Source organism: Alnus glutinosa, chromosome 8 (assembly GCF_958979055.1).
Source record: "Alnus glutinosa chromosome 8, dhAlnGlut1.1, whole genome shotgun sequence".
NCBI classification, from domain to species: Eukaryota; Viridiplantae; Streptophyta; class Magnoliopsida; order Fagales; family Betulaceae; genus Alnus; species Alnus glutinosa.
This window is the reverse complement of record NC_084893.1, coordinates 7451285-7595463: the sequence shown is the minus strand read 5'-3', so window position 1 is coordinate 7595463 and position 144179 is coordinate 7451285. Positions and strand designations below refer to the sequence as shown.

At 34.9% G+C, this 144179-nt stretch overlaps 10 protein-coding genes across 10 annotated transcripts in view; 6 read left to right on the top strand and 4 right to left on the bottom strand.

Moving 5' to 3' along the window:
- LOC133874811 (probable LRR receptor-like serine/threonine-protein kinase At1g74360) overlaps nucleotides 1-1691 on the bottom strand; it is a 4258-nt gene extending 2567 nt beyond the window's left edge. The window contains exons 1-2 of the mRNA XM_062312670.1: nucleotides 1303-1691; nucleotides 1-900 (exon numbers count right to left, since the gene is read on the bottom strand). The exon at nucleotides 1-900 is cut by the window's left edge and continues 2567 nt beyond it. Of these exons, the coding sequence (XP_062168654.1) occupies nucleotides 1-900; nucleotides 1303-1366 (964 nt within the window). The 5' untranslated portion in view covers nucleotides 1367-1691. The remainder of the gene's footprint in view (nucleotides 901-1302) is intronic.
- Nucleotides 1692-19811: 18120 nt separating this feature from the next.
- Nucleotides 19812-21993, bottom strand: LOC133876521 (uncharacterized). Its single transcript, XM_062314807.1, has 2 exons — nucleotides 21842-21993; nucleotides 19812-21542 (listed from the first exon to the last, which is right to left on the bottom strand). The coding sequence occupies exons 1-2, from the start codon at nucleotides 21941-21943 to the stop codon at nucleotides 19965-19967; spliced, it is 1680 nt and encodes a 559-aa protein (XP_062170791.1). The 5' UTR covers nucleotides 21944-21993; the 3' UTR covers nucleotides 19812-19964.
- Nucleotides 21994-25909: 3916 nt separating this feature from the next.
- Nucleotides 25910-29842, top strand: LOC133875832 (uncharacterized protein At5g01610-like). The gene is made up of 3 exons (XM_062314074.1): nucleotides 25910-26148; nucleotides 28186-28240; nucleotides 29331-29842. The coding sequence occupies exons 1-3, from the start codon at nucleotides 26062-26064 to the stop codon at nucleotides 29708-29710; spliced, it is 522 nt and encodes a 173-aa protein (XP_062170058.1). The 5' UTR covers nucleotides 25910-26061; the 3' UTR covers nucleotides 29711-29842.
- A 3864-nt stretch (nucleotides 29843-33706) lies between these two features.
- On the top strand, nucleotides 33707-35607 carry LOC133875503 (eukaryotic translation initiation factor 5A-2-like). Its single transcript, XM_062313655.1, has 5 exons — nucleotides 33707-34025; nucleotides 34674-34796; nucleotides 34911-34967; nucleotides 35065-35139; nucleotides 35343-35607. Exons 1-5 carry the CDS (start codon nucleotides 33900-33902, stop codon nucleotides 35442-35444), a joined length of 483 nt encoding a protein of 160 aa, XP_062169639.1. The 5' UTR covers nucleotides 33707-33899; the 3' UTR covers nucleotides 35445-35607.
- Nucleotides 35608-37526: 1919 nt separating this feature from the next.
- On the top strand, nucleotides 37527-40811 carry LOC133875481 (uncharacterized). Its single transcript, XM_062313627.1, has 3 exons — nucleotides 37527-37854; nucleotides 38363-38485; nucleotides 40405-40811. Exons 1-3 carry the CDS (start codon nucleotides 37611-37613, stop codon nucleotides 40560-40562), a joined length of 525 nt encoding a protein of 174 aa, XP_062169611.1. The 5' UTR covers nucleotides 37527-37610; the 3' UTR covers nucleotides 40563-40811.
- Nucleotides 40812-58359: 17548 nt separating this feature from the next.
- Nucleotides 58360-66272, top strand: LOC133875090 (protein IMPAIRED IN BABA-INDUCED STERILITY 1-like). The gene is made up of 9 exons (XM_062313089.1): nucleotides 58360-59121; nucleotides 60049-60333; nucleotides 60652-60969; nucleotides 62713-62940; nucleotides 63300-63397; nucleotides 64022-64112; nucleotides 64251-64784; nucleotides 65537-65660; nucleotides 65732-66272. The coding sequence occupies exons 1-9, from the start codon at nucleotides 58741-58743 to the stop codon at nucleotides 65749-65751; spliced, it is 2079 nt and encodes a 692-aa protein (XP_062169073.1). The 5' UTR covers nucleotides 58360-58740; the 3' UTR covers nucleotides 65752-66272.
- Nucleotides 66273-75410: 9138 nt separating this feature from the next.
- LOC133875931 (formin-like protein 20) lies at nucleotides 75411-89785 on the top strand. The gene is given in 19 exon segments (XM_062314206.1): nucleotides 75411-76063; nucleotides 77245-77948; nucleotides 78028-78249; nucleotides 78327-79649; nucleotides 79651-79793; nucleotides 79795-80712; nucleotides 80834-81008; nucleotides 81998-82069; nucleotides 82862-82960; nucleotides 83159-83200; nucleotides 83773-83853; nucleotides 83952-84002; nucleotides 84088-84169; nucleotides 85090-85184; nucleotides 85838-85909; nucleotides 85994-86110; nucleotides 87499-87567; nucleotides 87704-87770; nucleotides 88819-89785. Coding segments are annotated over 19 exon segments (4557 nt in total). The 5' UTR covers nucleotides 75411-75990; the 3' UTR covers nucleotides 88971-89785.
- Nucleotides 89786-90599: 814 nt separating this feature from the next.
- On the bottom strand, nucleotides 90600-92208 carry LOC133874659 (uncharacterized). Its single transcript, XM_062312534.1, has one exon. It carries the CDS (start codon nucleotides 91877-91879, stop codon nucleotides 90872-90874), a length of 1008 nt encoding a protein of 335 aa, XP_062168518.1. The 5' UTR covers nucleotides 91880-92208; the 3' UTR covers nucleotides 90600-90871.
- Nucleotides 92209-101335: 9127 nt separating this feature from the next.
- On the bottom strand, nucleotides 101336-118399 carry LOC133876068 (probable receptor-like protein kinase At5g61350). The gene is made up of 20 exons (XM_062314363.1): nucleotides 117991-118399; nucleotides 117507-117608; nucleotides 114307-114389; nucleotides 114091-114175; nucleotides 113898-113984; nucleotides 113171-113232; nucleotides 112850-113043; nucleotides 112702-112762; nucleotides 111906-112083; nucleotides 110793-110831; nucleotides 110621-110682; nucleotides 110456-110492; nucleotides 109013-109062; nucleotides 108823-108892; nucleotides 107896-107971; nucleotides 106932-107011; nucleotides 106784-106852; nucleotides 105793-105873; nucleotides 103681-104883; nucleotides 101336-103321 (listed from the first exon to the last, which is right to left on the bottom strand). The coding sequence occupies exons 1-20, from the start codon at nucleotides 118051-118053 to the stop codon at nucleotides 101660-101662; spliced, it is 4344 nt and encodes a 1447-aa protein (XP_062170347.1). The 5' UTR covers nucleotides 118054-118399; the 3' UTR covers nucleotides 101336-101659.
- Nucleotides 118400-142670: 24271 nt separating this feature from the next.
- LOC133875410 (uncharacterized) overlaps nucleotides 142671-144179 on the top strand; it is a 1976-nt gene continuing 467 nt past the window's right edge. The window contains exons 1-2 of the mRNA XM_062313538.1: nucleotides 142671-143444; nucleotides 143964-144179. The exon at nucleotides 143964-144179 is cut by the window's right edge and continues 467 nt beyond it. Of these exons, the coding sequence (XP_062169522.1) occupies nucleotides 142878-143444; nucleotides 143964-144035 (639 nt within the window). The 5' untranslated portion in view covers nucleotides 142671-142877 and the 3' untranslated portion in view covers nucleotides 144036-144179. The remainder of the gene's footprint in view (nucleotides 143445-143963) is intronic.

Below are 144179 nucleotides of genomic sequence, written 5' to 3'. Positions count from 1 at the left end.
TTAAGTTATTCAAATTCAGAAGCGAATCAGGGATCACACTGGCAAAGTTGTTGCTCCCCAAGTACAAAGCTTTAAGATTCGAAATCGATCCAATCTCAGCTGGTATTTTCCCTGTAAAATTGTTCCCCGACAGATTCAAAATAACCAGATTTCGACACTTTGATATTTCCTTCGGAACCCCACCAATGAAGCCATTTTCCGACAGGTCCAGAATCTCCAGGCTACAGTTTTCAGTGAACATGGACGGCAAAACAAGCCCTGTGAGATTGTTTTCGGAGACGGAAAAATCTAGCAGCCTTGCAAAACCATTCCACAACTCCCCACTGAAGTTATTTGAGCTCAAATCCAAGTACTGCAAATTCAAGCAATCATCGAAGCTACCATTGATCCCACCCGTGAAATTATTCGCCGATATATTCACCACAACCAACTTGTCACAAATTGCCGGGAAGCTCAACTGTACCTCCCCACAAAACCTGTTAACAGACAAATCAAGCTTCTCCAGGTTCCTCAATCCAGACAATTTCAGCTCGCCTTCAAGGATGTTATGTGACAGATTGAGATGCACAAGATTCTGGCACCGGCTCAAGTCCTCCGGGATCACTCCACCCAGAGTGTTCGTGGAGAGGTCGAGGTATGAGAGCTCGGATAGCGATGAGAAGTTTCCGAATATCTCGCCGGCGATTTGGCTGTTCGAGAGGTTGATGCCGGTGACCCTTCTAATTGTCTGGTTGGAACTGCATATTATTCCCGGCCAATCATCGCATAGGCTACTCGAGTTCTGACTGTTCCATTGGGAGTATCCTCCTCGGTTTACGCGATTGGTTCGTTCGAGAAATGATTTCAGTTCTAGCAGGGCATCTCTGTCTGCTTCCAGAGAATTTCCAGCGACAAGCACACCTGTAAAATCAAATAATTAATTTAGATCCAAACATATTTAAGAAACAGAATCGTCCTCCAAAAACGCCAACATGTTTGGCAATCAAGAATCATCCTCGGAGAACGCGAATTCCCTCAATAAAACCTTTAAAAAAAAAAAATGTTTGGATTTGGAACTGGAAGTCTGATTATATATGCATGAGAGCTTTTATGGTTAATATATAGTACTACTGAGAGGTCTTGGATGCCATGAAAGATGATCTTGAGGAAGAAAATTTCGTGAATTTAAAAGAGAGCCAACCGATCGAAGCTATATACATGAATTTACTGACAAGAAAAAAAGAAGAGAGAAAAAGTATTATCTAATGGAGGAGCTGAGAAAGAATCAAAAGTAAAAATAGAAAAAATTGGATTATTAATTACCTGTTATCAAGATTAAGAAAATGATGAACACAACGGAGCAAGAGTCAGTTTCCTTGTCTGACATGCTACTTCTAATATGATCTTCTTCTTCTTCTTCGTCTTCTTCTTCTTCTTCTTCTTTCTTCTTTTGTAAAATTTACAGTCAATGATCAGTTGCTAGAACCCATGAATTATATCCCAAAACGATCGAGTTGTTTTATATTAATTAATGGATCCGTAAATATGCGAATGTTGAACGCACTGGCATGTCGTTGAAGAGCAGCGCCTGCATATAGATGGATAGACCAAACCAAACTTGCAACAAATGCTAGCTTCGCAGTTTTCTTCCCTTCTTTTATAATATTAATTTATTGGGGAAATTATTTGTTAGTCTTCTCAATTGTACCAAATTGTCTGCCGTATCAAAACTGTCTTCAAGCTTCTTATTAGTTCAACACGGTCCCTCTCCCTCTCCTTATAGTTATTTGATACCCACGTGGATGCACCTCACAACCAATTGTCGGTTAACACGTGGCATGTTCCAGGATTATAACTTATTTTAAAATTAAAGCTTTACCCTTAAATTTAAAGAAAAAAGAAAACCAATGGTGTTCGGGAGTGACTGTACTTAACCATCCTTAAAAGAGGTTTCCCTGACCGTACCTCATTAAGTGAAGAGCAATTAGCTATCATCCCCCCTCACAGGAAGGCACCAACCGCTTGATGAGAGGCGGTCAATCGCCACTCATATGGTGAGGGGAGGCCATTCATCCTTTACTAATAAGGGGAAGCTTGCTGCCCTGTTAAGGGAGGCCGGCCATCAATAATGTCATATGTTAATCAACGATTAGTTGTGAATTTGATCAATGTGTACATCTAATGACAAAGACAATTTTATCGGGCAAATAGCTTACCCCACTCTAGGGATCAATTTGGTACAATTGCAAACCACATAGGCTAAATAAATCATTATTTTAACTTCATAATGAAGTATGAGTACTACTTATTTCCATACTTGGGTCCAATAAATACAATTATTAACGTTACTTAGTCGTTAACAACATAATTAATCAGCCTTCTTAATACAAAACCATGGGAAAAGTCTTAATCTCTGATTATGGGAAAGATCTTAATCTATGAAAAGTAGTAACGCAAAATTAACGGATTGATAATATTAAATTTTTTTCACATTTATTCTTGAGGATATCTATTTTCTTAAAAAAAAAAAAAAAAAAAAAAAAAAAAAAAAAAAAAAAAAAACTCGATAATTCAATACTTCGATTTACATATTCATGAAATTTCTGTAAAATATCTATGAAATTTCCATTAAATATTAGGGGAAAAAGAAAAGTATTAGAAGCGGAGACTTTTCTTCTTCTAGAGAAGGAAAAAAAATGGAAATTAAATTAAAAAAGCTAGGGGCGGGTAGGCCGCCCATGTTGACTGTACCCCGGCTTTGGGGTTTGACCCGGGACTCTTCCGGTCTTGAGTCTGACTGTACAAAATAGAAATGATGCGCTCGTGTTTGTGCTTTGAATTTCGTCAAAATCAACCTATAAACGTCAAGAAAATGCAAAATAGAGTCGGCGTTTATGTCGGTTGGTAAGTTTCCTCTATCTTTTGTGAACCTAATGAAGAAAATACGACCATTTTTAACTGTAGTGGTTACTTTAACTACTCAAAATATATATATATATATATATATATATATATATTTTAATTATTAATTTTTTAATATAAATTCTAATAGATTATTTATTATACTCTTTACTTCTTTTAAATATTAGGGATAACTTCACAAAAGAGTATTGAATTATACGCCGTTTTGAAATAAGCTTATTAAACTAGCAAACGTCTCAAACCGGAGTATCCATGTTTCCAAACATCTCACCTAAGGGTACTCCGTTAGGATTTGCTGTTAAATCCTAATGAAGTACCCAAAATATCCCTATCTTTTTTTAGGAAAAAAAAAAAAAAGAAGAAGAGAAAAATACTAAGATTTAGGTGTTTGTCAGAATTTAATTGAATTTGAAAAAATACAAATGCATGAATCTTTGAAAAATTTTATAAATTTTTTTTTTTACAAAAAAAAAAAAAAAAAAAAAAAAAAAAAAAAAAAACACATGGATATTTTAGGAATTTTGGCAGGATTTAAAGCAAATCTTAACGTAGTATCCTTAAGTGAGACGTTTGAAAACGTGAATACCCCAATTTGAGACGTTTGCTAGTTCAGTACCTTTATTTTAAAACTGCGTATAATTTGATGCCCTTTTATAAAATTATCCTTAAATATTATTTTTTAATGTATTTTTTTGTTGTGAAAGTTGAGAAAGAAGGAGATAGAAAGGGGGAAAGAGGGGAGAGAAAGGAATTAAAAAAATAAAAAATAAAAAATAAAAGAAGAAGAAGAAGAAGAAGATTAGAAGATGCTAGCAAAATGGATGGAAATGCTCTATTATGAAATATATGTCGAAAGAATAAAGTGGCTCATAATAACTAAATATAACCATAACGAGCCATATGAAGGGTCTGCTGGAGTCTGGAGATGCTTTAAGCATTCCCGTTCATGTAGTCAAATGTTATTTTAGCTAGTTCAGATGTTAAAATGGAAAAAAAAAGAGTTGTTTCCGACTCAACAATTTGGCTACTTTTTTCTTTTCTTTTTTCAATCTCTAATATTCTCTATGCTCTCAATAAAGACTTCTTGAAAATAATATTTAAATGTAATATTGAAAGTGAATAATTAAAATAGAGAGTAGGACATAAGTGACTTGGACGGGGTAGCTAAAAAAATTAAAAGTAAATTTGTTGTGCCGAATGTGAATAAGAACCATGGTTTAAGAATTTTGGAGGCAGTCACTCTCGATTTGTTTCTTTTTTTCTTTGAGAAATTATCAAAACACTCATAATGCACAACAATGACACAACACCAAGGCATATTGGGGTGGAGCTCACATAGTAGGTCTCACCCCAATGTGTCTTAGTGTTGTGCCATTGTTGTACACAAAGAGTACAAGGATCACTCCCTTTTTTTCTTTTTTTTTTTGGGAAAAGTACGCATAAACCTCTCAAACTACCACTCAATTGTCAATGTACCCCCTAAACTATCAATTGTGTCAATGTCCCTTCCTAAACTACCAAAAAATGTCAATGTCAATGTCCCCCTAAGACTAACAAAAAGACAAAAATGACCCTAATTTTTTTTTATAAGACAAAAATGTCCTCATAAATTCAAAAAATTAAAACTAAAACTAAAAAACTAAAAAATATATATTTTAAAAAAAATTAAATAAAAAACGAAACAAAAATTTTTTTTTTTTTTAAAAAAAAAAAAAAAAGAACAAATTTTTAATTTTTTTTTTTTTTTTTAAAAAAAAAAAAAGCAAACAAAAAATAACTGAAATTTATTTTTTTTTTAAAAAAAAAAAACAAATGAAAAAAAAAAAAAAAAAAAAAAAACCAGTTTTTGTTAAATTAAAAAACGAAAAAAGAACAATTTTTTTTTAAAGAAAAAAAACGAAAAAACAAAAAACAAAAAATAACTGAAATTTATTTATTTTTTAAAAAATAAAACAAATGAAAAAAAAAAAACAGTTTTTATTAAATTAAGAAAAACAATTTTTTTTTGAAGAAAAAAAACGATAAAAACAAAAAATAACCGAAATTTATTTTTTTTTTTAAAAAAAAAAAACAAATGAAAAAAAAACCTGTTTTTATTAAATTAAAAAACGAAAAAGAACATTTTTTTAAAAGAATAAAAAAAAAAACTGACAATTATTTTTAAAAAAAAAAAAGAAAGAAAAAGAAAAAACAGTTTTAATTTTTTTTTTTTTTTGGAATAAATTTTTGTTATTTTATATTTTTTTAATAATTTTTTTTAGTTTTTATTTTATTTTAATAATTTTATGAAAGGCATTTTTGTCATTAGGGGGACATTGACATTTTCTGATAATTTAAGAGAAGAGATTGATACAATTAATAGTTTAAAGGGTATATTGACAATGATATATTAATTTGAGGGAATTATATATATTTTTCCCTTTCTTATTTTGGCGGTGGTGTTTATGTTGTTGCCCAATGTTTGAATCTAAAACCAATCTCAATCTCACGCCGATCCATTCCAATTCTGTCAATATCAGCCGCCCAAAAAATTGCGAAAAATCAACGGTTTCTGTTTTACTCTTATTTTAAAATAGGATTGGGTGTATAATTAATTAGTTATTTATATAATCCAAGTTTGGAGAGGTAAAAGAAATATATGTATTACAATTCAACGGCAGCCTTGTGTCATATAATAAGGGATTTAAGAAATGGATTTAATATATGTGTGATGAATTGGTAAATGCCAATCTTCAAATCAGACAAAAATTGATAGATATTTTGAATTGTTTGAGTTTGCGATTTTGAATTGTTGCGTTTTTAAATTACAAGCAATGAGGTATTTTTTTTAAGATGTATAATTTTAAAAGCTAAACTGCGATTTTGTTAAACGCTTAAATGCGTTTTAAAAAATCACGTTTGCTTGTCTCTAATATTTCTTATTTCTTTTTCGGTCCAAGAGGCAGATAAAGGCCATTTTGGCCGCTTTAACCAAAATTTAGGGCCGACTATTATATTAGGCGAATTATGCAATCGCTTAAGGCGCCTAGTAGAATAAGGTCCACGAACGGCAATAGTATAATTGAGGTTCCTTCTATAAAACAAATGTTTAAAGCCCCTTCTATTCTGATATGTTTGGACGAAAACTTTGTCTCTTTCTATAATACTTCTATTTTCTTAAAAACTAAAAAAAAAATAATAATAATAATAATTAATTTAAAAATCTAAAATAATTAATTTAAAAATCTAAAATAATTAATTTAAAAAATTAAAATGAGATTTTAGTTTTTTAAATTAATTTTTTATTTTTGTTTTTAAGAAAATAATAGTATTTTAGAAAGAACGATAGAAAACTAAGAAAAGTAGCAATTCTGATACAAAAAGATAGTTTGATGTATCAAACTGTCACGCCCATCACTTTGCGAGGCTTTTTTGAAAATGGTTGGTAATTGATAGGTTTTATATATATATATATGTTGTGCGTATAATTTTAGGGAAACAAAACAGCAACCAATTATATGACTCAACTTAAAAAATTATATTTTCATAAAATAAAAACGTTATAAAATTATAGTAATTAGGGTTATGGCCCTCTAAAAAATCTGAAAAAAATAAAAATAAAAAAATCTAAGAGTGTTTCAAATAATCCCTCTATGACCTCTCCCCTATTCAGTTTTTTTGGTTCTATCATCACCGCTAGTTTGGTCCCCCAATCTTAAAAGGCTGACTCCATGACTAGCTATAGTGTTGGGAATAATTACATTCAGACTGACTAATTTGAAGAATTATGAGTCTCTAGGTCAGTACCGGCCCAAGGAAAATTGGCGGCCCTAAAGCCTATACAGCATGACTCTCAAGTAGTCCTATTCCGAGAAATAGAAACACAAATTAGTCATTCACGAAAAAGCTATTCCCAAGAATATGCAACAAGAGATGCATCCTGATTAAGTCCTGGGAATGCAAACATTTCAAACCAAGAGTCAATTCAGTTAGCCAAGGTACGGGACATGCATGTCTTAGGAACTTAGGTCTCATTCAGCCAAGGCCTGAGACAAGCATGTCTCAGGAACTTAGATCTCATTCAGCCAAAACTCGAGACAAGCATGTCTTGAAAACTCAAATATTAGTCTACCAAGGCCAGGACAAGAATGTCCAAGGAACTCGGGTATCAACCTCATCCCAAAAAATTTGGATTAGAACTCTACTCCAAGTTGAATTGAGGTAGAAGTCACAATCCAAGTCCAATTAAAACTCCTTGAAGAATCCGGTCAACAGTTCTATTCCCAGTAGAATTAAGATAAGACTCTCAGTCCAAATCTAATCCCTGAATATCCAGGATCACTCTGAAGATCGGGACCAGATACTACAACACTCCTAGGTCAAGAAATGAGCAAGAAACTTGATTCAGGTTTACCTCTACCTCTTAGCCTATAAATAGGCATCTATATTAAGTATAAACATAAACTAAATATTTTATGCATAAAGCATAACATACTTTTCTTTCCTAAGCTAATTTAGGCATCAGAGTGAAACCCTGAAAGGGTTTCTTAATTTTAGTTGTTTTGCCACGTAAAATTCATTGTCTCTATTTTATTTTATTATTGTTTTCTTTCCCGGAGGGTCTTGATTATTATGTTTTTCACTTACTATAATTCATTTGAAAAACAATAACTTTTGTAGAGTAATCTATTTTATGTAAACCTAAATAGAAAAAGAGAAGAAGAAGTTTTTCTCTTGAATTCTTGGATACACACAAAAGAATAACAAAGGAGAAAAACTCTCTTTTTACCTTCAATATGTTCATCATTTTCAACGTTACTCAAATCCAAAACTCATTATTAGTCTTACATCCATCATGCCTCAAGATTATTCTCGTGGAAAAAGATCTTCTTCAACCAGTTTTACCCTCTTTTTATCTTTAATTACTTCTGACAACTTTAAAATCCTCCTATTTTTACACAATTTTAGTTTATTTGAAAAGTATATTGCTCATATATAATCTACCAATAACAATCTTGCCTTCAACAAGAGTTTCATTTTTGTCCATGGTTTCAAACTATTATCAAGTTGTAGTTGAAGTATATTTTATTTTTTTCTTATCTATCCTAATTCAATTCTTCTATAAATAAGAGCATTTTATATTGTAAAGATCAAAAAAGAAGAGCAAAATGTAGCTCTAATTAAGACTTTATACTATAAACATAAATCATAGACTGAACCACATAATTTTTTTATATTTTTATTGAATCCACTTTATACTTATCTTTTTATTGTGCTATCTTTTCTTTCATATATATATATATATATATATATATATATATATATATATTAGAAAAATTGATGACCGTGATTGAAAAGATTGAAAAGATTCTCAACCAGCAAGTGGCAAGTGCACACCAATGGCCTGAAAATGCCATTCTTAATCAAGACGGACCAGTCAATATTAAATGCATTAATGTTGTCCATATATAGCTTAGAATAGTACATGGTACTTAATAGAAAAAGAAAAAAAAAAAAGAAAAAAAATCAACAAGCTCCAAACAAATCAACGCAAAGTTCATTCAGAAAAAGACATCAACGATTCCTTTCATGTCAAGTCTGTCTCTTTCCACGTTAATTGGTCAAATGAAAGGAAAATGTTTTCCTCCAAAGAGTTGTTGGGCTCCTCCTTTTCCTCGTTTATCGTCTAAGACAAGATAAAGGTATATCTATATATTACTCTCCTTCCTAACACCCTCATCTAATGCCTTTTCTATATCTAGGGCCAACTTGAGCGGATTCTTATCTTCAATAATTTTGTTCTTCAAATCACTAGTAATTTGTGCAGTAAATATGAAATAATCTTTATGAGACCCGCTGCTCCAATATGTTTTCCTGGTTATTGTCTAAGAGTTCGTTTGGATTTACGATTTAAAAAAGTACGATTTAAAATAACGATTTTAATGTGCGATTCGAAAAAATGATTTTTAAAAGCGCAGTTAAGCGTTTGGCAAAATCACAGTTTAGCCTTTAAAATCGCAAATTAGCTTTCAAAATTCAGCGTTTTCAAAAAAACACCATTTTACTTGCGATTTGAAAAGATAAAAAACTCAATTTCTAAACGATTTATATTCTACAATTTGGTTTAAAAACGAACTTATTATTTACGAAATCGCAATCATAAACGCAGCCTAAGACAAGAAAAATGAATGTCTATATTAGTCTTCCTTCTTAAGAGCCTCATCAAATGACTTTTTTACATTTGGGTCGTATTGAAATTTTCAGCAATTTTGTTGATTAAATTGTTAATAATTCGTGCAAAACATGTATATATAAGAGATTTTTTTTTTATGAGATTAATTCCTTTGAATAAATAGATTTAAAATTTATTTGATTAGATAAGTCGTATGTCACCCATCACATCTCGTTCCTTGGATATGGCTTCACGGCAAAGGTAAGACATTCCGTCACCTGTGACCGTGAGGCTGTCACCCTCAAATGCAGTGATCATATTTGAGAAAAATCAAAGTCCAAAAAGAAGGGCTATTGGCTACGGTAGTACGTATGTCAACTGTCGTGTAATTTAGCTACTTCTTGTTGGGCTGTTGTTATCGCTCCTCCTACCACCATCAACAAAACTAATCCAACTAATCTCTCCATTATATATATATTAATTCAGATCAACAGCAGATCTTCTATAAAGTTGATTTAATCAAAGGGTGCTACATATTTACTATAAAGTAATTATAAATTGATTTGAAGTTACAATCATAACATGAAGGAATATATTACTCAATGGGTAACACACATTTGACACCATCATCAATAGCAATATTATTTTATTACTAAATCATAATATAATTCGTAATAAAAAAATGCTAGTGGTCATTTTACCAACGGCTAGCTTACGAGTTAACGTGACAATGCAATGCGGCACTGCCACATCTACCATCATCAAAGAAATTACACACTCGAGGACATACTGTCCTAAAGTCATCTAGGAAAGTACCACTCTTGAGTGAGATTTGATCCGGTACTATAATTTTATTTTATACTGACACGACACTGTCACGTCAATGAATAAAGCCAATTCTTACTTATAGCAGTACTGATCTTTGTACCAATCTAATCTTTATTAGTTAGCTGTCTATTATACATTATTTAGCACATTTGGAACAATATCGTTAACAGAGGCTGAAGTGCAGCTCGTCTAGTCTAATAAACAAATTTGTTTAATCAAAACATTATGAGCACGTACGCCAAACCAATCACTTTCAATAATTGTTTAATCATGAATATAAAGAATATGAATCACTTTCTATAAAATTTGATAATATTAAGAAATAAATTTGAAGAAAAGAAGAACAAAATAGATCTAAACAAGACAAAATAGAATACGATTCAGAATTATGTCTTAAACTAATAGGAAGATGTAAAATATTTAATCATTTAATTGAGAGAAATAAGAGCATAATATAGCTCTTTGTCATGTGAACATAGATCGTAAATCAAATCAAATCAAATCTCTTATCTCCATTTTATTATTTCGCTTTAATTTTCTTTATATTATTTTTTCTTTCCCATAGAAGGCATCCCACTTGGTATTTAATTAGAAACAGAAATGAAAATGCACATCATCTTCAAGATGGGTCCATATTAGGGTTTCTATAATATCACTGAGTTTTAAAATATGACTAAAATATCAAGATTTTAGACCAATGATCTTCACAGTTTAGGACAATCTTAATAATTGACCTAATGTACAGAAGGGACCCAGGTATTATATTCATGGAAGGAAAATGCTAAAGATATTATTAATTTTACGACAACTCTTTCAGAAACTGACGTGACATTATACGTGAGTTAGTTACTTAAAAAATTTAGTAGTTAAGCTACTGACGTGGCAAGCAAAAACCACATATATATAAGAACCACGCCAGATTGTAAAATCAGTATGTTGTAAATTTTGTAGTGTCTATAGCAACGCTCTTCCGTCATGGAATAGGACCCGGCCTCTCCATATCAATAAGTAAAATGAAAAACATTCATTTTCAAGTTAAAATTTTGTTTTGTTGTATCTAACGATGTACATGGCGCCATGTCATTTGAGTAATTTTAAATGATTAAATCTTTAAAATCTAATATGAACTATGAAATAAATCATGATCTCTATTTCAGGTGATCTCATAATCCTACTAACATGTCTTAACTATTAGCGAAAATCCATGAATGAGGAGATACCGCATTTATTTTTAGGTTTAAGACTATCAATATATGTTTAAGCTAGCTAGTTAGTCAAAGCAAAGTTTGCCATTTTATTATTTTAAGTGAAATAGAGAGAAGAATTATTCCATGATTACAATTTCATTTTGTTACATTTAACCGTGTATATAATGTCACGTCATTAAAAAAATTTTAAAAGTTGTAATAACATATTTATTACGTACCATCTGTACGCCGTTAAAATTGTAAAATAAAGCATCACAGACAGAAATTTCTTACAAGCCAGTTTGTAGATTGACATGTGTCCCTTAATTAGCATGTGAGAAGCAAACATGTTGTATTAATAGAATGTGCTTCTCACATGTTATTTTAATAACATTAATAGAAAAATATATGATTCTCATATATTTAAATGACACATGTCACTCTTATATAAGAGTGGATTGTATAAAGAGAAATGATCCTTACACTCATTTCTCACAACAGCCCCACAACAAGCTGACGTAGCTGGTAATATTTTATTAATTTTTTACAAAAAAAATGAAAACAAAACAAAAAAATAATAAAAGAGAAATGATCCATACACTCATTTCTCACAACAGCTTCACAACAAGCTGACGTGGCTGGTAATATTTTATTATTTTTTTTGTTTTCTTTTATTTTCTTTTTGTAAAAAAATAATAAAATATTACCAGCCACATCAACTTGTTGTGGAGCTGTTGTAAGAAATGAGTGTAGGGATCATTTCTATTATATAAATTTGTAGAAAGATGCTGCCCTTAAACATCAAACGTTGTCAAGTGATTGAACCTTAAAAAAGAAAAGGACCTTGCTAATTAAGGGTGCATGATTCACGTGTTTTCAGACAAATATGGGGTTAAAACTTTGTTAACAATCTTTGTCAGCAAAAACCACTTTTCCCACTGCACATGTACACGTGCACAAATGCTAGACTATTCTAATTCTGATTCTGATTCTGATCCATAAAAGTGACCACTCAACACATTAGTTAGTAAAAGCATATGTTCACCTTGTTTTTTTGCGCAATTTTTTTTTTTTAGATATTTTTAACGAAATTAATTTTAAAAATATTTTTCAACTTTTAATTTGTATAAAAAATTAGCAATGACATAAAATAGTCAGCAACCTTCGGCCGGAGGATTCCAACAACCTCCGGCAATGGACAAAGCAGACTTTGGCAGTTGCCTGAGGCAACAGAGAATGAACATCGAGAGACTGCGTGCAAAAAAGATAAACTCAATTTCGAAAAAATAATTTACGATCTTAAAAAATAGAAACTACTTTACGAAAATTTAAAAAAGTTTTTTGGCCAATCAAAAATGTTTTCGGTTTGACAACGATTCTCAGTCGTACCAATTGTACTCCACCGTCGGCTAGTAAAATAAATATATATGGCAAAGCAATTAAGAGTATTCCATTGCCTTGTGGGACAAGTAGGAAAATATTCTATTTTTATTCTCTTAGTTTAGGTAGTATTAGACTAGTCTTATGAATCCTATGGGGATTTGACTTAATTCTGAATTGTAATCCTATCTCTAAGCCTTTGCTTGGGGTGAATCAAGGCATGCAAAAATAATTATCAGACTTAGTATTTGGAGGCCTAGGAACCTTTGATTTCCTTCTGCTATTTCATTCAATTATGAAAATAGGTCGGAATAAGAAGCTGAATACGGCTTCTATTCTACTTGAAGGGTGTATTACTCAATTACTTACAAATTCTCGTAACATCAAAACAAACGGAACCTTAAAAGACACACCCCATTACCCGTTTTTTTTTTTTTTTTTTTTTTTTTTTACATCATATTCTAAACGTTGTTAATTACCAACTTAGTAAAACATCGATGATTTTTTTTTTTTTTTTTTTTAAGTTTAAATTAAAAAAAGTGAAAATTAAATCATTTGATTAAAACTCTAACACGCAACCAAAAGTCTATAAATCCAAGAAAAATATTAAATTTTTAGGAAAAGACAGCAAACATAAATAACTTGTCCCTTTCCTTAAAGAGATCATTTGTCATTTTTATTCTACCTCTTAGCAACACCAAAGGCCCAATTATATCCTACACATCCGCCAATCAGTCCCATTCTTGGACTTGGCTTGATTCCAAAAAGCAATCCATTCAACGCTCGTGCGGCCGTCACCCTCAAACGTAGGACTCCGATTGTGATCAGCTTTCGTGCAATAAGAGTATAAATCTTATTCGGGATGTTGTCTTCGTCTTATTGTATTGACTCAGTTTATTCAAAATAAGTACAATCATTTTAAAAAAAAAAAAAATTAATTAATTTTATTAATTATATTAATATAAATGAAAGCAATAAGCCTTCAAATTAGTAGGTTGTGGAATTATCTAGTAGGATATACATGCGGATGCGGTTATTTGTAATATCCGCAATCACATCCGTAAAATACACATATTATTTTTAGATATCTGTATCCACGTCATGTTTTTATTGAACGTATCTGTGCGGTTTTTGCAGTTGTTAAATATGGTTATTATATGTTATCTGTATGTTAGGTAATGAGCATTTTGGACTTATTTTAGTCTTTTGAGCCTTCTGTGGGTCTCTATTATAGTTTATTTTAATCAATTTTGAAAGTAATTTATGTTAATTTTTAGTATTTTGGGCTTGTTTTAAAAACATTTTAAAGCCCTAATCTTTTGAAAATATATTAATTTCGTATTACTTTTGTTTTTTTAACTTAGTGTTACATGAGAAAGTAACACAGCCAACCAAAACAATGTAAACATAACCTATACCTAATCCAAAAGGATGTCATTTTGATATTAAACACCCAAATGACGTCATTTGATGAATTTATTAAATATAAAATATATATTATATATAAATGGTATGCAGATGCGGTTTTGGTGATATAAATTATATATCAAGTCCACTACCAGCAAATAAGTGTTACTATAGTCACGCCTAGGGGTAAAAATGAGAATAATAACCATCCACATCCGTCATCCGCACATGCAGATGCGGTTAATAACTGCATGCGCAATCCCTTTACATATAATATATTATATATATATTTAATAAAATTCACTAAAACGAGATCATTTTGAATTTTGTAAGTTTAGGACATTTGGTTTATGTTAAGTTTTTTTGTCACTATCATCTCAAAGTCATACTTCACTACATTTATTTTTCTTTTCTTTTCTTTTTTTTTGGGTAATCCAAATCTAGATTACTCTATGAGACAATGACAAGTTGATAATCGTGAATTGTATAACAAATAAAATCTTAATTTATTTAAATTTGTATATAGTAATAATCGCATTATTTAATCTTTCACATAAATTTAGATAGTAATCCAAAACGTACATTACCTCATATGCAGATAGCAGATAATAACCGCAATAATCTCGTGGATACGAATGCAAATACCTAAAAGTGATAGCTTCATTATGTAGATGCGGATATTACTAATAACCGTATTCGTATCCGCACCTGCATTTTCACACATAATCACGCCCACAAGTTTATATATATAAGGCAAAATATTCACTTGGGGCAGAGCCATTTGTCTAGCTATCATGACATATCCAAATTGTCATCTTAATTCTTAATTTGCCGGCCAATAATAAGAATGATTATGAATGTGTAGAGAAATTGTTGTTTGAGTGAGACTCAATTGGCAAGTACTCATCTTATGCTTATCTATCTAATAAAGAATTAGGTCAACGAAAAATATGGAACATCCCAAATTCGTCATCCATCCCATGAGTACGTTGCTTATGATTATATAAATCCGAATCCCTCTTTGACTAAATAAACAAAATTGAACGAGGACCAACAACATATATACAATACAAAGTTTAATGCTCTCTACGTCCTTTTTACTTCAATCTCACCAACTCTTATCCCTTTTTGTTTCTTTCTCAAGGAATAGGACAATTAAGTAATATTGAAGTATTAATTGAAGAGATATGTTATACATCACTCTAAGTAGTTCATCTACGGTTCATCCCCTTTTCATGTAGACTTTTCGTACAAATTTAATAGTTGATTTGTCAAAAAAAAAAAAAAAAAAAAATAGAGATGTACAACGGATGGACAACAGAATGATTTGTAGCATTTTTCTTAATGAAATGATTAAATTTATCATTTTCTATCAGTTTAAGCTTTTGGAACAATTGATTTCACATGGTATCATAACAAAAAATTTTGAATTCGAACTCTGATTTAACAATTTATCCCCATGTTAAATATTCTATATATCGAGCTTCACTTGTTGAAGAAAATTTGAGCTCATACGTCATAGAGAGTGTTGAAGTATTGATTAAATAATTAAGGCTCTATTCATTTCGACGTAAAATGATTTTTGTATTTTTCGGTGTTTAATGCGACGAAAAACATTTTACTAGTTTAAACTTCTCATTCTCCCACTATCTGACCTCCACCGGGCAACCCCCCGAACACCATTGGAACTTTATTGGGCCACTAACGGACCACCACTGAGTCATTGTCGGGACGACGTTCAAACTCAATTTTTTTTTTTTTTTAATAACTAATAGGTCACACATGACCTAGCTGTTAGGTATATTCATTTTGGCATAAGTTTAACTTGCTTTTTTCTTTTTCTTTTTTTTTTTTGTTCTAAAACGACACAAGTTTAACCTAATAAAATGCATAAAAGAGAAGAGGGAGTAGGTACCACAAAGTTTTTTTGGGAGCTCAATGGTCAAAGCCAAGTTAAAAAAGTTGTAGCCTTATGAAAAAAAGAAAAAAGAAAAAAGATTAATCTAATTAGGTAGTAATAGTGAGCCTAACCCGAGCCTTAAACCAAAACCGCAACCGCCGGATTGTGGCCCATTGTAATGAAACCCTGTTCAGAGCGAGCGACGTGATTCACGTGTTTAGATTTGGTGCCGTCCCTAATTAAAAATCGTCTCTGGTCAAATTTGTTGTTATTGGGTAAGCATGTACGACCTTCTACATCCTACCCACGTGTACCAATTTAGAATATCATGCTTTTTTTATTTTTTTTATTTCTTCTCTTTTGGCCTGCAGACCATTTTGGTCTTCCAAATTAATTCTTAATTCCCACTAATGGAACACATTTATGATTTACGTGAAATTTTCAAATAATTAAATCAATCGTGGACCAAAATTTTATTTGTTATGAGTTTACGTGTGACTGTTGTGTTTATATTGATAAAAAAATGAGTACATTAATGTATTTTTAGATTAATAGAGGGTGTCTAAATATGTATATTAATGTATATTTAGTATACTCTTTTTAGGTTTTTTTTCTCAATTTAAGAAATTAAATTATTTTTTTACTTCTCTATTTAAATGTATTATACAATAGTTTCTTTTATCATTTCTCTATACTATTAAAATATTCTTTAAGCAAAATAATAGGGGAGAGAGAGAAGAAGAAAGATAAATCATTTAAATTTTATTTTAAAAAATGTTAGAGGAATGAGAGATGAAAGAGAAAGTTTTTTATATTAAAATAATGTTAAAGGATACAATTTTTGGTTTTATCGGTGTTTCCTTAGAAAATTCACAACAGCTTCCCTTTGATTTTCCTAAATTTAAGAAACAAAACTATTATTTTATTCTCTATCCAAATACACTCCACAATAGCTTTTCTTATCTTTCCCAAGAGAAATGATAGACTGTCCGTCATTTAATAATTAAAAAATATATTTTATTTTTTTTTTTATGCATTTTTTCTTTTTTTAATAAAATATATTTTTTAATTATTAAATGACGAATAGGGGACGGTCAAACGTCCCCTGTCTATCATTTCTCCTTTCCCTATATTAATTAAATATTCTTTCTTTTACAAATATAAGTTCCTATCTACCCTCACATTTTTCACAAAATTCCAACACAATTCTCAATGAAAAGAAAAAGAGATGAGAAATGAAAGAGTAAAGAAGAATGCTCTTAGTTTATGGAGCAACAAGAGAATCTGATTCAATGGGTTTTTTTTAAGACATTTTTCTATATGTATGGAAGGGAATGGAATTCAAGAAAACTGATGCTAGTACTCTTAGGTAATTCTCTCGCTAACAATTGGTATTACAAGTATGGTTCAACTTCTGCTTCAACGAGTGTCTTGATCTTTGACGTGTTTGGTTTGGCTTCGGTAAAAAGCACTCTCGAAGAAAAGTTGCTTCTGGTAGCCCACAATTGATATAACTTTTGTACCTGGGACACTCTTAAATTTGTGAAACGACTCACACGTGACAAGGAGTTGGGTCAAAATAGTAACCCTAGAAACTATTTTTTTTCTTTTTATCCTCTTATATATATATGGTTGAACTTTCTCACAACCATTAATGGTTGTGAGAAAGTGGAAGCAATGCAGGATCGAGTTGGCATGGGAAGACTTTGAACTTTGGTAATCTCGTAAAGTAACGTAGGGGATACTACTTCATCTTTCTTCTCCAGCAAACGTATGCCATGCTGCGTTCTGCCATTGTCGGAGCATTTGACTCGCAAACACTTTTTCTTTTTTTTAATGGGTGTCTCTTACGCAATTGCTTCTCAAATTGGATGGTGGGCGTGACTAACTTTAACCAAACCAAAAGTTTTCACAATCTGTGCTTCCTGCTCTTCAAATCACGAGCATGGGTAAGAAAATGGATCCCCCAACTGTAAAGGATTTGGTCAAGCCTAAGCGTGTTCATAAATTTTATGAGAAAAGAGAAAAATTGGAAATTTCAAAATGAATGTGTTGGGGGAAATTATCATCCCTTAGGCTAAATGGGCCCATACTTCAACCAGGGCCCAATTGATTCGACTGACTCATCTAAACTCGCTTAGCCATTAGGGTCTAATAGAATCCTCTAACACCTTGAGGGCTATATCCGGAATACATGGGATAAGATACATTATTTAAATTATACTATACGAATTAAGAATAAGTGTCCTACTCGAATTGAACTGCAAGAAGATCTGTCCAAATCCCACACAATCTAGGAAACAGACTCCTAATAGAAGTGCATCAGAGCACTCAAGTAGTATCAGAACGATGTGCCTATAACTAGGCTGCTATCCCAAATACAAAGATATACTCAAAACCCGATTCTCAATATTCTCTAAAAATTATTCATTGACTCAGCCATCGAAGAGGAGTTGTCGGGACACCTCCCTTCTAATGCATTGTTTGTTTTTCTTTGTAGATTTTAAAGAACAAAGGCTCATCGAAGATCCACTAGACACCATAATGAAATCTGATCTAACGGAATGTAAATTGATTTGCCCTTCATGCTTCAGTTGCCATGGTACACATTAGAGATGAAATCCGATATTCTTGGATACGATCTTTTTATTCTTCCACTTGTTCAATGGGCCAAGCATATCTGCTTAACAAATACTTGCCAATCACCTGGCCTGCACCTGGCCTGGAGACAGGCCCATCATCCACTATTTGCATTAATTACTACTCCATGTATCATCGGTTACTTAAAAATGAGATTAGAATCCTTCATAATTTTAAAGAAATTTTAGATTTTCAAATTGCGTGAATTTAAACCATTTTTTATATTAAACGGTGTAAAAAATGCTACTTATTAAAAATATAACATGTTACCGAGGCAACCAAAAGAATTTTCATTCCAACAAGTTTTTTTTTTATTTTTGAAGATACGTTTCTTCTTTACTAAACTAAAAGACAGTTTTTTGCTCAAAACTTTTGTATAACATAAAGTGTAAGAACCTGATAAAAATATACTCAATTCTCATTAGTAACATATTACATTTTTAATATGTATGTCGTTCGATGCATGAAATGACTTAAATTCATATAATTTGAGAATCTAAAATTTTAAAAAAATTGTAGGGGATCCTGACCCTTAAAAATGAGGGGTGAAATTGTTATTTCACTCTTTTTGGACAATTTTGCCCTTATTTTTAAGAAACTGCCTCCTCCCTAGTTTAGAAGAACTAGACTTGATTTCGTGTATTATGTAGTTTAAAATTGAAGAGAAACCAGTTAGTTAAAAAAGCTTTGACAAAATTTTCTTTTCACCTTTTTTTTTTAACACTTTTGCCCTTCCTTTTTAAAGAACCGGCTCGTCTCCTGTTCATTTGAATTGAAGAGGACTCGATTTCCGGTTTCTAATCTGAGCCCAACTTCAAAATGCATTGAACCTTACGAGACTAAACTCTGCCATAGATGTCCTGCCCTTTAAAACTTTAAGAGCACTCACAAACAGCTATTTTGTCTGGCCTTATAACAAAAAACAAAAATAAAAAATTCTCAAAAAACTTTACATCCAGCTAGCCAAAATAGCTGAGAATTTGCTGTGGTACTGAGCACTGTAGCTGAGGAAATTAGCTAAGTTTTCTTATCATAAATCCACCTTAGGGAGCTCGCTTGCCAGATATAGGTTTCTTATCATGTACTCATCTGAAAATCGTCAAGGCAATATACCCCATTCTTTGATCACAGTAACTTTTGGTTTCTATACAGTAATACAGAACTAGGCAGATCAAACAAGTAGGCCATTCTGGGTCATTCATAGCTAGTAACAACTTTCTTGGAGAACTAATGCCAGAAATACTCTTAGCAAGTGGGCAAAAAATAATCACTAGAAATCAGAATAAAGGCTATTCCTCATATAAGAACGAGTCTGTAGGGAAGGGTTTGTTTTGCATCAAGGGGCTGAGATTTGACATATAATAATTTACAGATTCACTTTGGTTGTTTAGTTGGAATTCCTAACTTCGTATGGACATACTTCAGCAGAGATTACTGCACCATGAATGGAGAATTAAATAAAACTTTAGTCATTGATAAAGATCACCACAGAGAATCAATCTTGGTCCTGGAAACAGTTTCCATGTTTGAGATATATATTAATCGAACTAAACTTTCACAGAAAGTCCTATCACTTGAATTTCATGTTGAGAACCTTACCCAAAGGTTGATATATTGTAGGTTGCTTGTCAAATGGAGGAGAGTTAAATTCCCTAGGAGCAGATTCCTCGCGGAGTGCAGCTATAGCAGCCTTTCTCCGTTGCTGCTTCTGTCGAGACCTCCTTAAATGATCCTCAACTCCAGCTTTAGCTTTCTCAGCTAGTTCAGCTCTGCTCACAGCCTGTTCTGCCCGATTCCTGAACTCCCCAACTTTCACCATTGCAAGTTCTAACTCTTTCTTTAAATTTTCCAATTCATGGTTATTTTCAAGCTTGGTTAACTGACCAGCATCTTCCCCTGGTGCTACATGATCAATGTGATCCGCTTTCTCAGCCTTTCTAATTAGGGACTCATATTCTTTCAATGAAATTTTTATATGCCCATCATCCCCATCTCTCTTCTCTTCATCTTCTGTTTTCAACTCATCAGTTTCTGAAGCTTCTACTTCTTCGAAAGAGTTTTCAGTTTCTTCAGCTACCTTGTCTTCTCCTCGCTTTAACCTTTGAGTCTCCTTCTTTGCTTCCTGTGCTTCTACAGCTAGCTGCCGAACTGCAAGATATAGCCCAGATTTAACACTATTGGCTCTTGCTTCGGCTGCCTCTGCTGCTGCAATTTTGGACTTCCCTTTATGAAGCTCGGCTTTCAGCAGTGCCACCTCAATTTGTGCTTCAGTGTCTCTTCCCCAAATCGCATCCATCTCCTTTTTTACCTTCTCTACCTCTTCCTTTGAACTATTAAGCTCTACTTTTAACTGATTCAGTTCCAGTTCTAATGCCTCAATGTAAACTGATTGATCCAAGTTCTTTCTCTCATTTACTTCCAAATCTATTCGAAGCTGATTCAAACTGTTTTTGGCATCGGAAGCAGATTTCTCAGATGAACAAAGTAGGTCGTTTGCTTGCTTAAGTTCCAACTGAAGTATATCGCTAAATACAGACTTGTCCATGAGCTGATTTTCCAATTCCTGTACCATTTGAATCTGCTTTCTCATATCTTCCAACTGCATTTGTGCTTGAACTGCCGCTGCTGTAGCTAACTCCATCTCAGCATCTTTCTCAGACAATAGTGCAAGCTTTTCTTTCTCTGCTTCAACAGCAGCAAGTCTTGACTTAACAAAAGCTTCACTCAGCTCTGAGACACGTCTTAGAAGCTCTTCTGTCCTCTCCTTTTCCATGTCGGCAGCAGCTTCCATCAATTCTGCTTGTGTCATGGCCTTGAGGTTAGAATCTCTGGCAATAGCAAGTTCTGATTCCATGCTAAGCAGTTCTCTTTGTGCGGCCTTCAACTCACTCAGAACATGTGTAAGTTGCTCTCGTATCTTTGTAGTTTCCAGTAGTTGATCACCCATCTCCTTCATCTTGGAATCAAGTTGTCGTATTTGAGTTTTAGCCTCTCTACATTCATCAATAAACATATCTCTCTCAGTCTCTGCGTTCTTCAGCAGGTTGGAATGTTCATCAGCTCTTTTCTGGTAGTGCTCGAGCTTAAGAAGGGCTTGCTTGCAAGCAGCATCCCTGGCTTCCAGTTGCACTTTGTATTTTGCCAAATCCTTTAATAAGAACAAACCAAACAAGGGAAGTCATGACAAATCTCAGGCATGGAATTAATTAGTTCAGGACTCAGTTCTACCAGAAAAATGAGTTTAATTAATGCAGTTCAATCGTATCTCACAATTTACATTCCAATATGTACTAATGCAATAAAAAAATGGTGGTTTGATGCGGTTCAATCGTATCTTAGAATTATCCCTTATCCCAAAAGTTTAAGCTGATGTAACGTTTATTCTGACACGTTGTTCAGCACCCAATACAATCAACTATTTTATAATTCTGAACATTTAGTACTTACATTGCTGCTGGTAGGGCTGGCTTTCCTCTGATCACCTTTCTCACCAAACAAGGAGAGAGCAACTTGTACTGGTTCAATTGGTTTGGTATCAACCTCACCCATAATAACAATATTTAGCAAACAAATTGTGCCCTCATAAACTCCAAAAAGAGCGATCTGCAATGGATGTAAATCACAAATAGTAAGCTTTCATCAAAGGGGCTTCTATTGAAGCAAATGATCGAATAAAAGGGGTGTCTAGCAATATCCTCCGAGTAGAGTATAGATAATTCTCTACGTGAACAAACAGAGTAGAAAAAATCGTTTCAGATCTCATAAAAGACATTAACGGAAGTTTTCAAAAATCAACAAGCTTGAGAGAAGTTTGGAATTATGCAAATCAAACTATCAAGATAATACCAAAAATAGCAGTAAAGTAACATAAACTACATAAAATTAAACCTCAGAACCATACCAATTTCTCTTATTTTCCCAGTTTTGGGAAAATGAAGAGAGGAAGCAGAGAAAATTTTGGTAGGGAGAAGCTTCATAGTTTCCTGAAACTCTTTCATAATTTATGTTTTGGTTGTTTGTTTGGAGGAATCGAGGTGGTGGGTTTTGTCAGAATCGAAGAGTCCAGGGTTTGAAGGTAAAGATCGATGGGGCTATACCTTGAAGCGATCGACAGCATTTTAATGCTACTACTTCTGGTTCTTATGGCTTCCATGGAAACGTTTTGTTTTGTTTTGTTTCCCAGCAACGGTATGTTTTTTCGCGGGCTTTCTGTGAAGTTTGTTGGTCCAAAGCGAGATATTTGTCGCCTTGCAATTTCCCTTTCAATTTTCAAGCAACATGGTCGTCTTAATAGAAGCAACTAGTAGTGCGGAATGGTCGTCTTAACAAATTAAGCCGCCTCAACAACTGAATTAAAATTGCACGTTGCCCGCCTATCCTTAAGGGATGGCCGGCCTCCAATGCCACCACGTGTTTCATACTTAACATCGATATTAAAATATTAATTATATATTTAAATATATTTTTATCAGTTTATTGTTGAAATAATTAATTGATCAAAGTTACAAAGTGTCTATTTTTCGTTAATAAAGAGGTATTTTCATGGGTTTGCCTTAGTATCGTATTCATACTATCGTATTAAATAATTTGGGTCGTTTGTTTTCTGTTCATATAATGCATACAGCTTTAGTTGCTGGTTGGGTCGGTTCGATGGCTCTATATGAATTAACAGTTTTTGATCTTTCTAACCCTATTCTTGATCCAATGCGGAGACAAGGTATGAATTTAAACCTTAATTTATATTAATTAAATAATTAATTTTATTATTGTTTAGTTCCCGAAATATAAGATTAGTCAATTTCAACTTTAAATTCCTCTTTCACAGTCTACCACTTTGGTAGCTGCTTCAAGATAGGATTTTCCTGTCTTTGTGGATGGAATTTCTTCAATTTTATTCACTGCCATCGCCTACGGGCTCAGTTGTAATCTCGAGTGGAAGCTCCTTTGCTGTTTGTTCATGTTTATTTCGAGGCTTTTGCCTTATTGTATCCCCTTCTGGGGTTTTATTCATCAATGGAGTTCTGGAGCTTTGTTCAAAAAAAGAAAAATGGAGGCATTACCCAAAAAAAAAAATAATAAAGAAATAAAACAACAAATATATCATTTACTACTGAAGCAAATTCTTGGGAATTAGCGACGAGGTTCTTGCAAATTGTGAGAAATAATGTATGTACTTGGAATGCGTGCCCCCTTTTAATTAGAGAGGCTTAGTGGAAATAATTTAGGGTGCGTTTGCGATTGTAATTTTGTAGACAATAAGTGCGATTTTAAACTAAATTATAGAACATAAATCATTTGGAAACTACGTTTTTAAAGCTTTTTCAAATCGCAGGTGAGATGGTGCTTTTTTTAAAACGCAAAATTTTAAAGTTTAATTTGTGATTTTAAATGCCAAATTGCGATTTTGTCAAGCTTAACTGCGTTTTTAAAAATTACTTTTTTCAAATCATACATTTTAAAATCGTGATTTTAAATCGCTTTTTTTAAAATCGCAAACCCAAACGAACTTTCAATATAATATTCACAATTTCCAGACAAAGCCCGACTTAAGAGGAGTATGAAGTATAAGACCACAAACACAATGTGTGCTTTCGGATCAGAAAAAAGATAATTAAATTATAACTTTCTTTGTCATTGTAGCTTTTGAATGCCAAATTGATCTATATAGTTTTCAAAAAGCTTCTCATTTTGGTATTTTTCTCTTTAGTTAGTCACTTGAATGACAGAATTGATTTTTTTTTTTTTTCAATAATATAACACTATTTCGAAACTGAAAAACCTAATTAATTATTTCTTCTTCTTTTTTCCCTTTTAAAAAAAAATAAAATTATTGGGTCAACTATCAAATACAAATTTAAGTTTTCTTTTTCTCGTTTAAAGCATATTATTTAGAGAGGACATGTTTAAGAGGCAAAATTGCTAATTTGTGTTGGTTTACAGTTCAGTGATGATCCATAGTCACGTGCCTTGCATGCATTGTTAGGATGGTTAGATCTAATAACAATCTTAAACAACATGGATTGTTCATCATATAGAGGGAGAATATTTAATTTAATTTAATTTTTTTCCTACCCAATAACAAGGAGATTAGGTAAAGGGAGAAATGATACTATCAAAGCTGAATATGAGAGAACGATTCAAAAGCAAAACTCACAAAAATATCTCATCCAGGCAATTACTTAATTGTTGGGTTCAACCGACGTGACATGGTGATGGTGAAGGACTGCCATTTATTTTGTGTTCAACCGGAGATGATGAAGGGCTGCCATTTGTTTTCTTTCTTCTTCTTTTCTCTCTCTCTCTTCTTTCTTCTTTTTTTCAACCGATGTGACATGGTGATGGTGATGTTGGTATGTTGTGAACTGTTAGATGTAAATCATGGTTAGGATTTAACAATTTGAGAATTTCAAATTTAGAAGAAATTTGAAGGGATCCTCATCTCGGTGTATATGATTTCAAATTATTTAATTTTTTTTAAAGTACATGTCAACATTAACTTCATATACATCGTCATATTGATCGATGTGACATGAATGTAATAAATGAGTATAAAAAGAAATTACCCTGTTAAGAATAGAAAAATAAAATCTACACTTAAAAAGATGCATTGGATGATCACATGGTTCACATGTTTTTTCAACGAGGAGGAAAATAATGCTGAGTTTTCGAGCTGGCCATGAACAATTGAACATGAACATGATCCATTCTAAGATCTAGCTTTGTTTGTCTATTCTAAGATCTATTGTGAAATAAAAGAAGGCATAAATTCTGTTTAAATCATTATAGAAGAACCCTTTTCTTTAACATGAAGGCTGAAGCACTTTATCAGGTAAGTTTTCCATTATTATATATATATATATATATATTAGGAGATAGAATGTCATTATTGAAGTTAGGAGTATTGTTCTTGAGCTGTCCTTGTCTGCCTTGTCTTACAAAATAATTAAACCTCATCACTGCCTTATTTGTGATTTGTCTTTTAAGCATCAAAACAACCCCATGCCCAACTCAACATAAATTAATAAATTATTGGAATCAAAATGTTATGTATTATATTTTTTATCCAATAATTATTTTACAATATTAATGTGACAAGACTGGTGAGTAGCATTGTAGTATAGTTGTGAAATAAAAGCATAATTTTTTAGCATTAATATTATTGGAAATTATTTATTTCCACGCTTTTTAAACTCTTACATGAAAAGCAATTTCATTTTGCTTGCCCTTCTTTGTGATGAAAACATTCTTATATATGTTTCGAGGTTTAATAATGTTTATATATATATATATATATATATATATATATATATATATATATATATATATATATATATATATATATATATATAAAACTTGAAATTAAATATAAACTCTTAAAAAGACTGGAACATAAAAAAAAAAAAAAAAAAAAAATCATTTTTACTACTTTTTCTATACTACAGCTCTCGCAACTAAGCAAGAAAAGACAACAAAAACAACGTCGTTTTCGACTGTTATATTCAAATTTACCTCCTCTTTGTTGTGTGTGTGTGACAGAGAGAGTGAGAGATTTTGTTGAAGGAACTTCTTGTTGTTCTTCTTTTCTCATTGTGAGACTGAGAGGAAGGGAGTGAGAAGTGAGGACTGAGAAGAGAGGAGGGAGAGTGTGGGTGACTTGGGAGAAGCAAATGGAGAAAGCTCTGACAAAAGTTGGGAGCTTTTGGATTTCCAAGAAAGCCAAGGAGGAGATCTCCAACATCACTGAAGACCTCTCTGTACGTTCCTCTTTCTCCGACTCTGTCTTTTCATTCTTCTTTCTTCTGCTGTTTCAACATTCACTCTTGCATTCTTCTCAAATTTTCTCTTCTTGGCTGGTTTGTGACCTTTATTTGCATAATGCTTCTTGATACAACGGTACCCACTTGATAATTTTCAAGATCTCGCATAGTTTTGTTAAATTGAAGAGAAAGCAAGCAAAATTGTACAAGTTTTTCGTAAGGGGATTGAAGAGGTTCATGGACTCTGTGCTTTTCTTTTAATATTTTTGGTATTAAGCTGGACTTTGATTTTCTGCTGGTGCCTGTACTTCGAAGTTGAACTTTGGTTTTATGGGGGACTACCCATGTGAAAAAAATAAAAAAATAAAAAATTCCTAGTTAATTCTCTTGAATGTGTTGTTAGATATTCGAAATGTAATAATTTTTGGAAATTGAAAAGCATTCCAAAAGGCGGATCTTGATGTAAATGGAAATGGCTTGCCACATTTCATTTTCTTTAATTTCATTCATATCCTCATGCTTCTTTTTTTCCCTTTTCTTGGGGCTGTGTATTTCTATTTGGTTTTAGCTTTTTTTTCTTCTTTGTAAAATTTGTCCAAATTGTCTATCAATAATTTGGTTGAAAGTTAAGCAAGAGATTACTTTCCCAGTAATTAGATTGATAAATGTGTATCAACTTTGTTTGTGCAGCATGCCTGATGATCTCAATGTTTATGCTTTATTCATCTTCTTGGTTTTCTCTCTCTCTCTCTTCTATTTTTAGTTGTACATATGATTTTCAACCTGGTTGTGAATTCTATCAATGCGGCAACCCGATTAGCTTTGACCCATCTAACCATCCTTTTAAGATTGGCGTAATTTGGACATCATAGAGGTGGGGTTGGGTGGAGGGGAGAGCTGGGGATTTTGTTGTAGGAGATGATGCTAAAGTGTAATCCACATTAATAGTCCTATATGTTCTTGGATATGTCTTCTTGGTAAAATTAGAGGTTTGAAGGTGTAATGGAGTTCTACCATCTTGTGCATGTAATTACATCACAGAACTACATAATAACTTAAAAGATTTATAAAACCATTCAGTCGCAAAACAAAACTCAATATAAAACACATTCGATGCTAGGAGGTCTTCATTAATTAATATCTATGATTATATTTTTGGGAGAGAAACGTCTACTTATCATTATCTGTTTTTATTTTTTAAAAATGAATCTTGTAATAATATTAGAATGATATTGTTAAATTTACTGTGAAGTGTATAAACTAGGAGACTAACTTCTGGCCTCTAATTCAGTTTTTTTTTTTTTTTTAATTGAAAGACTTGCTGTAGACAGTAAAGAAGGCGTTAATTCTTTTGAAATTTTATATATGGAAAGTAAACCAATACAACATTGGAGGCTTCTTTCACCTCTTCCTTGTAATTTGCAGCCAAAGCAACACATTATGGTTCCATGTGAGAGGTTCAAAATGACGTTATCATCACCATGTGCATTTGCTTCCTTGCAGCAATCATATTAACATGTCTTATGCTTCTTTTAATACACATCTACCTAAAGTTCTCAAGTATTTAACCTTTGCATCATGAAATCATTGTGCATAAATATTTTCAGCATCATGGTTTGCTTGCACATAAAGTTTCTATAGCTCGTTTCTATAGACATTTTGGTCCATTTTCTGTATCATGATTGAGTATGTAAAGCTTTTTATAGTAGTAGTCATCTCTATACATGTTGGCAAAGTATTATGTTTGTTTGACAGTACAGAACTTTTATGATGCAAATGAACCAGAATATTCTAAATAATAGGTGAGCTAAAACTGCAGAAATCATCAGGCGGTAGCATCTTCATTGAAGGAATAAAACCTACCATCAGATTCAGCATCTAATTTTAAACATGATCATAATAAAAATGAAAGCAGATGACATTTTTTATGCTAAATGTTTGATAATGTGGTATATACTTGTAGATAACTCCTATTTCAACTTTTTAACTATATCTTTCTTTTTTCTTTTGTTTTTTTGGTTTCCATGATTCCAGTCTCTTTCAAATACGGTTGAAGAGAAGGCAAAATGGATATTCAACAAACTGAAAGGTAGGGAGCCTTTTTTATTTTTTTAAACATGAATATGCTTATTTCAGTTTAAGTAATCACAATTCACAAGGCCATGACCATGGTGCTATTCCTTCTCGACTTTCTTGGGATTCCTTTCATATACAGATTACTATGTATCTTTCCGAATAAGTCCTTTGAGTACTAATGTCCCTCATAGACTTTATACATTTTTACATTTGGTATAGATTTAGGATCTGTCTATCTTTACAAAAGGATTCAGGATGTGCATATCTTTACAAAAGGCTGGGCTATATAGCATGAGAGGAAAGAGACAAACGGTATTAAAAGGCCCTTTTTGACAAATAGTGGGTTTGAAGGTTCTAAAATTTTCTGATTATTTTTCTTTCCTCATCAAGCAAAGTTTGCCTCTCAGCTTGCTTTTCTTCTCTAATCCCATTTTCTCCTTTTTGTGCATATGCTCCTGAAACTCTTAAGTTGAGTGCACTTACACCAGAGCAGCTTTGGAACGACTTAATCGTAGGTGGCTGGCTTATCCAGCCCAAATGAGAAACACTACACACAACGACAAACTGGCTCATGCAGTCATGCAGGCAAGAGTTCCATCATTAAATGAAGTCACCTTAGGGTCTCTCAACTGAACATCATCCAGTGTCTAAACAGTATTACTGAATTCCTCCAGGCATTAAAAAAAATAAAAAAAAAAAATAAAGAAGAAGAAGAAGAAGTAATTTGGAGATCTTCACTTTTATGAGGGAATTTGATTTTTTGCATTTTTCCCACTAGTTATCATTCTTCCTCTTTGAAAACCCTTTAGAACGCTTGACTGGTTGCTGTTTGGCTCATTATGTGTCATTTGACTCCGGATTTATAACCATAATGAAATGAGGCATAGATACTTCTTGTTTACTGTCTGCTCCACAACTATTTCATGTATCTTGGTTGGTCTTTTCCACAGAGCACATATTTGAGGCTATCAAGGGCCAGCAATTTGGCAACAATTCCCTGAATAGACAACACTTTTATATCTTTTTGATGCCATATTTTATTAAAGATGTCTGCATCACAAGCATGTGTTCTCAGAAATTCATGAAGCTTAACCTTCTTACAGGTAAGCCATTGAAAGAGTTGCCAGATCTCCTCCGAGAGTACAACCTTCCTCCTGGGCTCTTCCCCCGGAACATAACATGTTATGAATTTGATCAATCAAAGTCCAAGCTCATAGTGTATTTTCCCTCCCCCTGTGAGGTGGGCTTCAAGGATTCATCCGTTGTAAGGTACGCAACTCGCGTTAAAGGGACATTATCAAGGGGAAAGCTCACTGGAATAGAAGGAATGAAAACAAAGATTCTGGTGTGGGTGAAGATCACCAGTGTGGCCGTCGAAAGCTACAAGTCTGACAAAGTGTGGTTCACAGCTGGTGTAAAGAAATCAAGGCCCAAAGATGCCTATGAAATGCCTAGCAATGCCATTAAAGTAGAAGAATTTTGATGTTGTTACTGTAAACTTTTGTACTGAAATATGTTGTGCATGACCTCATTCATTATCATTGTTACTCATACAAAAATGTTCCATATGTTGATAGCTTGAGAAAAATGAAGGTTAAGTGGCCAGTTCTGTGGAGTTCTATTGGTACATCATCATTTCTTATGCATGTTGTCTGCTGCATATTTGTATAACAATATCGTTTCTGATTTTACCAAAGGAATTGATTGAGTTGAACTTGTTCTTGGTCAGCTTGCATTTGTATTGTTCTATAAGCTCTTAAAACATGCAGCCTTTGGATTATGGGAATAAGTGACATGGAGAGGGGCCCTTTCACGGTTAAGGTTAAATTTCACATATTTAATGGTGTATATATTGTCACAGTAAATATATTACCACATTATGTATACCATTAAATATAACAAAATAAAATTTTGACTAGAAAATGATTTCCCTCCATTTCACTTGAAATGGTCGGGATCCTGATCTTAAATTATGTATGACAAGCATTAATTCATAGGGATTAGTATGAAAACTCATTTTCTCAGGACGCTGGGGTTGACCTAATATATTAGAGATTAAGGTAAGACCAAAAATATGAACTGCAGATTGGGCTTCTCTTGCATTCGTTTGTTAACTCAGGAGGGGCCTTAACTGACTTCTGGTTGCACTTGGGCTATATGCTCAAGAACCACACCAACAAAAAATAGTTTCTTCAAGAACCACACCATCATGTAATTAGAATTATATTAGCCACTAAGCAATTTGTTAACACCCTCTAATCATATGTTAACATGTGTTAAAAAAGTTGAAAAAGAATTATAGGCCTGCCATTTTTCATGTAAAAAATACTAAATAGGTCATAGGTTCAAGTCAAACGTTTGAGCAAAACTATACGTTATCTATTATTTGTTTATTATTTTATTGTATTCACGTTTATTTCACTAATATAGATGATGTGACGAAAATAAATTTTATTGAACTTAAAAAAATAAATAAATAAATAATTGATAGAGGATTTGATTTATTAAAAATCCAATATTCATAAAAATTACTCAAATAAAAACATCTACAATACATTGTTTTAAATGCAGTCGGAGATTTCTTCATGCATAACATTTTGCTTCGTGAGCAAAATCATACTTTTATTGCTCTTATTCCAAAAAAACTTAGAGCTTCTTCGGTTCACCAATTTCGCCCTATTAGTCTTTGTTATATTATTTGCAAGATTATATCAAAGTTGCTTACTAATAGGCTAAAGCCGCTTCTGAATAAAGTTATATATCCTTTCCAAACAGCTTTTGTTCCAAGTAGACTTATCCAAGATAATTCCATCTTGGCACATGAGATGCTTCACACCCTTAAGTAGAAGCGAGGTAGGGGTGGTCTTATGGCAATTAATATAGATATGGAGAAGGCTTTTGATAAAATGGAATGGCCCTTTCTTCTTGCTATCCTCAAGCAGTTGAGATTTTCATGACAAGTGGATTAATTGGATCTGTATCTGCATCTCCACCACCTCCTTCTCAATTCTGTTAAACAGCAGCTCCTTTAGACATTTCAAGCCCTCTTGGAGACAGAAGCAGGGCGATCCTCTATCGCCTTTCTTATTTATTATTGGAACTGAGGTAATTTCTCAAATGCTCCATAATAGTTTGCGCGGTTTTAAGATTTCCCGATCCTGTGAATCATTAAATCATCTACTGTTTGCGGATGATCTGGTGGTGTTTACCTCGACAACCTCTTCTAAAGCCTCTATTATCAAAAATTGCTTGGATAGATGCAGCTTCTGGTCTGATTAGTCGGTTAAATTTTCTAAATCAAGTATCTCTTTCAGTAAAAATATTGATGAAGCCACTAGAAATAACATTATTGCTATTCTTCCCTTTGCTGCAACTCCAGTTTCTGCAAAACATTTGGGTTTTCCTATGTTATTTGGCAGGTCTAAATATGACTCTTTTGTTGATGTTTTGTATAAAGTTGAAGTTTAAATTGAGGGATGGAGATCAAAAACACTTTCACAAGAAGGAAAATTAGTGCTGATAAAGGTAGTAGCTTCTACTATTCCATCTTACACTATGAGCACTTTCTTGCTTTCGGATAAATTTTGTTATAAATTGGATATTGCCTTCAAGAATTTATGGTAGGGTTTTCCTAAAGATAAAACCTGGAATTTGACTCTTAAGTCTTGGGCTTCTCTGTCTTCCTAAAGACCAAGACAGTATGTGTTTTTGCTTGATGAAAGATATTAATTTATCTCTTATTGCTAAATTGGGATATAAATTACTGTCTAATTATGATAGTCTGTGGGTTTCCTTTTTTAAAGCTAAATATATTAAATATGTGAATATTTTGTCTTGCCCTTTAGGATTCGGATCCTTTATTTGGAATGGTATAAAAGCAATTGTGCCCTTTCTTGCATCGGGTGCCTGCTATATGCCACATCTACTCAGTCAACTATCAGTTTAGACTTCTCCTTGGATTCCAATTGTTTTGAATTTTACTCCTGAGGCCAGGCATTCTTCTTTACCTGCTTTATATCCGCTTTTGATAGCGGATCCTATAAATCAGTCAACTAGTTCTTAGAATTTGGATATTTTGAATTTGTTGTTTCAACCTTATGCGGTTGCAGAGATTCTGAAGATTTGTCCTCGATTATCGGATGATTCTATCCTATGGACTCCATCTTCTTCAGGGAAGTTTTCCACTAAATCTATGCATCACCATATTACTTCCTTGAGGTAGATTTAGGTTTCACCCTTGCTTGCATCAACTTGGAAAGGTCTTTAGAAGCTCAAGATTCATCATCGTTTGAGGTTATTTCTCTGGAATTCAATTTGGAACATTTTGCCTACAAAGACTCGAATCTCGGCTTCTATTCTGAATTCTACGATGGATACTTCTTGTTCCTTGTATTCTTTCCCTACTGACTCTATGTTTCATTTATTTTCTCTTGTCCTATAGTAAGAGTGGTTTGGCGGAATTCGTTTTGGCCTTTGGACATTTTGGCTTTATGAATATCTTCAATGGTGCTATGGCTGTATATAATTCTGCACCCGGAGAAAGTAGGAATTCCTTTATCTGATACTCATTTATTCCAACTTTTTGCCACTGTAGCTTGTGATCAAATTTGGATGGCAAGGAATAAAGCCCTTCATGAAGATATTGTTTCAAATGCCATGGCAATCTCTTCTACTATCAACCAGATTGTTAAGTTTCATTTCTCTGCATGGTCCAATAGCTTATTCCAAAGCCGGTAGTGTAGAAAAGCCAGTTTCCCCCATTTTCAAGATTAATTATGATGTCGCTATTCATCCGAATTTTTTTGCACAAGCAACTGTTTGTAGGAACTCTTTTGGAACTATCATTGGTTGCTCTACTATTATCAGTCCACCATGTACCCCTATCTATGGTGAAGCTAAAGCAGCCTTTCTTGCCTGTCAGTTGGCATTATCTTTACATTTGTCGCAATTTATACTAGAAGGTGACTTTCTAACAGTGGCGTTATCTCTTAAGAAGCCTACTCTCACGCAAGACTGGAGAATCTCTCCTCTTATCTCTCAGATCATGTCGGCTATTTCACCAACAACTAGCTGGTCGGCTAGACATGTTAATCAAAGTGCAAACTTCTGTGCTCATCATATGGCAAACTAGGCCGCAATTAGGTTTTTATTTAGCTGCATTCTCAATTTCTCATTTTGCTCTGGATCCTTTCCTCCATGTTTTGGATGGGAATCCATTTCTTCTTTCTTGGTGCCTTGAGTGCTTTTAGGCTTTTCCTCTATTGTATTAAAAAAAAAAAAAAAAAAGAGGAGCCCCCCCCTACAATAATCGACTTTGTAAAATCTCATTGGCCACTATGGACCAACCCAAGATCTCAGTGAGCCACCTATCTCCTCCGCGGGTAACACAAGCACACCCACCGTGAGCCCAGGCCCGTGAAAATATCATAGCGTCCAACAAACGCTAATCTCGCTTTATCATCCAAAAAACCCGGCCACCGACCACCAAAACACCAGAAATCTAACGGTTCCAAGCCGATCTGGGCCCACCATGATGAAACCCTAGAAAGACCCACTATATATATAAATAACCCTTTGCTCGTCGTCTTCTCCCCGCCTCCGGTGCTCGTCGGTCCGAATCGAATCAGTGAGTTGTGAGAGAAAGCGAGAGCGAGTCAGAAGCGAAGCCAACCATGTCGGACAGTGAGGAGCACCACTTCGAGTCCAAGGCCGATGCCGGAGCCTCCAAGACCTATCCCCAGCAGGCCGGTACCATCCGCAAGAACGGCTACATCGTCATCAAGAACCGCCCTTGCAAGGTCTGTTTGCTTCCTCGGAAAACTCAATTTTCCCGGAAAATTTTAGGCCTTGAAATTAGATTCAATAGATTACCCTATCGCTTTCAAACAATTTTGTGAAATTTTAGACCTTGAAATTAGATTCAATAGATTACCCTGTCCCTGTGCTTTCAAACAAAATTTTGTTATTAGCTGTGTGTATATATCTCTGTAATTTTATTTGAGATTCTTTGGTTGATATGTGGGTAATATCAGACTCTTCGCAATTTTTTATTTTGGTTCCGATTCTGATTTCGTTTAATCTGGATCTGATTGTTTGATTTGGCCTATTCTTTTATCTAGTTGTTACACTGATTATTTATCTCCTTTTTTTTTTTTTGGTTTTGACCGTGTTGTGTTTGATGAGATATAGCTTTCTTACCATTTGGTTTCTAGTTAGAGTTTATGTGCTTTCCGAATCTCCTTTTTGTCCATGCCATTTTATCCATGTTTTGATGGAGTTCTACTGTGTTGGAGCTGGTGAATGCTCTAATACACAAGTTTGAGAGTAAAATCGGATGGACTGGTTTCAATTCATTATCTGATCAAACACGATTTTTCTGTGATGTTGAGTACACACTCAGTATATGAAAATTTGGGCTGATGTATCCTTTGTGTTTTTTGTGACAGGTTGTTGAAGTTTCCACCTCCAAGACTGGCAAGCATGGTCATGCTAAGTGCCACTTTGTTGGAATTGACATTTTTACTGGCAAGAAACTGGAAGATATTGTGCCCTCTTCCCACAATTGTGATGTATGTAGTAACTTTATTTGTAGTTCTACTCTCTCAATTTGATGGCATTTCTTTAATTGTTTCCTAACAAGTTCTCAGTATTAAAATATGTTTATTTGTTTGTTTGTTAAACAGGTTCCTCATGTCAATCGTACTGACTATCAGCTGATTGATATCTCTGAGGATGGATTTGTATGTACAAATTTTCATTTTTCTTTCATTATTCCTTTAGTTAACTCAGTTTTTTTATCTGAAATTTTGTTTCTTACTAGTTTTAAATTCTTTTCAGGTGAGTTTACTTACTGAAAATGGGAACACCAAGGATGATCTGAGGCTCCCAACTGATGACAGTTTGCTGACCCAGGTTGGTTAAACTTGCATTTTTTTCCTGATATTGTTCTCTTTTTGTTAAATTGCCTTTCTGCAACATGGTAAATGTGAGGCATTAATCTTTAGTACCATGTATTAAATTGCCTCTGGAAGATGAACATTTGTTTATGATTCTGCTATATTAAATCTACTTTTTCTTATGTTATTCTGTATAACATCATTGATGGGCGTGTGCAGATCAAGGATGGGTTTGGCGATGGCAAGGACCTGGTCGTGACTGTGATGTCCGCAATGGGAGAGGAGCAGATTTGTGCTCTGAAGGACATTGGCCCTAAGTAGTCTATTTATATAAATTATTGAAGGACTGTTGCAATTTTAGCTGAAGATTTTTGTGAGCCTTTATAGCTTGCTTTTCTTAAGACTGTGGGTATACTGGGTGGTTGATGCGGATCTGGAACAAAGTTCTATTACCTTTTTATCTTATGGTATGTTTGATTTATAAGGACTTGTGTTCATTATCTACATTGCTTTGCTTTATTTCTGGATCGATGGGGAATGTGAAAGAATAAAGTTATGGGAAGTGCTTACCTGCAGAAAAAAGTACACTGTAAGAGGTCTCATGGAATGTGTTGATATGCTCAATTTGAGGGATTTGAGAAAGTGGGGTGTTTGAAAGATTTTAATCCATAATTCATAAAGATTTAGCTGTTATGTCACGGGATAATCTGAAAGGGACTGTTTGGATAAGTTTTGGGGGACCATTTAACTTTGGCCATAATTGAATCAATTTTGTGGTTTGCACTTTACAGCTCAAAAGCATTAAGCTCTTTTCAATTTCACAGTTTTATCTCAATGGCAAAAGTCATCTCATCCATCTAGCAAAAAAAAATGACAAAATTACCATAGGAAGTTATTAGTAATTTTAAAGAGAAACATTATTTAATATTCTCTCAATCTTCATCAAATTTGTTTTTTATTATTATTATTATTATGTAAATCAAGCATTGGATTTGTAGGACTTATATAGGTAAATGTGTGGGTCTTATAGATTTAATAGTTAATTTTCAAAAAAGAATGATAAGAAAAAGACGTGAGAATATTAAATAGTAAGTATCAATTTTAAAAGTCATCACTTTTGAAAAAAAAAAAAAAAAAAAAATGATATGAATCTTGCATGTAGTGTATATATATATATATGAAGAAAAAAGTTGAGGACAAAAAATATTTATACCTTAAAAACAAATAAACCATCTTACAGCTGTTCAAAAAAAAAAAAAAAAAAAACCATCTTACAGCAAACATTGACTAAAAACATTTATTCTTGATTAAAAAAAAAAAAAAACTTACATTCCAAAATATGGAAAATGTTAATAAAAAATATTTTACATCAAAAGAAATAGAGGATTCGTTTGGTAAAACTTTTAAGAGTGTACCTTACGTTTTTTATTGTGTTATGCATAAAAGCATTTTTTTTATTGTGTTACGAGACAAGTATTTTTAAATGTTAATAAATTTTTTTTTAAGTGAATCAAACAACGAAAAAATTATTTTCAGAGAGAAAAATGGGTAAGTTTTTCAAGCTAAAACAATTTTTTACAAACAAAAAACAATATTAGTGAAAAAAAAAATAGTACCATGATAAAAGAACGTGAACGCCAAACAGATAAATGTTACACGAATTCTTATTCTCACACTTTTTGACATAACTTTTAAAATTTCATTAGATCAAAATTTAAGAGTAATCAATTTCAAATTCAACTATAATTTTAAAAATCACGTTAAAAAGTAAAGAGCAATTGATTGTGAAGAACAAAGTTGACGAATCAAATGGTTGGGACAATTAGACGACCAGTTTGAAAGACAATCTAATCCCGAAAGAAATTAAGACAACATGCAGAATAATAAAACAGAGACAATAGATTACGTGATAATAGCCAAAGTGTTATATTTTGGTCTTATTTCTTCGAGTGATGTTACAATATAACTAGCTATTATTTATAGGAGAATTAAATAATACAAATAGACTTTAATTACAACTAGATAACGGCGACTAAGTGATAAACTTTAACGGTAGTTATGTCACAATCTTCAACTGTGATTAAATAATAGTTTTTAACTATAATTTTTTTTTTTTTTTGTAAGACCTTCAACTAATCAAAGTGTTCAATTATGAATAGGTGACAATCTTTCATGTAGCTTGAATTTTTTATCTATATGCTCTAACATTTGATGACCTTTTGCTATCTCACTCCCATATTGTCGGAAAAGGATCTTCTTTGAACAGGAGAGAGGATGCAGCTAGTTTTATTTAAGAGACATAATTGTCTTTTCATCAGAGAGGATGGCATAATTGTCCTTTCACATTTTTGTGGACAATTATGTCCCTCAAATAATAGTAACCGGATCCCTCTAGTTGATTTGAACGGAGAGGATCCAAACTACCATACTGTCCCTCTCTCGCTCTCTCTCCATGTAAACTAAACCGGAGAGAGGGTGAGAGCTAAGATGAGTTCTTCTTCTTCCTCGCCTCATCGTTCTCGTGGTGGCAATAGCAGTAATGGTGAGGAGAGACCAAGGTTCTTTGACTCAAAGGCGAAGATCCTGTGCTGGGCAAAGGCAGAGACGGTACCAGGAAGACACCCAGAGAGGTGGCGCAAGGACGCCGCCGGCAACATTGTCTGCAAGCGCTTCTGCAACTGCCAGGGCTGCCTCTGCTTCGAGTACGACCACATCGTCCCTTTCTCCAAAGGTCCCCATTCCTCTTTGTCTCCCTTGCATTTGTTTCTGTGTTTTTCTTTTACTTCCTAGTTCTATTAGTTCTTTGAATTTGGCTGGGAAACTTGGATTTTGGCTTCCCCTTGCCAAATTGAGCTGCTTGAGTCAAGTTTCAAATTGAGTTTGTGGGTTTTTGTTTTTTTGAAGTGGAGTATTATCAACTTGGTTGATTGGGTTTTATCATTTATGGATTTTTTTTTTTTTGGTCATGTTGAGAATTGAGGTTCCGTTGGGTTCTATTCTGGGGTTTTAGTTGTCCGCTCATTCATCTCAATGCACTGTTTGTTTACCGAGAAATTATGGAAAAAAAAAATGTGCCTTACTGGCGTGTTAATTTTTTTGGAAAACGATAGCACTATAACATTCATAGAGTTGTTTTCTATTTCGTTTTGTCAATTTTTCTGGGCCTTTAAGCAGAAGGTCGATTTTTTATGTTATCTCGATTAAAATGGAGTCGTTTGTGAATTGGGGTTGTGTTGCAGGTGGTGAATCCACAGCTGATAATTGTCAGATACTTCAAACAAGGGTGAACAGATACAAATCAGACAAAGACAATGTGGATCAAACTCAATTGAAAGGTTACTCTTGTGATGTCAAGTTTACTGGTACGTTTGCACTTTGCAGCAGTCTCTGTTCTTCTTCTTCACTTATTTATACATAATCAGTAGGTATGTGGTTATTGGATTCTAAACAACTTCTAACAAATGAATCAAATGATTGTGTTAACCTGGCCATATGGTCTCATTTGTAGCTCTCCATGTTGGGGGAAATGTTGTTTTACTATTGAAATAATAGAAAAGCTACAGTTTATGTTGAAACAGTCATCATCATAGTAAGTTTTAGTTACTGTTTGTTGAGGTTAAAGATTGCATTATTTGGACCGTGCTGGTGAGATGAGGAATATTCTTGTGGTCACCATTTTACTAAAAGGGTTTTTTTTTCCTTGCTTATGTCAATTATTTGTAAAGCTTTTAGCAGCAATTAAAGGTATGAAGAATAGAATTCAAGCACAGAAACCCCAAGGGGTTGGCTCAAGTGGTAAGGGCATTGGTCTTTGTGGTAGTCCCATGAGATCTAAGGCTCAAATATCCTTGGGTGCAAACAATTTTTTGGGGCCAGCCTCCTGGCGAAGCCGGAGTATTACCCGATCCATGTGGAGGGGGCGCTTTACATGGATCTGAGGTTTACCTGACAGGGGTGGATACACGAAGTGGCCTTGCCTTGGAGGGGTTCCTCGTCATAAAAAAGAATTCAAGTACAGATAATTTTCTACTGCGTCACTAATAACTTTCAGTTTCTGCCTTAAGTTTATCATTACCTTTTTCCAATGGCCTATTGAGTGATTTATCCCTTTGGTGTTCTGGAAGATGGTTGTAGTGAGACTCTATCAGATCAATATCTATTCCATCATTGTTATTGGACGTCTTTGGATTTTAGATTGCATTTTGGATTAATACCGGAATCTGTCTTGTTATATATTAGGTAAATGTGTTCATAAGAAGTTGAATTATCTTTATTTGTTTCAGTTTCTCTGTAATGAAACATGCTTCAGATGTGTATATATTTAATAACTAGTTTTAAAAGTACCCTGTGTGATTGATCTGAACATTAGTTTAATGGCCAAGATTTCCTTGATGTCTTATACATATACTCGATCTTTGTTTCTGAACTGAAAGGCTTCCAATTATTTGCTGTTGGTTTTAGATGGGAAAATGGGGGCTACAATTTACCATTATTGTTGCTGAAAGCTGCAATTCTAATGTCTCACCATTGGAATCATAGGTTATGGAACTCTTAAGAGTTTAAGAAGATTTGGATGTTAGTTGCAGGGTGTGGAGAAATTAGAATTGCAAGATTTGGATGTTAGTTGCAGCCATGCATTAGGTGTTATTTTGGACTTAGAAACTGTTTACGGGATTTTCTTTTGATTAATAAAAGTTGTATATTTTGTAGGGTGTAATGTTGACAAGTTTAATTTTGATCTCCTTATCCCATTCTGAAAGGCATTCTGAGTGTTTGTGTGAGCTTGGTTGAACCTTTCCATGAGCTAGACATTGAGACCATGATACTTGGGATTCAGGGACGGCAATGAAATAGACAAGGCAGATACATGGGACACTGGAATGGTAATACGAAACTCTTTTGGCTGAACGTTTAACTACAATAATCATTGATAAAAAGTGATTATTGAAATATCCACTTGATGCCACGAAGAATCCTCCATTTAGACACCAATCTACTGTTTTCTGAATTGACTCCATGTAGAAAAGTACAGTGTTTCCCCTCCTCAAGTATAGCAGACTTTCGGTGCACTGCATGATATTTAGGACCCAAGGCAAGCCTGCGCAACATCGGGGTGTACCTAAACCTTGGTTGGGCACTCAAGCTGAAGTTCCTTCTCTTCAACTTATATCTGCACTTGAATGATCACTTTATCATGCTGGGTATATATCATTTTCTTTTGTTACTTATGTTTCGGTTGGTGGTGCTTTCATCTAAAGCCACAAACTTCTCCAACTTGCAGATAAGGAGCTTGATATAGTTGAAATGGCTGTTTACGGAGATGTGATCAGACCAGGAAACCAATGTCGTTGCAGAACTGTTGCTGAAATGCTTGGCCAATTCAAATCGAAGGACCGCATGGCTGCCTGCAAGTTGCCCTATAATGATGAATCTTTATAGCAAACAACGACAAAATCAGGTGATAGGACTCTAAAAAAGAATGTAAAAGGGGTTTATCTGCTGGATTTTGCTTTCACAACCCCTACACAGATCACATGACATAGACATATATTGTTGGCATTGTCTTGATTGAAACTGGACCTTTTGTGCCATATGGCCCATTGATAGAACATTTACAATTAGATCCCTGCGTAAGGGGGTGTCTGCTGTCCTTTGATTCACTGCAGTACCTTTTTCTTTTTTATGCTATCTTTAAGGTTCATAAAGTAAGGGTGAGACTATTAAGAGGAATGAACGAGAATATTAGGAAAGATAGTTCCCGTTCAAAGATAGGGCAGCTTGTATTGAGGAAGAGATGATGGTTGCTTAAGATGGCTTGGCTATATGTAACATAGACCAATTAATGTATTAGTTAAAAACAGTGATTTGATTCAAATTGATAGAATGAAAAGATGTAGAAGAATGCCTAAAATAACATTTGCGAAAAGTAGTGAAGAAATTTTTGTTAAATGTGGAGGTAATAGGAAGTACGATTTTCGGTAGGTTAGGATGGCAGAAAAATAATGTGGTTCTTGTGATAGTTCTTAAAATCAATCGACATTCAATTGGGATTAAGGTTTATATGAATTTTTAAGTTGAGTTTACCCTTGAGTTTAAGGATTAGGATTGTCTACCATTATTTGTCCGAATTTAATAGAATTCAGGCAAATGATTGTAAGACACTATTTATGGGATCTATCTGACCAAATAAAAATTGAGTTACTCAATAACTTATCCGGTCAGGTGAGTCCTATAAGTGGTCTCTCACCATCATTTGTCCAATTTTTCTCAAATTCGGATAAATAATTGTAGACGACCCTAATCTTGAGTTTGAAGAGGGGAATAAATGACATATTTTGCATGTTGCTGAGACTTCTAAGCTTCAATTGAGGGGTATTTCATATTTTTCAGAACTTCCCTAATCCAAAAAAAATATGCCCTTTAATGTCATTGATTGGTGACTTGAGTTTTAATATGATGTTACCAATAAGGCTTATTTATGTCTCTAATATACTAGGTGAAAATAGACCCGTCCCCTATAATCGAACCGCTAGAACTTGGAGACTTGGAGTTCTTTTCTCCCTTAACAGTCTAGTGACTTTGTTATGAGAATAAAATTTTATGCGGAGTAGATATTAATATTAGAATATATGATATGGTAGAGGATTTTTTTTTTTATGTTAGACTATATGTTATTTTAGAAATAGTTTCCTTATAGTTATAGGATAATTACCTTTTAGATGATTGATTGTAATTGATGGTAATACATATAAGAAATTCTATTTATGTCTCTATTTTACATTTATTACAATTATAAAATAAATACAATTACAATTCACCGTAACAGCAATTATTTAATAATTGTAATTATGGTATAGTATAATTATAAATAAATACAATTAAGGTTTCACCGTAACTGTAATTATTTGTAATTATGGTGTGCAATGCGATTTGTTCCATCTAAACTATTCATCCAAAAGCCATTATTATATTTAATATTATTATGATTTTTTTCATTGATGGGAGGAGAAAAATTACCTATAAATAAGAGTCATGTGTAACCATCTACAAGCACTGTTAGGCACAGGTCATAAGAACTTCTCTCTAAATTTTTGTTTTCCAGATTTTTTGATTGTTGTAGAAAGTTTTTTTTTTTTTCACTTCGCTTTATCAAAGCAATGGCCGGAGGTATTTATATAATTAATTATTCCACTGCTAAGTTATATTGTTAGTTATAAATTAGCAACGGAATAATTAATGATATAAGTACGTCCGACCATTGCTTTGCTCAAGCGAAGTAAAGAAAACTTTTCTGCAACAATCAGAGAGTCTGGAAAACAAAAATTTAGAGAGAAGTTCTTCTGACCTATGCCTATCAGTGCTTGTAGATGGTTATATATGGCTCTTATTTATAGGTAGGTCAGGGACCCTCAATCTTTATTGGTTAGCTAATTTTTCTCCTTCCATCAATGAATAAAATTAGAATAATATACAATATAGTAACGGTTTTCACATGAATCATTTATATGGAATAAATCATATTGAACACCATAATTACAGATAATTACAATTACGGTGAAACCGTAATTGTATTTATTTATAATTATAATATACCATAATTACAATTATTAGTAATTACCGTTACGATGAGCCGTAATTGTATTTATTTTATAATTGTAATAAATATGACATAGGGACATATATGGAATTTCTTATATTCTCACACTTAACCCTTATGACACATATAATTCCTTATGATTTTCGTTTCTACAATATGACTATTACTTTATTTATTCCAACCATTCATGGAATTCTCTCACTTACACAAGAAATACTACACATGAATTATGGCGGTAAAACTTTTATATAATAAGTCGTCCCTTCCATATATTGCATATATAATATTCCCTAAATGAGTACTATACGGGCAATCAAACTTTATGAATAAACTTCTCATAAGTTATTCGGGTCCTACTTTAATTTTATCTCCATGGATAAGGTAACAAATATGCACAAAATTTTTTTTTGATAAGTAAGAGAAATATCATTAAACAGCGCAAAGCGCAATCAAGTACACAGGAAGTATACAAGAAAGGCATCTAAGTGGAAGAAGAAAACAATACAAGGAAATCATTAAAGCTAAACGATAAGGGTGCGAGAAACGCAGCCGACCAAGAGTACAAAGAATGAAAGAAAAAGGAAATGAGATCCTCAGTAGTTCTTTCTTTGTCCTCAAACTGCCTATCATTGCGTTCCCTCCATAAGCACCACATTAGGCAACAAGGGACCATCTTCCACACGACTGCACTCCGAGAGCGGCCACCCGTCCACCAACCAGCGAATAAATCTACCACCCGAAGAGGCATAACCCAAGACAAACTGAAGCGACTAAAGATGGCGTTCCACAAAGCGCGAGCAACCTCACAATGGAGAAGAAGATGATCCACTGACTCCCCATTCATTTTGCACATGCAACATCTATTAATCACTATGACCCGCTTCTTCCTGAGATTGTCCAAAGTAAGGATCTTCCCATGCGCTGCCGTCCAAGCGAAGAAAGCCACTTTCAGAGGAACCTTGGTCCGCCAGATACTTTTCCAAGGAAAATGAATAGCCTCTTTGCAAGCAAGAGTCTTATAGAAAGATCTAACATCAAATTTCCCTTTATGAGAAGGAGACCACCATAGCTTATCCTCCCCATTGTACTTCACTCTGAAAGAGTACAACAAAGAGAAAAAAGAGGCCAAAACATCCACCTCCCAGTCATGGGCCGCTCGGAAAAAGCTAACATCCCACTGATAAGACCCACTCACCACAACCAAATGGTCTGCTACAAGAGCGTCCTTGTCACGTGCAATATCATACAAAACTGGGAAAGCTTCCTTGAGAGGCGCCTCACCACACCACACATCATCCCAAAAACGGATCCTAGATCCATTTCCCAACATGAGTCTGATATGGTTGCGAAACGAACTCCAACCCTTCCTAATATTCTTCCAAAGCCCCACTCCGTGAGACCCAGGGGGGTTTAAAGAACACCAACCATCCCGAGTAGGTCCAAACTTTGCATCCACAACTGATTTCCACCAAGCATCTCTCTCATGGACATAGCGCCACAGCCACTTCCCTAATAGAGCCTTATTGAAGAGCCTCAAATTCCTGATGCCCAAGCCACCACTTGAAATAGGGGAACAAACCTTGGACCAATTAACCATATGAAATTTAAATTCTTCACCTATGCCACCCCACAAGAAATCTCGATACAACTTCTCTATACGACTAGCTACACTGGAAGGAATAGGGAATAGAGATAGAAAGTACGTCGGAAGATTAGAGAGAGTGCTTTTTATCAGGGTTACTCTGCCACCCTTCGACAGATACAACCGCTTCCAGCTAGCCAGGCGTCTCTCGATCTTCCCAACTACCTCATCCCAGCTAGACTTAGCCTTATAAGGAGCCTCCAATGGGAGACCAAGATACTTTAAAGGAAGAGACGAGACTCCACAACCCAGAATGCCAGCAAGATCATCCATATTATCCACAATACCCACAGCAACCAAAACTGACTTGTCCAAATTAATCTTCAAACCTGAAACAGCTTCAAAGGACAGTAATAACATTCGAAGATAGAGAAGATGATCAGGACTAGCCCCGCAGAAAACTAAAGTATCGTCTGCGAATAAAAGGTGAGAAACATTAATCACTCCATTGCTTCTAGAGCCCACAGAGAAGCCAGAGAGAAAACCCCTTTGAACAGAAATAGAGAACAGCTTACTAAATGCCTCCATCACAATGACGAACAAAAGAGGCGACAGAGGATCACCTTGTCTAATACCACGAGAGCTGCTAAAAAAACCAGAAGGGGTGCCGTTCACCAAAACCGAGAAACGCACCGATGAAATACAATGCGCTATCCATGAACACCATCTCTCCCCGAAGCCACATCTTCTCAACATATACAATAAGAAGTCCCAGTTAACATGATCATAAGCCTTCTCAATATCCAATTTACATAGTAACCCAGGCTCACCTGATTTGATGCGACTATCCAAACACTCATTCGCTATAAGAACAGAATCAAGAATTTGCCTCCCTTTCACAAAAGCATTTTGGGGATTCGAAATAATCTTCGCCACCACCTTTTTGAGTCTATTAGAAAGAACTTTAGCAATGATCTTATAGACACCACTTACAAGACTAATAGGCCGAAAATCTTTAAGATCCATGGCCCCAATCTTCTTCGGAATTAAGGCTAAAAAAGTGGCATTAATGCTTTTGACAAACTTACTATGAGTGTGGAAGTCCTGGAATACCCCCATGAGATCGGTCTTGATCACCTCCCAACAATCTTGGTAGAAAGCAAGAGTAAACCCATCAGGACCTGGAGCTTTATCACGATTCAAACCTTTAACCACCTCTAAGACCTCCCTCTCCTCAAAAGGAAGTTCTAACGAATAAGCTTCACCCACATCCAAACTGTCAAAAACAAGGTTATCCATCCTAGGCCTCCAACTGAGAGGTTCTGCAAAAAGAGATTTATAATATTGAGTAACATGATCCTTAATAACCTGCTGATCAGAAGAGATAGAGCCATTGACAGAGAGAGACTCAATGGAATTGGATCTCCTATTCGAATTGGCTATACGATGAAAGAATTTGGTGCATTTGTCACCCTCTTTAAGCCAAAGAGCCCTAGACTTCTGTCTCCAGCTAATCTCCTCCTGCAAAACAGAATTCTCCAAATCTCTAACAACCCCAATTTTCCTCGCCTTTTCTTCAGGAGTTAAACCCCGTTGTTCCTCCAAGCAATCAAGAGCACACAATTCTTCCATATGCATTTTCTTACGGAATTCCACAAATGTGCACAAAATTTTATAACAATAACTTGATGTCTATAGACTAATTAGATAGTACAAAATGAATCAATGAACTCTATATGCTCCACATGACTTTTAAACAGTTTTACCGTTAAACCTTTAGTCATAGGATCCGCAATCATCAATTCTGTATTGATATGCTCAATGAACACTTCATTTCTTTTGATATTCTCTCACACGAAGATACTTGATGTTGATATGCTTACTTTTGCTTCCACTTTTATTATTCTTAGAGAAGAATAATGATTCGCGCAAAAGATCTTGATTGATGTTGCTATAAAATCGACAATTTTGAGCAAAATTTGAATCTGAATATTCAACTACCTTCAAATGGTCAGTATATCTATATGTCAAACTATAGTCCTTGGTTCCTTACAAATAACACATGACTTTCTTTGCATCTTTTCGATGTTCCAATCTTGGGTTGCTTTGATATCAACCCAGCATTCCAACTGCCATTGCAATGTCAAATCTAGTGCAGACTTGTGCATACAATAAACTGACGACTGCAAATGCATATAGAATATTCTTCATCTGTTCTTGTTCCAATGCATTTCGGGGACATTGATCATTATTGAATTTATCTCCTTTAATGATAGGTGCTATAGAAGCCGAACAATTCTTCAGTCTGAATCTCTCTAAAACTTTTTCAATGTAAGCCTTTGAGACAGTTTTAATATTCTTTGTTTTCTATCTTTGTGACTCTTTATGGCAATGACATAAGAAGTTTCAACCAAATCCTTCTTTTCAAAATTTTGAGAGAGGAACTGTTTGGTTTTGTGTAGCAAACCTAAATCATTACTTGCAAGCAAAATATTAGATATGTGATATCTACATATATGACTATAAAAATAACTTTACTCCTATTGACCTTAATGTATATACATTGAACAACAAAGTTCTTAATAAAAAAATCATATGAGGCAATAACCTTGTGAAATTTTATGTACCATTGTCGGGAGGCTTGTTTTAGCCTAGCCCATAAATAGATTTCTTTAGTTTGCAATCTTTCTTAATGTTATCATCCAAAACCTTCAAATTGTTTCATGTAAACCTCATCTTCAAGATCACAATTTAAAAATGTTGTTTTCACATCCATTTGATGTAACTCTATATCAAAATTAGCTACTAATGCCATGATTATCCTAAATAAATCATTCTTTGATACTGGAGAGAGTTTCATGATAATCAATGTTTTTTTTTTAGCGTGAAACCCTTGGCCACAAGTCTAACTTTATATCGTTCAACATTACCGGAATCATCCTTCTTAGTTTTGTAAACCCATTTGCAACATACGGCTACAACTCCCTTCGGTAAGTCAACGACATTTTAAACTTGATTTTAGCCATTGATTCTATTTATTCCTTCATGGCATTTAACCAGAATGCAAAGCAATCTCCACTCATGGCTTGTGAAAACGGTTTTGGATCATACTTAAGTCCAACGGCAAAATTAGACTTTTGGATGTATACAACATAATCACTATGGATTGCTGGTCTACTTATTCTAGAGGATCTTCTTAATCTTACTTTCTTCGCATTTGAAGGAGGTTGAGTAGGTTCATTCTAAATTTGTTTCTCATAAGTTGGTTGTTCTAAAATTGATTATGGTTCAAGGTAATCAGTTTTGATTTTCTTGAACACAATCAAACGTCCTTTAGATGAAGAAGCTTCAGTCAACTCTTGTGCTTCATTTAATTCAATACTATATTTAGAATCCTCTAGAAATTTTGTATTTATAGACTCAACAATTCTAGTACTATGAGAAGGACAATAAAACCTAAATTCTTTGGAGTGTACTACATAGCGAATAAAATGACTGCTGGTTGTCCTTGTGTCTACTTTCTTCAAATTTGGATTGCAAATCCCCACTTCAGCATGACAACCCCATATGCGTAAGTGATTTAAACTTGGTTTCCGTTCATTTTATAATTCAAAAAGTGTCTTAGGGACAACCTTAGATGGGACCCGGTATAATACATACATAGCAGTTTTTAAGGCTTCACTCCATAGAAATAAAGGTAGCTGAGAATTACTAAGCATACTCCTAACCATTTCCATAAGTGTGTGATTCCTTCTTTCTGCTATACCATTTTGTTTCGGTGTGCCAGACATTGTGTATTGAGCAACAATGTCTTATTCTTCAAGAAATTGTGCAAATGGACATATTATTTGTTCCTTTTTTGTGTACCTTTCATAGTACTTTCTGCCTCTATCAGATCTTACGATCTTGATTATTTTTTTTTTCCTTTTGTTTCTCTACTTCTACCTTATAGGTCTGGAAAGCATTTAATGCTTCAGCCATATTATTTAGAAGATAGAGATACATAAACCGTGTATGGTTATCAACACAAGATATAAAATATCTTTGACCATTTAGGCAATGAATAGGGAAAGGTCCACATATATCTGTGTGTATGATTTCAAGAATCTCATAACTCATTTTGGCACCTTTAGTGGTCTTGTTTGTTTGCTTTCCCTTTATGCAATTCACACAAGTATCAAAATTAGTAAAGTCAAGAGTTTTTAAAACTCCATCATTTACTAATCTTTTGATTCTCTCTATGGAGATATGTCACAATCTCCTGTGTTATAACAAAGCGGAGTTCTCATTCACAAGGTTCTTCTTTATGCCAACATTAGTATGCAATGATAAACATTTTTTTCAAAGTTGGGATCTAGATCAATTTTGAATAAACCATCAATTTTGATTCCATCACCAATAAAATTTTCACCTTTAAAAATACTAAAGGTATAGTTTATGAATAAAAAACCAAAACCAACAATATCCAATTTATAAACAAAAATCAAGTTTCTAGAAAAACGCAAAATGAAAAATACATTATCTAGATCCAAAACATATCTAGTTTTTAAAATTAATCTAAAAGTCTCAATTGCTTCCACATGTGAAAACAATTTATTTCCTGAATAGACCCGTTGTTTATTGCTTACTAGTTTCCTTGTGTTAAGAAAACTCTACATTGTATTAACGATATGGATATTAGAAATAGAATCAATCTATCACGTATTACAAGGAGCCTAAAAAAAAAAAAAAAGATTTATGACATACTAGAGATATATATTACCATTCTTTTCAAGCCATCCTTGATACTTTTGGCAATCTTTCTTCAGATGCCCATTTTTCTTGCAGAAGAAACAAGTATCGTTATTGCTATTTTGCTTGATTGACAACTTGTTTTATTTCTTGAAGTTTGAGGTATTCTTGCCTCTCTTGGTCTTTCTTTATCATGAGTAGCCATGTGAACACTTTGTGGCTTTTTTGGTGCAAGGTGAGATGAAAAACTCACAAGGTACAAAAATGATATATCATGTAATTAAATCAGGAATATCAAGGAAAAGAGTTAGTGAATTAAGTAACGGTGTATTGACTTTGGTTTGACTACAGAATGATTATGCAGTGAGATAATATGTAATAAATAAGTATGTAGCAGGGATTGATTCATTAATTTGAAAATACATATTAAAGTACAGTCACATTTGTTTAGTGGAATCAATTATGATTAAATAGGGTTGTGTGATATTGTCAAAAACCTATTTAAAGTTAATTGTATTTTTTTTTTCCTTTAGGTCATTCTTTGAGCTAATTTAAATTGATCATATGCTATGAACTTCAATTATTTATTTATTTATATTGGATTGTTTTATTTGATAAAATATGGGACAAATGAATATGATTTCTAAGTAGCTCATTACTTATAAATGATTGGGCTTAGGAATTAATTTCCTTTGAGCTTACGCAGCTAAAGAGCTATGGACTCTTAGAATTAATTCTAAAATGCAAATATAGATAAAGAAGTATTGGGCCTTAGAGATAAAACTCAAACCGATGCCGAATAGTTTGATATGTTGCATGGCTAATTTGATAGGTACTTGCAATATACATAGAGGGGTGGGAACCCAACAAACTCTCCCGTACAACTATAAAGTTGGTATGATGTCAAATAAAAACAATAAAAAATAAAAATAGGTCAAATATATGATTTAGTCATTTCAACAGCTCTGTGAGCCACTGATCATTAAAAGGGTAAAAAAAAAACAATAATTGTAGCAAACCAAAAGATTGGCTAATGGTAGACACACCTGAGGTGACAAAAAGAGGTCTTGGTTGCCACAACGAAGAGGATTAAACTGAGATCATTTGAGTTAAGAGTCATTGTAGAGGAATTTCATTCTGGTGTTTGGTAAAGGTGTCCAACAGTTGGTGAGCTAATGACATCTATTCTTTGCAAGCTTTATAGACAAAAGGGAGACACTATCTATGGATAGGCTTGGGATAGGGGAAGAAGAGGGGAAACTATACAAAGCCTCATATTTGCCGCTCGAAAAAGGAGACGCACAAAGAAGATGGGGCATCAGACTTACACGCAATTGCAGTGGTGCGTGGGACACTTGGAGAGGGAGAGGAGTTAGGTGGGGTAGTGTAGGAGAGGAGTGCGTACCAAGAAGAGATGAATAATATCACCTTATGAGCATCTCTAGCAGAATAGGCAAATGATCCATAATAATCAAACTTAATTATTATAAGTTATTTTTTTACCCAGCATAGCAGCTACTTTAATTTTTTTTTTATTATAGGATGAATAGTGAACAGGTGAAGATTCTATAAGGAGTAAACTATTGAGAAAAAATGTTACTATTTATTTGTTTATTGTTTTATCTTCTTCACCCGTATCTCTATGCACACTATCTCCCCACTTGGTAAAAATGCATTGAAGTCATATGTTTTGGTAAATGCATTTAATTTACACCTTCAGTAGTTGAGTGAATGCGAAATTAAGAGGTTTTTTTTTTTTTTTTTTTTTTTTTTTTTTTTTTTTTGAGCTTTACCAAGTGGGAAGATAGAGTGAATAGGGATATGAGTGAAGGTAAAACAATAAACAAATAAATAGTGAAATAAAAAGTAGTTGACGAATGCATTTTTTTAAGTGCCGGCAAGAATATAATAAAAAAATAAAAAATAATATTTGAAAGCAAGTAGAGAAGAGAATAGAGAATCTGTTATCTGTTGAAGAGGCTATAGAAAAAACAATAGCTAAAGTAAAAAAAATTGTACTTTTACAATAATTATTTTGACTATTATCGCTAGAAATGCTCTAAGTAGCGTTGCACGTGCTCGTGCTTATGCTCATGCTCGATAAAGCAGGGAAGGAGTAGTTGAGCAATGGGGTCAGCCACCTGTACTCCAAAAAAAAGTAGGTTGATGAGGGTGATGTTGAATCATTATAAGATTTCACATTAATTACTAATTTTTTTTTTTTTATATTGTTGATAGTCATGTGTTTTGCTTCTCTATAAGTATAAGGTCTATTAAAGGATCTTAATTGAGGTTTTCGAAGGATCTTTATTAGGTCAAAATCCAATGCAGCACTTACCTCCTTTGAGATGTCTTATTTCCAAAAGCTCAATTATGTCCACTGGAACTCTGTTAACTGATGATACAAAGATTATTTCTTTTTATTTTAAAAGTATTTTACCTTTGGAGTTGTTTATTAATATATTTTATAATACATTTTTTTTTTTAAGAAAGAACTTCACTTATAACTCTCGACCTTTCATCACTTTTGAAATAAGGTATCCAACCTTTGTAAAGTGTCAATTTAAGGTATTTATCTTTCAATTTTTTTTCAATTTCAACCCCCCGTTAGATTTTTTTTTTTTTTTTTTAAAAAAAAAAAATTAAAAAATTAACACTCTAAATTGACACTTGTTAAAGCTTTGATATTTTATTTCGAAAGTGATGAAATATCATGTGTTAAAAGTGATTTTTTTTTTTTTTTTTCCTGATCCTTTAATTATAACTTACATTTTACGGTGAGTAATTATTTGGGAAGCTGGCAAACACAATCGTGGTCAGAAGTCAGAATCATATTCCATAAAGTACATTGACTAAAGGCACAAGGATGGGTTTAAAACATCTTTTTTTTTTGGTGAAGTGGGTGGCTCATCATTTTTATAAGCACTATGAATAGACAAAGATTAGTCGTGTTGGATATTGAAGAATCTCTATGCACCGTTTATCAACTTATTTGGATGTCTATAATCCTTTGGTTTCTTCATATTCCAATCATATTTCTGCATCACCCATTTGATAACTATCAAATAGGCTATGTTTGTGACGAGGGACAAAAGAATGTGGGAGAAGAAGAACATGGGAATTGAAAAAAATAGAAAAAAGAAAAGAAAAGAGAGAAACCGAATGAGTCACACAATCTAAAGGGAAGAGGGGGGAAAACTTCACTTATAATTCTTGAAATTTCACCTCTTTTAAAAGAAGGTACCTAAACTTTAAAATGTCTCAATTTAGAGTATTCATTTTTCAGAAAGTTTCAATCTCAACTTTTCATTAGAATTTTCCATTAAATCCTGTCAAAAATTTCAAAATACCCTTCCTTTTTTTTAGGAAAAAAAATTGCTAGGATTTAAATATTAGTCTGAATTTAATGAAATTTGCAAAAATATCAATCCCTGAAACTTCGAAAATTTTTATAATTTTTTTTTAAAAAAAATAAACACATGGGTATTTATATGAATTTTGATAGAAATAGAAAATTCTAACAGAAGATTGAAATTTTTTAAAAAAAAATCTTGAAAGATAAATACACTATATTGATACTTTTTAAAGTTTGAGTACTTAATTGCAAAAGTGATGAAAGATCAAAAATTATAAATGAAGTTTTTCTTTAATTAAAAAAAAAATACATTTATGTTACATTAACACACTTTTAAAAAAAAAAAAAAAAACTGAAAATATGGCAACAAACGACAAACATATGATGTGAATAAAAGGAGTCAGGAGGGGATGAGGATGAGGCATGCATGCGAGTTTGATGAGGTTTTCCGAACTGTACGTTCATGAAAGAAACATGAATGCTTTCACCAACAAAAACATAGATATTAAATAAAATCTTAATAGTGACCAGCACCTGTGTTAATCCTTGTCGTTGGACAATGATTGGACGGTGGACGTACACCGCTCCACCTACCTTTGACCTGCCCCACCCTCTCCTTCCCGCCGGTCGATATCTATACCTACATCACATTATTTATTTGATTTTCTACTGTTAATTACTACCGTCACTACTACTGCACATGATTTCTGCCACAATTTCCTAACAACAACATTTCTTATATACCAACGGGAGGAAAAACTCATGGTCGCATTGGGATTCTCTTCAGAATTTTTGGTTTGGGCTATAACCACTCTATGGAAGGCGAGTTCGTCGTTACAGCTTTATTAAAGTGCAAGTTGGTACAGCTTCTTCGTACTAGGATCTGGTTCGCTGACTACTATTGCAAGCGGGTTCGAAACCGTAACCAGTAGAAAGAAAGGATGGGAGCGATTTCATTAAATTTCCAGACGGTTTTCCTAAAACTGTTTGGACAAAAAAAATCAGACGGTTTTTTTTAAACCGTCTGTAAATTTACAGACTGTTTAATTGAAACCGTCGTAATTTATTATTTTACGGACGGTTTTCAAAAAACCGTCAATAATTTTTTTTTTTTTTTTTTATAAACAGTTTTAAAAACTGTCTAAAAAAAAAAAACCGTCAATAAATGAGAGTTTTTTTGTAGTGGGGAGTTGAACCTTATCTCCTACTGCCTTACCGATTCAACTACCACCTTGGTGGTCAGTTAGTACTCTACCTGAGCGTGAACGTGAGGGACCTAAATTGATGATTTAATCTAGCTTAAAGAATGATCACTTAGCTTTATCATAACATTAGTGGGATTTCAACGCTAATCAAAACAAGATTAACATCTAGGAATCGCCGGAATTTTGAATTTTTTTTTTTTTTTTTTTTTTTCATCTGCAAAGAAAGGTTTTTTTTTTTTAAAAAAAAAAAAAAAAAAAAAAAAAAAAAAATTAATTTTGTTGGTGATATGTGTTGTGTTGGTGCATGAGTGCAATTGAGTGCTTTCTGTACCGTGGGAGAGAGATGTGGGTTAGATGATGGGGGGCAGCAATCATGGCTGAAGCTTGGTTGTAGTGGTGGTGCCACGCTTCACATGCAGATTGATTAAAGCAAGTTTATGTTATTACCAAATCTACCCTAAACCTCAACAACTATTAAAGAGGACCCTAACCTAACCATACTCGTATATATTATTATTCCTACAAATCCTACCCCATTATTCTCCATCCTTTAAATTGCATCCATTTTGGTTCAAAGCCTTTAATGCTCATTTCTTTTGCATTTGTTGGGCAAAATTATGGTACAAAAGACAAAGAAAAAAAAAATTATTTAAGCCCCTTATTCTTGAAATTACAACTCGATTTTTACATGGCCCCGTGAATTGTTAAATATAACAATAGGATACATTAAACTATCAAATTGTGACAAAAGATAATTCTTCTGTCAGTGTAAGACGTTAAAATGAATTGAAAATTGGTCACGCACCTTGCACATGACTATTTTTTTGTCTTTCTTCATAAAATGCTCATTTTTCTTAAAAAAAGAAAAATCAAAACAAAAACTAAAACAATGATTTTTTTATTTATTTTTAAAAAAAGTCATGGGATGGTTCAGCCACCCAAATTAAAAATGAGAGAGTGGCTGAACCGTCTCGACAAATAGTGGGGGTGGCTTGTCCACCCCCCAAAGCAAATCTAGGGGTGGTTAGGCCACCATTTAAAAAGCCATGGGGTGATTCAACCACCCCTATGTTCTCCATTCAATTTCTTTTTACTTTTTTTTTTTTTAATGAACTTTAATTTTTTTAATAAATAAAAAAAGGGACAATTTCGCTATTTTAAGGGTCAAAATGAGGGTATTCTAAAATGAATTTGGTCAAATTGGTCACATGCAAGTTTTCAATCCATTTTAATGTATGATGCTTCCGGATGGACTTTTGGTTACAAATTGATAATTTGGCGCATTAATACACATGACAATTCCTAGAGTCAACTTAAAAACGGGTGGAATAAGCATATTTTCTCCTAAGACAAAACAATCACATACAATAACCCCAAGATTTACGCGATTTTCTTAACGTGAGATACGTTCACAAACCGAGGCATCACAAATAAATTCACTATCAAAAAATTAAATAAAAAATCATTTAAAATTCAAAGCCTCGATATACTCCAATCTGTCTATAACACCCCAAAAGAAAGAAAAAAAAAACACTCCATAATTATTTTTTCTCTTCTGCGTCCGTACAAAACTCAAAACTTCAAAGTTCAAAGGCCTCTCATTCAATTCGCAAAGGCCCCAAGTCATCTATAAAAGTTAAAAAAAAATAATGAAAAGTCCAAGTCGTGCTTTATTCCTAATAGAAACGGAATTGGAGAAAAGTCTCCGAAACCAACGCATCCCACATCGGGAGCGAACTTTGTGCAACCTCTTTTCGTATTTATCACTCTTATTGCCGTCATCGACATGCTACCTAGGTTACTGCAAACAGTCCAATTATTTAATGATTTCATATTGTTGCAAGCGGCCGAAAAGGAAGGTCAAGTTTTGATAGAGATCGAACATGAAATAATAGCAATAATAACGATAGTAATAAATAAGTTTACTGTTGTATTGTTGGAGATTTTGTTGGACTAGCCTAAGACTGACAAAAGTCTTAAGTAATGTATGCTCCAGCACGACATATCTAATCAATGAGAGGAGCTGCTTTTTCTAGCTCATTAAGATTTTCTTACATTATTTGTGTACGATTGAGAGAGATCATTTATGAGAGTTATTTGACATGATAAATAATGGTTAGATAATCTAATTTTTAGCTGGTCAAATGAATCTCATAAGTATGAGAGCATCTGCCCTAATTATCTGAAATTTAGATAAATAATTTAAAGAATCATAATTCAGCTTTAGTATTATTGAGCTAATTTTTACTTTTTACACACAACTAATGGGCAATTCTTTTTTTCTTCCTCAATTTAATTTTTGTTAATGATTTTCATACATATTGCTATTCTTTTCTGATTCATAAATATTGCTACTCAATATGACCAACAAGCGTATATACATTGCTACCATGTGAAGTAGACAACTTTCTTTTTCTTTCCTTTTTCTAAAAGTAGGCAGCTGGCCAACTGCTTCTTTTACTTTCTTTTTTTTTTTTTAAGTGAACTCTAGAATTTCATTCAACTAAACCAAAAAATACATTAGTAAACAATTATAGAATCATGGATAAACATCGGGTATTCTTCCATTCAGATTTTTTTTACAGAGTTTTGGATAGCTGCTTTGGCCAAGAAATGCGCTATCATATTTGCCTCTCTTCTTGTATGCACCACAGACCACGATACATACATTCGTCAATTGTCATACATTCGTCAATTGTCATAATGGATCTTCTTTCTAAAAAACTTGTGTTACCTCTAGAGTATTTTCTTCTAAAATAATATCGCAGAGTATCAAATCTCTGCCTAATATCATAGCTGCCATGCCGCATAAGCCTCCACCGCCCTAGGGTAAAGAATGTATCTTTTGAAAGTACGCATAGCTGCCACAACCGCACCCTCACAATCTCTATCAATTACACCAACTCCCATCAACTTCTCAATTAAGCTTGTTGATAATCACATCCCAACTAATTGTTGCCAACTGCTTTCACATTTGCTCTTGATATAACAAAAACTAGATTACTTTTTTATATAGTATAATCCCGTTTTGCTATTTTTTTTTTTTTTTTTTAAGAAAGACTATTTTTACATTTTTGGTACATCTCCATACATTATTTTTTTTGGTAGCAAACTCGGTTTATCAATATACTAGTCTCATTTATTTTACACACTATAACCATAAAAATTGAAAGGTTTTTTTTTTTTTTTAAAAAAAAAAAAAAAATTAAATAAAATTGAAAGTTTGAAATACTAAGACCTTGTTTGGGTATGCGATTTTTTTTTAAAAAAAAAAAAATTCAAAAATTACGAATATCGAGAAAATTTATTTTTTAAAATTGTGTTTGAATAATTTAGAAAACCTGAAATAAAATTAAAAAAAAATTGGATAAAATCTTAGTAGAATTTGAATTCTTAAAAAACAGTATTTAAAAAATAAAATTCACCCAAACATAATCCCTAATCTTTAGTTTAGAAATTCATCTCCATACCACATAAAATTAATAAAGGTAGGACTTTCATTTTATTTTTTTTAATCAATCTCTTTCTCTCTCTAAAGGCTATTTGACTCGCTTCATAGATTGCCCTTCATATCATCTTCTTGTTCTTTGAGTTTTGGAGTTTGAGAGAGCACACACCCGTATTTTCATTAATATTTGTTTCTCTACTTAGTTCTTCTTCTTTTTATATTCTATTTTAAATTATGTTCATCATATATTTTATATACAATAGAATATAGTATATAAAGAAAACAAAACAATTATTACATTATTAGATTTTAATTCCACCTTCTAGAAAATGAACTTTTGGCTCCACCACCACTTAGCCCTAAGTCTCTAACAACACAAGGATTAACACAAGCATATGATTCATATGAACATAAAAAATAAAAATAAAAATAATAATAATAATAACAAAATAAAAGAAAAGAAAAAGAGGGTTAGCAACTTAGCATAGAGATGCTTGCCCCATTTATTTCGGGTGGACCCTAATGAACTCAATTTGTGGGCCATGGTAGTCATTGAAGTAATGGCCGAGTGTCATAACTGGGAATTAACAAAAGAAAAGAGAGAAGAAGAAAGGGGAAAGGGGGTCATGACTTTTTCTTTTCTTTCTTTAATCAATCAAATTGCCTCTCGCCTCAGACTTGGCCCCCCCCCCCCCCCCCCCCGCGGTCTTTTTTCCCCTTTCCCCCAATTCCTATCCCCACGTCAATGCAAATATGATTTTCAAATTTCTGAATTGAATACAAATTTTAATTTCCAAAACCATTGACACCCATTTGTCAACAACCACCCATTCACCCAACCAAACCCCAATCCTCTTCCACCCCCACTAAATTTCAAACACTAAATTAATTAATTAGCTCTCATCACATCAATTAACTTCGGAGCTAAGATTAGAATTGGCAAAAACGAATTATCGTGTAAAATTCAAGTCGACCCGGTTGATCCGTTAATTTGTTTAGGCAAAATATATATATTTTAAGTCAGTTTCTTAAATTAATATAATATATTAAATAGTACATGTTTGTAGTTTTGAACTTTTAGGAGACAAGGTTCTGTTTTCAAATTGAATTAAAAATAATATATTTTAATTTAATCATGTTAATAAAAACTTTAATTTGTAGAAAATGCGTGTGAGTTTTCACGTGCATATTATAAATAATTTGAAAGTGGAGCTTTGGTCCATTCCAGACGTTCAAAGTACAAGAAAAGCTCACGGTAAGTTTGAAGACTGAAGTATAGCAATACAAACAAAAACACAGAATTAAAAAGAAAAGAAACAAAAAAAAAAACCCAAACAGTGAACAAATTCAACTGGCTACTGCTCAAGAAAAGTTGTTTATTTCTCTCCGTTGATTCCGCCAAAGTCTGTTGTGTGAAAAAGCCGCATAGAAACCCACTGTCCGCCATCTCCCGCGATTGTCGCGCAACTGAAGAAAGTAGAGCCAAAACATTCCAAGACTGAGAATGTGAAAAGACAAAAACCAAAAGCACTGATGTTTTTTTGTTAGCGATCGAGTTTGGTATTATGTGGTATAAAAGCTAGACCCCATTTTGCTTCAATCCGCTATTACTGTCCTGCAAACGGTGCAACCTTCGTGTTTTTTCCGGTGCCAAGCTCGGGTTACTATGTGGAGGTGGTGGTAGTGGTAGTGGGCGGCGATGGGTTGCGTGAGCTCCAAGCAAGCGGTGTCGGTGACGCCTGCACTGGACCACTCGGGCGCCTTCAGGGACAGCGGAGTCGGGTCTGTGAACTCGGGTCGGAGCCGGCTCGGGTCCAGCGAGAAGGAGAGGGGCGGCAAGAAGAAGCATGGTGGTGAGTCGGTGACGGCGCTGAGTGGGGGGAGCGAGTTGGGCGAGTCGGGAAGGGCGAGTTCGAACGGGAACGAGTCCTCGTTCAGCTTCAGATTGGGGAATTTGAACAAGTACGTGGAGGGCGAGCAGGTGGCCGCCGGCTGGCCGGCTTGGCTCAGCGTCGTCGCCGGCGAAGCCATTCAGGGCTGGGTTCCTCTCCGACCCGATGCCTTCGAAAAACTAGAGAAGGTTGCTATATTTTTATATTGGTCTTGTTATTAAAATTTATTTATTTATTTTTTGAACAAATTGTTATTAAATTGTTAATTTAATATTATTGACCATAATCCTCGAAGTTTAGTTTCTTTCTGATTTAAATATCTTTTGGTTACAATGTAAATAAGTGATATTGGATTTGTGGGTGTGATTGTTTCGTTATGCAATGGTTTTTCAAGGAAAATGTGAAAATTTATTTATTTATTTATTTTACCATGTTTCTCTTATTTAATATTAGTTTTACATGCTCATTTTGTTTTTGTTTCCTTTAAAAAAATTCAATTTTTACAATGTGGTGTATGATCCTTTTATATTGACATTTTGGGACCCATGTCTGTGATCCTTTCAATTCAGTAACAAATTTGTCATCTATGGATATATAAGGAAAAAAAATTGAATCTTTCACTTGTTTGAAAGTTGAAGTGAATGCCAATGCAAAGGGAAGCAATTCGTAATAACCCACAAATTTCCAACTTCTTTGGAGCTGATCATGGGACCTATGTTCTGTTTCTTATCAAAATATAATGGTTTTAATGCTACTATTGTGCTGGTTTAACTGCCTGCTGTTTTTGCAAAGCTTTCTGGAATAATGGTTCTACTTACCTGTACTTCTGTTGTGGCTTTACCATACCAAGTAAAATCTTGTTTGACGTACTATTCTGTAAAAAGTATCTCATATTTGGGAATAAGGCACCTTGGGTTCTTGCTCTTCATCCGTAGGGATAAAGTTATTTTTAAGTCATGGAATTACTTTCCAAAAGTGAAGAATTAGTTGATATGATGAGCAAGTTCTTTTTTTCTTTTTGGCTGCTGTTTCAAATGAATTTGTGTCAATAGTCTACTGCTTGTTATGTTGTATCTTGTGATTGACTGTACTCAATTTTCAACTGTTTTGAGTAGATCGGACAGGGTACGTATAGCAGTGTGTTCCGAGCACGTGACATGGAAACTGGGAGGATAGTTGCTCTGAAGAAGGTGCGGTTTGATAATTTTGAGCCTGAGAGTGTTAGGTTTATGGCTCGAGAGATTATGATTCTACGCAGGCTTGACCATCCAAACATCATAAAACTGGAGGGCTTAATTACTTCCCGATTATCATGTAGCATATACCTCGTATTCGAGTACATGGAACATGATATTACTGGACTCTTATCTTGCCCAGACATCAAGTTCAGCGAATCACAGGTTTGCCTTGTTTGCCTCAACTCCAAACTGCCACTGAGTTTTAATTAGGTGTTTGGATATGAGAAGATATCATGTATGTAGCACTGAACACTTCTGACATATAAATTGAGTCAAGTAGTTAAGCTTGAGTATTTTAGTTTAGCTTATTTGCTAAAATGATGGAATGAATTTGACATATATGGCATGGAAAAAAAACGATTTCATTTTAACGCTGTGCGAAATCAGAGTAAGAAAAATGGTGTCAGAACAAATAAATGGAATAATTTAATATCTGTATATTTGCATGTTGAAAGAAATGAGGTTGATTTTGTTTTGCAGATTAAGTGCTACATGAAGCAGTTGTTATCTGGACTTGAACACTGTCACTCGAGGGGTGTAATGCATCGGGACATTAAAGGATCAAACCTTTTGGTAAATAACGAAGGAATTTTGAAGGTGGCTGATTTCGGATTGGCAAATTTCTATAGTTCTGGGAATAGGCAACCTCTAACCAGTCGTGTTGTCACTTTGTGGTACCGTCCTCCTGAGCTTCTGCTGGGATCGACCGACTATGGAGCATCTGTGGATCTCTGGAGTGTTGGCTGTGTATTTGCAGAACTAATCCTTGGAAAACCTATCCTTCAAGGGAGAACAGAGGTAACCAGCTTACTTAGTACATTGTTTTCCATTATTAGAAATCTTAGTTTTTTAACCTTTGACCAATGAAGTAGTTTAATGAAAGCCGTAAAGATACCGTTAAGAAAATAATAGTTTCAATAGAAATGACTTGTATTACTGGAACCAGAAATGGGATTATTGATTTTTCTCCAAGATATGGCGATCACAAATAGGGCAAGATTAAAGAAGAGAGAGGAAAACAAATCCAAGGGTGTGGATGGGAACAACTTCAAGGGTTAAGTCTTCCAATAGTTAGAAATATTATTGGAACTGGTGCTTTTAAGCATCTCTTTTCATTTTGACAAACAAATAGAACAAAAAAAGAAAAGACAGAGAAAATGAAAATGAAAATGAAAATAATGAATAGTAACTTGAATCAGGCAATTTGTTTAACCTTTGGAGTAAATCTCTTCTTTTTTTTTTTTTTTTAGTAAGTAGTCAAGATATCAATAAAAGCGTAAGGCGCCCCCAGGTACACAGAAAGTATACAAAAGAAGCTATCTAACTAGTATGAGCAAAAGAATAAGAAACTCCTGAAAACTAATCACTAAATGAGAAACAAAAGCAGCTGTCCAAAGATACAGGGTATTGAAAAATTAAAACTTAATCTCTTCCAAAGTCATCTCGCGGTCTTCAAAACTTTTATCATTCATTTTTCTCCAAAGACACCACAAAAAGAATGAAGGTACTATCTTCCACACATCAACATTCTGAGTGTTGCCGGCAGTCCACCAACAAGTATATAAGTCGACTACTCCTCTCGGCATAATTCAAGACAACCCAAACCGACTGAAGAACTTTTGGAGTAAATCTTTTAAAACTCATCCCTATAGTCTTATAGTTCCCGTGTCTTTGAGGAAATTCTTTAGGGGTTAATATATGAAGATACTTAAGTTAGATGTACTTTAATACTTATGAGGGCACTTCTTATTATATAAACTTAACTAGAAGATTCTTTTTGAGAATGCTACTAGACACATCCGCTGTTGTAGTGCTTGTTTGCTAGTTTCCTGTTTTTCTGTTGGCATTTGAGAGTGCCGTTGTTCATTTGGATCTGTTCCTAGCAATGTATATGGTCTATTCTCCTAGGTGAGCGAATGTCTGTTTAAACCTGTCTATGCCATTAGCCTTTTAACACTCTATAAACTAACCAAAATAGGCAGAGATATCCATAATGACATCTAATCCTTTTTCCTAGAAGTGGTCCCCAATAATGACTGTATATGGGTATGTACATACTTGAGAATGAGGATAATTAGGTCATTAAAGAATGTTAATTTTAGGGAATTATTCAATTTTTCAAAAAGGCCTTTGTTTTGGTGGCATTGTTCTCCAATGACCATTACAACTATCACCCATTAGGAAGCTATCTGCACTTATTAAAATTTAATGTCATGTATTATAAAAACATATAAAAAGGTGACTACAGTGGGGATGATTACACAGCTTTTTCCACATTATGTCAGAATACAGGCTACTTAGATAGTATAAAAGTATTTTTTTTCTTTTCCTTTTTTTTGAGATTTGACCGATGTGCATTGCTGCACCATACCACCCTTTCACCACCCGAGTCAAAGCCAAGGGGCAATATGAAAATATATATGTAGACTGATAAAATTATGTTATATGTATAAATGAAGCTGTACAAACTATGATTGTTCACACGTTTTTACTTTTGAAGTTTCCTATTTAAGTTATTATAGGTATGCTTTACTTCTGCAGGTTGAACAATTACACAAAATTTTCAAGCTTTGTGGATCCCCACCTGATGAATACTGGAAAAGAAGCAAACTTCCTCATGCAACTCTATTCAAACCACAGCAACCTTATGATGGTTGTCTTCGGGAGACTTTTAAAAATTTACCAAAAACCACCATAAGTCTGCTAGAAACGCTTCTTTCCGTAGAACCCTACAAGCGAGGGACAGCCTCTTCTGCTCTTGCATCTGAGGTAGTTATGCAAAGTAATGTAATTATTTTGTCTCATTTGAATTATTGATGTGCTAGTTGGAAAGAGTGTACAGATTTACTTGGCATGCATGGCAATTAAGTCACCCTATCAAATCTATCATAGCTTCATCATATAGTCATCAAGTCAATATTGACTAGCAGTTCTTGTTCATCAACAATAAGTTTTGACTATTCCATATTTTCTTTTTCTCTAATCAAGTATTTTATTGTTCCTATATTGGCCCCACTTTCATGGTGCAAAGCCAAATAAATGCAGCATGCATACCAAAATCATCTTAAGCATTCGTTTACATCATTTAGGATCCTTCTAATGATATATTGTTTCCATACTATATTCAGTATTTCACAACAAAGCCCTATGCATGTGATCCGTCAAGCTTGCCAATGTATCCACCTAGCAAAGAGATTGATGCAAAAGTTCGTGAGGAGGCAAAGAGGTGAGGATTCTCATTTTCATTATGTTGTTGAAACTCTTACGTGCTTGTATTGAAAAACAAAGAGTAGAAAAATATCTCGTCTGGACGTCCTGTCATGAAAAAGGAGCTGTTTGAGCTCAGTTGTCAACTATGGCCAGTGTAACAAGGGAAGGTGGTAATTAAAGTCAGCATGTAAAATTGATGTGGAATGACTTGATTAATGTATGGGGTGTAATGGCTTATGGTATATGAATGTCCGATGAAGATCGACTGAGTGCTCTTTACCTATCCAAAAGACAGAGAAGATGGAGTTAATCCTTTGTTTCTTTACATATAATTTGAATGCACATTTGGTTAGTATGATGTAAACAACAGGAAATAAAAATAAATTCAATTATTGAAATCCTAAAAGGTGTTTTAGGAAAAAATAGAAATCATTTAAAAGCCTTGTTCCATTTCCCTAGGACATTTAATTGCCGCATGGATTTTGCCTTCTTTGATTGGGGTTTGGAAAATATACAGTTATGCAAAGAAATTTCAGTTTTGTCATTAAATTGTTTTTTCTCTGCAATTTTCAGCTTCATATGCTGTACTTATGTTATGTCATCTCTCCAAAACTACAATAACATTAGCTAAATATTACAGGAAAAAGATTGGTGGGAGAGTTCGCGGATCTGAAATAACAAGAAAGGCTGCAAGAAAACCCCATGGAATCTGTAAACTGGCACCAGCAGAGGTCTCTCTCTCTCTCTCTCTCTCTCTCTCTCTCTCTCTCTCTCCCTCTCTCTCTCTCATGTAGAATGTAGATATAGATATCTGGTCTAGTTCTGAAGGGGAGGTACTTCTCACTGATATAATTGTCCTTATGGTGCAGGAAATGGCAAACCAAACACAAGATTCTCATAGGATTAATAGTAAACATGGAGATATTCTTAAAGAAGTAAATTCTGCCATAGATGGGGTGGCACAAAAACCATCAACTGATAAACCTGAAGAGGCTTCCCATGTAAAGAACGCATCTCAAGGCGACATTCCTTTTCCAGGCGCCTTACAGGTTTCTACATCAAGTGGTTTTGCATGGGCAAAAAGGAGGAAAGATGAGGCATCCACAAGATCACACACTAGGTCTATTTCAAGAGGACACATTTTCAGTGTTGTAGAACCTACCACATTGCATTCAAGGAACAATTTTGACTCCAAAAGGCATGAAAGCAGGGATGTTATATACGGAGTCCGCACAAATTCAAGAGGCCGTGATTCATATGAGGTTGCGAAGCTTGCAATGCAGAATAATTGGTGCAAGTTTGAGCGTCCAGACTCATTTGATGCTTCTGATGAGTACCACTCTCAGGAACTATCGATGGCACAGTATCAAAGAGATGAAATGGCTACTAAAAGAAGCAATCTGGTAAGTTTGTAACTTGTAGAACAAGTGGCATGAACTTATTTAAGTTTCAACACATATTTTCCTTTTACTTTTCTGGTAAGTTTCAAAATATATTTTCCATTTTTACTTTTGTTTTCAAAAACAAAAAGAAGTATCATTTGTAATGTAAAAGAAACAATCTGGTAAAAGAGAGGAAATGGCAGCTGAAATAGAAGCAATTTGGTACGTTGTAACTTTCAAAACCATATTCTCCATTTTAACTTCTTTTATAAAAAAAGAAAATGACAAGAAGCATCAGTTGTATTGTAAAACCAAATGTAACTTGTACATCTAAAGGTGGAGAGGAATTGGCAGCTAAAAGACCAATCTGGTAAGCTTGTAACTCCTAGAACCAGATGTGGTATGAGTTGATTTCAGTTTTAACACATTCTCTATTTTAACTTTTGTTAAAAAAAGAATGAAAAGAAGTATCAATTGTAATGTAAAACTCATTGGCCTGCTTTTAGTGGAAACCTGAAATGAATCACGAAATCCTTAAAATGAACCCACACATTAGTTTTGGTGGTTTTGTCAGTTTGTTAAATGGTCTTGTTTTCTTTGTCTGAGCTGGAGGTCCTATTCAAGAAGATAGATTTATACGTACCTCCAACTTTTACTTAAATCTTAATGGATCCATTGATTTCCCAATACATCTATGCATGCCCTTAATTGTGAGAACTATTCATTATTTATCTCTTTTGTTGATTAACATCAATCTTGTGACGGGCTACCAGGATCAAGGGGACACTGTTGAATTTTCCGGACCCTTATTATCTCAATCACACAAAGTTGATGAACTTTTAGAGAAGCATGAGCGCCAAATCCGCCGGATAGTGCGAAAATCATGGTTTCAAAGAGGTATACCCTATTTCTTTTCTTGTCTTGCTTTGTGGAGTATTTCTGGCTAAAGTGTGATTTTTGAACTGCAGGTAGAAAGCATGGGAAGTAAATTAACAGATATGCTTTGTTTTGGGTGATTTGAGAAGGGAATCGACCTCCAAATATGTGATGCGATTATAACCGAACTCCGATCACGGATGAATATCTCCGAACCGCACTGCTGTATCCGATGAACATGCCATTCAATCATTGAGACAATAAAATCTTCAACACAACTCGTTGCCAATGAAGCTGGGAGCTACAGCCTGACGAAACTTAGATTAAACACCAAGAGATGGGGAAAATTAAAAGCAAGAGAGGGTTGGAATGAGTGGATTGTTCTCTTCTTTCACTCAATAATAGTTTAGGCTTCTTTTTGTTCTTTTATTTATTTCGTTTAAAATTTAGTCTCTCTTTGTTTTCAGATATGATGAAAACCATCCGGCTATGTATAGGTAAGTGGTAATAGATTTGAGAAAGAGTCTTGTACATGTTTACCGTTCATAAGGCTCATGCTAGCAGGCTTACCTTTCTTTCTCATGCTTTGCCATTACTTCTCTTCTGATTATTTGAAGCCTTTCTTCAGCAAAATGTGTGGCCGTTAAGAGAAGGACAAGAAAAAAATGGGAGTTTCAAAAAAAAAAGGATTTTATGCCATATTAATTGAGAGTAACGAAGACACTCTGATGTTGTGATGTGTTAGTTAGCATCTTTGATTTTTTTTTTTTCTGAGAATTTTTCCTTGTGTTTTTACCTGGTTGCTTACCCTTTTTATAGTGGCCAGTTTAAAACGGGATATAAATTTTTTACAAACTGGTTTGTAAGAAATTTCATGCAACTCACATATAAGACTGGCATGTGTCATTTAAACATGTGGTAAGCATATATTTTTTTATTCATGCTATTAGCGTATTAAAAAAGCACGTGAGAAGCATATATTTTTTGATTCCTTCGTCACTTGAGTCTCGAAGCTGGGAAAATGACGTAGCTTAAGACGTGACTGGATGCCACGTGTTGTCGAGAAGACGATTTCCGTACTTTGTGCGTAAGGCTTTGGATGGGCTTAAGGTTAACTTGGGCTAACGTGACGTGAGCTTCCCTTGCCATTTTAGCGACTCAAGGGGAATGATGTGAGTGTACCGAGCCTCACTAGCAGATATCTGATTAGCAATAGATAATAATGAAGATCAAGGAAGATAGAATTAGGAATTAACCTCCCATTATGTCGTGGCTCGTGATCGTGGGTTATTCTCCGGTTTACTTTCCGACTACTTGTGCTTTTGTATAACAAGAAATCTCTTAAGTTGCTTATTTCCGCTTCAACACTTGATCCAAAGAAATTTAGTGATTACCTAAATTAATTAAGCTTCAATCTTTAAAATTTCAAGAATACGATATCCCGTTGAAAGAGAAATGTTAAAGGTACTAAATATTTTACCAAAAAATAGGTACCAAAATAATGTAAAACTTATTTATTAGTACATGTAGCATTTCTTTTTATTAATTATTTTGATCATTTTTAATAAATAAACTGCACGTCATCTTAGTACTCATATTTTAATAAAAAATTTGATACCCAAACCTTTGTTCTTTTCAAATCATAAACCACCTTAAACCCCTGCGGAAATTTTTTGCAGCATATTAGAATTTTATTTTATTTTATTTTTTTTGGGTTAGTCATAATTACTATGATGATTGCTGTCACAAATCAATTATTTCCCCTCAGGAAGAGGAACAGCTCCAAAGTGGGCTGCTCAAACGGGACTACTAGAGAGACCCAACTGGCCGTACGTTAGGATTAACATTTTCTCAAGTTATTTATTTATAAGTTATTTTTTATAATTATTTATTTAAATTATCTCAAATTCAGACAAATAATTTTGAGAGAATCATAATCCCTATATATTATGGGTATTTAAATTGGATCAATTATTATTTTTAGGTTTTTACAAAGCTAATACGTGGGACTTGTTCATTATTTATTGCACCTCTTAAAGATAATACATTGATCCATATGTAACTATGTAGAGACTTAATAATTCACTACTTAAAATCTTCATTTTCTTCAAGCTTTAATCATTGAATTGGCTTTACTTGCTCTAGAGTTAATTGCCTAAGTACACATTCATTTGATAGTATATAACGGTGTAACATCTTCATCGACCAAGTTTCCTATAGAAAAAGACATTGGGAACTTGTTAATATTAATTTTCAAACAATCTCCAAAAGATAAGGACCCTAAACCTAAGCAGTTTGGATGAATCTGAAGCCATGGCATATTGCAGCCTCTGTCGTTGCCTGGTGAGTTGGTGACTAGTATGTGAGATTATCATTGTCGTTTTTTGGGTAGAAAAATTTGCTGATAAACTTAGAGAAAGATGCTCTTTTTATCACAATCTAAGAACACCGCACATAATCAATCGGCATCAATAGGTTTTTTTTTTTTTTATCAGGATATCTCAGATTCGCCACCGAGCCAACAGTACATTAGATGAATCTAAAGCCATGGCAAATTGCAACCTCTATCATTGTCTGGTGAGTTGGTGACTGGTATGTGAGATTATCATTGTCATTTTTTTGTGTAGAAAAATTTGCTGATAAACTTGGAGAAAGATGCTCATTTTATCACAATCTAAGAACACTGCACATAATCAATCGGCATCAATAGGTTTTTTTTTTTAATCATGGTATCTCAGTTTCACAACCGAGCCAACAATACCTTGGATGAATCTAAAGCCATGGCAGAGTGTAGCCTCTATCGATGTCTGGTGAGTGGTGACTGGTATATGTGAGATTATCATTGTCGTTTTTTGTGTAGAAAAATTTGTTGATAAACTTGAAGAAAGATGCTCAATTTATCACAATCAAAGAACACTGCACATAATCAATCAGCATCAGTGATTTTTTTTATCAGGGTATTTCAGTTTCACCACCGAGCTAACAGTACCTTGAATTGTCTTACAAAAAGTGATAGCTTATCAAGCATAAACGCCAACCATAATCCACCAGACTAATTGTTAATTAAGTAAAGGCATATTTGTGCAATGAGATTATGGGCAATAATTCTAGGGCAATTTTGTAATTGAATCATTGGAAGAGTAGCTCCATAATTGTGATGATACAGTGGAAAAAGGAGACGAATATTGGGTTATTATGTCACTACCAAAGATAATGATGTCCATTTTGGTTCCTTCCCCTTAATTCCTTGACTAGAGTTGATGAATTCTCTCATTTACTTGTTCTTTTATTTTTAGGTTTTTCTTTCGTGTCTTTTCTTCATTATTGGAAATCAATTGGTATCTGAGAAACAACCTATTCAAGGCCAAATGTTCAGCCAAATTGATCCCACTAATTGATATTACCATAAGATTTTGAAGGCCCCCAAAGAAGTATGCTTTGGCAGATGGAAATGTCGGTGAAGCACATTCTCCATCCCTAGCAGAATGTGAAGGATAGACTCGTTTATTGAAGGGGACTCGTTTTTTAATTGGTAGATTCATCTTATTAATTAGTTGAATCGTGAATAATGCGGTGCATGGGTTAGCTAAGGCTGCCGTTAAACATATCATAAATTAGGTTTAGATGGAAGAAATTTTTGATTATATTTGTGAAATTGTTTTGTTAGAAACTCTATCTCTCTGATTGAATACTAAATGTATTATAAATTTATTAAAAAAATGAAAAAAGAAAGAAAGAGAGAGAGCGTACATCAACTTGTGAAATGGGCTGCTACCAATAGAATTTTCGGTAGCATTCCCACATCTTGTTCTTTTCTATCTGATGTTCGTATTATTTTTTTTTTTTACATGTCCACACAAGAGGAGGAGTGGGGATTCGAACTAGTGATCTCCGCTTCATAAAACGCGGTTCCCATTCAATTGAGCTACCTCTTAGAAACATTTGATGTTCATATTAATAGTGAGAAAAATCACCCATAGGCCGTCGTAACACTTGGTTTTTTTTTTCCTTAATATATATTGATTAGTACGTCAAAATTAATCTTATTATAACCATTAATCTAATAATTTTTAATATGTTATTAATGTTAGGAAAAAACTTCACTTAATACCCATGATCTTTTAATAATTTTGTAACTATATCTTTAAACTTTATAAAATGTCAATTTAATTTATTAATCTTACATATATTTTTTTTTCAATTTCTACCATCCGTTAGAATTTTTTGTTAAATATTAACAGATGAGTATTAAAATTTTTAAAATAAGAAAAAAAATTGTAAAAATTTAAGGGTCGGTTAGGATTTAACGAAATTTGTAAAAATAATAAAAGATGATAAATGACATTTATTTACGCCTTACGCTTTTAGCAATGAACACACACAAGTGAGTCTCTAGGCTGAAAGCAATTGTAAATTTGTTTGCCATAATTACTCCAACAAACACATATGATGTTATTCTTTGTCGGGGAAATATATCACATTGAAATCACAAACATCCTCACCATCTTCCCCTACGGTTTTTCCAGTAGATACTGTACATCGATGGTGGTCACTCCACTGCACATGGCACGCAACGAGTGGTCTCAATCATCTCGTGGACCCCCCCGCACAACACGATCATCATCTGATCGTCTATCCCTCTGACTTCTTCCTTAGGTGTCAACCAAATATCATACTCCACCGCATGTAAGCCACGTGGATCGTATGCTCTCTGCCGTGTGGCTCTGATTTCTTCGACTGCAATGTTCCTTAATAATAATATATATGGTAAGAGGGATTTACACTTCTTTTGCTGGCTTTCTTGTCCCCTAGTACAAGACACGTGCGCTACACGTGATATTAAGTATTATTTAATTTTTCTCTTAACGTATCGGATGATGTGGCATCATATTTTTTTTAATAAATAATAATGAATATTTCTGACAATTTTTACTGTCTAATAGATTTTGTATCTCTTATATCATAAATAATTGAGTAAAAAGGAGATTCGACACTTACTTTGACTAAAAAATAAAAATAATATTTTGAAATACTATTCATTTTTTTACGAATTATATAATATTATTCACCATATTAGTATAAGTAATCATGTAGATTATTTTACTTTTAAGAAACTTTTGAACCATTTGATTTTTTATTCCATTCCAAATAGAAATCTGGTAATTTTTTCCTACTGAATATTCGTAATTTTTTAATGATCAATTATTAGATTTATTTCTTTACATGTGGGTCTTAAATATCAAATGTTTGATCTTAAAAAAAGTTGTATAAAAATTGTACGAAAATTGTACAAAAACTATTATTCACAAGGATATGGAGTTGTAGGAAAAGGGGTGATAATATGAGTAGTAGTCGAGTACAACGTCAAAAATAAGAAAGTCTCAAAAGAGAATGAAAGAGAGTTGGCCCTTTTTTTTGAAAAAAAAAAGAAAAAGAAAAAGAGAAAAAAGTTTTGTTAATAATACACATATATCCCTACACATCTATATACAATCAAGTTCTAAATCTACCATTAAATTGTGGGACTGAATGGTAATGAAAATAGCTAATCAGATATGACTTCTTTTCTCCCTTATTTTCTTAATTATTTTTTATTTATAAGTGACACATGTTACACTATTATTGGCGTTGATGTAACAAATTAATAGATTCTGTCAATTTTTTTAACGGTAAAAACCAATTTTTTTTTTTGTTAAACTCTAAAGAGTGATTAATTATTTTTCAAAACTCATATAATTATTTGTTAAAACCAAAAAATACATTTATCCCATAAAAAAGAAGAAATGGATAAAATGCTTCTTTAAAGTAAAAAACCAAAAAGTGCGTAACAACCATTGAAAATCCATTTCTAATTAACTGGATAATAAGAATTTTGTTTTTCATTTTCTGATTTAAGATATGATGGAGGAAAATGATCCTAAATAAATGAGTAATGCTACACATCATCCTCTTGTCCTTCTTTTATCCTCTCAAAATTGATGTGGCTCTTAAAATCACCATTGGATCAAAATTCAATGGTAATCTATCATAAATCCAACGGTAATTTTAAAAGCCACATCAATTTTGGGAGGATAAAAGGAGGATAAGGGGATGATGTGTAGCATTACTCTAAATATAAAGGAAAGGGGACCCCTACATGGCTACACTTGACAACTCGAGGAGCTGGCATGTTTGAGGAAACTTCCCGTGCTCTCTGGTACACCGAACAGAGGTGCTCTCAACCATTGGACATCCATAATAAGAGAGGATCTTCAAGTTCAAATGAGCCAAATCTTCTTCACAACATTAGCCACAACCTGATTGGATAGCACCAACGTTAGTCTATGGTCCTCTGGACAGCTGATAACTAGGCACACGTTTGACCAACTGAGGAGGCCACGTGACCCACAACGTTAAAGCATCCGATAGGAAACGACAAAATAGAAAAACATCATCATTGGAAGTGCTCTGGAGAAGAAGGAGGGAAAATGGGAAAGAAAAAGGAGAAAAAAAAAAAAAAAAAAAACGTTTCGAGGAAAAAGGTGACGTTGAATTCTGTGAAATGTGATTGTGATTTGTGAGTGTGGTGGTACCTACGCAGCAAGTTACCCAGAGAGACGGAGACAAATAGTACGTATCCCAACAAGCTTCGATTTTGGGGATTGCCATGCACGATGCGCTTGGCGCGTTACGCCATGATTCCACCCTGCCTGAATTATTGGACATTGGGATAAGAAAAAAAGTAATAATAATACTAAGATAATAAATCGACTATATATATATATATATATATATATATATATATATATATATATATATTTTTTTTTAAAAAAAAAAAATTCACTTAAACTCCTGAATTGTTCATATTTTTGTAATTATTTCTCAAACTTTAAAAACACTCAATTTGGTATATTAATATTTCAATTTTTTTTTTTAATTTCACATGTCCGTTAGGATTTTCCGTTAAATCTTGTCAAAATTCTCAAAATACTCATTTAAAAAAAATTCATTTTTTTTCAAAGATTAGGACGTTGGTATTTTTGTAAATTCCGTCAAATACTGATCAACGCTTAAATGATTGCTATCTTTTTTCCCTAAAAAAAAAATAATGGTATTTTAAAAATTTTTACATCCAACTATTATGATTTAACCGAAAATTCTAACAGAGTGATGAAATTGGAAGATGAATATACCAAATTGAGGCTTTTTAAAATTTAAGAAAAATAATTGCAAAAGTGATGAAAATTTTGAGGATTAAGTGAAGTTCCTTATGGCGTGTTTGGGACCTTTGGGTAACCAATTTTTTTATTATATTTTATTATTTTTGAAAAATTTATTTGGGTGAATTTTTTAAATTAAAATTTTACTCAAATTTTGATTCAACTTTTTTCAATTTTGTTTAAGGTTTTCTAAACCATTCAAACATAATTTTAAAAAACAAATTTTATCAGTATTTGTAATTTTAAATATAGTAAAAAAAAGTAAAATATAATAAAACAATCGCACACCTAAACGATCTCTTAATTTTTTTTCATCTTTAACCGAAAGTTGTGCTTCATGTATTGGGTTTTCATATAAGTTCACATCATTTTTAGAAGGTATTTACTTGTTAAATGTTAAATTCTAATTTTTTTTTCTTAAAATAAAATAAAATTACATCATTACCATCTTCTAGCACTTCTGAATTGTGATTCATAAATCAACTTACTATATATATATTTTAGTCGGGTGGAGGAATGAGTCTAGCAAAGTTTTTTAAAAAATTCCTAAACACATCAGAATTTTGTTGCAATTTTCTTTTGAAGATGGCAATTGGCAAGCATCCCTTTCTGAATAAAAATAAATAAATAAATAAATAAACGTATTTTTATAATTCATCTTGAATACTAAACAAGATAAGTTTAATAAAATGTGAAATTTAAAGTTTGGATACATTAAAATATTTGGAAAATGATGAAAGGATACAATATTATACTTTGATAAGTTTGAGAAAATATTTATCATGACAAATTACTAAATTTTGAGCCGATGAAAAAAAAAAAAAAAAAAAAAGAACTTATTCAATTGACTTTCATAGAATAGAGTCAAAGTTTAAAATTAAGATAGATTAATTTAATATGATATTAAAAGGCGACTATTAAAAACTTTAAATTAATAGGTAGAGGGATTCAACATGTGTACGTATGTATACCAAACATACACTCAATCAATGTGGATTCTTGAATACCTCTTTCACATTCAAACTTAATAAAAACGGTTACAATTCATTTAGAATTTTCTTTATGTCATACTAAATGTCATCTTATTTTTAAAATTACCATTAAATTTGAGATGTTTATTATTGAATTTTGATAGATAATAATTTTAAAAGCCACGTGACATTTAAGATGATACAAAGAGGACCGTCTTTCTTGTAGAATTACTCATTATTTAAAGATAAATTTTTTTTTTAAATTTTTCAATTTATGGTTTTAAATGATTTGAATAGAATATTAAAAGTAAATTTCTTAATTTTTCTGTTAAAATTCATATCATATAATTTTGGGATAATTACCTTTTCCCCACATCAACTACCAGCCATTGTCAACATGCCTCCATGAACTGACATCTCTACCAAAAGAGAGCATCCAACTACCAACTTTACACACTTTGTCCCATTCCGTCAAGGAATTCCGTTAATTTGGACGGAATATTCCATTTTTGGGCGTTAATTTTGGTTTAAAGACCAAAATCCCCTCCAACAGTAATTAATAAAAAAAATATTAAAATTAATATGTTTAAAAAAGTTGAGGGCATTTATGTTTTTTTACGAATTAAACAGACGGAAGGAGGCAAAGTGTATAAAGTTGGTAGTTGGATGCTCTTTTTTGGTCGATGTGTCAGTTCATGGGGGCATGTTGACAATGACTGGTAGTTGATGGGAGAAAAAGGTTATTACCCCTATAATTTATACTATCAATTGTCCTTTAAAATCCATTGACTTTAAATCATCAAATCCAGATGCAGCCTAAATATATGCTCCGTTTTTAAAGCCAAATTCTCGAATTCTAATACTAGACTAATGGTGTATTTGACATTGCGATTTTGTAGACAAAAAATACGATTTTAAATTATATTACAGAAAATAAATCATTTAAAATTTTGTTTTTTTTTTAAATTATGATTTGAAAAAACAAAATTTTCAAATCATAGGCGATGATGTGCTGTTTTGAAAACGTACAATATTAAAGACTAAACAACGATTTTAAAGGCTGAATTATGATTTTTGCCAGATGTTTAACTGCGTTTTTAAAAATCATGTTTTCAAATCGCACATTTTAAAAATGTCAGTTTTTAGATCGAAATTTTTTAAATCGCAAATTCAGGCCGACCATAAATTGAAAATTTGGAGTTCCATTCAAATGTTTTTTTATTTGTACTTTTTTCTAATCAGATTGAATGAATACTTGTTAGGTGCATTAATGGATTTGGAGAGCAAATAATTTGAAATGATTTAGACGTTAATCATATTAAACAAACATACTTGGTTACTTGACATTGATAATCAAATCCCTTCATGTTGGATTAAGATGATAAACCCCATCAATCGACGTCAATAAACACAAAAATTCATAAACAAAAGCCAAACTGATTACTCTACTAATTTCTTGGCCAAGAGCCAAAATCAAAGCTTACGTTACATCGCAGAGAGAAAATGATGGAAAAAAAAACAGCAACAACAAAATAAAAGAAAAGAAAAAGACACTTGCGAAACCCCAACGAGGAGGCCCAAATCATGAAATTTACAGCGACACAACTCCATCTCTCTCTCTCTCTCTCTCTCTGTGTCTGTCTCTGAAATCGCGTTTTTAACTTTTTTTATTTTTTAAAATACGCGAGAAGCTGCCACGACCCCGCAATCGATCGGAAGCCAAAATCACTTTTGATAATCTCGTTGTTGTTTGCAGGAGATGAGGGTCTCTGCTTCTGCTTTTCAGTCCACTACGCTTCTCTCTCTCTCTCTCTCTCTCTCTCATGTGACAAAATGCTGAATTCCACGGGATTTTGATATTTCCCTCATCATCCATAAGCTCCCACCTGCATTGCCCACGTACTGTTACTTCCCCACTCTCTCCAAATCCCTGGAATTCAATTCCCCATTCTCGCTTAGTATTGGATTTTGCTACGACTTCATTTTCTATCTGGATTTTTTCTTCTTCTTGGAATTGGGGTTAATTGGAGGGTTGAATTTCGTGTATTTTGGGCTTGATCGAATTGGGAAATTCCGAGATCTGGTGGGGGTTTGTGTTGGGATCCAATTTTCATCTGGTTAGCTCGGTGGTGATTCGAATTATCGGTTTGGATCCGATCGGGGGAGAAACAGCGCCATCCAATGGCGCTGTTCAGAAGGTTCTTTTACCGGAAGCCGCCGGATCGGCTTCTCGAGATCTCCGAGAGGGTCTACGGTACCCTTTTACCCTCTCAATTCTTCTCCATTCCGCAATTTTATTTTCGTTGCTTTCAGCTTCTGAATGCCTAGCAATTGCGTAATTCCCGAGCTCTCAGCTTCGTGGAGCTGTGGAATTGCTCAGTTTTTTTTTTTGGGTGATTCTTTGTGCAATTTAGGTTTTGTGAGTTCCATTGTGGGAGTTGCATGGCATTTTGAGACGATGCATTGTGAAAATTTTGTTTAATTGTGGTTTCTTTTTGGGCCGTCTCTTTTGAAATTTGTTTTGGTATTTTTTTTCCCCTTAGTTTTCTCTAAGTGGTTAAGCAAATGTTGGGCAAGTAGCTTCCTGCCTGTTGAAATTTGTTCTAATTTTCTTTGATACATTGGTTCTTGCGGTGGGAGTATGAGCTGAGGCAGGGCTTTCAAAGCACTAGGAATCTGAGGGATTTGAATTGAGTAGATAGAATTCGACTGTATAGCCATACGTTGATGTTGCCTGTGCATCTACTGGTGCTTAGAGGAGGAACCTGACAGCAATTCACACTTCATACTTGCGAGGAATGAAAATGTGTATAGCGAAGAAGTAGACCTGAAAAAGGTGAATAGACGAATGAGCCTAGGAGAACAAAGCACCCTTTAGTAAGGAGCTGAAAATTATCAATTGGTTTGTTGTTTAGCGGCACTGTGGACTTCTGTAGGGTCTGAGAAATGTGGATACTTTTTCTCTATGTGATACTGCCTTTTGAGAAACTGACATGCCGTTGCTTTCGTTTTTCTTTTATCAATTTCAAACAGTGGATCTCGTTTTAGTTCAGTAAGAGCAGGAATTTGCTGGGCAAACTTGAAATGCTTATTTAATGGCATGGGTTGAATCTTCTGGAGATTTTCTTTGAGAACTGATTCTTTTTTTTTTTTTTTTTGGGGGGGGGGGGGGGGGGGGGGGGGGGGGGGGTGGCTATTTGTAGCTGCTTATGCTTCTTATCCCATTAACAGAAGCTTTCTGTACACAAATGTTTTAGCAGTCTTTATCCCATTATATTCTATCTTCACTAGATGATTTTATCCTTTTTAACTTTGATGGTTCCTATCAGTTTAGTTTGAAGTTGTGAAGTTTCTTCTCTGGTCTTTATTTTACTTTTGAAGACCATATACAATTATGGGTGTTGATTGTTCCCTTTCCGTTTTCTTCTTTTCTAGTGTTTGATTGTTGCTTCTCCACGGACGTTTTGGAAGAAGATGAGTATAAAGTTTACATGGGTGGCATTGTAGCCCAGCTACAAGATCACTTTCCTGAAGCTTCTTTCATGGTATTTAACTTTAGAGAAGGGGAGAGGCGAAGCCAAATTTCAGATATATTGACTCAGTATGACATGACAGTCATGGATTACCCTCGGCAATATGAGGGGTGTCCTCTGCTGTCACTGGAGATGATCCACCACTTCCTTCGATCAAGTGAAAGCTGGCTGTCACTGGAAGGGCAACAAAATGTGCTGTTGATGCACTGTGAAAGAGGAGGATGGCCTGTGCTTGCATTCATGCTAGCAGGTCTTCTGTTATACCGGAAACAGTACAATGGGGAGCAGAAGACTCTTGATATGGTCTACAAGCAAGCTCCTAAGGAACTTCTTCATCTTCTGTCTCCTTTAAACCCACAGCCTTCTCAGCTGAGATATCTTCAATATATCTCTAGAAGAAATTTGGGTTCTAATTGGCCTCCATCAGATACACCTTTACTTTTGGATTGTCTGATACTTAGAGTTCTTCCACTTTTTGATGGGGGAAAAGGTTTCAGGCCCGTTCTACGTGTTTATGGTCAGGACCCTTCAACACCAGCAAATAGAAGTTCTAAGCTTCTGTTTTCAACGTCAAAGGTGAAGAAACATGTGCGCAACTACCTACAGGTAATTTCTAAGTCACAACATTGAAACTGAAAGTTCATTTTACCAAATATGGAAATGTTCTTATGAACTCCAACAGCAGGCAGAGTGTTTGCTGGTGAAAATTGATATTCATTGCCGTGTTCAAGGGGATGTTGTTCTTGAGTGCATCCATTTGAATGAAGATCTGGTGCGTGAGGAGATGATGTTCAGAGTTATGTTCCACACAGCATTTGTGCGGTCAAATATTCTGCTGCTTAGCCGTGATGAAGTTGATGTTCTATGGGATGCCAAGGATCAATTCCCCAAGGACTTTAGAGCAGAGGTAAGTTGTTGTTTTTTCTGTATGAATGTCCTTTTCTGAAGCTGTAGGAGTTGAATGCATTCTCATATGTGTATCAGGTACTTTTTTTGGATGCTGATGCTGTTGTGCCTACTCTTACTACAGTCGTAGCGAGTGCGAGTGAAGATGGAAATGAGACAGAAAGTGCTTCACCTGAGGAGTTTTTTGAGGTGGAAGAGATCTTTAGCAATGTAGTTGACGGGCAGGAAGGAAAAGGGGAATATGATAATCATGTGGGTCGGGACAATACACCGGATGATATTGTTCATAAAGAAGTCTGGAAAGAGGAGTTGGATCCTCACACATTTCAAGACTGTGCATCAGATGAAGGAACTCCCAAACAGGATGTAAAGGTGGATTCTAATATTGATGCGGTGAAGGACATTGCTGTTGATGATGTGAAGTATAAGTTGGATGAGAGGGTGGATTCTGATCTCCATTTGGTGAAAGACATTGCTGTTGATGATGGTGTCAAGTTAAATTCCACGGTAGCTGCTGCTGATATGCAGATAAATCTTGAAACCAAGGAAGTGGTTGAAGATATGTCTGGCAAATTGGAAGAGATGGAAGACAAAGGTGATGGACAAAACAATTTTACACATAAGAACTTAGATTCCAAGGTCCCCCCGCAAAAGCTGATTGCTGATGTACCTAGACAAAAATCTGATAAATTACTGCCTTCTGCCCCTAGGAAGCAGTCTGCAGCGAGTGCAAAACCAACTGCAGATACAGTTGTTGCCAAACAAAAGATTAAGCAGCAAGAATCTCAAGGAGCTCATGTAAAACTAGCGAAGCCAAATGCAGTATCTAGGTGGATCCCTCCTAACAAGGGCTCTTATACTAATTCAATGCACGTAGCATATCCACCATCAAGATATAACAGCGCACCAGCTGCTCTTGGCAGTAATGCTTCTTCGAAGGATTCTAATGCAGGTTCCAAATCAAAGACTTCTTCTATTACTGCTACCCCCGCCGCTCTGGTTTCGACTGATGTGATCAATGATCAGACAAGTTGCAAGGTGGATCCTGTGATGGCTTCAGACTTTGGACGAGAGATACTTGCTTCCTGCCCACCATCATTAGTACCACCAATTGAAGAGGCAGATTCTTCCTCACCGACTCAAACACCCAATCTTAGCCCATGGCAAGTAGTGCTCCATCCACCGCCACCGCCACCGCCACCGCCACCGCCTCCGCCTCCGCCTCCACCTCCACTGCATTCTAATATCTATTCATTGTCTACATTGCTGCCCAGGTCTTCTTTATCACCTTCCAGACCTTTGCAGGTAGGCGCAACACCTCCTCCCCCTCCACCCCCGCCACAATCTTCTTCACTACTAGGTAATGTTGTGTCCAAAACTTTTCCCCCATCTCCACCTCCTCCCCCCCCCTCCTCCCCCTCTTCCCCCATCCAGTAGACAAAACAGTGCTACCATGTTGCCTCCTCCACCTCCTCCATCACCTTGGAAGTATGGGTATGCATCAGTTGCCTCTCCAGCGGTCACAAGTTCTCCGCCTCCTCCCCCTCCCCCCTCCCCCTCCTTTTGTGAGTCCATCAACTGCACCGAAACTTGGAGTACCTGCCACCCCTCCCCCTCCTCCTCCGCCACCTCCTCCCATGCGTGGAGTTCCATCTCCTCCTCCTCCTCCACCTCCACCGCCTCCACCTACTTTACGTGGAGGTTCGCCACTGCCACTGCCTCCATTATATGGAGCCCCATCTCCCCAGCCGCCACCAATGTATGGAGCCCTGCCTCCCCCACCTCCCCCACCTCCTCTAGCTCGTGGAGCTCCATCGCCTCCGCCACCACCTCCAATGCGTGAAGCAGCGCATCCACTTCCTTCAGTGTCTAGAGTGCCGCCTCCAATGCGAGGAGCACCGCCGCCGCCACCGCCTCCTCCAATGCGTGGAGCACCACCTCCTCCACCGCCTCCTCCAATGCGTGGAGCACCACCTCCTCCACCGCCTCCTCCAATGCGTGGAGCACCACCGCCTCCGCCGCCACCTCCAATGCGTGGAGCACCACCGCCTCCGCCTCCGCCTCCTCCAATGCTTGGAGCACCACCACCACCACCGCCTCCTCCAATGCCTGGAGCACCACCTCCTCCTACAGGTCAAGGCCCACCTCCCCCACCTCCCCCATTGCGTGGAGCACCACCACCTCCACCTCCTCTAGGAGCTCGTGCGCCTGGACCTCCAGCTCCACCTAGACCTCCAAGTGGTGCACCTCCTCCTCCTCCACCATTAGGCGCCAAAGGACCAAATGCTGCAGCTGATGCGAGAGGGATAGGGAGAGGGCGTGGGCTTTCACGTCCTACAGGGATGGGGGCAATTGCTACAGCTCCTCGAAGATCCTCCTTGAAGCCTTTGCATTGGAGCAAGGTAACCAGGGCTTTGCAAGGAAGTTTGTGGGAAGAATTGCAAAGATATGGAGAGACTCAAATGTAATCTAACTTCTTTTACTGATCTTTATTACCAATTACATAACCGATGTGTTCTTTTTTTCATAAATATTATAGCTTCAATTCCAAAGATCATATTTTTGCCTTTTTGTATATGTTTCAGTATTCTTCCTTTCACGATCAGTGATATTGCGCCCTTTTATCTTAGTGCGCCAGGGTTTGATGTGTCAGAGTTAGAGAGCCTTTTCTCTGCAACAGTTCCAAAACCTGCTGATGCAGGAGGTAAATCTGGGGGGCGACGCAAGTCTGTTGGATCCAAGACCGACAAAGTCCACCTGGTAATCTAATATAACTTTGATGATGTCCTAGAAATATAGTTGTTGGATATAAAAAATAAAAAATAAAAATTGTGAGTTTATTCTACTGAATACCTTCGTATGATCTTCAGATTGACTTAAAAGTTCTAGTCCATTGTGATTTCTTACGGATTCTCGATCTGAGCCAATTTTCAGCTATCAAATACTTGGATAATTGCATCATTAATATAATCCAAGAAGAGGAAAAAATAATATCAATTCTGGTTTTTGGCATAAGGAAATTAAGGAATAGCTGCTTCTTTTTTGCTTTCAGATTGTGAGAAAAGAGCTACAGTTTTAAACTTAAATTTTTCCTTAAGTACACAATTCTTCTTAGTCAGAACTTTGATTTTTTAGTTGTTGTTGTTAGGGAAATACACATCACACTCCCATTTGGGATTGAAACTATGACTTCGCCCATGATCCCTTTTTTATTGAGAGCTGGTGCTGAGGGAGATGCCATCCGGTCCAAGGACCATTGGATTGATATTTCATCAAATTTTTATCAGATACTAAATGATAATTCCTCCCTGATAAAGTGTTTGTGTGTATCTGTTGGTATACATGCACATATGACCCAAAGGAAGAGAGTATGTATTGTAAGCCACAACCCCTTTTTAGAAATTTATTATTTATGTCTTGCGTTTCTTATTGTTTAGAAAAAAAAATTAAATGGTGGAATTTCAATTTCAACTCTTATAATTTTTCGAAAAAAAAAAAAGAGAAAAAAAATCAAAAGAAGGCCTAAACTGGATGGTGGCAATGGTTATACTTATTGGATCGAAAGATACGCCTGTAGTCCTTCCACTTGGGTGGTAGAATCTTTCTTGTAAAAACTTATTGGGTTTGTCCGGGCAATGCTTACTGGCTGTTGATGGTTAAAGATGACTTTAATCCGAGACACTTTTGCAATTTGATGGTTTGATATCATATCTCTTCTGTCTTAATAATTTATGTATTCTGCATTGTAGATTGACCTGAGGAGAGCCAACAATACTGAAATCATGCTCACAAAAGTTAAGATGCCGCTTTCTGATATGATGGTATGCTAGATAGTCCTTGTTCTTTTAGAAGTTTGATTCCTTTCATGATTTGTGGATGAAGGCATGATTTTCTCTATAAGATGGATACACAGCATTTGATGTGAAACTGTTTTTTGATTACAAAACATACATGGGGAACAAGTTTGTAAGAGTTAATGAAGTTTATTCTTACTTGTTTGTTTTATACATGCATTGTGGACAGTAGGGTTTAATATCCAGGTACATGAATACATTTGTTTTAATTTCTTAATACCAGAGCATATTTTGTAAGTTCTTGTACTTGTATTGAAAGCAGAAGACTAAGTTTGTGATGGCATAAGAGCTTATACTGGATAGAATGCAGTCAGAAATTTTTGTAATGGTTTTAATGCAAGATGTGGACTCGACCACCAAAGGACACGATAAAATTTAGGTTGGTAGTTTTACACCGAGGTCTTTGAGAAAACATATAGGTGGCTGTTATGTGATCCTTGCATATCCTAGTAGTCTCAGTTTGATCCTGATGTTCCATCTCTATGAGGTGGGTTAGTGGAGGATGGACCAGGGGCATGGAATAGTTAGCTCATGCTGATGTGCATCATTATGGTGGATGATAAGTGAGACTTGGAGTTGGTAATAGATCTTCTGTACTGTTATCCCTTTAGTGTCATTGTGGTACAAATAATTTGGTTGGAACTGTTAATTTTGTTTTTTTTGGTTTTTTGTATGGTTGAATATGGGCTGGTAGTATGCTTAATGAACCCCATTCTTCATAGGTATGAGTTACAAATCTATTTGCATATATATTGTCAGGCTGCTGTTCTAGCAATGGATGAGTCGGTATTAGATGTTGATCAGGTGGAGAATCTTATAAAGTTTTGTCCTACAAAAGAAGAGATGGAACTTCTCAAGGTGATGATTTCACATAAATTGTGATTCCCTTTTATTTTTCTAGCAATTGTTGAATCCTTTTCACATTGAAGAGATTTTGTGCTATGTTTATGTAGTTTAGAGTATATAGTTTCTCACCAATTTTATTTATTTATTTATTTTTTAATTCATCCTTCTGTTTGTTTGATTTTCATATTTTCTGTTTCGTTGTTCATTTAGGGCTACACTGGTGACAAGGCGAACCTGGGAAAGTGTGAACAGGTCTGGAAAAGTTTCTCTGTTGACCAGATCATGTTATTTGTTATTGGTTACTAAATCACAATCTTGAGCATTTTGCAAATCAGTTGTGCTTTGATAAGTGCTATCCTTTTGTTGATGTATGAATTGTTGTGTACCTATGGCATTCTACTAGGGATCATGCCTTATGAGCAGAGGCTATTAGTTTTAATCTCCCCTTCACCCTCCAATTGGGACGAATTATATATATATATATATATATATATATATATATATATATATATATATATATATATATATATATATATATATATAAAAATATCCTTAAATTGAACCCATCGAAGGACGTTTTAGGAAGATTGTTATGTTTATTTTGTTTCATTAAAATGTGTGCCATTTGCAATCATCTCATCTATTTTAGAACAGAGGTAGTGTAACTTTTTAAAACGTTTTCCAAGTTTGTTTGTTTTTTCTTATGTGGCAATCATTTAATTGTATAATCCATCACTTTCTTTTATATGATTTGCTTTTCTGTTGGATACATGGTGGGGCCATATTCTAAAAGCTTATATACTATATGTTTTTTTATGTTTCAGTATTTTTTGGAGCAAATGAAAGTGCCTCGGGTGGAGTCGAAGTTAAGAGTATTCTCTTTCAAGATTCAGTTCAGTTCTCAGGTTTGGTGGTATCTGCAATGTTTGATTTCAATAAATTTTTTAACATCATAAAGTTGTTTTTCTTGCCTTAGTTGTCTTATTGCTGAATTCTTATGTAGATTTCAGAATTTAAAAAGAGTTTGAACACTGTGAACTCTGCATGCGAAGAGGTATGCCACTAATGATTGCAAATCCTTCTGTTGCAGTTTCTATACTTCTCTGTTGAGCTTAGGTACTCTTTTGTTGGTTTATTAGGTCCGGAAATCTGTCAAACTGAAGGAAGTTATGAAGCTTATTCTTTTTATAGGGAATACATTGAACCAAGGAACTGCTAGGGGTAAGGATCTTCATTGTTATATAGTTCTTATTGTCATTCGTTTGTTTCTGGCATATTGGATGGTTCATTCTATTTTGCTAAAGGAGGTTTGTACATAACTCCATTAGGAATAATTAGCAAATGTGGTTATCAACAACTGCAGTTTCTTATAAAGAATTATGAAGAGAAGTTGTTTATAAATGCGCATAGATTATTATTTATTTAATGCTCTCTAGTGTTGGCACGGCTGAGTCTAATTTATAAATAGGTTATTAGCATTACCCATGGTTTGTTATTTGGAGAGTGCAAATAATTTTGTGGGTTTAAAGCATCATGAAGACAGTATATTTACAAATGTCCCTATGGTATCTGATTGTATCTGTTGTATGCTATTATTTTTTGTGTACCATTTGATGACTTATAGACTGGACTTTTGTCAAGTTGTGTTCTGATTTAAGATTCAAATTACCATTGGCTTTAGAAAGAAGAGAAGATTCTTTTTGAAAAGTTTTGTGATAATTTATTTGTTTGTAGTCTATATTTTAAACATGGCTAGTTAGTATGAAGTTTGAAAGCTTCTTGGAATTTAGTGATACCTAGTTAAGTGTAAAATGAACTTTTCCATGGTAGTCTTTGTGCAACTTTCATTTCAAGGGACACATGCTTCATGCACCAAACGTGTGAACAGTTTTGAAATTAAGTTGAAAAAAAATTAACTTGTGAATGAATTTGTAGTTAGGGGGTATTTTGTTATAGTTTATGTGATTCTAAATGATTTGTACCATATTCTTTAGGTCCTCTGCAGAGTTTGCATAGGTGGCATGTCATGTCTTATTAACCCTCAATGTGTATGGGAGTTTTTAGAGCTGATTTGATGTTAATTTTTTCCTGTTGTTACCTTTAAGTCTAATTTTATTATCAAATGATCCCAAATCATACAGGATCTGCAATTGGATTCAAGTTGGACAGTCTTCTAAAGCTTACTGATACACGTGCTTCTAACAGTAAGATGACACTCATGCATTATCTTTGCAAGGTATGGTTTCTAAAGTTTTGTTGTTTGCTATGCGTATCAATATCATTTTTTGTGGCTTACCCAAAGAGTGCTTATTCTGATTTTAGGGTTGCAACCTGGTTCAGGTTGGGTTGGTTTAAGACCTAATTGATTTTGTAGGACATCAGTCTAGAACCGTACCAAGAACTAATGAATTGAACTAAAATGAATTGAGTTGGGTCAGTCTGAAATGTATATTCATTGTGCTTTGAGGCTGATGCCTTTCCTTGCATAATTTTTTTTTCCTTTTTTTTTTTTTGGGGGGGGGGGGGGGGGGGGGGGTTGGAATTCTCTTTCTTGCAATTGAACTTCTAGAAACACCATTTTCAAGAGAGCTGACCCCAAGCAGCTGATAGAAGGTTGTGTAAAATGAATTTTCACGAAATGATAAATTAGCTCAGCTTTCAGAACAGATAAATAAAATTTACGTTTTAATTACGTTGTTAGATAATAATAAATGATAAAACAAAAAGCTTAAGAAAGTTTGGGGGATGATTGCTAGCCAGATTTGTGTTTTGCCAACCAAATTTTCCTGCACATAAGTTCTTTATTGCTGGATATCTTACTCTGTTTTGTATATTAATGGCAATTATGCTTTTATACTAAATCTCAAATTTGGTTTTCTTGTCGCTTAGCTTTTGGCTGATAATTCACCCGCACTTCTTGATTTTCACCTGGAATTTGTTAGCCTGGAAGCTGCAACTAAGGTGAGTCGTGACCATCTCTTTCTTGATGGTGATTAAGTATCATCATTAGATGATGTTTATATTTTTTTTTCTTTCCTCTTGCAGATACAATTGAAGTCTTTAGCAGAAGAAATGCAAGCTATAATCAAGGGACTAGAGAAGGTCAGGCAGGAGCTGGCTGCATCTGAAAACGATGGCCCTGTATCTGAAGTTTTCCGTAAGGTGTATAGTCTTTTTTGTCAATTATTTTGTTCTTCATAGTTACTGATTCTTATTTCTTGATACACTTTATTTTGCCACATTCTAAATTTAGATTAACATTTTGGCTATCTATTCATTTTTTTTTTTGTTTGCATTTATCGGCTTGACTTAATTTTTCACATCAGCTACCTGGTCTCAATTATCACTTTACTTAACCTTATTTACTTGTCAAAAAAAATAGTGAACTTAATTTTTTTTTTTGGTAAAAAGAACCTTTTTTTGTTCTTTGCTTTTGATTTCTAAAGAAGTTTTTGAATTTTAATTCCTTAAACTACACTTTTTAGAAGTGCGGAATACATATGAAGGAAATTTATTCTTGGCATAAATTTGGCTAATTAAGAGACAAATTGAGCAATGGTGAATTTCAGTTGTATTGCAGGCTAATAGAAATATCGAGTCACCATTAGATTTATGCCACAGTTCTTAATTTGGTAAAATTTGACTCTTATGTGGTTCCCATATTGGTTAAGCTCTTTTAGGAAGGTTACTTGCTGTGCTAATTGACTGCAGTCTATATGTCACCCCGATTTCCCTGTTTGTGTACTAAGAATTTAGGGAATTACAAAAGTTTCTGAGAAACTTATATGATGAGAGTTGTTATTACATTAATTACAATATCATTTATTACTCTTTGATTGTATAAGTGCTCTTTTACATATGTTTTAATCAACATGCTTACAATTCATACATGCTTGCAGCCGCTTTGAATGTATGTAGCCTTTTCGTTTCAGTGTTCATTATCACGGGCAAAAAGGTCACCCAACTATGAAGTACACCCTTCTCCGAGAATGTGGCTTTGCTTTTTCTTTGTTTTTTTGTTATTTTGTTATTTTTTTTTAAAAAAATATATATATATATTATTATTATTAATTTTTTTTATTTCTAGGTATGGTGTCTGCATTTCATCTGACTTTTCAGAGGGGCTGTTTCTCAATTATATTATTGTGTTTGCAGTGAATATATATGCTTTTTTTTTTTTTTTTTTGATAAGTTATATGCTTATTTTCCTGTGTATTCTCTGCCTACTGTATTTATTTACAGATAAAAAAATCAATTAGGTTATCAAAGACACTCTTATGATTGAATGCATTTATTTTGTCTGGCATTTGATGGACAATAAGTTTTAGATTTAAATGTAGTTATAATATTTGGGGGATATTGGTCTTTATTATGAAACATTTGACGATGTGGTATTTTATTGCCCTTGGAAAGTCCTAAATCATAACATTGTGACCAGCAAAGAGATTATTCGTTGATTTTCCATTTTCCAAGGAATATGCGCCATCTCTTTTTGCTGGATTTCTCATGTTTCTGTATACTTCCCTGACAATTTTTGTATTTTATTCTAGACACTGAAAGAATTCATTGGCGTTGCTGAGACAGAGGTGGCATCTGTAACAAATCTATACTCTGTGGTGGTATGTTAATATGATATCAGCTACTTTTTTTTTGGTTATTTTATGAATGATATGATATCAACTACTTTGAGACATTATCTAATGAAGTGAAGAGTTTATAAGATCGTGTCTTCTATCATCGTTCTTTGGTGGACAGGGTAGGAATGCTGATGCACTTGCACTATATTTTGGTGAGGATCCTGCCCGTTGCCCATTTGAGCAGGGTAAGTTATGGATATAACATCTACATATTTATTGACTGATCCAATACTTATCTCCTAATGATTTGATGTCTAATTTTTGGCTAGATAGAGTTTGGATGCTGCCTTCAACGGAATTAAATGATCCTATTGCTTGGATGTCCCTTGTAAATTTACATCTTTCTTGGATTTTCTCTGTTGTACTACATGTACTCGTGTTTGGGCCATTAGGCAGCATCTGAAAGTTGGGGCTATAATGCATCATCCTCTAGAAATGCAATTTTGTAAAGAAGATTTCTTATGAAAACAACGGAAAGATATAGAAACGTGTTTAAAGATTAGAAAACGTAATAACAAAGATTTAATTGAATAAAAACCATTGATTGCTTGAAGAAACTTGAAGAGTAGTCATGATGAAAAAGTAAGGAAGAAGAAATGGGAGAAGGACAAGGAGGGGGGATGGAATAAAGTTTTGTCATCCTCCAATTATTGCATCAGGATAAATCAATTGGAGAGGAGCCAGTCTTTTATACATAAGGACATTTTTGTAATTTTACATGGTATAAAATTATAAAAATGCCATTATGTATAAAGGAACGGCTCCTCTTCAGTTCCTCTCAACTGGAGGAACTGGAGAGGATCCTGGTCCCCAAGTATTGTAGTCTAGTTTGTGTTTTTACATACAGAGATCTTTTTTTTATTATTTTATTTTATTCTTTCTATTTTTCTTTTATTCCTATTCTTCTTTCTCTTCTAAGAAAAGAAGGGGGGGGGGGGGGGGGGGGAGTGGGTGTTTCTAAGAGAAAGGGGGAGCTTTCCATACATAAATATGACATACGTCGGTAATATATACACAGATACATATATTCACTCATACATACATATACATGAAGTTCAAATTATGCATGGTGGAAAATTATCAACGCAATGGAAAGTCAATTTGTTAATGATATTTTGGTATAAGTTAATATTGACCCTTCATTCAGGATTAAAATTAATGTGGTCCCTCATTATTTGTTAGTTTTTTCTTTTTGTGGTAATGCTTAAACTGATGCTGCATTAATATATGCAGTCACAGCGACTCTCCTAAACTTTGTAAGGTTATTTCGGAAAGCACATGAAGAGAACTGCAAACAGGCTGAATTGGAGAAGAAGAAAATTGAGAAGGAGGCTGAAATGGAGAAGGCGAAGGGCATTAATCTTACAAGAAAGGCAGCAAGATAAGTGAAGATTGAGTATCCCTGCATAGGAATTGAGCTTCAGCCATGCAGCTGAGCTCTGCCCCACTGTTGCTGACTAGATGATGGCCAAGGACACAGCTTTTTTGGACGGTCAGAGTCCTAGCTTACTTCAGTATTGGTGCAACAGTAAGCCTTCCATTGTGCTTGAAATGAGAGGCTCAAGTGTTCCTCGAGGCCTGCAGACCTTCAACTCTGCAAAAGTCTTAGCTGAACATGCTTTGATTGGATGATTTTCAATCAGATGGTCATGGTTCACTGACCAATCACATTAGATATCTTGCTGACAGACCGAATTTTGACAAACATTGGGTAGTTGCCATCAGCGACTGAGAAGCAGAGCTACTCCATATAGGACAACTGCTATCGAGGTGGTTGGATTTGGCCCCTCCAGCACCATTTTGAGAAGGAATTCTGTAGTCTTGGGTCGGTTTTTCGTTACTGAATTGGTTTCCACTTTCACACCATTCATTTAGCATATGTTCTTTTGGCGCCAGAGCAGATGCCTGCCTTGGGGGTTGTAAAGCACATAGTCCAACTGTACCATGAAACCTTGTACAAAGCTCTAACCTTTCCTTTAGAAGTCATTCTTTCTCATGTAACATAAAAAAAAAAAAAGTTAGTTATTTTTTTTTATGTTCCTTGTAGTTGAGATTTTGATAGAGGAACCCGTCATGAAAGGTGTTGTATAGGTGTCAGGTTAAGAAAGAGATACTAGAGAAGACGGGCTTTCTCTTAGTGTAATTGTAACATAAACAAAAGATAGGCTGCGAGTAGAAATTTGGTTGTTTCTTCATTTGATTCCTTACCAAATTATACACATTCAAGAAATGTCAAAAAGGATATCGTCTCTTCTCTCTTACTCTGCTTGCTTGTGTTGTTACCAGATTGAAGTTGCAAATTGAATATCAATCTGTTTCTACTAATGTACTGTCTTCTGCAAATTCAGTCTGGTAAAAGTGCCTTTGTGACTTGTGAGGCGAAAGTGTAGAACAATGGCAACTAGTTATGTGAAAACTCCAAGCAATCTGTATACCGCCATTTGCTATTGCTTCATTTTTCATGGGGGCCTCTGTAGCATTGTTGACTTCTGAGTTGCTACTAAACCACCCCACACCAAAAGGGTTAGGTTGCTTATAGATGGGTCATATATATATATATATATATATATATATTTTGAAAGTAGATGGCTCATAAAATATCATTGCTTGATCTACGAAAAAGTCAAAGAAAAATATCAAGTTTTCGCTCACTTTTTGGTGCATTTTACTTGATTTCCCTAATTCCCTATTTTACTGTTACTATTCATAGGGGTGGCAATTCATGATTGTGAGTCGAGATTGGGTTAAGTCGAGACATGATTACAAGACTATACACGTAAATCCTAATCAGACTTAGTTAATTAAACAGGTCAGACCTTTCAACCCTAACTTGTTAATTTCGTATCGAATTTACGGGTCGTGTTAAAAACTACCTAAATGTTGTGTTTTGAGTTTGAATTGTGTCGAGGCATGTACATAAGACTATATAGGTCAACCCTAATATGATTCATTTAATTTTGTATTTGATTCACATAGATGGTGACTGCTTTAATTTTCATCAAATAACCCACATATAGAAGATTAACAATGCCTTTGTATCATTCACACTGTAAAGGTTTCCAATGTACATATGGTGAAATGGGACGAAAGAAACAAAACAGAAAACTGAAATTTGAGAATATAACAAAAAGAAATTCCTTCTTGCTATCACCTTGTTGGGGTCACCCGCAATGTGGGTCTTTATGTACTATACTTTGCCTGATTTCCCCTCAAGCAACAGAAAAATCGATTCTGTGAAATTCAAGAAACGAATTGCCAACTATCCTGTTTGTTTTCACAATGTAATTTATGCAAGTTCTTCTGCAGTCCTTAAACGGACGTAGCCATCGCTCTCTTGCGCAAATTCAATCCGGTAAGAGTACCTACCTTCCTGCTCTATCCAAGATCCTGCCTTACAGCTTTTGAAGAACATGCAAATCACGACTGTATCAAGAACAATGAAAATCGAATACAAGTAAGCGATGAAAATCCCCTCCAAAGCCATGGATGTTCCCAGCTTTCCAGCGAAATGATAAGCTCTCACAACCCGGTATTGGAACAAGGCTTCGACACCGGCCAGGGCCATGTTGACAGGCAATGCCAGGGATAGCGCCGTCGACGTTCTTCCTCGTATAAGAGCGCAAGCCTTGAGGATCGCCATGTATCCACCGCATTGTTCCATGCCCGATAAAACCAATGCCAAGCTGCATACTACGAGGGCGTTGGCCAGAATTATGGAGTAGAGCACAGCCCCGGCAGCTGACAGGAAGAGGATGCAGTTGGGAGAAGAGAAGCCAACTCCTTCGAGACAATTAAAGGCGAAGAAGAGAAGAGAGAAGACGGTTGCGTTCGCGGAGAGGATCAAGAACGAGTTGCACAAGTAGGTGAGCAAGAGTGGCTTGTAAAGGTTTAGCACCGAAGAAAACAAAGAAGGCGGGGAATTAGGTGGTTTGTTTTGCTTGAGAGCTTGAATTATAACTGCTTTTGTGGCGAGGAGGAAGGAGAGGGTGAAAGGAAGTGTAAGGATGGAGGAAAAAATTGTTTGGGAAAGCTTCTGGCTAAGAATGGTGAAGAACTCTGAAGAGGGAGGGAAGCCTGCTGCATCGAAGAGATTTCGGAGGCGGCTGTAGATGGTCAATAGAAGAGATGAAGAGGAGGGGACATAGGCTTGTGAGAGCAGAACTGAAACGGAGAAGGGGAAGGCAAGGAGTGCAGCGGTTGAGGTGAAGTAGTGGTACCTTTGAAGGAAAGTGTAGATTGAGGTTCTGATAATCTTGCCTGTTTTTGCCATTGGAAACTTCTGGGTTTCTTCCATTGAGAATTTGAGAGTGAGAGGGAAATGGGCGTTTTCAGCAATGGTGGGTGTATATTAGAGTAGTTTGCAAGGCTTAGGCATTGGTATTTCCTCCCTCCTCTTTTTCAAAGCTTTATTAATGGCTTTTTTTGTCTCTCTCTCTCTCACAACTCACAAGGTTAGGTTGGAGGTTTTTAGGGGGGGCTGGTGCTTTGGATGAATGGATTGGCCAACAACTAAAAGCTAACAAAAACAGCATGACCAGATTTGTTTGGCATTGTTTTTACCAAGACCCTGTTTGGACTTAATTGATCAGGGGGTTTAGTCTTTTGTGATTCTTCAAATCCCTACTTACTAGGACATGGAAAAAGCACCTTTCTATATAATTACTGCAGAAGGCCTTTGCTTGTGGCTTGCCTATAACTCCCTATCTTGCTGATGCAAAGTGTTCTTCCTATTGATTGCTTGCGTCGTCCTCTTCCAAGTGGGTATATTATATACGGCTCAATCATGAAAAATAATACATCTTTCATGTGCTTTCTAGGTCCCTTAAGATAGAAGCATGATATTAAAATAAAATGATTTCATATTTTGAGAAATAATTAAGCAAGAAATTCAACTTATTAGTGTAATTAATTAGTAATTGACGTATTAAAAAAAAATTATAGTACCCTAGACATTTTTCTTATCGATTTGGTGTTTTGTTATGTTTCACGTGGCAAGGGACGCTGAGTCTTCCTTAGCTTGCAAGGGAATTTATGATAATAACAATGAAAGAAAATGTAGGAAAGGGGTCTTAAATAGAAATTGGACAGACCCAAGCCGGTTCACCTTCACCCTATATCAATAGTAATGAGCAGAAAGAAGCATCAATTGGAGGCTATAAATAGGGTTGATAATTTTTTATACAACATGCAAATATGATCTGAATTCAACAGAAAATTAAAGTATTATGTTGAGGAGTTTGACCCGTTTAATTAAATGGGTTGGGTTAGGGTTGACTAATATAGTCTTGTACTCATGTTTCGATACAACTCGAACTCAACATGCGATATAATGAGTCAATTTTTGACATGATTTGTGAACCCGAAATAAACCCAATACAAACTTAGAGAGTTAGGGTTGGGGGGTTTGACCCGTTTAATTAAATGGGTCGGATTATGGTTGACCTATATAATCCAAACATTGGTCCTACCTCTTTAATTTTTGCACATCGCCCGGTTGATCATGATTGATGCTCATATATCATGTTTGAATAATATTATTTAGTAGACCGCTATATAGCTGAATGATATGGCAATACAAGTACTGATCAGAGCTGAATTTTGCTACTACGGCATGTAATTATATGGCAATTATATAAGAGCTAACACTAGCTTCAGCCAACTGCCAAGCCGAGCCAAATCAGAATGGAGTGGGTTTGATTAGGGTCTAGCTTGGGTTGAGTCCCCGGGCCAAGGAGGTACAAAGATGGTGAGATATGATGCAGTTGGTGCGCAGACTTTTGACCTGGTGGGTCAGTTAGGGGTTTGTGCATATATTCGTATGTATATAATTGCTTGCGTTGGAAGGAATAAATTATAGATGATACCCCTTATCTGCTTCCAATTCCATTGGTGAAGTGTCAATATATTCGGTGACCTCCTAACTGAAAATTATTTAAAGAAAGCAATACAATTGGAAGCAACAAACCTAATTTGGATTAACCAAAAGGGGAAAAGAGTACCAATAGGAAGGGATGGGTAGGTTATAGGTATAGAATTAGAACCAAAAACTTTGGCGGTTAAAGTCATGAAATAAGTTCAAGGTAGTTGAACCATTCCACAAAGCCGCTTCGAATCGTTCAAAAGGGAGCGGCCCATCACCGTCGTCTCAAATCAGTATTTTTTCTCTTTTTAAATAATTTTTTATGGAACCCCCAAAATTATACAAAAAATGTAATGTCTCCCAAACTTTAAAACGTTGCAATTAACTCGTGAAACTATCTGGCACTTTTATTAACCCTCCCAATAACCATTAGGATTTTCTGTAAAATCCGACAAAATTTTTAAGAAATAATAACTTAAAATGAAGAAAAAAAAAACCCAAGAGACACGACCAAGTTTTCGGTCTCTACAACCTAAAGACCCACGACCGTGGGTCCCCTAGCTTGGCCATGGTCTGGCCAGGGAATTTTATTTTATTTTTTTTAATCCATTTTTCGTTAGATTAATAGAAAGTAATTTAAGAGCTAGGTAGTTTGGGAGTTCAATTGAAACTTTTTAAAGTTAGTTTAAGAGAGAAATTGCAATTTAGGTGTAAGTTTGAGAAATGATAAAGTGTAATTTTTCTATTTTTCATTTAATGGTAAATTTATTATTTCATTTCATAAGAACATCCTAACATTATTAGAAAAATGGCTGAAATTTGTATGAAATGATCATTTGGTTAAAGAGGCATGCTACAACTATTTATAAATTTATTTTAAAACTAAAAGAATATATTTGTTACAAAGTCAAACAACATGAATCAATTAAACAATTTTTGCTTGTATGTAAAAGGACCACGCTATTATTATTCAATAACCATGTGACACATCCACAAGGAATGAAAAATTACCTTTTCAATTTATATCGACTATAATCAAATGTAATCAATCCGTGGGTTAGGTTAGCTGGTCCAAATTGAAGCTAATCCAATTGATTAGGTCTCTGATTACATTTAAAAGAATTAACTCTGTTGACCCAAATATGCTAAAACATATCGTCTAAGGGTTGCTTGTCGGAATTGGATAGGAGTTGGAGAAATAGCATTTCTCAATTAAAAGTGAATGGTTGACAAGTTATCCACTAATTAATTAAATTGACAAATCAATTTTTTTTTTGCTTAATTATTTTATTAATTATAAACTACGACATTTTGACAAAAAACTTTTGAATTACTGATTGAAAAAAGAAAGTTGTAGTACCTTAACAGCAAATGTTTACATATGCTTGAAAAAAAAAAAAAAGAAAAAGAAAAAAGACATATGAAAAAGTACATATAACTCTTTCAAATTACTATTTTATTGTCAATGTATCTCTCAAACTACTAATTGTGTCAATGTCTCTTCCTAAACTATCAAAAAATGTCGATGTCCCGGCCCCCTAATGACAAAAATACTCTTCATAAAATTATTAAAATAAAATAAAAACTAAAAAAAATATAAAATAACAAAAATTTATACAAAAAAAAAATTAAAAAAATTAAAAATTAAGAAAAAAAATTAAATATATGGAACCCCCAAAATTACACCAAAAATGCTACCTGGTACTTTTATTAACCCTCCCAATAATCATTAGGATTTTCTGTAAAATCCGACAGAAATTTTAAGAAATGGTAACTTAAGAAGAAAATAAAATAATAATAATAATAAAAAACTTAAGAAACCCACGACCAAGTTTTCGGTCTCCACAACCAAAGACCCACGACCGTCGGTTCCCTAGCTTGGCCATGGTCTAGCAAGGGAATCTTTTATTTATTTATTTATTTATTTTAAGGGTATAACAACATAATTGTATCAGCAACAAAAAAAAAATCTAACACCGTTATTGTATTTTCACATAAATTCTAAGGGAATAATGACCATTTTATCTATTTTCTGTTTGATTAACAGAAAGTAATGAAAGAGCTAGGTAATTTGAGAGTTTAATTGAAACTTTTTAAAGTTTAAGAGAGAAATTGCAATTTAGGTGTAAATTTGAGAAAGAGTAAGTGTAATTTCTAGGTCAGCCGCCCCCCCTCTCAAAACCTCTCTTCTCTCTCCTGATATCCGTCTTCTTCGTGCAGCCGGTGAGGGAGGAGGGAAGGGTCTCTTCTCTTCCCTCCTCTCCTCTCTCATTTCCTTTATGTTTTTTGCTATTTTATTTGCTTTGGTTTATCTCATATCCCTTTTAGGGAGCTTTGTTCCCCGGACTAGATCTGGTGGTGGTTGATGTTCTCCTAGTCCTTCTAGAGCTATGGAGGTTGCTTTTTAGTTTTTCCTTGTGCTTTTTTCTATTGGTTTTCTTGGCAGAAGGCTACACAGGATGTCTATGTTGGGGAGTAGCTTTTCTGGTGTGTCTCCGGCAAATTTTTCTGACTGTGCATTTTTTATGTCTTCTTTAGAGTCAGATATGTGTTCTTCGGCTAGGTCCTTCATAACACGCACCTCTCTGTAGTGGAGATCGTTGGAGATCGGTGGTTTTGGCGGTCGTCTACTGCAGAGGGAGGTCCCCGATGAAGGCGCGTGTTTACAATTTACACGCGCTGGTGCTGGTGCCGGTGACAACTTTTTCCCGACGCCAGTTTCGTTTGGTTTCTGTTTGGGTTTTTTGTTTGTTTTTCTGTTCACAGTCTGTCTTTGTAATGCGCAATTGTTACTGGACTATTTGTTGGCATAGTAGTTAGATTTGCCCTCTTTTTCTTTGTTTAGATTGTGCTTAAATGTAAAGAGCGGCTCAAACGTTGTTTATGTAATGTTTGTGTGTTGTTTAGATAGCTATTTTAAGTTAGATTTTTTTGGCTTATGGTGTATGGGTCTTGTACCTCTATTCTCTGTAATTGCCTTCGGGCGTTCTTCAGTAATATATGGTAACTCATGTTATCTGTTCAAAAAAAAAAAAAAGTGTAATTTTTTAATTTTTCATTTAATGGTAAATTTATAATTTCATAGGAACATCCTAACATTGTTAGAAAAATGGCTGGATTTTGTATAAAATGATCATTTTGTTAAAGAGGCATGCTACAACTATTTATAAATCTATTTTAAAACTAAAAGAATATATTTGTTACAAAGTCAAACAATATGAATCAATTAAACAATTTTTGCTTGTATGTAAAAGGACCACGCTATTATTATTCAATAACCATGTACCACATCCACAAGGAATGAAAAATTACCTTTTCAATTTATATCGACTATAATAAAATGTAATCAATCCGTGGGTTAGGTTAGCTGGTCCAAATTGAAGCTAATCCAATTGATTGGGTCTCTGATTACATTTAAAAGAATTAACTCTGTTGAACCAAATATACTAAAATATATCAGCTAAGGGTTACTATTTTTTATTTTTTATTTTTTATTTTTTTAACGAAAAATATGAGTATTTCATTAATCAAAGATCACAAGTATAACGCTAAGAGTTGCTATTATTCAAACATGAAATATAAGTGAATTACTACGGTTTCATTTGAACTGATGCAACAGTTTATAATTGATAAAATAATTAAGAGGAGACTTGCTACTTCTCAAACTCTTGTCAACCTCTCATCCAATATTTTTTAAAACAAACCATTGGATCTGTTTTCATACACGTAGATCCTACAAATTCAATAATTGATTTTAAAAAATGTTGTTGGAATTGGATAGGAGTTGGAGAAATGGCATCTCTCAATTAAGAGTGAATGGTTGACAAGTCATCCACTAATTAATTAAATTGTCAAGTCAATTTTTTTTGCTTAATGATTTTATTAATTATAGACTACCATATCAGTTTGCTAAAAAAACCTTTTGAATTATTGGATTGAAAAAAGAAAGTTGTCGTACCTTAATAATACTCTTTATGCATTTACGTGTGCTTGGAGAAAAAAAATGGATGTATAACATTATATTGAAATTTATGAAGGGAAAATTGTGTCGGGGGAGGGAGGTTTCATGCCTCCCTCCTTCCGGTGGTGGTTACCTCCTAGCCTTTTTAAGGCTATGGAGTATTTTTTGTCCCTCTCTGGTGTAAACCAGTGGAGGTTAGGTCTCTCCTAACCACTAAAGCTGTGGAGTTTTGTTCCCCTCAGTAGATCCGGTGATGGTTGATCTTCCCCTAGCCCTCTCAAGGCTATGGTGGTTTATGTTTGTTTGCTTTTCGTTTTATTTTCTTTTGTTCAGGTAGGAAGCTTCAAGACAACTTGTAGGGGAGAGGCTGATCTGGTCTGTGTCGTTGGCGGAGTGCATGGCCAGACTTTCACCTTCATTTATAATTTTGATGCTAGATCTACGCACGTTCATCGTCTTCTGGGAGACACGCGTCGATTTTCGGCTAAGACAGTCCCTGCAACTGGCTGAAATTGGGTTCTTCTGTTTGTTTTGTGTTTTTCTTTTGTTTCTCGTCACAGTCTGCTTTTGTATTGTTCAAATTTTATTGAAATATCTGTTGGCTTATAGCTAGATCAGCCCTCTTTTCTTTTTAGAGTGTGCATTATTGTAAAGAGATCGAGACTCAAATGTTGTTCTTGTAGGGTTTGTGTTTCTACCTAAGCAGCTGTTTTTTAAGTCAGATCATTCTGGCTTAGAGTGTAGGGGGTCTTGTCCCTCTGTTCTCAAGATGTATGTCTTCGGGCTTTTTCAGTATTAATAATAGCACATGCTATTTGTTCAAAAAAAAAATGAAGAGAAAATTGTACTATTGGTATCTGTAGTTGGCCTGAATTACAAATCGCTCCCTATGGTATTAAAATTAATTCAGAGATACATGTGGTTGGCATAATTTACAAATTACTCCATGGAGTCAAATATTGTTAAAATTAGCGCCTAACAGAATCTGTCAACATTTTTAACGGAATTTGATTCAAAGGACCGAATGAACATATAACATTATATTGGAATTATATGAATTATTGACCCATACTCATTATCACCGAGGAAAATTATTACAAATAAAAATCTCAAATCATAACCAATTCCTTACTATTAAATGTATGGTAGTTTTGAGCCCCCGTGCAATGATTTAGATAAAATAAAAAATAAAAAAAATAAAAAAATAAAATAAAAAGGGAATTATTATCCATGGGATTAAAAAAAGAGGTATTAATTGCAATTTAAAATCTTAAGAATCTCTCCAGCTAAATGATTTAAATTGGGATCGGAAGGTGTCCCGCTGGATTAGAGTAATTGGATTGGATTAGTTGCAACGTGAAGATCAATGGATTAAGTCGACTCACCCAAACATCCCCATTTGAGACAGCATCGAAAGATACAGCTTGTCCCACCATCTACTTTTAATTATAAAACCCATGCAATGCAGGCATGCATCATAACATAAGTGCTCCCATCGCCAAACATATAATTTTTTATTTTAAAAAAAAAAATTATGAGGCACCAAATTTTTTATTTAAGTCTTTGAAGATGATGGATTAGGATATTGTTAATGTCGGGCCAAGATCCAAATCATCTCCAAATTCAATCCAATTAAGAACAAAGTTTTTTTTTTTTGTTGGTCAAATTGGATTAAAATAAATTATTTCAATTTAATTTATCTGAAACTAACATGCATATCCAAATTTATAGATCGAAAATAAACGGACCACATAAGTGTATTTTTGTGTAAATTACATATATGGTGTCGGTAGACAAAATAAAAACCTTAAACAACGAGACTTGTTGGGGTGAGCAATATTATAATAGAGAATATCAATCAGGATTAAACGGAAATTGATATTATTTTTTAGGGTTGGGGGAGAACAAATCAAATCCATCGTCATTATAATATGCTGGTAGCAAGAGCTTCTTTGTTGCCCAGTCAATTCAATGGATTTATGCTCAAAATGACACATAAAAGAAAACGAAATACGCATTTTTTCTTTCTTTCTTTCCATGAGATAGTCCGGTTTAAGGTGAATGAGGTGATAATGTTTTCTTAGCGCTTTGTTGATTTCAATGTAAAATGTTTTTTTGTTGTAAAATATTCTTAATGAAATTTTTTTTTTTTTAAAAAAAATGATTTTTTTAAAAATATTTTTTGGTATTTGGATTGTACGAAAAAATGATCAAAGGTGAAAAATTACTGGTGACGAGATTCCATCACTGGCCAGCAGGATTTTAGCCACTTTCACTGGATTCCAAATACTATTGTTGGATTCCGGCCATTTTGATGGGAATTCAACAGCAATTGCCAGATTCAAGCCATTTTCGCTGAATCTGACCATTTGTGCAAGGTTCCAGCCAATTTAGGCTGAATCTGGTCGTCGTAATTCGGCGACGATGCTGGACGTCACTAGAATCCAGCAGACCAGTGCCATATTCTGACACCGGCTGGATTCCAGCATGTTTTGCCAGAATCCAACGGCGATTGTCGGCGCGGAATCCAGCGATCAGATACCAAATTCGTGGACCTTCGACGGTAGATTCAGACTACCAACAAACTCAAATGCCCGGTAATAACAGATTCCTACAAACATGCCTGCAAGAATAATGAGTTTAAATTCAGAAAACGATTTACAGTAAATCGTTTCCCAAAAATTAAAAAGGCTTTTACAATCAAACTGAAAATAATTTTCGTTAACTATCATTTTCGGTTGCATCAAACACCAAAAAATACATAAAATATTTTTACGCTCAAACAAACAGAGCATTAATTGGGTTTGGGGAAATTTCTTTTCTTTTAAGTTTATTAAGTTGGCATTTATCTTTAGAACATGTGAGAATCATGTGCTTAATGAACAGATATTAATTTAATAAACGGAATTAGAATAAATCTGGCTAATCCTTGAACCGGTTTCTTTTACGGTTCTGTCTTCAATTTTGCAATAATGGTTAATCATGTCACGCCACAAAAAATAATTAAAAATTCAATTACCTCAAACTAATATGATCACACCGTAATTCTGAAGATAAATGAGGGCGTTAAGCTTTTTGTGTGTTTACAAGTGAAAATGTAGGATAAGAAATAGAGAGAGAAATTCATGAAGAGAGAAGAAGCTTATGGGCTTTGGGCTACTATAGGTATGCTTCTACTGGGCTCAGTGGGCTGTCCAAGTGGATTATTTGTGCTCTCATTGGGAATTAAAAGGGCTGGCACTTGGCTCAAACCCCAATTAAGGTGCATACACTTTGTGAGGTGTAAAGCCCATCCACATTTGAAGAGCTTTTGCTAAATATATGAAAAATAAAAAATAAAAAAACCCATAAAAAATCACTCACATCAAATTTCCTACAAATTCTCTAAACACTTCGATAACTACAGTACTAACCAATACATTTGGTAGCACTGTAGCTATCCAATAAATTATTTAATTTAAAAAAAAAATACACGGATTTATGTTGGTAGTGCTCTAACATGACATGATCCGAGTTTCACATTAATATTTTCTTCTTCTTTTTTGTAAGTTCACATAAAGATTTTCAACTCTATGAGATCCTTCACAAAATCCAAACCCAATGTTATTGGGCTCTACTAAGCTATTTTACAAATTGAATATTCTTTCTCATTTTTCATTGCAACTTCTTCTACGAAAGCTATATAAGGATAGAAACTATATTTTTATTGTACAACTATCTTACAATATTGATACGGCAGTTTCAACTAACTTTTAATTTATTTTTATTTTAAAAAAGAAATAGAAAAAATTTAACAGATGATTAAGACTGTCACTTCAGCATTATATCAGGGAATAAAACATCCTTATATTCTTGTCCAAATATTACGATTAATCCTGGGTTCGATTGAGCTACTTTGGTTTATTAAATGGAATTCAAAGACAATATGGTTCAATATATAAATGATGCATGTGAATCTGACATAAATCCTTGCAAGCTAAGACAACACAGTCGAAACTTGCTAGGCAGCTCAAGCATTAAAACAAAAATCATCAATGAAATGTAAAACATTCTGAAAAAGGGGCTTGGGGAAGACGTGAAAATTCTGAAAAACACAATCTTTATCACAATTCACAATCAAATGCACAACAGAAAATTTGACTAACCCTTTTTCTCCAACTTAGCCTGTGATTATCCATCCCTCTCAGGCAGATCGTGGAAGTTCCCTATCTGAATATTTGTTTTTTGTTTTTCCTTCAGATAGGGAGCCAGATTTACCTTCCTTGGAAATTTCCAATCTGAGAAAATAAAGGAGAACCAGCTGTTACTTCCGAATCATCACTAACAGTAGTAGAACAATGTGCTGTAGAATCGTTCTGAATGGGGTTTTCCAAAGCAACAAGCCTTGTATTATCCTCTGGAGAATTAATCTGTGAGGCTGTCTCTTGAAGCTGGAGGGCATATTCTAAGTGCCATAAAACATCTCCCATTCCAGGCCTATCCACGCCATATTCTTCCAGGCATTTCTCTGCTCCTTCGACATACTTCTTCAGCGATCCAGAGTTGATACTACTGGCAATGTGGGGGTCGATTATCTTCTCAAGGATGCCCTTCCTATGGCACTGCATTGCCCATTCAGCCAGACTGACCTGCTCCCTCGGCACGGAAGGGTTTATGACAGGCCTGGCACATAGTACTTCAAAAAGCACTACACCGAATGAGTACACATCGGATTTCTCAGTAAGCTGTTGCCTCCTGAAGTACTCAGGATCAAGGTACCCAAAGCTACCCTTCACGGCTGTGCTGACATGGGTTTGATCCAATGTTGGTGCGGCTTTCGACAATCCGAAATCGGAAACTTTGGCGACGAAATTTTCATCAAGGAGAATGTTTGTGGTCTTCACATCGCGGTGTATTATTCCTAGTGCTGCACCAGTGTGAAGATAATGCAGCCCACGAGCAGCACCAATGCAAATCTCGAGCCGTTGTTTCCATGACAGAGGAGGGAGGTTTGCTCCGTAGAGGTGGTCGCGAAGCGGTCCATTAGCCATGTACTCGTACACGAGGATCATCTCCGATTGCTCGTCGCAAAATCCAATTAAAGAAACGAGGTGGCGATGCCGAAGCTTGGAGAGCATGTTGATTTCAGTCCGGAATTCATTAATCCCCTGCTCAGAACCTGGACTTCCTCGTTTTATAGCAACCTTGGTTCCATCTTCCAACGTCCCAATATACACTTTTCCAAACCCTCCAACGCCAATCACTGCCTTCTCATCAAAATTTTGTGTAGCATTCTGCAGTTCATAAATGGTGAAGAACCTGCCTAGACCCTGAGCTGCAAAGTAATTAGAGTAGCCACTCTTGCTCTTGCGGGAACTAAATAGGCTAGACCTCCGAGAGCTACTCTTGCTGGACAAGAAACTAGTGTGACTGGCATGGAGTGGGAGGAGCCACGAGGAGAAGCTCTTTTTCTTCTCCCATCCTTCTGGTCTCTTCTGCCACCGGACGAAAACCGTCACCAGCAATAACATTGCCGTCACCGCCATTGCCAGGCCGACAGCCGACAAAATCTTCATTGCCCTTGTTGGTGAACTTGATCCCTTGTATGACCCATCAAAGCTAAACAAACCGTCGAAGCTGTCCGCCCCGTTGCTCATCTTCATGATCTCCAATCCATTGAGAATTGCATCTGTATTGCCTGACTGGGATTCAGCAGTGCCAACCTGAACCATGATAGAACTGTTTGTGATGGCAGACGCATTGAGCACGAAATCTTTGTAGTAGGCAGTGGAAAGGGCATTGGTGAGGGACGAGAGATCAAGAACTGACACACCCACCATCGCATTGATATATACATTGAAGTACAAATTGTTGAGGGCATTGCTCACTATATCGCAGAAATGCAATCTGATCAAATAGGAGTAACCAGGATCCACCTGAAAGAATTTAATGACCCACATGACTGTTAAATCTCCATTTTTTTCAAAAATTTAAATCGATAAGAAAGAGATAAAATTTAATTATTTAATCAATACTTTAACACTCTTTTTCACGTGTGAGCTTGATAGATAAGGCTCGACACGTGAAACATTTAATTGAAATAAGAGATAAACGAATGAGACAATGTTCGAATTGAGGATTTCTTATCTGATACGATGTTAAATTACAATTTTTTCCTAAAGCTTAAGCAGATAGAAAGAGGTAAGATGGTTCCAAGTGAGTATTAAGAATATTATAGAATATTAAAAAGATGTTGAAAAATTATAGAATATTAAGTAGGGTTATTTTACACCACCTTCAGTTTCCAAGTGAGGTTGAGATTGGGTTGCAATGCAATCGGATCTTTTATATGCACTGCCGTTGCATAAACTGAATTCGGAGCAGTATATGGCGTTGCCCCACCCTCCGGGAATTTGATGATTTTGGAGGAGACAGAGGCATTTCTAGAACCTTGCGGGAACATATTATACGGGCTGTCGGGTTCCCATGTTCTTGACAATGTATCGTTTTGAGGAATTATGGTCGGCCCTCCGACATTTAACCGATAAGATACTTGGAGAGCAGATTTGGACAACCCGTTGAAATCTCCGAGTGGGGAAACTGAGGTTGCCGTGTCGGAGATTAGAGAGTCAGGAGCGGAGACTACCTCAATAGCATTGATGAACGCGTAAGATTTCTTATGGGGCTTAAATTGGAGGGAGAATCGACTCGAAACATTAACCAAGTATTCCTTAAAAACCAATGAAGTGTTGTCCTTGACGGAGAACTGGTGTAGGAGAACAATCTCGTCGGCGTAGACAGAGAAAACGGCATCTGTCAGATTGTACGAGGGATGAGCAAGGGGGTAGAAGTAGAGACGAATCCAATGCCGCCCTGCTTGGGCAACGAAGAATGTGTATGTGGAGTCTCCGGGAAATATCTTTGCTGTGAGAAATAGAGGTAATGATGAAGGAGGTACGGAGGAAGAGGCGTTGATGGAAATGGAATCGACTGAAGCCTGTACATCTTCCTCTGTTTGGAGGAGAGAAGTGGTGTCATGATCGGATTTGAAGGTCCGGCCATCGTCGAGCCGGGTCGGTTGGGATGACCCACAATTGATGAGATAGTTATCAGCTGGTGTGAATGCGGCCGTTGTTGAAGAGCCACCATTGCCTTTGGCTGAAGCAAAGTTTGCGAGGTGGAATAGAAAGAAGAGGAGGAACGGAAGCCTAAAAATGTCTCCTCCCATTACCTTCGCACCGGTAATTGTCAATGGTGGAGTAGACAAAATGGGATGATTTTTTTTTTTTTTTTTGCCAAAAGCAACTACATGGATGAAGATTTGGGGGGGGGGGGAATGGGGGTGGTGGGGAGAAACTGTACGTGGGTTTCGGAAGGATTTGGATGTACAGAAATGGCCGTAGTGGTTAGAGAAACAGCAGGAACAGAGAAACAAGATAAAGGAGGAGGTTGTTGGGAGGAAGGGAAAGGACGTGCAAAGATGTATGTCGGGAGATTTTGATGATCAGGGAAGACTTGGTAAAAGAAACGGTAAGGAGAGATCGCGACCCATGCGTGGGACCCTAAATGGCAAAATGATGATTGTTCTTCTAACTACCAACTAACTTAGAAGCCTATAAACCACGTGCCAACCATTACCTTGAAATTTTATCTTCTTTTTTTTAAAAAAAAAAAAAAAAAAAAATTTAAATTTATTGAGTAATGCTATATATTACATTTTTATTCTATATTATTTCATAGTGCTGGAATGATCCAAGAGTTGATTAAAACTGTCACGTCAGCATTAGTATGATCCAAGCATTGTAGTTTCTAGCATTGCTCTTTTTATTTTTGGGGTTTCGGGAAGGATATGAGATATCATTTCAGAATCAAAGTTGTCTTCTTTTGACAATAAAATGACCAGAAAAAGGATTGAAGTCCCTGAAATTTTCTATCCAAATTCCTTGGAATCCCTTAAAATATTTCGTCTGAATTTTATGAGATTCAAGAAGGAAATGAAAGAGGAGGGTGCGGGACTGAATGCCTTGGATAGGTGAACCCCGCACCCCGGACTGTATAGGGCACCCAGGCCTCAAAGCCTCCATTCTCATTCCCTTCCCGAATTCCAAGAAATCCTCATCCCACAAAGTAGGGCAACTATGAAAATTCTGGCACAATTTTTGAGCCAATGACATATATTTGCTTTCTTATTTGGTCAATAATTTCAAATTTAATGATTGTCTAAGAAAAATGGCACCAAAAGGGAAAAGGCAATGCAGGGCCCTACTGGAATCGGCTAAAGTCAACTAATGAACTTGAGCACTAAAACGATCTGAAAATAATAATGATAGCAAAGCGATAATGATGTTAAATATTGGATTCAAAGCTGAGTTACTTTGATCAAGGCTCACATGAGCTCATTAATAACCTGAACAACCAACCAAAAAGAGATCTGGCTTAACAGAAGAGTCGACAGAGAAAGATGGTCAAGGAGCTTGTCTACAGCCAGCTGAAATAAGATTGCTTAATGTGGACAAATATTCATGACATTGCTCAATCGAAGCAATTATATTTTCTTTTTCCTTCAAAACTTTCAGATGAAAGAAATTCGGAGGATTAATTGGACAGTACTAAAAGAGGGGATCCATTCAAAGAAAACAACAAACTGCAGAAAACTTGTATATATATTACTATAATAGACCCGAGTTTATCCCTCTGTTACAATCAATAGGAGGGATCCACAATCTTTAGTGTGTGGACCAAAGAATATTGAATTGCTTGAATATGAGTTTAATCTTATGTTAACCAATCACAAATATGAAACACTGGATCGTATCACAACTTTCCTCACCGCACTCGATCGCTCTATGCTTCTGCACTGAGATATATCAGACTGCGGTTGATCCTCTGCAAGGAAAAAATTTATAACAAATGGTAATAAAATGTTATGAGTATTACAAGTTACCAAAGGGAGTAAGAAGCACTCCCATGAAAATATTTATGCATTAATTTATCCCATTTGAAAGCTTCCCCACAATTGAAACCATATTGTGTGGACAATTACCATATTCTTGGTTTTCCATTCACAGTGATCTATCAATCTGTTTGCAAGTGTCAGGTGCCAAAGCATAGAAAATTAATTTTAAGAGAAAGTTCTGGTGTACTACCATTGGGAAAATCTTTTATGCAGGCCATGCACCAAGGCATGTTTCTCCCCTATCTGAACTTCTTCCCTCCCAAAGTTCAGGATAATAAAGATCAATGGTTATACATGTATCAGCATAGGGAACATCTCAAATGAGTTTTTACAGAATAGAGCGTGTGAAATGATTAGCAGCATCGCATGGTAAACATTACAATCTACCAGACTTGGTAGATCTGCTATTTAATTTCTCGACACGTAAAGAAAAGTTCCATACCTCTCTTGTATCTCTTATGCGCAGGAGCTCCAATCTTTCATGAGGCCTCCGATTTGACAGGGTAGCAAGCTGTTGCGAAGCATATATTAGGAAAAGTAAAAGAAAGATGATTAAACCCCACAAAATTTAAGCTAATACATAATCGTACCCAGAAACTGAAGCGCTCAGGATCTGTTGTTGCAGGCATCATTGCTTCAATGTTCAAGAGTTTCTCAAGTCTTCTTCGATCTGTGCATGTTATCAACTATAAGAATACATTGCAAAGATGCAAGACAAGATAAGATAGGTAAAACTATCAGAATGTGCAATGGCAGTTATATGCAAGCTAACAGGGGCTTACAGGCTCCAATGGTAGTATCAAAAAGATGAAACTACACTTCAACTCCAACTTCCACCCAATTTACAATGCGCCCCTCCCCCCAAATTACTCAACCCTTTCACTTAACCCCCATCCATCAGGATTTTATGTTTAAATCAACGGAAAAATAGTCACGTGCTATACACATGACGTGAAATGTCCTTTATACCCTTATCTAATGTGTAAAAATACAATAATGTGTTTAAATTAATATTTTTTTTAAAAGAAACTTCCCTGGCCATAGAAACCCATGGCCAGACTGTGGGCCTCTGACATGGAGCCATGGTTTCCTCGCACGATATTTTTTTATCTAATGCAAGGGTATTTTTGTTATTTTGAGTTGCATGTCGCATATGACCTATTTTCCGTCGGATTTAACAAAAAATCCTAACAGAGGAGGGCAAGTGAAAGGGCTAAATAGTTTGGAAGGTCAATTGCAACTTTTAAAAGTTTGAAGGGACATTGCAAATTTAATGATAATTTGAAGAGGGTAAGTGTTGCTTCCCTATCAGAAATCAATTAATAAATTGTTTTATTTATCTGATATTGTTAGGCTCCATCATGAAACCCCTTTGAATTCTCTAATGAACTACTAATTTAATTGCTAGGATAGACGTCATGAAACATTTATCTGAGTTAATTAGTTTTTCCAAAAGAGTCTTAGTTGGGATTATGGCAATACTGATCCAATTGAAGCAGCAAACAAAACATGTGAGGCTCTGACATGGTATCCTCCCTTCTCTTAGAGTTTTACCTTGCCGTGCTGCTTCTTTTGCCATCCTTAGCCATGACTGAGCATAGTCTGCTGCACTATTTGCCGATCCCTCTAACTGTAAGCATATAAACATAAACCAATGAAGTGTATCTTCTTCTGATGATGCATGCATACACTTTACTCTCAAAAGTTGGGTACAGAATTTTCTACCAGCTAAAACGTTTAAAACTTCACACCTGATTCATTAAGGAAATTAAATACACAGAATGAACCCTAAGTATGGTTCATTAGTTCACGAGTTATTTAGTTTCTTTACCCAGCCGACTTTCACATATTGTTATTAAGCTGTTATAGGCTACCAATTGCAGCTTAAGTTGAAGCATTTGAAATTGCAAATGAAGTATCAGTGCACCCAGAAAATGTCTGCATGCATCTATAAGAAACCCATAATAAAATACCAAAGGATTCTTAATGCCCAGGATCATGTTTAATAGAAGACTACCATGTAACATAAAGTACCACCTTCTTACAGTCTTTTACTGTTCTTACTCCCAAGCAAACTATTCTTCATGCTTCTTCTTGTCCTTTCAAATTCTTTTTTTTTTCTTTTTCCTGAGTGCATTTAGCCCATCGATTTCACAGGTCAAACGTATGTTTTTAAACAAAATCACAAAAAGTGTCTTGTTTGGGAGTTCGTTTGAAAATGTGGAAAAATTCACGTTTTCAAACAGTCGGCAACAATGTATATTTTTAAAAACACACAATTTTAAAAGCCAAACTGTGATTTTACCAAATCACATTTTCATCAATTACGTTTTGAAATCGCTATTTTTTCAAACCGCAAGTTTTGAAACCACTACACCAAATGGACACTGAGAGAGAGTGGAGGGGGGGGGGGGGGGGGGGGGGGGGGGGGGTTGTGGATAACAAACACAGTAATGGGAGCCAAACTTGCAGTAACCTTACGTCTGCTCTTTCTCTTGTTCCTTCTGGTGGACAAACATCCTGCACCCATTCAACCTCCGCAACACGATAACTGCGTGAGAGTTAAATCCTCAGACCATGAAGTCTAACTTAAACACACACACACGAAGAAAAAAAAGACTGATGATATGAATAGCCAGTGTATAACAAATTTATGAAAAAGATAACTCACCCATCTTGATCCCAAGATCGGATTATGCGGCATCTCCGTTGACTTTCAGTCTGCAAATAAGAATAGGATAAACTTTATTGAACATCCAAACTGGCTATAAGAAAAGGAACTATAAAGACTATAAACCTTCATAAATGGACATATACACACATCTCACACATGCTGACACAGAATGAGTCATATAAGGATCATGTTTCCCTTCCTTCATTAAATGTTTGGATCCTACCTTAATGATCAAGATAATTAGAAAAATTTAAACTACTACTGAACCAATCTTCAGGACAAAAGTATCACAAATTCATTTACCTCAATTATTGCATGGTAGGAAGGGTAATTTATTTACTTATGCATCTCTAACAAGATTTTGACTCGTCAAATAATTCAATAAACACTGAAAATCAAATTTAAAATGCGCACTGCAGGAAGTTCTGGTTTTGTTTGCAGGAAATTCTCTCGTAGCAGGTCTTTCAGAGCTTTTGTGGTTACGAGGGTTGGCTTTAATGATGGGAAAAGTTAGGAAACATGGTGGGTTTTAAGGGTTAGCTTCAATGATGAATGGTTAGGAAATATCGTTAGTCTCAGTCAAGAAAGACTAGGTTTAGGAGGCTGTTCTGGGTTTTGAACAGTTTTGCGAGAACAGAAACCAGATTGCTTCTAGGTGTTTCTGGTGCTTGTTTATGGTGAGATGAGTTAGGTTCTCACATATGCTCTTGTGATGAAATTTCAAACAAATTGGGGCTGGTTATGATTCACACAGTGCAGGAAATTAATTAAAATAAGAAGACAGATTCTAGGCTTTACACCTAGATTGTCCCAAGCATAACACCTTGGCTTATTTGGCATCACATCTTGACTTTATGTTGTGTCACACAATTTTTAGAAAGCATTTATGTTATCAAAATTTGTTTGCTCTCAATTCATTGAATTGAAAAAATTACAAAATATATAGAAAGCACTAATTTCGAAAGTACTGAAATCTGAGTCATAAAGTACGAAAGGTCACACATGGGAACTCACTAACACAACTTGACCCAAATTAAGCCCCCATGGGCTACGAATAAAGCCCATGGCAAAAAAATTAAAGGATAGAAGTACCCTACCTTCTAAAATTAAAGAAAAGTAGCACAAAATTAAAAGAGAAAATTATTGATGAAAAGAATCGTAAATTAGACTCATTATTCACTAGACCATAACTTTTAAGGTTCCAACTACACCCCGCAATTGCATCAAATATAGACCATTAGGAGTCTAACTGACGCAATGCAGCAAGAATTTCCTGGAAAACAACTTTACATGTTTCATATTAACAGAAAAAAGACTAAAAAGTTCTGAAAATATACAAGCAGAAAAAACAAGACATTTTTAAAAAGTACGAAAAAATTTGCATTGAATTAAGTTCAGAAAAGTGCAAAAGTACGAATGTAAGGAAGCAAACACATTCACCTCTAAATAGAAACGTCCATCTGGAAGTGGCTCACACCTACATCATAAACAAATAATTATCACTTGATTTTGAAAATGGTACATAAATAGTAAGGTTCAGAAGTAAACAAGTAAATGATACACAGGCTAGCAAGTGTATAAGGGGAAAAAGGATCAAACACCTACTCAGTAATCTCTACTTCACAAGCAAAATCAGCTATGGAACCTGTTGTAGAATCAACGATAACCTACATGATTAATAGACAAACCACACCCAGTAACAGTGAGGAATTTTTGGTCAACCCGATATGCCTTAAGGAGGAAAAGCAAAAGAAAAGGACCACAGACAATAATCTACCATTCCCATCCGCCGGTTTCCTTCCATTATCCTCCTCACCTGTTATTCAAGGAGACAAACTAAGCATCAGGGTTCCTTTTTTGTTTTTTCAAATAAAAAAGAAAGAAAAATTAAAAAATTAAAAAAATTAAAAAAAAATGAAATAAAAAAGAAGAGAAAAATGATTCAGAACTTCAGGACATAAAATAAAGATGGTCTATTTCTATTATGACCCATATCTTCCCATGTATTTATCTTAATTGGCCTTTGCCAGTAACTTACAATAAGGCAACAAAATCAACAAAAGACTATTCTATTGCATGCTTAACCATATTGGTAGAGACAATGCCATGTGCTTTTGCTCAGCTATAGCTGATAAATTTTCATTGCTGTTTCTGTTAAGAATTCCAAATTTTACCATCTGTGCTATTAGATGAGGCTAAATAATCCCTGATGCTAATACAACACTTGACTTGATATGAAAAAATAAAATACCAGAGCCTGAAAGATATTCATATAGTGTACCAAGGTCATAATGTCTATTCAGACAGACCAACATAAGTGCTACCAGCGACCTAAAGTTTGATCAAAGAAACATGTTTCATATAGAGGATCAAGTGACCAGACCAACTCCCAAAAAATTCTCATGGAGCTCGAAGTTAACACCTATTGAAGATGAGTGGTATTTCCCGCTCAGTAGGAGCCCTGTTCCAGAGAGAGTCTTATTAGATGGAGTATCAAGGACGAGATACCTTCAACAAGTTACCCCCAGGTTAGTTAATAAAATCTACACAGCAGTGAGCACATGAGAGAACACCCCCCCCCCCCCCCCCCCCCCCCCCCCCCAAACAACCAAAAAGCAACAAAAAAAAAGTGCCTATAATATTGAACCAATTCTGAAGTGGGGAAACTCTCGTAAGCCACCATCTCCACAATCCATTTGCTTTACTCACTCACTCTATGACAACTGCTCACCCTTAAATAACAAAACTATTGGATACAAGATCAGTGAACACTTACTAAACTTATCTATTTGATAGAAGGGTTGTCAAAATGTTATGTTGTGTACGGAGGAAGTTCATCATAATATATGAAAACCGGATAAGAAGATTAACAATCAATTGACTGACTCACCATAAGCCTGTACCGGGGTTCAAATATGTTCAGTGGAAACTTTTGACATGGTATGACGACGTCCATGACAAAAAGTGGCAACAAATCAACGCCAAGGTTTATCAAACTGTCATGCTCTGACTTCCTTTCAGCATATTCCTCGGGGAAGTTCTTTTGTATAATGTTGTTGAGCGTTACACTGGTAAAAAGCCAAATGAGGATGCATATTGCAGAAATATAAAACAGAACAATCTTAAATATTTTCTGAAAACTTTTTGAAGGTTACAAGAGGAGTAACTCCAGAAAGAAGAATTCATTTTCCATTCTCACTGACTTTACTGTAGGCTTAGCATCGCATGCATGGTGAAGAGGACAAATTACAGGGCCCCACCAAAAATATTTTCTTTTTAAAAGCTTATTACAATATAAATACTTTAGACGCATTTGCATAAAAACTCAAACTACTTCAAGATTGAGTTGATTTGCTTTGCAGAATTGATTCAAAAACAAATAGAAATAAATTTTTTTGGTTTGTTAAATAAGCTCTCCTAATGTGTCAAATTTAAATGTAATTTTATTTTTTGCATTCTATTCTTGTACCAACCAAAGTAAAATCCTGGTTCCCCCCACTGATGGTTATTGTCATGTATAATTCATGGTGTTGGCAAACTGCATCACCTAGGTTGAACCGATAGATGGCTACTCCTGGACCAGCTAATGAGCTCAATTCATACAGCAAAGGTAGGAGAAAAAGCATTATCCAGAGTCAAACCGTTGACACAAGCATTTCAATTATCATTGCACATAAACAACTAACCTGATTGCACACGTTCTAGGACTAACAAAAAGTACGGATCGGCACAATGGACATTTGTTACCTAACAGTTTCAATACAAATGTTAGAAGAAAATAAAGTGATATACAATTATGAAGGAAAATAGGATCAACAACAGCGAGGTGCTCACCGCGATCCATGGACTGAAATAGACATGAACGGCAAAAGGAATGCCCACAAGGAGTCGTAATGGGTTCATATAATAACTTCAGGCATAGCGTACAATCAAAGTCATCAGTCCTTTCTGCTTTCCCATGATTTCTCCTCTCAATTAAACTGGTTGATGTCCTCTCCAAATTCTGGAGAGAAGCACGAAGAGGATTGCTACATATTACAAGAAACAAACACAAGAGCCATTCACAGTGCAGAAACTGAAATCATCGTAATCTCCAGCACAATTTAATTATTATATATATATATATATAATACGTATGTATGTATGTATGTTTACCAAAAAGGATCGACCTGTAGACCTGAAAGAATTACGTCCCGAGCTATCTCATACTTCTCCAACTGCATATCCGAGACAAGGTCCATGACAATAAAGAAAACATTTATCGAGAGGAAAAGAAAAATATTATGATAAATTAAGGTTTCTCCTCTTATCCTGGATATAAGCATAAAACAAAAATTGCAAGTAAACAAAATGTAGAAAAACACATGCTTGGGACCAGTTTGAGTGTTCAAGTGTAACAATTCCAATGATTGATTGTCATTCTACTCTAGGTAAAGTCGTATCTAGTGCTTTCTATTTAAGTGAATCATCCGATTTACTGCTCATGATCAAACCATCTAACATTTCTATCAATTGGTTCTTTATTCGAGCATTCACAGTTGTGCCCATTTTTTAAGTCTACACTTTCTCAACTTTCAATTGATCCAATTTATCGCCCATGGCTATTTGTGTTTTTAACCCTTTTTTCCCAATAATTCTTAATTTTTTCTACATTTTACACGCGCACACACACACTTATATATATATAAAGAAAAATAAATATTCGAAGGTTGCATGCCTAGTGGCTTACACATCAACACAAGGTGGTGAAATGTTCTGTCCTTCATCTTCACCATTTAAAGTATGCATGTGCGCAAAATGAGTGAGGGTGGGACCCAGCCCCCGGTACATCAAAAGAAAATGAAAAGCAAAAAAAAAAAAAGAGATGGAAACCTATTGTTACCAGTATGAGAGCATTGGCCTTTAGAATGTATGATTTTACTGAATTACTTCGGAGATTATTCAGCTTCTCAGCATCCTTTAAAGCAAGCTGAATTTACAATTAAACGGTAATTGTTAGAATGTATGCAAAGGTTACTAAATAAAAAATAGAATTTATTTTTTAAGCATATAAAGAACAAAGCAATAAGACATACCTCAGCATGTGTTGTAGGATCCAGCCCATTCAATGGTTTATATTCAGAAGCTGATGGAGGTCTGTGCTTAAGGTATTGGCTAATCCTGATTGAACAAAGATGTCGTTGCAACAAATTCATTATAGTTAATAAGTTACTAGTCCAGAAGATGGCTGAAAGGGAACAAGAACATATCACTAATCTAGGTTTTACATAACAATTACCCTAAACAATTACCTGATATAAGCAGCACTTCGGTTGCCAAGGATAACAGGATCACCTGGTTTAATGTTATTGGCTCTTGAGTAATAACTGATTGCCTGAGAAGAAATTAGGTCAGAAATTTAAGGAGAACAGCATAAAGGAGTAACAAAAATAAGTTTTTCCTTATAAAAGAGTCACAAGAAAAGTCATACATACTACATATCGAAACAAAGATAGTTCACTAATAGACTAAGGGATAAGTAATTCGACTCATTCATATCTAGATCATAAATTTTTGAAATCCATATGAAAGGAGACATTGCTTTTGCTATCTTTTTCCAGCATCATATCTATAGCTAACACATTTTTCATAGTCAGAAACTCCAACTCCGTATCAAGGTCATGGTCAATATTGTCACTATCATAAAACAAACATCACTATCATCAATAAGACCCTTAGGATAACGTCTCCTATTCAAAGTGGTTTTTGAGCAGACCTCTAATACATATTATTTATTCTTTTGCAAGAAACTAGCATGCTAAAAGTCGCAAAAGAGTGGCATCAAGCAATGATTGAAACCCCTAAAACAAGATATGCTATCCAAATTAATACCCTCATGTGACCTTAAGCATCCAATGCACCAGATTAACGTCCAGAAAATGGGTGGAAAAGCAGGTAGTAGATATTTCTCCACTGACATAAATGCTATGACCAAGAAACTCAAGCCCTATGCCATTTATGTTGGGAATTCACAACCATAAGTTTCTGCACTTAAAAGGCATACTATTGAGAACATGTGCATCTATAGTTCATTGCTCTATCCTTAATACGCCGTTTCTTCGAACTCAGCCTTGAGTCCCCTTTTTAAACAATATTTTAGATGCTAACCCTGTGGCGGAAGATTCTAGACAGCCACTGAACCACTTCTCCCTCTCTATGCCCACTCTGAAGGTATGCATCAGCTGATCATTCCGCCCACCCACACTTCTCCAAGAATTTACAATACATAGTACATCAAACTTTATGAGAATTTCCGTATATTTTTGACAAAAGAAGCAGAATATTTGCAATGTCTTCTTCATCAAGCAAATGTAACCTGTTTTATTAAGTAAAATTCAATCATTTTAACTAGAGCCATTCCGAATTGATCTTGTAAGAGATCTGCTACAGAACGAATACGTTTATTTTTCAAATGATTCATATCGTCAAGTGTACCCATTCCACATTTCATTCCAATTAAATGATCCATAGCCGTCTGCTCATTGCAGTCACCTCCGGGGTTCTTTGCACCTGGATAGTACCAGGACCCTTGTGCCCCGTGTGACCAAAAAGATATTAAAAAAAAAAATTATAAAAAGGCATAAAATAAGAAAATAAAACCTAAGATTTTAAAGTAGTTTGATATTTTCCAAGATGATCCAGACCCAAGAGCCACTGCTGATACTAATATTCCCAATTACTTTCCAAACTATCATGACATTTCCTGATTCAGCTCTAAACTCCGAAGAGGTAACCAATTCCTCACACACACCAACACACAATACACAAATTCAAATTTTCTGCTACAGAAAATGAATGCTAGCTAGAATTCCGAAACATGAAAAATTGGAGGTTAAAAAAATCATAGGTTGGCAGAAGATATACTTGCCCAAATGTTGATGAATGCGTCTAGAGAAACAAGAAACTAGATATGCAATAATTTTTTTTAAGATGTTTTACATAGAATTTCCTCCTTAGGGGGTAAACACAACAAAAAATATTTCTCTGTTTCTCTTCCTACTCTAAGAATCTCAAATCAGCATCTCACCATGGCACCACATTGAAGGAATTAGCATTAATAAAACCTTGGTCATCTACAGAAACCGCATGATAAAAACACACTACATTAACACTGTCGTGTCATCGAAGAATTAAAAGTCAAGTAATAAAGAAACTCCCCATAAGAACAAAACCACCATAACTAAAATAGTTCGGAAAAAGTTTATATGGTTAATTGCATAATCCCAACAAAAGAAAAACAGTATTTCTGAAAAAAAAAAAAAAAAAAAAAAAAACTAAACAAAAATGGACTTCTTTCCCCAATTAGCAAGAATCCATTCGTCATGTAGCTCATCTCTACTTGCACAAGAAAACCACTGTGCAAGAACTGCAATTTTGTTGTAACATAGGTGATTAACAGGTGGAAATGGTCACAAGATCCACACTTCGAGAGAGTAAAGTTGTCATACGTAGAAAGAGCTGACTAGAACAGTATGCCAAACACGGTGGACAATCAATACATTTGTTGCAAACGGTGATTGGATGATACAATATAAGATGATCTTTTTTTCATGTCAATAACAGCTTTAAATCGTATCATTATGACAGAGAATCTAATTATAGGTAAGCATTTTGTCGTTAGTTGGAGTGATATGTACAAAACAGTTGAAAACAGCCAATCATTTGTTTTCAAAATGTTTGACATTGCAAAAACTTTAGTAGATTATCTTTTTCCTATTTAGGTCCCTTGGGTATTGCCATGTTCTTTGATTGAAAGTTGTCTAAATGGAGGGGTCAAAGTGGAAGCAGGAGTCAGGTGGCTCAGAGAGTGATTACTTTGTGACTAATGTTTTGATAACCCAGAAAGTTAGTCCCACATTAGGAAGATGAATTTTCTACATGAATTGAATAGATTATAAAAGGGTTCATGGTGTCAAGTCCCACATTGATTCCTTCCTAGGCGAGACTGGGCTTTATAAGTGACTATAGGAAGCTCCAATTACAATTTGATTTGTCCTTTTAGAATAATAGCGCACATGTGGCTAGCACTTTCCCTAGGTAGTTACAAATGGTATTTAAGCAACTTAGTAACACCATGCGGCATTGAGGCATTGCTGCTAATCAGTTGGCTTTATAAGTAATTCTAGAGAGCTTTAATTGCAACTTGACCAGTCATCCTTTTGGAGTAATAGCGCAGGCGTAGCCAGTGCTTTGACTGTATTGTTACAAATGAGGAGCATTCTAACTTCCTAGAGAAAATGGTTTAAACAGTCTTTCCAAATTCTATAAAGAGAATTGCATTGACCCGAAAATAATTTATGTTGACTAAAATTACACCGAACACTCGGAAAATGAGGAAAAAGTTCCCAAAAACGTTTTTTTATCGAAACAAATGAAGGCTAACTTGTAACAATAGTGGAGGACAAGCAAACTAAACTAGATAGACTGCTTTAAATTAAAACTTTTTAATTACCTCTTCAACTCGTTTGTCTCGAAACGCTTGGTTTCCATTCTGAACGAGATCAAAAACATGGCTAAATGTGGCCCATTGCACCGATCCCTCTCCTTCATTCGCCTGCAATTCAAATGATGTTTACTTCTTCAAATTCCCAAACAGAGCATTAAATCCGCCACAGAATAATTTCTCCATAAAAGTATAAAGAGCAACTATGTTTGCTTTCAGAAAATTGGGCAAAGCTCAGGCCATTTCTCATTGTCTCAGCTCCTATAGAGTTGAGAATTCAAAAGTGAAAGATTCGGCTTCTTGTTTGCCACAATTTTCCTCAGCAACCAAACATTCCAAAAAAGAAAACACAGAGGGAACTAAAAACCGATTTAATTAATCCAAACGGTTGCGATTGGCTCAAAAACAAAGCTATCAAGTTCTTGCGCATTTTCACTCAGCAACCAAACATGTAAAAAGAAAAGAAACGAAGAATTGGACAGGAAAGCTCTACCCAAATGTAGTCCTCCACGTCGAGCTCGTCCGCCGTGAACGAAGAAGCTGCCTCGCCAGACATTGAGGATTTGATGCGCACACACTCTCAAATAAAGCCAGTGAGAAAAAATCAGCGCATTAATTGAGATTGAGAAAGGAAGAAATGGATGCGAGCCTTCGTGTTCGTCTCTCTGTCCCTCATCGCATACACGGACCAAATTCCACTACGTGTTCTCTCTCCCTCTGTGCGACTTTTATTACATGGGCGCGTGCGTGAGCGTGTGTAGTTGGGTTTCGCGCGTCACTGATGATTCTTCAAGTTGGACTCCTTTGCTTTAGTTTTGCGGTGTTCTTAAGTTCTTAGCTAAATTCTAGTGGGATTCCCCCTTCCCTTTGTATGGGGATCTTTTCACCGGGAAGAAGCTGCAACAACGCTCCTCTGGTGCGCGTGCAAACACGATTCAGTTGTGTTTGGTTTTTTCTTTATTTTTTTGGAGTCAAATAAAGGGCAGCAACGAAGCTCCATCGGCTGACAGACAGAGAGGTTCTTTTATTTGTCTTTTTTTTTCTTTTTCTTTTTTTTAGATGGTTCTTATTTGTCTTTTAATTAATGGAAAATAAATACGCAATTGGACAAATTGGTGTATAGAAAATTTCATACAATTCATATATAAAATTGACATGTATTTTTTAAATATCTGAAAACCACACATTTTTTTTATTAATACTATTAAAAAAGTACGTGAAAAATACATGTTATTAAAATAATAAATATTTTTCACATATCAACTTTATACGTAGGTCGTATGAAATTTCTTACGTGAACTCTCTCACTGCCCAAAATTATTTTGGATCCAGTCTTTTGTGGTTATCAACTTATCAGATATGGATGAGTCCTTTTTTTGCCTTTTTCTTTTTTTTTTTTCCTTCCTTTCCTTTGGCCATACAGTACTTGTCATGGTGGCTTTCGTTTTGCCATATGTGAGTATTTTATATTATAGGTAGAGGCTTGAGAGTGAGTTGGAGGCTGGAGGGCCGAGGAAAAAGCATGGAAGAAACCCCGCCTAGCTAGATTCTCTTGGCAAACGGCAACCGGCGAAAGACGAGAGAAGCAGCACTTTACAAGAAGCTGTAGACAAATCCAATTTTCTAGACAAAATCCAGTTGCCCCGCCACTCCCCTGACTAGCGAATCTTAAAGTGCAACAAGAGTACTATATTAGTAGCAGAGCTTTATAACGGCAATTTTGGCTGGGGGCGAATGGTTTATATGGAGCTGAAGCCACGCTCAAGTGGTAACATCCATACATTAAAAGACAGGTTTTTGTTCCATCTTTAGCTCTGGTGGGCACGGAAATGGCCAAGGCAAGAACAAAAAGCTTTCCTAAGTTAAGGCTGTCTTTGTCTTTATGAGTGCCAAAAAGCACTCATCAATTCTGATCCATTCGGCAACCAGCTGGTTTTGAAAATTATACAAAAATCACATGGTGAGTCTCAGGGACAGAAGCAGAATTTCTTTCTCATTCGGGATCGGGAGATCCAACGTATGAATTAGAGGTCAAGCCTAACCCATTTAATTAAACGGGTCACATTCCTAATTCACTAATTTCGTGTCAAGTTCAGATTATGTTGATGCATGGATATAAGATTGTATAAATTAACCCCAACTCGAAGTATTTAATTAAACGAGTATGACCTTCCGACCATAATTTAATGTTAAATTCTTGTCGAGTTTGCGGGTCGTATCTAAATTTGTCAACTCTACTCACGTGTCATGAAAGATTATTCAAGCCTAATCTTTCCAATTATTTTTAAAATCGGAAAACATCCAAATGTTGTTATTATCATTCTTTATATTTGGCTTAAATCTTTTTAGAATTGGTAACTTATTATAATAAAGAAAGTCAACTATCATATTTACCAAACTTAGAAGGGATTGAAAAGATTTAGGGACATATTAGACATCCATTTCCTATTTATCTTCGTACAATCAAATTTTAAATCCACTATTGAATTTGAGGGACCCAATGTGGAGGCCACAAATCCAATGATAGATTTGAAAATAAAATGGATAGAAGATGGATAAGGAATGAATTTTTTATCATTTGATTCATTTTCCTTAATGATGGGACATGTTAGACATCATATTGATTTTTATATTATTCAAAGGCAAATGTCTCAAATGCTAATCAATCAATCAATATGTAAATGTAAGACAATATTTGGTAAATATTGTTAGCTCTCTACACACAATCTTTAGAGAGTTTATGCCCATTATACTCATGTAAGTGATTATAGAAGTTTGAATGGTATAGAAGAACCGTGTAGAGAAGTTGAATAGAAATGAAATACCAAAAGACAAGGTGATACACTCAATCTTTGGGAGAGAAATGTTGTTAGAAAAAATAAAAACGTGGGAACTACAGAAATTAGTAAAAGCAAAATTATATATATAGTATAAAAAATAATAATAATAATTTTTTAAAAAAAAAAAAAAACTGTATTGAAATGACTGAACTATTGGACAATAAGGTGAATATAAATCTGTCTTTTAGACAATATTACCTCTCACTTATACAATAAGTTTTGCAATAGGGAATACAACAATTTTGGTCCTCACGATATAATATTGTACGAATGTAGTGTGTAGATTGTAAATTCTGAACACTACTCTAAAAAAAAATCCTATAACAACATAGAAGAAGAAGAGAATGAAATGTTACTATCAAATTTGCTAAAAGTTTTTATTTTATAGAATTATATAAGTAGTTTATTACTATTGAAATAGCAGTTTCTGACGGTTGAAAAAGCAGTTAAATACTTTTAAAAAATATGGCTATTAAAACAACAGTTTTTTAAATTTTTTACAATTAAAAAATTACTATTGAAAAGTAATTATTTATAAAAATATTCGAATGAAAAATATGTATGTTAGAATAGCAGTTGTACACATCATAAAAAATGCACGTGTAAATAATAAGCTCGTGGCTCGTGCGAACGTGTAGCGATGAGTAAGTGTTAAGTACGTCTAAAGCGTCAAAACGATTATGTGACGCACGTGCATAATTGTGAGCGGCCAGTACTTCACACTGGGTGACACAATTAGCATCTGTGTACCCAAAATCTATTCTAAAATAAAAGTAAAATAAACTCTTATAAAGCACACATAAATGATAAATCTCGTCGCTTCTGAATGTGGAACGAAATGTAAAACAAAAAGTAGAGGGAAAGTTGAAATTTTCAAATAAGAGGAAAACTTTAATTTTCAACAAATGTTACATGAATTTCTTCTTTTACACTCTCAAATGCTTACTTTCAATATGACAATACCATGTCAGCTCTCAACTACATTTGTTAATCACATATGGTTATTCTCTTTCTACAACTATCACGTTAGAGAAAAAGCACTTTGAAGTGTAAAAGAGAGAGTTCACATAGCATTTCTTCTAAGGTTAAAATACAATTTTCAATTCCGGCCATTTGTTTAGGAATCAAAGATCATTTTGTATCTAGTTGACATAATTTCCTACAGTTGAAGGCTAGAATTTTATTTTCCACATTTCTAGGATATTTTCATATGTAATCTTATATAAGGTTTTGAATGCAATTTACATTGTATATATGGTTTTCTCATAATACTACCATGTTTTTTTTCAACATCAAATTATAGTCTTCACTTTGTTTCGATGTAAAATATTTTTTGTCAGAAAATATTTTTAGAGAAATCATTTTTAAAAATTGATCATGCTTAGGATGTGCCTGTTAAAAGAGATAACATAATTTCAATAAAATTTCAAGACTAATACAGTCGCTATAATAAAGAAAATAAGTTCAATATGATTAAGATGCACATGTTAAAAGAAAGAACATAATTTAAATAAAACTTTGAGACTAATATAACTACTATAATAAAAGAAAATAAGTTTCATATCATCACTTCCTCATCATACACCTTCTCTGCACAATTAATCCGCTTTAAATTTTAATCCCATCCAAAGCCACTCTGATGATAGTTTACATGTTCTTAATGATTCGGAAGCAGTTCTCAACATGATCAGGTACACATTCAACTTCGAATTTCTCGCTAATTGACTTGGCAACTAGTGCAAATGACGCAGGTTTGAATGTGCTTGAAGGCTTATTTCCTTTAGCAACCTCATTAGCAAGAATTTTAAGTAACAAAATATGCATAGGTTTTGACCACCTAAATTGCTTTTTTGTAGTGTCTTTCTCCCTTTTTTCTGCTCATTGCTACAATCACAAGCACGTGAATAATAATGCAAAATCAAAACATATATAATCTCATAAAAGAAAGGACCATAATGCAAGATAGAAACAAACTCGTATCATAAGTTGGACAGAAATTTCCTGCAATTAAATATCAAACTTGCATCATACAATCAAATCATTAAAGATAGAAACATAACCGTCTTTAAACATGAATTGTTCAAGAAATAGATATTATAACATCAAGCATACGAGAAAAAATAAATCTACACATTTTTCTTATTTTTATAATCATTCTACATCGCATGACATATTACATCCTTTTTTATTGTCCATTCTCTACTTTCCTCATGAAATTCCCTTTGTGTTTGGTGGACTCTACCACTTTAATTTCGAGATTCAACATCACGAACAACCTCTTTCATAATTAAGTCATTAGGATCAACACCCATAATGTGATTGTAAATGACACGACTTGCTAATACTACATCAAGTTTTGTTTGAAATGACTAAAATGGTTCTACATCCAACACACAAAAACATCTCTTCAAAATTCCGAACCCTCTTTCAATGGTGTTTCGTAAGAATGAATGACGAAGATTGAATAATTCTTTTTCATTTTCAGGTGGATGATCACCAAATTCTTTTATGATACCAAACACCACGATAGGGGGAGAGGATTCCATTTTGATTTCCACAACAATTCAAAATAAACTATCTACTTACCCCAAAAATCTAAGTCCATTTTATTCGCAAAAGAAAGCTGCTTTATCCTCTAATGGTCACTGCATTCCCTTTAGTTTCCTCTAATTTTCTATATTGCTTCAAGAAAATCACTTCAATCATTCCATCTTTCGATTGTACTCTAATCTCTTCAAGTTTCCTCATATCATCACACATATTTAATGTGCAATTGAATCTTTTACTCTTACTCAAATCTTGTTGTGATGAGTATCGTTATTCATGAGATCTCATTAATTAATCAAATCTTGATGTAATGAGTATTGTTATCCCTGAGATCTCATTAACAATGAGCACTTTTTGAGATCATAGTGGTGATAAGCTCTAACTAATAACAATTCTGATTTTCATTGTAATAGATATATCTAATCAACACCATATCTTATTCTTTCTTATAATCCACCTCCTATTCTTTCTTATAAACTATCTTCTATTCTTTCTAATAATTTTAATAATTTAATCTAATCATTCATTATTTATTACAATAGTCAATAAAAGAGATAATATATGAACTTATATAAATAAGGAAAAAGTACACATAACATTTTCAAACTACCACCAAAAAGTCCTGTTATACAACCGCTATAATAAAGAAAATAAGTTTCAAATATTGATTATGATTAGGATGAAAAGAAAGAACATAATTTAAATAAAGCTTTGAAACTAATATAACTACTATAATTAAAAAAATAAGTTTCATACCATCACTTCCTCATCATATACCTTCTTTGCACAATTAATCATCTTCAAATTTTAATCACATCCAAAGCCACTCTGATGATAGTCCACATGTTCTTGATGGTTCAAAGGCGGTTCTCAACATGATCAGACTCAACTTCGAATTTCTCGCTAATTGACTTGGCAACTAGTGCAAATGACGCAGGTTTGAATGTTCTTGAAGGCTTATTTCCTTTAGCAATCTCATCAGCAAGAATTTTAAGTAACAAAGTATGCATAGGTTTTGACCACCTAAGTTGCTTTTTTGTAGTGTCTTTCTCAGTTTTTTTTTTTTTTCATTTATTTTTTTACTCATTGCTACAATCACAAGCACATGAAAAATAATGCAAGATCAAAACATATAATATCTCATAAAAGATAGGACCATAATGCAAGATAGAAACAAACTCATATGATTAAGCGATCTCACTTTTCATTATAATCAGGACAATCTTGCTGGGTCTCTTGTTAACAAAAAGGATCTCTTGACTTTTTTCCCTGTCCTTTCTATACTCAAGTTCAGTTGTCAATCTTTTTGTTGTCTTTAGTTATTATGGTATAGTGTAATTAGCAAGCAAAGGCCTTAGTCTTTGGCCTTTAGTACTCATACAAGTACATGTGGAAGGAAATGAGAATCTTAAAAAGTCTCATGCTTCATTATTCATATTTGACGTCTTAGGACATAATAGATATTATATATAAACCAATTATTGTATCATACAATCAAATCATTAAAAATAGAAACATAACCGTCTTTAAATATGACTAGTTCAAGAAAGAGACATTATAACATCAACTATACGAGAAAAAATAAATCTACATATTTTTCTTATTTTTATAATCATCCCACATCGCATGACATATTACATCCCTTTTGATTGTCAATTCCCTACTTTCCTCATGAGATTCCCTTTGTGTTTGGTGGACTCTACCACTTTAATTTCGAGATTCAACATCATGAATAACCTCTTTTATAATTGAGTCATTAGGATCAACACCCATATTGTGATTGTGAATTACCAAAATGATTTGTATCCAACACATAGAAACATCTCTTCAAAATTCCAAAACTTCTTTCAATGGTGTTTCGTAAGAACGAATGACGAAGGTTGAATAATTCTTATGATCACCAAATTCTTTAATATAGTACCAAACACCACGATAAGGGGAGAGAATTCCATTTTGATTTCCATAACAAGCATCACATACTTTACTCATGAGATTCCCTTTGTGTTTGGTGGACTCTACCATTTTAATTTCAAGATTTAACATCACGAATAACCTCTTTCATAATTGAGTCATTAGGATCAACACCCATAATGTGATTGTGAATGACACGACTTGCTAATACTACATCAAGTTTTATTTGGAATGGCTAAAAATGGTTATGCATCCAACACACAGAAACATCTCTTCAAAATTTCAAACCCTCTTTCAATGGTGTTTCTCGTAAGAACAAATGACGAAGATTAAATAATTCTTTTTCATTTTCGGGTGGATGATCACCAAGTTCTTTCATATGGTACCAAACACCACGATAGGGGAAAAGAATTCCATTTTGATTCCCATAACAAGCATCACCAAGATAATACTTACCTACAAGTTTACAATAAAAATAAAATCATAACTAATTAAGGGTAATGTACCATAACAAATGTACTTTTTATCTCTATATACCTTCAGGAATTTTGAATCCCTCTAGCCTAGTGAATGCGTCATTTAAAACATGGGAATCGTGTGCACTAGAACTTCCTTCCCAACCAGCTAATAAATACATGAATTTTACGTCAAAGGTAATGCCAACTAACATATTTTGTGTTGTTTGCTTTTTTCGACCACAAAATCTTCCTCGGATTTCAACTGTAACAAATGCCTGAACATGAATTCCATCTATTGCTCCAACACAATCCTAATGATGACCAAAACAAATTACGTTCATTTGACAAATTACTTGAATTAAAAAGAAAAATCAATTTTGGGAGATTAACGTGGCTTTTAAAACTACCATTGGATTTGCGATAGACCACTATTAGATTTTGATCATACAGTAATTTTAAAAGCCACATCAATTTTGGGAGGACACAAAGTATTAGTTTTTATTCTAGCATTATTCTATTACAGTAAGTCTCCTAAAATCAAGTTGAAATGAAAAAAAGAGATATAGTAGCAATATTACATGAGAATACCTTTAATAAGGATGGTCTGTAAATCCCATAATTTACAGCAACCAATTAGAATTAGACAAATCATAAAAACTTAAAAAAATACAACAAACATCAAAGCATCCGATCCTATGAAACAAATTAAACACCCATCTTGCCCCTCTCTCTCTCTCTCTCTCTCTCTCTCTCTCTCTCTCTCTCTCTCTCTCTCTCTCTCTCTCCCTGTATCCTCTTCTTCGTTCTTCAGCTCCTTCCTTCCTTCCTTCCTTTTCGGATGGGGTTGCTATCAGTGAATGCAGGAAAAGCAGAATAGGTACCATTGAAGGCCTTGGCGATCGGACGGCATCCAAGTCTGGCACAGGGAGCACCGGCGACCCGCGGATCCAAACCCGATCTGAATGCCCACGAACCCCATCACCTTGTGCCACTTCGGATCCCCACCAATCCCGTTCGCATTCCCATCCCCAGTGCATCTCTCCCACACCGCCGGAATCCACTGGGTTTCAGCGAGTACACAGTATGGCCGGGCATTCCATGCAACGCCGGTGTACCGGCACAGTCCGCAACCGGCTTCGTGCTCAAAAAGGGCGAGCCCAAGACCATCACCCCACCGACCTCTGATCCTGGGGCGGTCGCATCTGGGGCCGAACCCACTGCTCCCAAGACTTCACGGGCAAGTTCTCTTGCGTCACAGGTGATTGCGGCTCCAGAAAAATCGAGTGCTCAGGGAATAGCGGCGCGCTGCCAACGACCTTGGCCAAGTTCATGCTCAACGGCACTGGTGGGTTCGACTTCTTCGCTATCAGCTTGGTCGATGGGTACAACCTCCCTATGATGGTCACGCCTCAAGGTGGGACTGGTCAAAATTAAAATGGTGTTTGTTGTGGTCTTCTTCGTAGGCGACATTGTTGTTGAAGGCCTTCGGGATGGATTTGTGTGGTGGTTATCAGTTGGGTGTGTGAGTGTTTGGGTGGTCGTTCTTTAGGCCGTGCGAAGGACTGTCCATTGTTTTGTGTTATTGGTTGTGACATGATGGTGAGTTTGGGTGCCGACGGCACAGTAGCGTGGGGTGAGAGGAGGTTATGGTTTTTTAAGAGCCGTTTGGTCTCTTAGGAAGTAAAAACTGGAAATTTTTTTTTTTTTTTTTATAAGATTTGGTGTTCTCATATCTATTATATTTAATCTTGTAAGATGATGTGTAAACTCTTTATTGGAAGCTGTAAAACATCACTTTTACAGCCCATCCTTATAGAAGGGGCTCTCATATTACATATATGTCTCTTGAAATAGTTGACGATTCAAAATAAACTATCTACTTACCCCAAAAATCCGTGTCCATTTTATTGGCAAAAGAAAGCTGCTCGATCCTCTAATGGTCACTACATTCCCTTGAGTTCTTCTAATCTTCTATATTGCTTCAAGAAAATCACTTCAATCATTCCATTGTACTTCAGGTTTCCTCATATCATCACATATATTTAATGTGCATTGAATCTTTTACTCTTACTCAAATCTTGACGTAATGAGTATTGTTCTTCCTGAGATCTCATTAATATTGAGAACTTTTTGAGATCACAGTGGTGATAAGCTCTAAATCATAATAATAAAAATTTCATTGTAATATATATATAATCAAAACCATATCCTACTCTTTTTTATAATTCATCTCTTATTCTTTCTTATAAACCATCTCATATTCTTTTTAATAATTTTAATAATTTAATTTAATCATTCATTATTTATTACAATAGTCAATAAAAAAGATAATATATGAACTTATATAATTAAGGTAAAAGTTCATATAACCCCTCAAACTACCACCCAATTGACAATGTCCACCCCAAACTGTCAAAAAGTTGTTAATGTCCCTTAACACCAGCAAAAAGACAAAAATGTCCTTACAATTTTTTCAATAAAACAAAAATACCCCATAAATTCAAAAAATTAAAAAAGAAAATTTTTATTTTTATTTTTATAAAATTGCAAAAAAAAAAATTGTGTTTTTTTTAATCAAAAAAAATTATTTTCTTTGAAAAAGAAATTTTAATTTAAAAGAAAAAATTTTAAATTTTAAATTTTTCTTTTAATTTTAAATTTGGTCACCCTTGATTTTTATATATTTCTTTTTTTAAAAATTTTATTTTAGTTTTAGTTTTTTTTTTAATTTTAGTATTTTCTTTTATTTTATCAAGGGTATTTTCGTCATTAGGGGAACATTAAAATTTTTTGGTAATTTGGCAGAGACATTGTCAATTCAATGATAGTTTAAGAGAGTATGTGAATTTTACCCTATAAATAAATATATATATATATATATATATATATATATATATATATATATATAATTTAATTTAATTTAATTGAAATTAGTCCTCAGTTAGAAACTAGAGGTTATCACTACCAAGATCTTAAGAATAGTTCATCACTAATGAGATTGTTTTCATCGCTAATAAGATTGTTTTTTGTCTGTCGGCCCAAATTTTGGGTTAAACATTCTATTTGATATTGCCTTCCAACAATAGAATCCAATTTACCTTGAAAAAACAAGAGACTAGGCTAGAAACTAGCTGTTATGAGCCTAATGAAAGCCATGTTATCCAATCCTTGTTGTTCTATTCCTTAACTGAATCTCACGTATATATCTTTTAGAATATCCAATTGTGTGTATGTGGTGGGCTGCATGGTATAGGTAATTAACTCATGTTAGTGGGTCATCAGTTATTTCTATAATATTATCCATTATGTAGTAGTGGTTAGTAAGTTAGTAATGGATCTAGCGGTTAGTCATTTTGCATTATTTTTATGAATAGATATCGAAATATTTGAATCAAACCCGTGAAGTTATAGCCATGTGCTAGAGGAGGACTTGGCCCCTTCAAGTGCCAAATTGTTATTTTTATTATCTTTTATTGTTTTTTCATTACAAATCTCACAACCCAATATTTAGGTCCATAACAAGTGGTATCAAAGTCACGTTCCTACGACAAGGGTAGAATGTACCCCTGGTGCTCAGATAGCTACGTTCAAAGAAGATAGCTCTGTGGACATGCCTAATCTACCCATTAGAAGAATAAATCTCAACTAAATGCAAGATTGAATGGAGAATGATCTTTACTACTCCTGTGATAAGAAATATCAGTCAGATCATAGGTGCAGTAAGCCTAAACTTTATTTATTGGAAGAATGAGACTTGGAGGAGGAAGAGGAGAAGATGGAAGAAAAAGATGTGTCGGATATTTCAGAAGATGGCTTAGAGCATCTCTAGCAGGAATAATCAAAATAACTACTGAAAAAATACAAATTTCTATTTTAGCTATTCATTGTTTTATACACACTCCAACAGATTCTCTATTCTACTCTATTTTCTTTAAATATTATTTTGTGTAGGAAATAGTGTGAAAGAGAGAGAGAGAGAGAGAGAGAGAGAGAGAGAGAGAGATATGGAAAAGGAGAGAGATAAAATAGTAAAAAACTGTTTGTAGTATGAATAGTAAATAGGCAGAAGTGCATATTTACTATTCACACTACAAACAGTTTTTTATTGTTTTCTCTCTCTTCATTTCCTTCTTTCAACACACACTCTCTCTCTCTCTCCTCCTTTCTTTCATACTTTCTTCTACACAAAATAATATTTAAAGAAAATAAAGAGTATAATAGAGAATCTGTTAGAAAGAGTATAAAAAAAAAAAAAAAAAAAAGGTAACTAAAGTAGAGAATTGTACTTTTTTCAATAGCTACTTTGGCTATTATTGCTGGAGATGTTCTTAGAAGCAAAGCTACTAGCAACCAATTTCTTCTTAGAAAGCTACAACAACCTTTGAATCTTGTGCCTGGAATCCTCATCAACAACAATTGTGACGTTGTGCCATTGGACCTCACCCAAATGCAGTAAGGTGAATTGATTGAAAAATCAAAGCTACTTGTAGTGATGAAAGAGAATGCTAGTGCATGAGAAAAATAGGAGATCACAGGACTAGAAGAAACTATAGACTGGGTTGCGGAACAGATTATTGTAGCTAAGCAGAAAGCACACAAGAAGGCAGATACTACTGAGAGTATGGTGAAAAAGACGTTCAAGAAGCGTAAAAAATGGAAAGAATTAGATCAAGACCCAGAAGCCAGCGACAGCAACTGCTGGAGGCTGTGCCCATTGACCCAAGTTGAAGAATCAAAATACTTTAGAGTCATCTCTGTGCGAACAACCACCATGGCACTGTCCATCTCATTCGCCCAACTCTCAACCTTCTCCAGCCAAACCAGAACCATGGATCATAACCTAGGCTCCAACTTCCACATCCCAACGAGCTCTATCATGTCTATTTACAACTCAACAAAAAGGTAGGTACAATACTATAAATTTAATCACGTTTGCCATTGTTTTGGAGAAGAAAAACGAGAGTTCTTCCAAATCTCTCAAGTCCAACCGCATAGGCAACCCCAATTCTAATCCTCCTAATCCTCTCCACATTTCAACCCACACAATCGCACCCAATCCACCCCAACACAAATGAAAAACCGATTAATCATGCTAATCTATAATGCCAAACATCAACAAATGGTTCTTTGATTAAAGCAGAAAGAACCTAAGAGTTTGAAGTTGAAGTTGAAGCTGAAAACACTCTTGGTTGTTGCAGCTAATGAAATAAATCACATTGATACTTACCCACCTCAACCGTTCTCCATTGAAGTAGATTATGTATGTAACAATAGCCAACAAGCAAAATAAGACTGCATTGCAAATTCTTAATGATTTTATTGGAAGAAATCATATTGAATGAGAAAGGGGGTATACATAACACTTTAGTTAATGTGAGGCTTGTTGAGATTTTGACAATGCCTATGTGGGTGACATGAGCAATTGCACCATTTGGCAATGTTACATGGGTTGAAACTGTGGTACTAACGGTAGTAAAAAGGGATATGGAACTGATCATGTGATAAGTGGCACCTATGTAAATGATCCAAGGAATGCCTTTGGATTTTGATTTTTGTTTGAAGTCATATGAATGGAATTGGAAGTGAAAATAGAGTATTTGGAAGTGAGGGCAAAATGAACAGAAGAAATTCCTGACATCTTGGAGAATAGATGGTCTTGAGTTTATTGCACACTACCTGTTTGATTGGCGAAAGCATGAGATATATCAGGTTGGTGCTTTAGCATAGCCAAAAGTTGTTGGCATTGCGCATGGATGATTGATAATTAAGGAGAGCATGGATGTTATAAATTTTGGCTTCTTGGACTTGATTCACCGAGTGAGGAATGGATTTGTTCTTGGTGAATTTGTATCCAGGTGGATACCCATGGAGTTTATAACATTTCTCAGCAATGTGACTAGAAATTCCACAATGAGTGCAGATTGGTCTATCTTTCCGAAAGGGTTGTTTGCCAAATCGATTCTAGTTTGGTTGAGAAGATGCGTTACCAAAATGTTTCTAGTTTGGTTGGGAAGAAGTGTTAATCATCATGGCAGTTGTTTCATGATTGAAGGAGTGCATTGAGGAAGATATTTCATGTTGACGTTCCCTTTGGAGAACAAGAGAGAAAACCTTGTTTATTGAAAGGAGGGGATCGATGAGCAGAATTTGACCTTTAACATGTGAGAATGTCTTGTTCAACCTCATCAAGAATTGAAATATATACTCTTGTCGATAGTATGCAAGAATCATCTTCAGGGCTCCACGAGAACAGATTGGAATGGGATGGTAATTATTTAATTCATCCCAAAGCCCCTTAAGACGAATATAGTAGTTACTCACCATCAAATTATCTTGTGAAAGGGCAGAGATTGAATTATGCAGCTGAAAAATTCAAGGGTCATTCCTCTGGAAAAACCTTTCCATGAGATCATTCCACATCTCATATGCTAAATCGATGTAGATGATACTCGTTGTAATCTCCTTCAAAACAGAGTTGAGTATCCATGACAATACCATATTGTTGCATATCGTCCAGGCAAGATTGGAAGAAGGCGAGGATTCAAAAGATTGGAGCAATGAACCATCAATTAACCCTATTTTATTCTTTGTCGTGAGAGCCATGAACATCGACTTGCTCCATGTATGGAATTCTTGCATATCAATGGCTGAGATACAAGAATAAATACGAGACTGTCTCCATGGTGGAGATAAAGTGGATTGGAGAATCCATTTTGGTAGACATTGAAGGAGTATATCAATGGCTGAGATACAAGAATAAATACGAGACTGTCTCCATGGTGGAGATAAAGTGGATTGGAGGAATTCGTTTTGGTAGACATTGAAGGAGTATCTACTGGAATAGATTCCATGAGAATAACGAAGAAGAAGAACGGTAAAATTATCTGCTACTATATCAAATTATCTGTAAAACAAAGAATGGTAAAAGATAACAGAGAAGACAATTTGAAGAAGATGAATGTATTATCTAAAATTGAATAATACATGATGTTGAATGAATGATTACATATAGACGAGTTCATTAACTTTCAATTAGAACTGACTGCCAATAATAACAGAAGTAACAAACTATAACTAAAATGTCTAGTCATTTATCCAAGTCAGCATTAGTTGAACTTCTGAGAGCTTTCTTCATGATGTTTAGTTACCTCCTCAACATTCGCTTAAGTCTTTTTGCTCACACACTCTCTCCCATTAAATACCAAATAAGCCAAATATATATATACACACACACACACACTCCAAATGATGTATTGTGTTAGGACATTTTCTAGTACGGTGTGAAATGCACGTTCTTCGATGTTTTTCACGCTTCTCAAGAATATTACAAATAACTAAAATTAAGAGACCCTTCTGGAGGTCTCGCTCCGATGCATAAATTAGTTTTTGAGGAGAAAAAAATGATTAATGCATAAAATAATCAATCTGTGTTTATACCTTGGGTATGAGCCTATTTATAGGCAAAAAAGGTAGAGGTCAACTTGAATTAGGTTTCCTACTCCTTGATCTAGGAGTGTTGTAAGAATTCTACTTGGACTTTGATCCTTTAGTAGAGATATGATATGATCCCAAAAAATTTGGGATCAAATTTGGACTAGGAGTCCTATCCCGATTCTACCGGAAATAGGACTGCTGATCAGACTAAACTTCGGACTTCTACTTCAGAGTTCTAATCCAAATTTCCTGGAATGATTGATACCTAAGTTCCTGGGACATGCTTGTTCCTGGCCTTAGCTGGCTAAGTTGACTCTCAGTCCCGGCTTGTCTGCATTCCTAAGACCCAATCTAGATTTACATCCTGTCGCGTATTCTCGAGAATAGCTACTTAGTGTTTCACTCCCGAAATAGGACTTTAAGGGAATGCTACAGTCTTTGCTGCTTAATGTCTATCTCCCGGGATATGACTTCCTGGAAGTCCTGCTATGAAGGCCCATGATTCTTTTGATGGGCTAGACTGAATGAAATTATTCCCAACAATTACCCCCCAATTCCTTTATCTTAAGCATGCTCGAATAAGGAGAATTTTATGTCTTGGAAAACCCGAACCTTGGCTCCTTCTTAGATGCCCTTTTGGTGTCTGAAAACCTAAAACCTGCAAACCTGCAAAACCCGAGGATTAAATCCAACCCCCCAAGCCTCCTTGTTTTTTTTTTGCAGGGTTGTCTCCGTAACGTTTTTTTTTTTTTTTGCAAGGTTGTCTCCCTGGCTTGTTTTCTCTACATGGTTGTCTCCCTGGATTTGCCTTAGGGTTTTCTCTCATGCTTATTTTCTCTACAGGGTTGTCTCCCTGGCTTGTGTCCATCTCCTAGGATAGGACTTTCCGGGAGTCCTGCTATCAATCCTTCTTGTTTTTTAAATAGGGTTTTCTCCCCTTCTCCCTCCTGTAAAAGAAGCGACATCAACGGGTTCCCGGTTTCTAGACCAAGAACAGTCCGATGCTTAAGTCAGCTCTATTCTTTTATACAGAATATACATACTCCCAAAATCTAGGGAACTTCTATATTTATTATAATTAGTTTGAGTCAAAAGATAATAATCTAGTTCTTTGCAAGCATAAATGCGAAAAATAAATTCTCACCCAGGACTCTTGACGATCCTTACTACCTGATCTCGGGCAAAATCTCTTGTTGCCTCGACTCTCTATGCCATGGACTCCTGCTTCCTTGGTCCTCTCTTCTTTCTATATTCTCCCAGAGATCATTCTCTTGATCCCTCTCTTCTAGCTGAAGACGGTCTCAGGGATAATAATCTTGTGGCTGCTAATCTCGAGCTGATAGTCTTGTTGATTCCGAGGCCTGTTATTTCCTGGCTAATTCATTTGCTCTCGCAAAAACCAAACCAGCTTGTCATTCTTTATGAGCTCCTCGATTAACAACCTTAGGGTTATGCATCCCTCGATGTAATGACCTGCTTGTTCATGGAAATCACAATATTTGCCCTCATTCTTAGGAGGAGGATTACCATGTATCTTTGGTGGTCAGCGAAACGCCGGATCTCTTTTGATCTCTACAAGGACTTTCAATATCCCAACATTGAGAGGTGTAAAGTTATAGTCTTTTTGAACTTCTTTATCGGCCTCTATCCTTCCCCATCAGCTTTTTTAAATTCTTTCATTTTCTTTTTCGGGGCTGTCTCTCGAGGTAGCTTAGAACTGGCAATAGCCTTCAGCGTCTCTTCCTGATCGATTAATTCTTCTACCTTATCCATCAGGCCTTCCAAGTTACTCAATTGCTTCCTAGCTAACTTCTTCATCGGAGGTTCCTCTGGTGAAATTCCCTGATAGATGGCAACGAAGACCATATCCTTGGTCAGATCTTCAATCGTTATCTTCTCTCGGCTGAACCAGGCCATAAACTCCTTAAGACTTTCATTGCTTTGTTGATGCAACGTTAACAAATATACTGAGGGTTTCTTCCTTGTCCGGAAAGCCAAGAACTCCGTAGAATATCTTGGTCAATTCCTTGAATTTATCAACAGAATTCGGGGGCAGCTTCCTGAACAAATCCCGGGCATTCCCTAAAAGTGTAAGGGGGAAAGCCCAGCACGCTACTTCATTGAGTATCCTGTGAATGTCTAGAAGAGCTCGAAAATTCTCCAGGGTACCTAGAGGATCCCCGTCTCTAGCATAACTTAGGATCTGAGGTACCTTAAACTTCTCAGGTAGCCAATAGTTTTCTACCAGTCTGGTGAAGGGTGAGTCTATACCCATTAAGAACTTGTCCACCACTACGGATCTACTTTTGTCCTTCCTTTCCATCTCCATGTACGTACACCTTCTCTCCAACTCAGCAATAACTTTGCTCAAATCTCTTACATCCTCCCATCGGTCTCCATGATGGTTGGTCCTTTCGCTCCTTTGTTCCTGGTGATTATCTTCTCAAGAACCATCTTCTTGGTAGTTGTCCTCTCAACGAACATTGGTATTGCTGTTGTGATCTTCTTCTTCATGCCCATCCCGGTTTTTCTCGGGATGGGCTTGTCCCGTCCTCCTGTGCAGCAATTTTGCATTTGGCTATGTTAAGGTTTCGATCTGGGCTTCCAACACAGCTATGTGATCATGATCTCCACCTCCCGGGGGAAGGAACGGTGGAGGCTGTGGATTGTTCTGAATAACTGGCTCCAGTCAGACTCTGGTCTCTCGGTTCATCTGGCTTCCGAAACGTGTGTTCATCACCATAACAGATCTTCTTTATATAAGAAAGAATAATCGTTCCCACAGACGGCGCCAAACTGTTAAGACAGTTTTCAGTACGGTGTGAACTACATGTTCTTCGATATTCTTCATGGTTCCCAAGAATACTGCAAAACAACTAAAATTAAGAGAACCTTCCGAGGATCTCGCTCCAATGCTTAAATTAGCTTTTGATGGAAAAATATATTCAATGCATAAAATAATCAGTCTGTATTTATACTTGGGGTGTGGGCTTATTTATAGGCAAAGAGGTAAAGGTCAACCTGAATTAGGTTTTCTACTCCTTCTTGATCTAGGAGTGCTGTCAAAGTTCTACTTGGAGTTTGATCCTTTAGTAGAGATATGCTCTAATCCTAGAAAATTCAAGATCAAATTTGGACTAGGAGTCATATCCAGATTCTATCAGGAATAGGACTGTTGATCAGACTAAACTTGGGACTCCTACTTCAATTCAACTTGGAGTAGAGTTCTAATCTGGATTTCCTAGAATGACTGATACCTGAGTTCTTGAAACATGCTTGTCCTGGGCTTTAGCTGGCTGAGTTGACTCTCGATCCCAGGTTGTCTACATTCCTGGGACCCAATCTGGATTTACCTCATGTTGCGTATTCTTGGGAATAGCTGCTTAGTGTCTCAATCCCGGAATAGGACTTTTCGAGAGTTTTCGAGAGTGCTACTATCTTGACTGCTTAGTATCTATCTCCCGGGATAGGACTTTCTGGGAGTCCTGTTGTCTCCTCCTTAGGTCGGTACTGACTCGAAGGCCTATGATTTTTTTGATGGGCCGGTCTGAGTGAAATTATTCCCAACATATTGAAACTGATTTTTACTGATTGACTACCAACCATTTAAGCAGATACTTGATAGTGAAGATACAAATATTAGTAGTATCTTTGAGGAAGCTTATAATTTTATTGATCATGTTGAACAACATAATCAGGAGAGTTATAGTGCATTGCTTTGAAGGGAGAAGTAGAAGTGCCACGTTAGTGATAGCTTACTTAATGCTCAGGAAGTAGGTGAAAATTACTTCCTGCATTTTCTCTCTTTGTTTGAAATGAAATACGTGCGATTGTTGATGATCCATTGTTGAAATCTTATTATAGATTTTTTTTTAAAAAAAAAAAAAATCCCAACAATAGTGATAATCTGTTATTGGCTCCATCATGTGTAGTAGTACGTGGAAAAAAATGCAATAGATAAATAAATATAAAAATAAATAAATACACAAATAGTTACGTGATTCAGTATTACAAAGAAAGAACGAAGCTGTTGGGAATAATTCCACTTAGGCTGGCTCATCTAAAGAATCATGGGCCTTCAGGTCAATACTGGTCCAAGAAGAATTGGTTGCTATAAAGCCGAAACAGCAAGACTCCCGGGTAGTCCTATTTCGGGAGATAGACATCAAGTAGTCATCCTCGTAGAAGCTATTCCCGAGAATAGCGACCGGAGATACATCTTGATTAAGTCCCGGGAATGCAAACATCTCGGGACCGAGAGTCAACTCAATCAGCAAAGGCCCGGGACAAGCATATCTCTGAAACTCAGGTCTCAGTCAGTTAAGGCCTAGGACAAGCATGTCCCAGGAACTCAAGTATCAATTAGCCAAGGCCCGTGATAAGTGTCGAATGTTGCACATTCAAGCTCCTTAACTTATATATGTTAATTCCTTAGCATTGTTATTTGTTTGATTTTGTGTTGTTTTATTGTTTTCAGGTTTTAAATAAAGATGCAATTAATTCCATTAATTTTGGGCTTAAAGCACACTTTGAGAAGACCTAGAAGATATGTTTAAGCTTAACCAATCATAATAGAATACCTATATAATATGGTTAAGTTTAATCAAATCAAGTGAAGAATTAAATCGGAATTTTTCCAACAAGAGTCAAAATCGGATTGGATTCAAATATGGATTCTGCATATGTATCAGTTTTTGGATCATAACTTTTGCGTCAGATATTGGATTGCAATAAAATTGGTGGTGTTGGAAAGATAATAAACAATTCAACAAATATGTCAGAAATAGTTTTTCCTAAATTCGGACGTTTACTTTGTCAAAATCGCCTCGCAATAAAAGACCGCAATCCTGGCCGAATTTGGAATCCTTTTCCTACTTGGATTAAAGTTTCAATCTCCTACTTGGACAAGAAGACTCAAGAGACGATTTTTCTGGAATTCCAAGGGCTTCTAGGACTTGTGTGCTCCCTATAAATGGACCCCTAAGCTTCAAGAGAATGTGTGCTTGGTGCTTGGTGCTTGGGCTTGTGCTTAGCTTTAGACAGAAATTCTTCTTTGAGGCCTAACAAGTTGAAGAGGAGAATACCATGGCAGGAGGCCATCCCAACACTACGATGAGCGGTTAAATTCCTAATAGGGTGTTGATGTAGCCCTTTCCAAGTAACAATGGTTTAATTGTATTTTAATTTGGAATTTTCTATATGCATAATGGTTGTATAACTGTGAGAATTGATTTTAATGTTTATATTCAATCATTATGAATTTCTTATCTTGTTTTAGAAAGTCTTTTATATTGATTGAACTCAATCCTTCATATTTTCTGTGATTATGTGAATGATTGTTATACAACGGTTTTAATTGATATATGATCAAGAGGATTAGATAGACCATGCTTAGGAAAGACGGATTGTACTACACCCTAGTTTAGTGTAATTTAGGTAGACAGTCTGTGCCAACCGAAGATGGGTTATACTATTCCATTGATTGTATGTATATCCTATTAAAGACGTAGCTAGTCCATGCCTAGGGAAGACGGGTCGTACCGCATCTTAGTGGTTAGGTGGACAGTCCGTGCCAACCGAAGATGGATTATACTTATTCTTTAGAGGTAATTTCTTGACTACTCGAGTAAGACGAGCCCTATATCATGCATAGTATGAATTTTCCTTATTAATTTATGATTGACCGTTGTTATATGGTGAGTGGTGAAATCAATCCCCTATTCTTTATCTCATCCCTACTATCTTTAAATTTATGTCTTTTACTTTTATGTATTTATTTTTTAAAAACAAAATCAAATCAAACATATTTTAAATTAAGTTATTTTTAATCTCAAAAAGCTTGATAACAACACATACGCAGTCCTTGAGGTTCGACACCCTCAACGTAGCCCTATCCTATAAGGATTCGTACTATTGCGAGTGGTAATTTTATTATTGATATATTTTGGTAAACAAAAGACTACATCAGCCCGGTACAAGCATGCCCCAAAAACTCAGGTATCAACCTCATCCTAGGAAATCCATATTAGAACCCTACTCCAAGTTGAATTGGGGTAAGAGTCACAATCCAGATCCAACAAATCTGATCAACAGCCCTATTCCCAGTAGAATTGGGATAGACTCCCAGTCCAAATCTAATCCCTAAAATTCGGGAATCCCTGAAGATCCGGGATCACTCTGAAGATCTGGACCAGATCCTACATCTACTAAGGAATCAAAGTCCAAATAAAACTCTAATGGCACTCCTAGGTCAAGAATGAGCAGAAAACCTAATTTAGATTGACCTCTAACTCTTTGCCTATAAATGAGCTCATATCTCAGGTATAAACAAAAGACTGATTATTTTATACATTGAGCATATTTTTCTCTCAGAAGCTAATTTAGGCATTAGAGTACATCAAAGAACATGCCGTTTACACTGTACCGAAAATTGTATCAACAGAAACAAACTGATAAATATTCTTTAATGCCTCTTCCTATATGGCCTGGGCCTTTTTATATAGACCCATTTGGTTATTACAATTAAGTCCACTAACCAACTAAAGAAAAGTCCAACTCACTAACTCACCTAACTAAAATACCCAACCTAAAGTCTAATTTAAACGAGTAATTTTATACATCCCCCAAAGTTAATGTGATATTTATAGCATTTGATGCATGAAAATTGGTTTTTTAATTGAAAGGACCACCTCAACTTCAAAAAATGAAAAGGAAATAATGGGGTAATGAATAGAATTAGAGTGCATTTGGCATAACGATTTCGTAGAACAAAAATATAAATTTAAATCAAATCGCAGAGAATGAATTGTTTAAAACTACGTTTTTAAAAAATTGCAATTTAAAAACTCAGAAACCTAGTTTTTTCAAATAATATGTAATGAGATGCTTTTTTGAAAACGCATAACTTTAAGAGAAATACTGGACTTCCCAAATTTTTCTTCCAAAATTTTGTTTCCAAATGATGTCTCACAATCCTATGAGATTATGACAAATTTCCCAAAATGATAGATCACATGAGATTGTGACACATTATTTGAGAACCAAATTTTGGGATGTGTAGCACCTTCCTAATTTTAAAGACTAAACTGCGATTTAAAATGCCAAATTACAATTTTACTAAACACTTAATTCTGTTTTTAAAAATCAATATATTGGGTGTGTTCAGTAAAGATTGTTAAATTGATTTTTTTTTTTTTTTTTAGTAGTAGCAAGAAGTGATTGATGTGATATAAAGTAGAAAGAATTTGTATAGAAAAGTAGAAAAAAAAATTGTATTGTAGTAAATTTTTTATTTGAATAGTAATAAAAAAATTATTAATGTAATATAAAAAGTGAAAATTTTTATTAAAAAAAAAATGATATAAAAAATGAAAAAAGTTAGAATATTTCAAAAAAAAAAAATTTAAGAGGTCTTATAATCATATATAAGAATCAACCATTACAACTTAGATCATTCTGGATACAATCAAATAATGGTGCGTTTGGGTATCGAATATTTCGAATATGAAAAATATTCAAAATCTGTTTGTGAATTTCAAGGTAATGAAAATGTGTTTGGATGTTGAATAAAATTCAGATTCTTTTTGAATATGTGTTTGGGTGTTGAATTTTTTAGATTGGAAAAAAGTGTTTTTTAATGATAGAAAGTGATTGAAAATGATTGGATTGTATAAAAAGTTGTGTATAATGATTGTTGTTATGAAAATAAGTGTTAAATTTTTGAGATTGAAAAAAATATTTTTTAATAGTAAGAAATGATTGGATTGTATAAAAAGTTATGCATAATGATTGGTATGGTAAAAAATAGTTAAACTAATAATTAAAAAAATAACCAAAAAAAAAAATTACATAACTACAAACCACAAACTAAAAAAACGAAAATTTTATTTTTATTTTTTACTTATTCTTATTCTTATCCTTATTTTGTTGTAAAAACACATACATGGCCATTGAACAGAAATTGAAGATCAAAAAATTACAGATAATATTGAGAGACACGCGTTGACCATGCAAGGTACATGTCATATAATCCGGTGCAAGCTGTTTATGATAGAATTGGTCTTAAAATTGTTATTGTCCTTTTTTTAACCGTTGGATGAGAAGACCCTTTCATTGTGTGATATTAATTAACGGTTGATATTAATTAAAACCATCTAAGCAAATACACCCTGAGAAAATAAACCCCAGCTGCCCCCATTATGGTGCATCGGTCAAATAAAAAGGCGAAGACACGCCTCTCATAACGGGCAGTTATTGGGTGTGGTCACTCGCACCTTATAGAACCGAATGGAAGGTCAAAATAATAGGAACTCTACTGGTCTTATAATCTAACGGCTGTTATCACATAAATTCTGGAAAATGGTGTAAACGTTTTACACTCAGCCGAATTCCAATGCACTGACTGCGTCTGACTGCATCTGACCATATCTCGTAACAAGACGAAAGCTTGATATTTTGTTTAAACAAAAAAAACAGAAACAAGGCCGAATTATGTTACAATGCGGGAGTGGTTGGCTGCACTAGGATATGTACAAATGCATCTGACGGACAAGATTTATTCTAGTGACTTCATGACTTAGTCAATGATCCTTACAAGCTCACATTAATGCTGAATGTTAAAGTGAAATACACCCAATTGTCTTCTGTATTATGAGTCTGAAGACGCGGGTCCCACAACATTAAACAAATGCAGCTGGATTGGATTGTAGCATTTATTATTTTGCCACGTTTAGTAACCCATTTCCCCTCCCCTCCCCTCTCCTTCAATCATTCTTTTCTGTTTGTGTCAGTACGGCTGATAGACTACTGACTGGTTGGCTTCTCAACATTTTACTTTATTCCCATTTTACCCCCAATATTTCAGTTTATTCCCTTGTTTTTGTTCTTCACATTATTAAAATGTTGAGGGTAAAATAGGAATAGGATAAAATGTTGACTTCTTGAAAAAGCAACATTTATTTCTATTCCTATTTTACCCCCAACCTTTCAGTTTATTTCTTCTTTTTTTCGTTTTTTATATTCAAAGACAGGGGTAAAATGGGAATATAAAATAAATGTTAAATTTTTTTTGCAGACTTCTCACTTTTCGGTACTGACACAAACAAAAAAAAATGATTGAAGGAGAGGGGAGGGGAGGGGAAATGAACCAATTTCAATAAAGCATTCGGGTTTTATTCAACATGGATGCGGGTGTCGGGTTTTTGAATAAAAACCCGGTTCGAATACACCAAAATATTCGAACCAAACACACCTTAGCCGGCCACGTGTCGAACCATGTGTGAGTCAAGAGGTGAGAAACATACATATGTGCGAGACCGTGGGTTGATTGGTTGCCTTCTCTCGAATCGCTCCACACGAAAAAGTTCTTTGAATATTGAAAGCTTGCCAACAAGATCCGAGCTTCATCCACCAAATTACTGTACTTCTGATGCCATCTAGCTCCCTGTTTAATAACCCCCCTCCCCTCCCCTTTTCTTATTGGGGAATTTTTTTTTGTTGAGTGAAAGTAAAAAGTAATTGATGTGATATAAAGTAGAAAAAATTTATATGAAAAAGTAAAAAAAAAAAAAAAAAAAAAAATTTGTATTGTAATAGGGTTTTTTTATTTAAATAATAAAAAAAATTAATGTGATATAAAAAATAAAAAATGTTAAAAATATTTTGAAGTTAATATTTTTTTTAAATAGGTGAAAATAAGAAGAGGGGAAGGGAGGGGAGGGGGTTAATAAACGTGGCAATCACCTTCGAAGATAACTCTTTGTACGCCTAACTCTTTGTACGGTCGTATCCCACATCGAGCAACAAAAGCTTCGGCTATGGCAGGATCGGAGACATAGGGATGGGTCATGCACCTAGCAGCCAGAGCTTGTCTGGAGTGATCCCACATCACCATACCCACGCCCATGATTCTGTTCAAGTGAATCACCTTCGAAGATAACTTTTGAAGTTGATTGTTTTTTTTAAAAAAAAACAAATGAAAATAAATGAGGGGATGTTATGTATGTTACCAAACACACCCATTCCATTTTGAAATCTCATACCCAAACATGCTATACACATCACCCCGTTAACACTGGGTCCAAAACGTGGCGAACCTGCGGAACAACCTGTTGGTTCCGGTCTGAAGTGGCTCGAAAGTCGAAAGGGCGTTTCTCTTCCCCAGGTGTTTGGTTGTCGGGGGGGAGCAGAAAATGGTGGGTGATGATCTGATTCCTGATGGTCGAAAAGACTCGTCGTTCTCATCACAACCCCACAACACAACCTATTTGAAAGAATGGTCCATGGTGTTGATCAGAGACTCTCCCGCCCACGGTGACTGCTCCGTCTTTCCCCCAGTCAACCACGAGAATCTCCACATTCCCTCACAGCCCTTTCAAGAACAACAGAGCCCATTATCACCTTCATCATCGTCATCGTCGTCGTCATCATCATCATTTTCATTGTCATCATCATTCTCACCGTCTGATTCCACCGATTCGGACTCGCTACCGGCTCCACCGCCAGATTCGACGGTCAAAAAGGCCGGTGAGGTGACGAGATGGATTGGGATTGGGCTTGAGGTCTTACGTTGTAAGGTTATCGCTGCGGTTTCCTCGTTTCGAAATTATGTCCCCAACAACAGAGGGTCATTTCGGTCATTTGGACCCGTCGCGGCCGCGGTGGCGTTGGTGGTGTGGACGTTGTTTATGCGGTATCGTCGGCGGCGAAGAACGGAGAGTGTGGGTCGTTTGGTGCAGACTATTAAGGAGAAAGATGAGGTTGGTTTTTTATTTTGTACAACGTGTTTGTTGTAATGCTTATGTTAATTTTGCTATGATCTACCTAGGGCCTTTACATTGATTATTTGATCAGAAAACTACCAACCATGTATTATGTATACTTTGACACAACTTGGGAAAATGAAAGGACATGTTGATAGCAACTCTTGTAAGGCATTAAATAACTCTTTTAAGGCATCAAATGCACGCTGAAAGAACAAAAAATGACAGAATTTTGGGTTCAAAAGAGTTCTTCTGTCCTAATTCATGTTTTCCTTGCTATTACTTGGGCCTTCATAACATTGACATTGGATTTGGTAACTTGGTGTCTCTTGGATTTTTGTGTTTTTTTGCTATCTGCAATAAAGGGTTTCTAACTGGGATTTGGTCTACAGACTACAATCATGACCATCTCTTCGATTATTGTCAATGCAATAAGCTTAATGATTAGCTTGTTCATTACATTCTCCTCCTCTTTTGTGATGTCCTTGTAGTAAGTTTTGTTTTGATAATTTGCAGAAAATTACACAACTCTTGCACCAGATTGCTCAAATGAATGAAGTGCTGTTAGCCCGTCACAGAAATCTTTGAAGCATTTGGGGCTTTACATTGACATTGACTAAATTGATTATAGCAATTCTGCTACATTTTATGCTCAAATATGCAATGGAACATGGATATGCTTCTCCAAATGCCTGTGAGGCTACATCATACAACTGGTTGCAGTTCCTGTGA

What these genes read in the sequence shown, in the direction of transcription:
- LOC133875832 (XM_062314074.1), top strand. Translation starts at nt 26,062, where the DNA reads ATGGAGAAAGCTCTGACAAAAGTTGGGAGCTTTTGGATTTCCAAGAAA. An exon ending in ACATCACTGAAGACCTCTCT is followed by an intron (nt 26,149 to 28,185) that starts GTACGTTCCTCT and finishes CCATGATTCCAG; the next exon opens with TCTCTTTCAAATACGGTTGA. An exon ending in GATATTCAACAAACTGAAAG is followed by an intron (nt 28,241 to 29,330) that starts GTAGGGAGCCTT and finishes ACCTTCTTACAG; the next exon opens with GTAAGCCATTGAAAGAGTTG.
- LOC133876521 (XM_062314807.1), bottom strand. Translation starts at nt 21,943, where the DNA reads ATGGGTGAGGTTGATACCAAACCAATTGAACCAGTACAAGTTGCTCTC. An exon ending in CCAGCCCTACCAGCAGCAAT is followed by an intron (nt 21,543 to 21,841) that starts GTAAGTACTAAA and finishes TTCTTATTAAAG; the next exon opens with GATTTGGCAAAATACAAAGT.
- LOC133875090 (XM_062313089.1), top strand. Translation starts at nt 58,741, where the DNA reads ATGGGTTGCGTGAGCTCCAAGCAAGCGGTGTCGGTGACGCCTGCACTG. An exon ending in TCAAGTTCAGCGAATCACAG is followed by an intron (nt 60,334 to 60,651) that starts GTTTGCCTTGTT and finishes TTTGTTTTGCAG; the next exon opens with ATTAAGTGCTACATGAAGCA. An exon ending in CTACTAAAAGAAGCAATCTG is followed by an intron (nt 64,785 to 65,536) that starts GTAAGTTTGTAA and finishes ACGGGCTACCAG; the next exon opens with GATCAAGGGGACACTGTTGA.
- LOC133874659 (XM_062312534.1), bottom strand. Translation starts at nt 91,879, where the DNA reads ATGGAAGAAACCCAGAAGTTTCCAATGGCAAAAACAGGCAAGATTATC.
- LOC133875503 (XM_062313655.1), top strand. Translation starts at nt 33,900, where the DNA reads ATGTCGGACAGTGAGGAGCACCACTTCGAGTCCAAGGCCGATGCCGGA. An exon ending in TCAAGAACCGCCCTTGCAAG is followed by an intron (nt 34,026 to 34,673) that starts GTCTGTTTGCTT and finishes TTTTTGTGACAG; the next exon opens with GTTGTTGAAGTTTCCACCTC. An exon ending in ATATCTCTGAGGATGGATTT is followed by an intron (nt 34,968 to 35,064) that starts GTATGTACAAAT and finishes AATTCTTTTCAG; the next exon opens with GTGAGTTTACTTACTGAAAA.
- LOC133876068 (XM_062314363.1), bottom strand. Translation starts at nt 118,053, where the DNA reads ATGTCTGGCGAGGCAGCTTCTTCGTTCACGGCGGACGAGCTCGACGTG. An exon ending in GAACAAGAGAAAGAGCAGAC is followed by an intron (nt 107,972 to 108,822) that starts GTAAGGTTACTG and finishes ATATGCTTACAG; the next exon opens with TTAGAGGGATCGGCAAATAG. An exon ending in CTGAGCGCTTCAGTTTCTGG is followed by an intron (nt 106,853 to 106,931) that starts GTACGATTATGT and finishes GCTTCGCAACAG; the next exon opens with CTTGCTACCCTGTCAAATCG.
- LOC133875481 (XM_062313627.1), top strand. Translation starts at nt 37,611, where the DNA reads ATGAGTTCTTCTTCTTCCTCGCCTCATCGTTCTCGTGGTGGCAATAGC. An exon ending in CATCGTCCCTTTCTCCAAAG is followed by an intron (nt 37,855 to 38,362) that starts GTCCCCATTCCT and finishes GTTGTGTTGCAG; the next exon opens with GTGGTGAATCCACAGCTGAT. An exon ending in TTGTGATGTCAAGTTTACTG is followed by an intron (nt 38,486 to 40,404) that starts GTACGTTTGCAC and finishes TCCAACTTGCAG; the next exon opens with ATAAGGAGCTTGATATAGTT.